Source organism: Rana temporaria, chromosome 3, assembly GCF_905171775.1.
Source record: "Rana temporaria chromosome 3, aRanTem1.1, whole genome shotgun sequence".
In the NCBI taxonomy this organism is placed as follows: Eukaryota; Metazoa; Chordata; class Amphibia; order Anura; family Ranidae; genus Rana; species Rana temporaria.
In genome coordinates, this window is record NC_053491.1 from 194,884,460 (window position 1) to 195,028,638 (window position 144,179).

The 144,179-nt window shown below is 45.6% G+C and overlaps 1 protein-coding gene and 1 pseudogene across 1 annotated transcript; both read right to left on the bottom strand.

The window, feature by feature from the left end:
• Positions 1–13,160: 13,160 nt before the first annotated feature.
• Positions 13,161–13,279, bottom strand: LOC120933862 (annotated as a pseudogene).
• An 8,399-nt stretch (positions 13,280–21,678) lies between these two features.
• Positions 21,679–89,715, bottom strand: CAND1 (cullin associated and neddylation dissociated 1). The gene is made up of 15 exons (XM_040344047.1): positions 89,288–89,715; positions 58,592–58,735; positions 55,319–55,473; positions 52,954–53,077; positions 51,131–51,387; positions 42,569–42,674; positions 39,194–39,339; positions 35,093–35,385; positions 32,342–32,483; positions 30,754–32,247; positions 28,944–29,039; positions 25,436–25,605; positions 25,196–25,360; positions 24,969–25,076; positions 21,679–22,331 (listed from the first exon to the last, which is right to left on the bottom strand). The coding sequence occupies exons 1-15, from the start codon at positions 89,353–89,355 to the stop codon at positions 22,107–22,109; spliced, it is 3,693 nt and encodes a 1,230-aa protein (XP_040199981.1). The 5' UTR covers positions 89,356–89,715; the 3' UTR covers positions 21,679–22,106.
• Between the last annotated feature and the right edge of the window lie 54,464 nt (positions 89,716–144,179).

The following is a 144,179-nucleotide window of genomic DNA, read 5'->3' on the forward strand; positions in this document are numbered from 1 at the left end:
AATGGGGAGCTGTGTCTTCTGGGACCTTGTGTGTGTCCCAGGAGACAGCCGCCCATTCACAAAGCGCTGCGTGACTCGCGCATGAGCAGCAGGAAACGAGCAGTGAAGCCACAAGGCTGGCGGTGCGGGGAACCGGTCCGAGGGACGGAACGGCCTCGGGTGGCCGACAACGCAGGCAACCTGGACAGGCAAGTGTGCTTATTAAAAGTCAGCAGCTACAGTGTTTGTAGCTGCTGATTTTTAATTTTTTACCGCTGGACCTCCGCTTTAACAAGGGGGCCCCGAGTCCCCGCCCCCCCCATGTGAATGGGTATCGGGTACATTGTACCCCAATTCATTCACCAAAAACCACAATAGACAGTTTTTGACATATCCTTTATTAAAAAATAAAAAAAGTGTCCCGCTATGTTCATCCATGGATGACCCTGCCCCCTCTGACATCACATGACATCGGAAGGGGACGGGGTCACCCGGTTTTGTCATCAGGTGGCCCTGCCCTTGCCTATAATAACAGCTGTCACAGCCAAGAGCCAGCAGTCGCCGGGAGGCCTCCTATCGAGGCAGAGCTTTTTTTTTTTTTTTCGGGTCCATCGAGCGGCGTGATTAAAGCGGTTGTAAACCCGCAAAAATTTTTTTTTTTTTGTTCACCTGAAAAGAAAGAGCCATAATGAGCTAGTATGCACCGCATATTAGCTCATTATGAAATACTTACCTCAAAACAACGTCTTGACTCGACGTGTCTTCCGGGTATCGCCGCTCCAGCGCTGTGATTGGCTGGAGCGGCGATGACGTCACTCCCGCGCATGCGCGCGGGAGATTTAAATTCGGCAAGGTCCGGCGGCTGCCGGTCCTTTAGCCGAGGATCCCCGCTGCGCATGCGCCGCTGCGGCACATTGCGGGGGGAATATCTCCTAAACCGTACAGGTTTAGGAGATATTCTTTATACCTACAGGTAAGCCTTATTATAGGCTTACCTGTAGGTAAAACTTATAAAAACGAGTTTACAACCACTTTAAAGATGAATGATGAATGGACATCATGGGACCCTTTTTTAAAAAAAAAAGGAATTGTCAAAAAATTCCTGTTTTTTTGGTGAATAGGTACAATGTACACGATACCCATTCACATGGGGGGCCCCTTGTTAAAGGGGTCTTCCAAATTCTGATAAGTCCTTCGCCCGCAGACCCCGACAACGAATCGGGTTCAGGAGTGTTCCACTCTCTCGTCCCCCCTTTCCTGGCCTGCCAGGCTGCTTGCTCGAATAAGGGTCCGGTATGGATTGTGGGGTGGACCCCACGCCAATTTTTTTTAAGTTTTGCCATGGAGTTTCCCTTAAAATCTATGCCAGACCCAAAAGGCCTAGTATGGATTTTGGGGGGGACCCTATGCCGTTTTGTTTTCTGTCATAGGGTTCCCTTTAACCATTGTATTATATATTGTACACTGACTGCAGTGTGTGTGTGTGTGTGTGTGTGCTAGACTATACACACACACACAATGAGATCTCACAGCAAGACGATACCTAAGATCCTTATTACTGCGCCACAGAGCAAACAAATAAAGCAATTGAGAACAAATAAAATAAAAAGAGAACAGTGTGGTAAAACATATCTACCAGATATGAATTGAAATGTAAATAAGGCAACAACATATCAATAAGTATTTACACAACCAAAGAGTGGTACTGTGTAAATATGAAATATAAACTGAATATGAGAAAAATCCATATAATAAAATAATAGAGGCGAAGTGGTATCTTTGTGATGAAAAGTTCAGTTGATAGATTTATCCAACACTGCATCATGTGATCAATATCGTGTCTCCACTCCCTAATTAGATGTAGTGTGGAACCTTGGATTACAAGCATAATCCATTCCAGAAGAATGCTCGTAATCCAAAGCACTTGCATATCAAAGCGAGTTTCCCCCATAGAAGTCAATGGAAATGAAAATAATTAATTCCGCATTGACTTCTATAGCATGCAATATCGCATGTGGCCAGAGGTGGGGGGGCGCAGGAGAGCCTCGGGACAGCTCGGCTGAACTCAGAAAGGCTCGGGAATGGAGTTTTTTTTTCGAGTATTTCCTAAACGGCTCTGGTGCCCCCGCACCTCAGACCAAATGCGGTACTGCACAGCGTTGTGGCTTGAATCCTGCTCGTTTTGCAAGACAACACTCGCAAACCGAGTCATCATTTAAAAAAAAAAAAGCTTGTACTGCGAAATGCCGCATTACTCGCAATCCGAGGTTTCACTGTACACTCACCAGCATTAATTGCCTCACACTTTTGTACTTTGCATATAAAGCAGTAGACCACTTAGGGTCAAGTATGTCCCATCACAAGTGTTCCCAGTATGCAGAGACCCAGAGGAATCCGCAATTTGTGGAAGGAAATAAAGCTCCAAATAGTGTGTTAACATAAAAGATTGAATTTATTAAAATCACACAGCCTAATGGTAAAGCACTTACAAGAAGGAAAATTTAAAATCACATTGGTATGTCATGCAGATGCCAGAGATACCTAGTCATGGCGGACATAGGTTAAACACCGAATCTCACCCCACCAGCTTATCCAAACACATGGAACGCCACTTCCACAAGTGACGTTTACGCATTACCGGAAGTAACGTTCCGTGTGTTTGGATGGGCTGGTCGGATGAGGGTGCTTAACCTATGTACCACTTTGCCTCTATTATTTTACTATATTGGCTTTTCTCATATTCAGTTTATATTAGTTTATTTTCCATGTTAACATAGCACCCCTCATTGGGTGTGAAAATACTTATTGATATGTTGTCGCTTTATTAGCACCACTATTTACCCATACCTCCCAACTTTTCAACTTCAGAATGAGGGACAAATGAGCATACCCCCCAAACGAAGTTGTTGAGCGGGGGGGGGGGGGGGGGTCCGCGGATCAAAGTTCTTGAGCGGGGGGGGCCGCGGATCAATGTTGTGGTAGTTATGGTTGGCCAATTGTGGTGTAGGATTTGGGCCCGTTGTTCCTGTTTCTCCCCTCCATCCCTCGTTCATCTCAGACTCTAACCACACCCCATGTGAGTCACACCCCTTTAAGTCATGCCCAATGTTTCACTTAAACCACACCCATTTTCACCAAGGCGTGCTTCGTGCACCGCATTTTTATTTCCCCCACTCAGTCGCGCCTACAAATGAATGCTCCACTCCTACTAATAAGACTCCACCCACAGACAAAAAAGCGTCCCTATAAATTTTTTTACGATGTTGGCAACTATGTATTATTTACGCCAAATTCGGACCCTACCATCTGAATGTCACAGCTGAAATTGACTTACCAGACCAGGCAATGTTTTTCCAATCTTTTTATTATCCAATTTTGGTTAGCCTGAGCGAATTGTAGCCTCGGTTTTATGTTCCTAGCTAACAGGAGTGGCACCTGGTGTGGTCTTCTGCTGCTGTATGCCATCTGCTTTAATTTTGACTCATCAATCCAAAACACCTGCTGCCATTATTTTTTTTCTCACTCATTACCTATGTTTTCATGCATAGTCGATTTGCCTAGCCTTGTTTCCACATTGGAAGTGTGGCTTTTTGGCCACAATTCTACCAAAAATACTACTTCTGGCCAGACTTCTCTGGACAGTAGATGGGTGTACCTGGGTCACACTGGTTTCCGCTAGTTCTGTGTTGAAGGCACTGCTGGAGATCATCTGATGTTGAAGGGAGGTGAGCATGATGTCTTTCATCTGCTGCATTGTTTCCTTGGCCAACCACTGCTTCTACGGTCCTCAACATTGCCCATTTTTTTTGTGCTTCCTCAAAAGACCTTAAACAGCACATCCTGAAACCCCAGTCTGCATTGAAATACTTGCCTGATGCAGTATAACTTCTTTCTCCTTACACCTTCCTCAAACTTTTGTACTGTACACGGTTGAAGCAATGTGACATAACACAGTAAGACCTAGTTGATTCTTGCAACTTGTGAATGCTAGTTGGAAAACAGTAAGTACAGCAAGCATTTGCAAAGCATTTAGACAGTTTAACCCTTTGGCTGACAGGTTCACACAACACAGGTGGGTTTCTTTCACAATCTGGTCAGGACAACTGGAGAGAGAGCGAGCGCGAGAAGAGAGCGCAAACAGAGAAGAGAGCGTGCGAGAGAAAAAAAAAAAAAGAGGATGATAGAGGTGTAAAGGAGGGAGGATGAGAGAAGGCAGTATTGTTTTTAATAATACTTATTGCTGGTGATATCTGCACCTGATCAAGTTTTATACATTTTCTAAATATTAATTTACATTTTGCTTATATTTTCTTTTTTGTTGCCTGTAAAATCCCAAATACTCACCTCATCAGGAATCAGAAAATGAAGCGTTGCGGCTTCACTTCCCGGTTCCCCACTGCACATATGCGTCTTTCACTGGTCCCCGCTCTATTCTGGGAGCTGTGCGTCTTGTTGTTGTGGATAGCATGCTCCCACCTTTCCCGACAACAAATGTGTACCATCGGATTTTCAATATGTGTGTACACAAGTCTGGACTAAAATCCAAAGTACAAACACGCATGCTCCAAACCAATGCGAACCATAAGACAACATTAGCAGTTGAAGTTGCCCAAAGGGTGGCGCTAAAGAGCAGAAAAAACACGTAGTTTCATGTATGTTGGCTGAAAAAGTTCTGCCATTTGTATGCAGAACACGTTTACAGCCAATGCCCTTTGCAAAAAAAAAACTCCACGGATTTGTCTGATGGAAATCCAAGCGTGTGTACGAGGCTTAAGGCTTGTCATTTCCTAAATGTCTTGCAGGACAATTTCAGGAGTCAGATGGTAAATGCAACAACAAGAAACAAAGCATTACCAGACCTACTGATTACTAACAATACAGACCTGATCACGGATGTGGAAATATGGGACAATTTAGGAAACCGCAACCACAGTTCAATTAGTTTCAGTATAAATCACCCAAATTAGGAAACACAAAAGGTAATACAAAGACACTGAATCTCAAAAAGAGCCAACTTCCCTAAACTGCACTCCTTGCTAGAAGACATTAAATGGGATAAAATCCTAGGAACAAAGAACATGGAGGCAAAATGGGAGTGCTTTAAGAGAATATTAAATAAAAAGGTATTAGGCAGTGCATGCCAATGGGAAATACGTTTAAAAGGAGGTGACAAAAGTCCTGGGTGGCTTAACCCCAACTTAAAAATGCATAAAAAAGCAAAAGAAGAAAGCCTTCAAAAAATACAAGGCTAAGGGGTCATCGTCAGTATCCCAACTTTACATTGAAAACAATAATAAAAAATAAAAAATGTAAGGGTGCAATCAAGGTGGCTAAGATAGAACACAAAAGGCACATAGAGAAAAAATAATCTTTAACTATATAAATAGTAAGAAAGGGAAGTCAGAACATATTGGCCCCATAAAGGATGATTTAGACCATGGGTCTTCAAACTACGGCCCTCCAGTTGTTCAGGAACTACAATTCCCATCATGCCCAGTCATGTCTTTGAATGTCAGTGTGTTACAATGCCTCATGGGATGTGTAGTTCTACAACAGCTGGAGGGCCGTAGTTTGAGGATCCCTGATTTAGACAATCTGGTCCTATAAAGGATGATTAAGGGAAGGTTTTGAATTTATTCTTCTCCTCAGTCTTCACAAGGGAAACAGGGGGATTCAGTAACCAAGACTGCAATGTTAGTTGCGTGTGTCTTTTTCAACCCTGCACGTCTCAAAAGAAAACCTGTCACCTAAACAAATAATCACATAGAGGACTTTTTGCCTAGCAGCACACTGAAGTCTATTAACCACTTCAGCCCCAGAAGATTCTACCCCCTTCCTGACCAGAGCACCTTTTACAATTTGGCACTGCGTCGCTTTAACTGACAATTACACGGTCATGCAAAGCTGTACCCAAACGAAATTTGCGTCCTTTTCCCACAAATGGAGCTTTTGGTGGTATTTGATCACCTCTGTGGTTTTTAGTTTTTGCGCTATAAAACAAAAAAAGTGGCCAATGAGTATTCTTCTACATTATTTTTTTTTTTTTGACCAAAAATAAGTTATAACATCTACTATGGGAAAGATTTATGCAATTTTTAGCAGTTTTGCAGACAGATCGGAGACTTGACACATTTTTGGGACCATTGACATTTATAGAGCGATCAGTGCTATAAATATGCACCGATTACTGTATAAATGTTACTGGAAGGTGACGGGTTAACACTTAGGGAGCGATCAAGAGGTTAAGTGTGTGTTCCCTCACTGTGTTCTAACTGTGAGGGGAGTGACTAGGAGAGATGACATATCGCAGCTTCTACTTTGTAGAAACACACAATCTGTCTTCTCTACTCTGACAACACAGGGATTTGTGTGTTTACACACTCCCACGCACACAGCTGGCGTTGATGACACCCGCCATGCGCATCAGGTTCCCTGCTGTGCAGCGGGCCCTTGCACACCTTCTGGTGGCTCTCCTGGGCAAAGCTGTATATATATGGGATTTCATCCAGAAAAGCCATTCTACCGCAGTATATCTGTGTGAGCCAGTCGGTTAATAAGTGGAAGGTATTTGGTACGACCAGGACCCTCCCTGGATCAGGACATTGCTCCAAACTGGATGAAAGAGTGAGGTGGTCAGAGAGGCTACCAAGAGGCCTAAAGTAACTCTGAAGCAGTTGCTAGAATTTATAACAAAGTGTGGTCATTGTGTGCATGTGACAACAATAAATATCACAAATTTTCCACAAATGTGGCTTGTATGGGAGGGTTGCAAGAAAAAAAAACACTCCTCAAGAACAGCCACATGCAGTCACGACTGGGCTTTGTGAAAATGCACCTTGAAGATTCTGAGGTCACATGGAAAATCAAGTTTAGGTAAGATAATTTGAATTTTAGTCTTATGTGGCCTCAGCACCAAACAATAACCCCTTGCCATCGCCCGTACGCACATATGCGTCCTCTGCTTTCGGGGGTTATACCGGCATGATGCCCGCAGCTGCAGGCATTATCCCAGTATCATTTTTTAGAGCAGGCGATCGGCTTTCCAGTGATAACAACTGAGGCGGGTAAAAGCCGATTGGTTGTTATCCCGGAGGGGACAACCCCCCTTCCGCCGCTCTTACCGGGCCTCCCGTCCCACCTGGAGTCCCGATCTACCACTTCCGGCGCCTTGCCAGACTGGAATGATGCCGTAAAAAGCTTTGTTCCAGTCTCCTGAATGTAAACACGGAAGAGATGGTACAACGTCACTTCCGGTTTACTCAGCTGCCAATGGCGCCGGAATATACAGTAGTTAGAATCGCCGTTTTCAGCGAACTGAATACTTTAAAGTGCAAAGAAGGGATTGGGAGTCTTTTAGACCCCCCAATGTCTCCATAAAGAGTATCTGACACCACCTTTTACTGTCACAAGGGACACTTACATTCCTTGTGACTGCAAAAAAAAAAAAATTTAATAATATAAAAAGAAATAAGAAAAAAAAAAATGTAAAATCGCCCACATCCCAGCGAGCTCACGCAGCAAAGAAAACGCATACAGAAGTCGCACCCGTAAACAGGGTTCAAATCACACATGTGAGGTATCACTGTGATCGTTAGAGCGAGAGCAATAATTCTAGACCTCCTCTGTAACTTTAACCCGGTGGCCAGAACCACCTTGAGGGAGTCTATTCCACTTACTGTGAAGAAGCCTTTCTGTTAGTCCCGATACCACTTTTTTAAGACCGAGTACAAATACCGATACTTTTTTTCAAGTACTCGCCGATACCGATTATCGATACTTTTTTTTAATGTCATGTGACAGTGGCACATGTCAGTATTTTATTTTTACAATTTTTGTAATGTTTTTTTTACGATGCTTTCTTCTTTTTTTAGGGGGGGGGGGGGGGCGGTGGATGGTGTCAGTGTTTTTTTTTTTTTTTTTAGCAATGTGGGGGGCTTGGGTGAGATGTCAGGGGTCTTAACAGACTTCTGACATCTCACCTTTGAGACAGAGAAAAGGACTAAGGACACAGATTCCCCAGTCCCTTTCTCTGCAGCCTCAGCTAAAATGAATGGACAGGAGACAGAGGCTCCTCTCCATTCATAAACTAAAACATCGTAATAACAGGTTACGATGCTCAGTTATGTGAATGGACAGAGTCAGTGATCACTGATTCTGTTCATTCAGAACAGGTAGGAGCCAGATTTAGTGGCTCCTACCTCCGCTCTCCATCCTGACGAGGACAGAGGGAGTGGAGGACATGGAGGTGATACAGAGTGCAGAGGGGGACAGCAGCAGGAGGGGGAGGGGGACACGCAGCATGGAGGGGGAGAGCAGCATCACGGAGGACACAGAGCATGGAGGAGCAGGAAAACGAAGGGGAGCATCACTCGGGGGAGAGCAGCATCACGGAAGGGGACACAGCATGGAGGACAGCAGGAGCACGGAAGGGGACACCGCACGCAGAGGGGGAGAGCAGCATACACCCGCCCTCTCCGCTCGCAAACTCTGCCCGCCCTATCCGCTCAAAACCTCCGCCCGCTGACCAAGTATCGGGAGCATTTGTGCGAGTACAAGTACTTGCGCAAATGCTCTGTATCGGGACAACCCTACTTTCTGTATTTGGAGATTACATCTCTTTTCCTCCAGACATAGAGAGTGACCTCCTTGTCCTCTGATAATCTTAAAGTGAACAACACTGAGTTCACTATAGGGACCACTTATGCATTTATATCTTGGATGTGATGTCAGCAACCCTGTATAGTATTCCCTTTTTTGTAGTATTCTCCCAGCAGCTACAAAAAATTGTATGTAGGGAAAGAGTGAGCAGCAGGTCCAGCCCAGAGATTAAAGCGGAACAAAAGTTCCACCGTCACAAACCACGAACAGACAGGCTGCTTTCTTCTGCAGTAAAACACAAGTCACTGCTTGCAGCATTCTTTGGCATGTAAACTGAGCAGCTCATATGTAGCTCAGATTACATCATCAGCATGACTAAGTGACATTATCCCACACAGGTCAATAAAGACAGTTGAAGACCAACACCCAGAAGATGCCAGTGTTTTAGCGATACGGTTCCTCTATCGGATAGGGTCCGGCATCGACTGCGCAGGCACGGCCATGGAAATCGCAGAGCCTGAACAGCTGTTCGGCAGCTGTAAACGAAGCATGCGCAATTAACACAGTGTTTGCTCCCAATGCTTGGGGCTGGTTATACGCACCGCTCTCCTCTTGCTCTATAAAGCAAGGGGCGGATGCTTATAACATGCCGCATGATGACCAGTGCTTTTTTTGAAAGGGGCTACTCAATATCACATCCGCCCCTTTGAGAAAAGCACTGCCCATCATGCGGCATTTTACAACCATATCTGCCCCTTGCTGTATTGAGATCTGAGCATTAATGACCATATCCGCCCCTTTCTGTATAGAACAAGCTGAGAGCGTGTATAAGCAGCCCTGAGCATCGTGTTCATTGCACATGCTTCTTCTACAGCCGACGAACAGCTATTCCGGCTCGGAGATTTCTGTGGCCTCCAACTGCGCAAGCGCTGCGCCGTCGAGGCCGGAACCTATCCGATAGGGGAACCATCATCTCGACAAAACACTGGTGTGGGACAGAGACAGCTGAAGGAAAGGTATTACCTCTGCACTCCACTAGAAGAGGGCTATGATATGGAAGGAGCAACCAGACTGTGCTAGAGAGTTAAAGTGGCTGTAAACCCAATCCCCCACCCCCCCTTGCTGTGGACAGGTTTTATTTATATATATATATAGATAGATATAGATATATCTATATCTCATGCCCTAGCCTGAGGCAGGCATTATTTTTTTAATTCCCACCCCCACTCCTTTTCTGAAGTCATGTGGTTACTTTTCTGAATTTTGACTGGATGTTAGTGATCATAGCAGAATGCAGTGTTAGGGGAGTGTAGAGGCGGGCAGGGAGTCTACTGACATCATGACTCCACCCATCAAGCTCCAGACAACAGATCCACCCACAGAATTTGCAGTTTTTCAGTTCTTATGACAGAGGGGAGATATTTGAGGTAAGGCACGTATATCCTTACAGATCAGCACCATGGCAGTAGTTTAGAAAGGATGAGAGTGGGGTTACAGCCACTTGAATGCATAGTTAAATGTTCAAAAAAAAAAAAAATGAACATTGCAAGTGAATAAAAAAAATAAAGTATATTTAAAATGCTTGATTTTACTGTGCTTTTACCTGTAACTTAGGGTCAGTGACAGGGTTTCTTTAATGCTGGCTAAAAGCAAAATGACATGCTTTACAAATAAACATTCAGAAGCTGAAATTCATGTGAAAAAGACAAAAGAAAAGTGTTGAAGTGACCAGTGGAAATGTATGACCAAGCTAGTTTAGCGTTCCAGTTGATGTACACTTATTGCAAAACGAACAAGGAGAGATAATCCGTAGCAATCACAGTAAAATTGTTGTTTACTTTACATATGTACACAATTTTGACCACCGTCTTTTGGAAAAAGCTCTAAACACTAAAACAAGCGTTCAGAATTTTGCTTTGCACATAAGCTTACAGACAGAAGGAAAAAAAACCACCAAAGGCAATTTCGAAAGCAGCGTAAAAAAAAAAAAAAAAAGAGAAATCTGCATATGTATCAAAATGTGCATAAACATATTCCAATGACTAGAATAAATATTCTGGCCAGTAGAATGTGTTTATGCTCAAACACCATCTGCATATAAATGTGTATACATATTGTAACACTAGGGGAGTTTTTCTTAGCTCTGATGAAAAACAAGCTTTGGAAGTCTTATACCAAGATATTTGTAATGCACACGCCCCATTATATGGGTTGGCGAGTATAATACCAATTTAATAAAAAAAAAAACCGCATGTCGACCAGCCATGCAGTTTTACTGTGGCGACATGGCGCAAAATCACATTCTGCTTCGCCCTGTGCCCACTAGGAGGGCAGGCACCCATTGCTCGCCCCTGGAGCAGATGCGAGTGCTCAGTAGGCATGATGACCGCCGGGCACCAGCGATTGCTCGTGGCACAGCAAGAGCTGGGATCTGCGTGTGTAAACACAGATCCCAGTGCTCTCAGGGGAGAAATGACCGATCATGTGTTCATACAAAGTATGAACAGCGATCTGTCATTTCCCCTAGTCAGTTCCACCCCCTTCAGTTAGAACACAGAGAGGGAACATATTTAACCCATTGTTCACCCCCTAGTGTCAACTTCTTCCCTACCAGTGACATTTTTACAGTAATCATTGTATTTTCATAGCACTGATCGCTGTAAAATTGTGAATGGTCCCAAAAATGTGTGAAGAGTGTCCGCCACAATGTCGCAGTCCCGATAAAAAAAAAATTGCCATTACTAGTATTAAAAAAAAAAAAGCCATTATGCTATCCCCCATTTTGTAGACGCTATAACTTTTGCGCAAACCAATCAATATACACTTATTGCGATTTTTTTTACCAGAAATATGTAAAATACAGATCAGCCTAAACTGAGGAAAAAAAAAAAAAGAGGACACGGCTCCTTAAATCTTGACAAGTAGGACGTCCCCAAGCAGTGTCAAAAACGAGGGGTGGGAACAGTATCAGTAAAACCAATTTTAACTTCACCCCAAAGCAAGCAGAGCTCCTTAACGAAGGAGGTGCAACTTTAAACAGCCGCCTGCAAAACCTTGCGGCCGAAAGAAGCATCAGAAGATGCACTCACAGCAACCATGTACATTTTTGGAAAATATGTGAACGGACAATCAAGTTGCCGCCTCACACACCTGTGAGACCAAAGCATGATGTCCAAAAATAAAATAAACCAGGAAGCACCAATTGCCCTGGTCAAAAGTGGCGTGACCCGAAAGGGGGCACCCGCCCCCTAAGAGCATAGGTCTATATGATGGTCTGCCTGATCCACCGAGAAATGGTGGAGCAGACACCGAAACAAGAGTCAGATCTCCAAAACGGAGCCGTAGCAGGCAGGTACACCCGCAAGGCGCGTACCACGCTTAAAGTATGAAACGCAAACTCTGTAGGATGCGCTGGCCAAGGACATAAGGATGGAAGAACAAAGTTCTTATTCAGGCGAACGGCCGAAACCACCTTTGGAAGAAGGGAAGGTCGTGGCACACCACCTAATCCTTATGGAGGATCAAGCATGGCGACTTGCAAGACAAGACCGCCAACCCCAGAAAACCTTCTGACAGAGGTAAAGGCCACTAAAGTGGCCACCTTTTGCGATAGTGTCAAGAGAAAAATCTGTTTCCAAAAGAAGGTTCCAGAAGAACCGAGAGCACCAGAGTCAAAACTCATTGGGGAAGAGGTGGGGAAAGTATATGACAAAACCCCCTGCACAAAATGGCACCCACCAGGGGATGGGCTGCAAAAAAAGGTCACTGAAAGAACACAGCCAGGCTAAAATCTGCCCCCGAATGGTGCTGTAAGCAATTTTTAGAACAACTCCAAGCTGTAAAAACAGCAAGACCCCAAACAGCGAGTACGTCACCATCATCTCTTCGCACCAAGAGATGTAGGCCTTCCATGTGCGATGGTAGATCCTCCAGGAAGAAGACTACCGTGCCCTCAGCATGGTTGAGATGACCGAGTCGGACAGACCCTGGTCTCTGACAGTCTGGCTTCCAATAGCCATGTTGTGCAAGCCAGCGACTGTACAACAGGAGGAAGTATGGGACCTCGAGACAGAAGGACCTCCCACCAAGGCAACCGCCATGGTACCTCCGCTACCAGGCGCCCGAGATCGGCGTACTAAGGACGCCAAGGCCAATCTGGAGCGATTAGAATAATCAGGATTCCATCAGCCTCCACTCTGTGAAGCAGCCGAGGAAGCAACTACGATGGAGGAAAGGCATAAAGCCACAGATAGACCCCACAGGGCCACCAGTGCAACTGACACGTTTGTACAAGATCAATAGACCTGTCGACTAACTTCGACACCCTTGCGGTGGAGACAAGTGGCCAGGAGATCCATGCCCCGTGAGACTCACCTCCTGCAAGGGAGCTGAAGCACCTCCAAGTCCAAAGACCAGTCGTCCTGGTCCAGCATCTGGCAACTCCAGTAGTCCGCCTGATGGTAGACCGAAGCCACAGCCGGGGCGTTGTCCAGCTGAATCCAGATCAGACGACCTTGCAACCTCCTCGACCACGAGGAGAGGCATAGCCTGATCGCCCAAAGTACTAGGACAATGAACAGTAGGGTCTACAGCACCTGGTATTCCCAGGCGGTCTCCCACCCAGGTACTAACCAGGCCCGACCCAGGGTAGCTACCGAGATCAGACAAGAGCGGGCGCATTCAGGAAGGTGTGGCCGTAGGCCCACAAAAGTCCAGCGACTCAGGGCCGACTGGACCGGACCCCCCCCAGTGCCCCCACAACCCGTGAGGCTGGCGTCTGTTGAAAACACCGTCCACTGGAAGGAACTACTTTCCAGACCGAAAAATCGGGGATCTCAGCCACCAACTCAGAGAAACTGACTAGGTGGCGCACCTGAATCTGATGATTCAGAAACAAAGATTTGTACCACTTGGACAGTATCTCCCTCTGGAAAACACGAGTGGAACTGGGCATATGGTACCACCTCGAAAGAGGCTACCCACAGGCCCAGGACTTGTATGTAAATGGAGAGAAGACCGATTGCGCAATGCCAATACCTTTAACGCAGACTGAACAGTCTGCAATTTCTCCAGGGGAAGAAAGACCTTCGCCACCGAGGAGTCTGGATCAACCCTAGGTACTCCAATGCTGAGTCGGAACCAGGACCAAATGTTTAACACCCACCCAAATTCTGAGGGTCTGAATGGCTATAGACACATCCACTAATCCTGAGTCAGAAGCTCCTCTCAGAAGAAAGTCCTCTAAGTAGCCCACAATGGCAAAGCCTCGCTGTCCCAACAAAGCTAGGATAAGTGCGAGCTCCTAGGTGAAAACCCTCGTTGCTGACGCCAGATCAAAAGGAAGGGCCACAAACTAACAGTGGTCCTCCCCCATCACGAAGCACAGAAACCTCTGACATGTGCAAAACGGGACATGCATGTATGCGTCCTTGATATCAGAGGATGCCAGAACGTCCCCGGATAGAGCACAGCTACCACCGAACGAATAAATTCCATGCGGAACTACCCATTGTTCAAAGGCATTCAGGGCCTGAGGCCCATAGAAACCCTCAAACCTCTCGTCCTGCTGGAAAGGTAAAATTACCCCGCAGCTTAGCAAGTCCCACTGCCCCAAGGCATACCAACGAGCTGGGAAAGGGAGACACGAGGGAAGAAATCTGTTTGGTGGATAGGGGGGAACCCTATCTAGTACTCCGAAGAGACCACCTCACAGACCCACTGGTCGGAGAGCAGGGAGGTTTAGAGTTGTGAACCTGCAAAGCCGACCCCCCCACCCCAGAGACGGGGCAGGGAGGCTACATAAATTGGCGGGTTTGGGTGCCGGTGTGATTTGCTTACGCACCCAGGGACGGTTTAGTCCCCCAGCTGAGCATTTGTCGGCCTGGGAGGGATTGCCTGCGGACCCTGACTGACGAAAATACCGCTTTGGCGTGGGAAAGGAAGGACCTGGCCGATGGCGGGGCTCCTTCCCCCTGGAGGACTAAAGGAGGAGAGCGCTCTTCCCTCCAGTGACCTCCTTGATAATGTCGTCCAGCGAGAACCCAAAAGGTCTCCCACTCATGAAGGGTAAATCTGCCAGGACGTAGGTTAGAGGCCTGGCCAGCATTCCAACCAGAGAAGGCGGCATAAAACCATCTCTGAAACAGAAGCCCTGGATAACAAGGGCGCGGCATTCAATGAAGCATCACAGACATATACAAGGACTTGGACCAGCTGGTCCGCTAGCTTAATAGCTTCGGGAGAGAGTTGGTGCTCCTCCACTGTCTGGTGCAAAATGCTCACTCAGTGAGTGACTGAGACCCCAGTGTAGTGGCCACAATAGGCCGCAAGGCAGACCCCAGCATGGTAAAACATGGAATGGGTCAGTACTTCGAATCTCCTATGAGTCAGATCCATACAAGCTGGGGTTCCCGCAATAGGGAGAGTGGTCACCTATACATGACAACCGGAGGGTCCACCACTGGAGAAGAAACCCACCTCTTGAAAAGGCTCTCCTCAAAGGGGCACTGAACCGCCAGGCGATGAGGGACTACAAAAGCCCTCTGCGGCTTTTCTCATCTTAGAAATTAGCAAAGAAGGGCACATAAGGAAAAAACCTACCCAGAGCAGTCCGATTTGTGTGACCCAAAAAAGACCGAGCCCTCAGCGGTAGCCCAGCTGCACTATGCAGCTTAAGGGAGTCCCTTACAGCAGTGAGAAAAGCACATACAAGTTCCTTATCATGCACCGACCCAGGTACCTGGTCCATGGCTCCATGACCGAGCACTCTTAACCCACGCCCGTCCGCAGTCCGCCCACACCCTGGCACAAAAGTGTCCAGGACTAACAGTAAAACGTCTGTGGGAATTCCAGGTGCTAACACCTGCTGTCACCACAAGCATGTTGGGGAAGGAACCCAGATACTGACTCCAAAACGGAAGCTCCTAGGGCCCTATTCAGGGTATTCCACCCACTTGCTGCGCTGACCAGGGGTATTAAGGGGACTCACCACAGGAGACTGCCCAGCGCTGCCACCCGCCCTCAGTACACAGCGTGTGGAGAGGAAAAAAAAACGTGAGGTAACTTGTAAGGCATCTGAAGAGACCTGTGTGCGCCGTAGGATTCAGCACTAGGGGCCAGGACTACTCAAAGATGGCCACCGAGCGTTCAGAACACAGCCACAGGAAAATGGGAGACCGCAATGTAAGCTGCGCTATAGCGCGGCTACGACAAAATGACCGCCAATGAGAGTTTTCAATGCAATTGAAAACCACCCAAAAAATTGCGCCAGCGCCGCCAAAATGCCACATTTAAATCAGGGAAAGCCTTCTAGGGCTTTAAAAGTAAAAAAACTCACAGGGAAAGTACCCCCAGTACAAAAAAAATGCAGGCCAGATACCACAGTCCCCTCAGGAAGCCCCCCCCCCCCCCGACAATGTTAGCAATGCAGCAGAGGGAAAAGGAGCAGGGAAGGGAGAAGAGGACCCCGAACCCCAGCCGTACCAATCCACCTAAGCGGGAGGGACTGTACTTACCCGTCCAAGCGAGGACTCGCTGACGCATTCCTGACAGACCTACAACCGCAATGGAGGTAGCTGTCAGCCCGGTCCACTGTGAGTGAGACAACACCACAGCCCGGTCATATGCGGACCTCGGAGTGGAAAGTTCACCAGCCACCCCAGGAGTCATGGGGTATGTCGTGGCAGACCCAGCCTCTTTGCAAAGGTGTGCTCGCTGGTCGGACTGAGTAGACTACAAGGATCTACATTATCCAGCCCGTCTCTCAGCTGACAGTTGAAAGAAGATTCTTCAAGAAAAATGTTTTAAATAAAATAACTCCTCAGGGTGGTGGGGGCCCAAAGGGAGCCATACGTCGTCCTTTGCTAGGCAGAACGAAACGGAGGCTGCATACTGCAGGGAGGAGGGTTATGTCTGGAGGGACCGCAGCCTGGGCGGGGCTGTTCAACTGTTAATGTAACATGTATTTAATTATTTAGCATGTTTCTGCCTAGTCCTCTCCTGTAAACAGGGAACATAACCCACTTGTCAAGATTTAAGGAGCCGTGTCCGTCCATGGACGATAAGAGAAAATTAGTTTTGAAAAAAAATTGGGATATTTATTATAGCAAAAAAGATAGTGGCTTTTTTCAAAATTGTCGCTGCTCTTTTGTTTATAGCTCAAAAAAATAAAAAACGCAGAGGTGAGCAAATACCACCAAAAAAAAAGCTCTATTTCTATATAAAAAAAGGCACGCAAATTTTGTTTGGGTACAGCGTCGCACGTGCAATTGTCAGTTAAAGCGACGCAGTGCCGAATCGCAAAACGTGCTCTGGTCAGGAAGGGGGTAAAATCTTCTGGGGCTGAAGCTGTTAAAGATAATGCACTAGGCTGGTGCACCCTCTGTTCTTCCAACACAGCGAGTTTGGACTACCCCAGTCTGAGGTAGGCAACAAGGCATGGTGAACACTGGAAAGTGGAAGTGGATCTGGAATAGTGAGAGTTCATCCAATTATTGAGCACCACTCCTGAGTGCAGGAGGTTGTACCCAGTTTGCAAATTCTGGCTGGAAAAAAAAAATGCTGCTTAGTTTCATATGAGTGTTTGCAGGAGGCCTTGAAGGCCAGACAGCAACAGAGCATACTGCCAGAATGCACACTCAGCAAGAATAGACCTTTTGTTCAGAACAGACACTATGACCCCTGTACTAATATTAGTTACCACTGCATCAGTAGGAATCTTCTCCGAGATCAACAATTTGTAGGAGCATTCTAAGCTGTAACCAATGAACACATTTTGAAAGAATGCTCGGCAAGCATGTTTTACAGATAACACACAAAAACAGTACTTACAGGTAAAAACAAACAAAAAAAGTTTTAAAAAGTATGATTTTAAATACATTTTTCACTATATCAAAATCTTTTTGCAAACATGTTACACGTTTTATACAGCATTCTCAGGACACATACATCATCTAAAAGAGATGGCATATGAGATGTCAATGAGAATTAGATAAAAGTTTGTTGAATTAAGTGGAGTTAAAATGGCCATACATGGATTAACCACTTCATTACTGGGCACTTAAACCCCCTTCATGCCCAGACCAATTTTCAGCGCCGATGCATTTTGAATGACAATTGCGTGGTCATACAACACTGTACCCAAATTATATTTTTATCATTTTCTTCCCACAAATAGAGCTTTCTTTTGGTGGAATTTGATCATCTCGGCGATTTTCATTTTTTGCGCTATAAACAAAAAAAAGACAGAAAATCTTGGGAAAAAAAAAACAACAATATTTTTTACTTTGTTATAATATCCCAATTAAAAAAAAAAAAAAAAAAAATACATTTCCCTCGGTTTAGGCCGATACGTATTCTACATATTTTTGTTAAAAAAAAAAAATATCGCAATAAGCGTATATTGATTGTTTTGCGCAAAAGTTATAGCGCCTACAAAATAGGGGAGATTTATGATTATTTTTTTTTTTTACTAGTTATGGCGGCGATCTGCGATTTTTTTGTCAGGCCTGCGATATTGCGGCGGACGTATCGGACACTTTTGACACAATTTTGGGACCATTCACATTTATACAGCGATCAGTGCTATAAAAATGCACCAATTACTGTATAAATGTGACTGGCAGTGAAGGGGTTAACACTAGGGGGTGAGGAAGGGGTTAAATGTGTATCCTGGGTGTGTTTCAACTGTGTGGGGGGAGGGGACTGACTGGGGGAGGTGACCGATGCTGTGTCCCTATGTACAAGGGACACAGATCGGTCTCCTCTCTTTCTGACAGGACGTGGAGCTCTATGTTTACACACAGAGCTCGACGTCCCTGCCGTCACCGCCGATCGCGGGTACCTGACGGACATCGCGGCCGCCAGGCACGCGCATCAGCTTCCCAGCGATGCGACGGACACAGTGTTTCCCTGCTGCGCGCCCCCAGCGGCGCGCAGGGGGAATGTAAACAGGACGTCCACCCGGCACTTGAGAGCCGCGCTGTGGACATCTTTCGTCTATATCGCAAATCTCAAGTGGTTAATATTCGTCTAGTTTAGCAGAGACCGGACAAATTTTGGGCAGGCTGGTTATATGGCAGTCAACCTACCCATCGATCTCTGTACAAACAGCCTGTTGGGTTTTTCACAGATATCAGTGCCACTGGCCATAGCAATCCCCTATCTGCATTGGATGGGGGAATTTTTTTTATTTTATTCAACCTGCTGGTTGAAAAAATAAAATAAAAAATTAATAATAATAATGTGTGGGCGGCTTAACTGGCAAAAATTCTCTTTCAGCTCTATGTATACAGTGTGCAGCTTTTTACAACAGCCTCTGCAAAGATAAACTCTTCTCACTGTGAAAAAAAAAATCTGGACTATTTCATATTTAGCTGACTTTTTCTGGCCGTAACAGAGAAAGAAAATGTACAAAACCACTACACATTCTGTAAGAAAATGGGTACATATACAACATATCCAATACCATAAGGATTAACTATAATTTAGCCTGAACCTCTCAAAAAAATATTGGTCTCTATACAGAAAATGGAACCCCAAAAATAAGTTTGAAGCAAATTTGCCTACTTTTCTGTTCTGAACAATTGAACACAGAAAAAAAAAAAAAAAAAACAGATACACCTTTAATAGAGGGAGAAGTATTGCATTTCTTACAGGCTTTTATTTTTACAGAATAACCCTTTAAACGTAGTTATGATAAAAACTAGCATTTGACCCATGTTACAAAATAATATCAGACCAAATCATTTTAAGTATAAAAGAAAAAAAAAAAAATCCGGTAAAATGTGATGGTTTAAAAATAAATCATAACCAGCAGGAACACTGGGCATGTGCATCTTACAAATGAGCAGGCTGGGTAATAGATGCATTACAAAATGGATACACTACTAGATAGCTTGTTGGAAGCTTAGCACATACTATAAAGAAAAAATTAAATGTAAGAAGATTTGTTTTACTTGTTTATTATTATCTGCTTTGGAAATATCTATAATCATAACTCTGCAGGCACAAAAAATAAATCCCCAGCCCGAAAGTAAAGGCCCTTATTTTGACTTGCACTAAAAATAGCTGTTCAAGAAATTCTGTTTAATTTTATTAGGAAGTAGTTAGGAATTCTGTTTTATCCACTTTCATTTTTAGAAACTATAACTTTAATTACATAAATTCCACCCACTTTCTTAAATTTCTATAAAAAGATTCAAATGGAATCCACTGCCAAAATGTACATAAACTACAGACAACTAAGGATTTATGTACATAAGCTCCGATTGACCGGGCCCTGTAGCAGCAGTGATTTACTTTGAGTATAGTTTATATCAGGGTTTGACAAATTTGCTTGGAATTTAGGAGCCAGCTAAAAAAGTTAGGAGCCAGAAATGCCCCGCATCCCCGCTGAGCTTGCGTGCAGAAGCGAATGCATACGTGAGTAGCGCTCGCATATGAAAGTGGCGTTCAAATCACACATGTGAGGTATCGCCGCGATTGGTAGAGCGAGAGAAATAATTCTAGCCCTGGACCGCCTCTGTAACTATAAACATGCAACCTGTAGAATTTATTTAAACGTTGAGTATGAAGATTTAATTCTAAAAGTTTGTCGCCATTCCACGAGCAGACGCAATTTTGAAGCGTAGGGTATCAATTTACTTGGCGTAACATTATCTTTCACAATATAAAAAAAAAAAATTGGGCTAACTTTACTGTTGTCTTATTTTTTTTTATTTAATTATTTATTTATTTTCCCCCCAAAAAATGGGAAGCTCCATTAGTATTGCTGGTTTACTTGTCATGACAACGGCCACCACAAGATGGCGCCGGAGCACAGAAGGAAGCATAGGCCTGCAGAAGGCCGTAATGTCGCGGCCTCAATTACCGGCCTGTGCGGCGGGAGCGCACGGACACACAGGATGCTTCCCCGGGCACCAGGTCGCTGATTCTAGTCGCAATTGCGACCTGGCACTCGGATTTTGTCGAACCCTGGTTTATATGGGTCACTTACTATAAAGCAAGCCGAGAGGGGGAGAACTATTTTGCTAAACAAGGCAGATACTGAAACTTGAATCTGACCAACTCTACAGTGCAAAACTAGACACCCTTGGAGGTGACAGGACGATGGGCTTTCAGAGGCACTCAGGAGTTTCCCATGTTGAAAACACAGGAGGAATACCTCTAGTTTCTCTACAAATCATGCTGTCCCATTTGTGACAGCCTGGAACACACAAATAATTAAAAACACCCTCAGAAAAGTGAAAACTAGTATTCTAAAAACAGGAGTGCCAAAAAACATGCCATTTTGTGAAGGATAAATCATTTTCTTAGTGGACACCAATTCTCTGCTTGGTTGGATATCCCACCAGATCAGTTGTGACTTTTGAGGACTAGAGCTATACATGCTTGATAATCTATGTACATTTTTCTTTTCTTAGGTACCATTGACGCTCAAACCTTCCTCCAACATTACCTGGTGTTTTCATGTAGGAAAGCTGAAAACCTTTAGAGTGATTAGGGAAACATTATACCAATGCTTAATTTAGCAAGAACAAAAATACCAACTACACCCCAAAACCGCAGTATACCCAAAGGATCTATGTACCTTACACATGCCAAGCCAGATGAGTTCTGATAAACTTGCAGTTCATTAGATTAAAATAGTGTATGAAGAGTGCCCACAAGCACACATCCTAAAGTAGGTAGTGAATGGTTCACCACAAGTATTAAAGATATACAAGAAGAGATTATGAATGTTTTGAGGAAAAAACTTTGACAGCACAATAAAGACCATACTCTCACATGTTCTAAAAGTGTTCATGAAATTGGCCATTTAAATTGCTGAGAGCCTACATCGCACTGTGTTGTGATCACACTGTCAAACATCATATGTAATGTTTTATAGGACATCAAAATGCTTATATGTTCTGTAAAAGGATATCTGGTAGCCCATTTGCAGCTTGTGTAAAGTAGCATGCGTTTTTATATACTTATTTGTGCATCCATTCATGCAAACTGAATGTAGATTACGGATATATCCTGCTATCATACCAGATTTTAAGGGCCATTTACTTTCTGGTCGTGTCTGGTTTAATGAACATTACAAAGATTTAGACCTGCCAGCCAGAACTTTTTATGCAGTGGAATCAAAGAAACAGAAGTTGTACAAAAAGCCATGTGTTCAGCTGCTGAAGAACAAAAAAAAAGGAATAAAAATTATATTCATGGTCCATTTTTAACAGTTTTAATCCTAAACATTACAGAGCAAATGGATGCTGGAAGTTATCTTCAAACATTGTGTTCTAAGCTATAGCCATCTTAAAAATGGTCAAACCAATAATATCTTGGTTATGGACATTTATATTCCTGGAATCAATGCTACAAAAAGCAACAATGGAATTAAGCCAAACCATCTTCTTAAAGTATAAAGAAAGTGGAACATTGTGAAGCTTGAAATTTAAGATATTTCATTCTCTTTCGTCTCTTGGAACCTGTCAATTTCAGTGCATTTTATGGTTCAATGTTATGGTCCCTCCTCAGTATGATTAAGTTGTGTCCATTGATTCCAGGTTAGCAGAGGAAGTATCTTTCTGAATACTTTCAAATATGGCTGCCAGTTCAGGATTTGAGCTGATCTGGGACTGGAATTCACTCATCAACGGGCTTTTTTCTGCTTCAGGAATGGTTAAAAGTGCTGCCACTGCTCTCATGGCTGAGCGTTTTAGTTCATCTTGCTTCTCAAATTCTTGTTTCACAGAGTTGGCCTTTACCTAAGGAAATATGAAATGGTTATTGAAGTTTATGTATTACAGACTATATTGCATGTGAACAATCAGTAGACAGAAGCAAACTGCTCTGTGCCTTATTATCAAAGCATGAGGGAAAATTGTCTCAGTACAGTCTGTACTTCTCTTGATTCACTGTCATTTTTCAGTTCAGTCTATGAGTTACAGTTGCGTAAACCAGTCTTCCCTCAGGAACTTTGCTTTCAGCAATAAATAAAAATAAAAGCTGTCCTGCAAGTGTACTTTTAGTGAAAGTATACGGTCACCCTGCTCTAGCTAAACTGTACTGGAACCTCCTCACCCTACTTATCTTAGAAAGACATATGTGGCACATTTCTTTCAATAGCGCCTGATTTTGTGCAATAAGCACTCATTGGACCTGTATGCAGCCATCCCTTGAGAATGGAGGCATCTATAAAGTCAAGGAAGTCTTGCTGCACAGATGTGGCTAGCTTTGAAGAGAGTATTAGCTGTATGCTGTGACCAGATTCTGCATTAGCAGATTACGACTATCCTCTAAGTAAATGAGTAGGGGTTCTAGTATAGATTAGCTCAGGAGAAAAATGGTAAGCGTGACAAGGTGTACCTTTAATGAAACTACACAGATTAAAACAGGAGAGGCAACATATCAAAATTATGATTCAGTTATGATTAATACATCTACAAATCACATTTGGAAAACATTTTAATTTGACTATCACAATGGTTTTTATTTTCTTCAGAGATAAAGTATATTTTCTTGTTTTTATCCATGTGATTAAGGGAACATTCAGATGGAAGACTGATCCTCTGCTGCGCTACATCCAATTCGGGGCTGCCCCCCTTCCAAGCCAAGTCGCCAGGACCCCATTTCTAGTCGCCATGGCGACCTGGCGCCCGGGATTTGTCGAGCCCTGTGCTAGTGGACATATTTTAAAGAAGAAACTGTAAACCTCCTTTATGTAACCACATTTAAAAAGCAATAGTCAGAATATGCCACCTGTTCCAGGGAAGTCAGTATTTTGGTATCCACGTGTTCTACATTCTCATGTAGTCAGACTCTGAAGATCCATGCCAATATCTATATACAAAGACCCTACTCTTGAAAGTCTCCAGCAGTCTTGAAGTATGTTTCTCCATCCAGGTTTCCCAGTTCTGGCAGTATGGAATGATTACAGTATTCTATATTTTTCACTAGACAAATACGACCCCTCTGCACAGACAGACATTGACACATTTTTTAGAGAGATTGGTTTAGTGGATACAAGGGGAATGCAACATTTTGTAACAACCTACTTTCCCTACAGTTCCAGTACCCATCTCACCATCATGACTAGGTCTTGCACTAGGGAACTTACCACTCATTTAATGGGCTGTGAGACTTTGTGCCAGTCTCTATTAATACCTAAATTTACATCTGCACCCTCTCTTGACTGTGCCCCTTTGAAGTAAAACCCATTCTGGCTTAACCAAACCATGTTATAGCTATGCTCACAGAATTGTTTGCGCATATTAAATTCATGCCACATGACTTTGTGATCTCCAAAACCATAAAGGCATATTTCAGAGGTATCCTAATTAAAGAGATCTCTTTTCTTGAATGTAGATAATGGGAAAGCTCAATAATGGAAGTGGTACACAACAGATTTATTGCAGCCCTGCCCCTGAGCACCAGAGGAGATACAACAGATTTAAAAAACCATCACAAAAAAGGATGGGAAACACACATCAGTACATAACACCAATTGCTGCTATTAACAACAGAGTATGATTTAGCTTTATATTTTCCACCACTGCTATACCTTAACCACTTGTGGACCGCTCACTGTACATATACTGTGGGCAGGGTGGCTGTGATGTGCCAGATCATGCATCTAGTATGTGATCTGACACTACTCGATCTGGGGTGCACGTGAGCCGCTGGCAGCCCACTCCCACTGTGATTATACATCGAGAGCTGATCGGCAGGTACGGCGGACTCGATGTCTGCCGTCACAAGTCGATGCTTTGGTACAAAGCCAGAACTGCAGTCTGCTGTTCTGTCAGTACAGAAGGCATGGTTTCTATGTTCCTGTAATGTAGTAACACTGATCCATGCCTTCCACTAGTAAAAGCACCTCCCCCACTACACTAAATCACAGGCTAAGCACACAGTTAACCCTTTGATTGGCCCTGCTGTTAACCCCTTCCCAGCCAGTGTCATTAGTACAGATCGCTGTATTAGTGTCACTTGTCTCCCAAAGTGTCAGATTTGTCCACCACAATATTGCAGTTCCGTTATAAGTCACTGATTGCTGCCATTACGCGTAAAAAAAAAAAAAAAAACTTTGCAGACACTAACTTTTGCGCAAAGCAATCAATATACGCTTATTGATTTTTTTTAAATATGTAGTCACTAGCTAGTTCATGCCAGAAGTACTAGGCATGTCATGTTGCTTCCATGGACACACGGAGCAGCAGCAGAGCTAAGGGAAATCAAGTACAAGCAACTGCTGGTACGGGAATTAAAGAGAACAAGCTACTTTAACCTTATTGTCAATGCTTCTCTTGAAGACTATTAAATATCTGTTGATCATTAGCATGTTTTACAAAAGTGATTTTGGAAATAGCAGACTAAGGATATAGATCATGTATTTTGCATACCTTAGTTGTACAAGTAGCACGTAATGGTTCTACCAATCTATCCAGCCTTTGCAGTACAGCACTTGGACAGAGTGTGGATAATCTAACCAACATTAAAAATGTCAGCATCTAAAAGAAAAAAGAAAAAAATATTATGAGCAAGGTTACAATGCAATTTGTCAAAATAAGTAATAAGTTATTCAACTATAATAACCAGCATTCTCATAAAATATCTAAAACACCTTTACCTTTATGTCATAATGATCCTTCAGACCATCTTCAACATGATTTAAAAACTCAAAGATGTCCAGTCTGTCCAGACAGCTGTCAAGAAGAGTGTACATACACTCGAAGGCTGCTTTTCGGATGTCTAAACCATCATCAACTGTGTGCTTGAAAGGACCCATCTCCACCTAGAATTAAGAAAGTGTAATTAGGAACAGTAACCAGCAGTTATCTGGGAAAAAAAAAATATTCACACTACTAACCTCTCTTATTAACTCCTTTCTAACTTTTGTTTCATTATACAGATGGGGAAGCACAGAATCAAGCAAGTCTCTGATCAGTGATGGCTTGTTGTGAGCAGCAGAATTAAACGTCACAAGGGCTACTCGTCTGACGTTTAGGTCGGGATCTTCCAGTGTTTTCAGGAAGTCACCTGAAATGTATGAACATTTTATAAACACACTATTTAAAGCAGAACTGAAACTCTCTCAATTAACAGTGACCATTTATTAAATTCGGAAGCTGCTAGCATTAGGGGGAAAAAAAACAAAACACAAACAGAAAGGAAAGTATACATATACTGTTTTTTTTTTACATTTATTCTGTTACTTCCTGGTTTTCAAGCCTATGCAAAAACGATGCCATACATCCCAAAAGTCTTTAGAAGAGATTTTCTCACTCCTGTATGCAGGCCTGGCCTAAGGGTAAGTGGATTCCAGGATCTATATCCTACATGAATAACCTGCCCTTACTCAAGATGGCCACCGCCAGGAATGCTAAGAGGTGTCTTTCAAAGTGACTTCTTAGCAAAATAAAGACATGAGGCAAGTCTTTACTTTAACCACTTAAGGACCGCCTCCTGCACATATACGTCGGCAGAATGGCACAAGTACGTACAGGTACGTCCTCTTTAAGTGCCCAGCCGCGGGCGCGTGCGCCCGCCCCGAAACCGTGGGACGCGATCGCCGCTGGAGTCCCGCAATCCGTCCCCGGAGCAGAACAATGGGGAGAGCTGTGTGTAAACACAGCTTCCTTGTTCTTCACTGTGGCACCGTCATCGATCGTGTGTTCCCTTATATAGGGAACCACAATCAATGACGTCACAACTACAGCCACACTCCCCTACAGTTAGAAACACAGATGAGGTCATACAAAACCCCTTCAGCGCCTCCTTGTGGTTAACTCCCAAACTGCAATTGTCATTTTCACAGTAAACAATGCATTTTAAATGCATTTTTTGCTGTGAAAATGACAATGATCCCAAAAATGTGTCAAAATTGTCCAATGTGTCCGCCATAATGCTGCAGTCACAAAAAAAAAAAAAAAATTATGATAAAAAAAATCGCTGATTGCCGCCATTAGTAGTAAAATAAATACATAAATAAAAATGCAATAAAACTATCCTTTATTTTGTAAACGATATAAGTTTTGCGCAAACCAACCGATAAACACTTATTGCGATATTTTTTTTACCAAAAATAGGAAGAATACGTATCGGCCTAAACTGAGGAAAAAAAACTTTTATATATATTTTTGGGGGATATTTATTATAGCAAAAAGTAAAAAAATATTGCATTTTTTTCAAAATTGCGATCAAATACCACCAAAAGAAAGCTCTATTTGTGGGGAAAAAAGGACGCCAATTTTGTTTGGGAGCCACGTCGCACAACCGCGCAATTGTCAGTTAAAGCGACGCAGTGCCGAATCGCAAAAACTGGCCTGGTCCTTTATCTGCCTAATGGTCCAGGTCTTAAGTGGTTAAAAGGCAATCTGTGATCGATTTTATAGACAAATCACACCATGCAAGTAAATGATACAAGTCTCTTATTTTTAATACAGCCTTATAATACACAGTCAATGTCCATGCAAGTCGATTACTCCTGAGACCAAATATTTAAGACTGGAGGTCACTACTCTCTCTTCACTAACAAATAGTAAAAACGGCAGGCTTCCCATGCTCTAGAACCCCGAGATCTTCACCCACCAGAACGCTATTAATATATGGTGTCTAAGAATTTTATTTTAATCTTCACGGTTTCACTTTTTGCTCTTACTAAAGTTGCACATCACAGTGATACCGTTGACCACTTCAGCACTGGGCACTTTCACCCCCTTTCTGCCCAGGCCAATTTTCAACTTCAAGCTGCTAGACTTTGAAAGACAATTACTCAGTAATGCAGCACTGTACCCATATAAAATGTATATATATTTTTTTTTTAGATTATTACCCTGATTATCTGTAAATTGTCACAACATGCTGGTTACCAGCTCTACTCTAGCTGTATACATGCGAATATTTGTAAAAGAAAACAGCTGATCACATGGTAAAGGGCCTCTGCGATTGGCTCTTTACCACAATTTGTGACAGAACGAGAGAGCTGCACTTTAGCAGTCTTTCGGCTATAGTGCGAGTTCTAAAATGGTTAATATGCTGCTAGCTGCAATGTTACGGTTACTCCAAACTCTGATTGCACAGATCCCATCTAGAAAATGTAACCCGTTTGCTTTTACGCAAGTATTTTTTATTGAAAAATAAATTGCGAGAACATATTTTGGAACACTTGCGCTAACCTCTTTTAAAAAAGGCAAAGGGCTGTCATCCATATCTTTTCCTGAATACCTTACCCAAAACAATCATGCAAGAAGGGAAATTCAGGACCTGCACACTTTCCTAGCTATATAGCTGTTCCAGGTCAGAGATTCTTTTAGTTGGAAAGCCAGGACCAGGATTAAATCTCCAGAGCACCATTAACAAATAAGATTTCCATATTTCCTATTTCTAAAGGTCTCAGCACTATATATGATCAAGAGAAAAAAAAAAAAGACCAAACTGCATTCTTATCAGCTTTCTTTAAACTGAAACGTTTTAATCCAAGCCAAAAAATTAAAAACCTTTTAATGCAAGCCAAAAAAATATCTATCCTAAAAATCATAATCATGGAGAAACAAAGGCTGGCAATACACAAATCATTTTTTATTTAATCAGCCAGTGGGCTAGTAAAACAAAAACCCACACTGCTTTAACCACTTCAATACAGGGCATTTTCACCCCCTTCCTGCCCAGACCAAGATTTAGTTTTCAGCGTTGTCGCACTTCGAATGACCATTGCGCGGTCGTGCGACGTGGCTCCCAAACAGGATTGACGCCCTATTTTTCCCACAAATAGAGATTTATTTTGGTGGTATTTGATAACCTCTGCGGTTTTTATTTTTTGCTTTTTTTACATCAGTCTCCTCACCACTGACAGGACATGGATCTGTGCGTTTACACACACAGATCCATGGTCCTGCCGTGATTGCGGGCAATCGCGCGTGTCCGGCGGACATCGCGGCCGCCAGGCCCCGAGCAAAGCGGCGGGGCGCGTGTGCGCCCCCTTGCAGGCCCGGGAAAGCAAGGACGTCCAGTCTGAAGGACGAAAGGTCCCTGCCGACGTCATTTTACTATGACTCGGTAGGGAAGTGGTTAAATGTCCTGTTGGAAACATACGCAATCATTAACTGCTCGTTTGTACCAACATATATCAACTGTCTCTCTCCTCAGGGATATAACTAAACTGAAGCTTCTCCTAAAGTCAGCACACAATGCAAGGACAAATATACAAAAGGAGTGAACTTGTGTTTAAGTAATACACCATCTATTTACCAAGCACATAATTGTTTAGACGTTTGGAAAGTATAAAGTGTAAGTACTAGACCAATTATAAATGTGTGGCAAATGAGCAATCTGCATGTGTCCACTGTAATAATCACTTTATCTGCACCTAAGCTTACCAATGCAATTCTTCAAAAGAGGATCAATGGGCTGAGGATGGTCTGATATTGTAAATTTAACAGCTGTGACAACAGAGCTTCTTGCATAAGATGAACCTAAAAAAAAAAAAAAAAAATTAAAAAAAAAATTGCACAACATTAGAAGAAATCTGATTATGTTACACCAATTACGTTACAACTAAATTAAAAACTGCCATAAAACATGTACGTTCAAGTGCCCAAAAGAAGAATTTCAGATGTAAATACACATTTTAACTTAGAGGGGCTGTAAACCCTTGTGTTTTTTTCACCTTAATGCATCCTATGCATTAAGGTAAAAAAAACGATAGTGACCGCCCCCACCCCGCCTTGCGCAACCAAGTCCTGTAATTCTCACGCCGGTGACGTGCTCTTCCTCTGCATGGGGTCTTAGCTCTTGATTGGATAGATTGATAGCAGTGCAGCTATTGGCTGCCGCTGCTGTCAAATCCAATGACGCAGGCGCCGGGGCCGAGTCCTACATTCTGCGTCTATGAACGCAAATGCTGGACTCTGGAGTGCGCCCGCAAGGTAACTCTACGGGAGAGCGCTTCTCCTAGGGTGTTATACGATGCGAGGAGGAGCTGCGAAAGCCCCCAGAAGACGGCGATATGAGCCAGTCTGTGAAACGAAAAAAAAAAAAAAAAAGCTTTACAACCACTTTAAAGGACAGGGAAGGCCAAAAACTACTGTTGGTATTGTTTACTGGGTTGTGAGAAGAGAGTTTCTTGTTGGCAAGTTAAATGTGATTTTATTACTGCATTTCGTCACTAGCCCCCTTTTATTTTTGTATGTGTTAGAAGCATATATTTATTACTGCCACAAGTATAACAGCAGTGTAAGGAGGGTTTAAACACACGCTCAGCCGACTCGGTGTCCCCCCCCCCATGCTTCTTGACCTCAGGTTGTCCCACCCTCAGGCAGGACCCACATAGCAGGTGTTGCTGGATGGAGGGGAGAGAGACCACCAATGAACATCCATTGGCTGGTGTTCATTAGCTAGAATGAACCCAGAAGCGCAGTGTAAAACATCCCTTCAGATTTCAAGTGTCACTTTTCCTTGCCATTGAGGCCAGGAAAAAAGCTAATGAAGCAAGATCTGCCTTCTATTAGATTCAACGGAAGGCAGATGAGACATCAGGGGGGTCTAAAAGACCTCTGTTGTCTCATTAAAAAGAGCCCGTCTTAAAAATACATCACATAAAGATAAAAAGGTCACACCCAGAATCTCCCCGTCATCTACCCCACACTGGAAAATAAAATTCTTTTTTTTAGCCCGCTCCATCCCACATATGCCCACACATAAAATGTGTGTACATGGCAGAGTGAGACCAATAATTGATTCTGGGCCCATTATCCAACCCTATACTGATGACCTGTAGGGAGGGGATTTAAAAGCGCCACCTATGGAAATGATAGGGTTGCAACGTACGCCATCCTTTTGCGGGCACACACAATTTTAAAGCTTGACGCGTTGGGTATTTACGCAGCACAACCTAATCTTTTACCAAATATGCATAATATATTGCATTTTGTATGCCCTAAAATTAACTCTTGTATTTTTTTTACGCAAAATTTGTCCTAGAAAAAAAATCAATATGCAATACCATTGTACCATCGCCATTTTATTTTCCAGAGTATCTGCTCCCAGAAAATATATGTTTGGAGATTTTAGCCAATCTTCAAGCCTAAAATGATTTTTTTTTTAAACGTGTACAAAGAAAAAAAAAAAAACGCAAAAGCTGCTCTGGCAGCAAAAAGGTTACACTAGATACAAAATTACAAGACATACCAGCAGCCAAGTATCCTTTGAGTCGTGGCAGGAGAGTCTCTGGATCTATCAGTGTCAGTTTTCCCAAACATTCTGCAACCACATTTCTTGTTCCTTCTTCAGCACATTCAGAGTGTTTAAGTAGTAAAGACCATATATTCTCAACATAAGGTTTAAGGCCTACTACAGAAGCAGAACTTATTATCTCCTTGAGGGAATGAAGCAGAAGGTATTGCCTCTTAGGTTGACTAGTTATCTCCTGCAAAACAAATGGCAAATATTCTGGAAGGTTGCCTACACTGATGCTTCCAAGGGCGTATGAAGCTGCAGATTTGACTTCTTCACTAGGAGAAGAGAAAGCTTCCAGTATAACAGATTTCAACTCTATTTGTCCACTGAGGTCAATATGATGACCAACCTCTCCTAGTGATAGCAGAGCCAAGAGGCGAATGGAGTCTGTGGACCTTGAGTTTTTAACATCCTGGATAAATTGACCAACCACTGCTGGACCTTCCTTAGGGCATGCTCGAGTCAGCGCTGCCACACATTTGGCAATAGAATAGTATGACTGTTTGTGCGTAAGCGCAGTACTCTGTGCATAAACTGGTCCCGTCAACATACGGAGCAAGTCCATGTATCCGAGAGTCGTAGTGCCAGTCACCACCAAGGCTTGGAAAAACTCTAACATTGCACTAAGTGCTCCTCCTTGAAGCAATGGTGACCGCACCAACCCAATAAGTTCGTTGAGGATAGATCCACTGATCTTTGATAAAGAGGATGGATATACTTTAGCCAACGTTGTCAGGAAGCTTATAGCCATTTGAGACACATGCATATCACTTTCACTAATAAGAGGTGGAAGCTCATCCAGAACAGCATCAATCATTGCTGCAGTGAGGCTGTCGCTATAATTTTTAATTAGAATATCTAGAGCAGAGAGTGTCCCAAGTTTTAAAGCCCGCTGATTCTTCCGAAGAAAGGAGGCAAGGATAGGTACTCCTTCACCTAAGATTGGCCTTAAATCTATTTTCAAAGGAGAACCTGCTATCAGCGTCAGAGCTTTTACTGTGGTCAAACGGGTGATCTCATTTTTCAGTCTTTCCAGAAATATTTGAAGCGTACTAGGAAGGTCACTTCCCAGATTATCACCTAAACTACAGATAATCTGACCCATGCAAGAGATTGCACGCTCTTTTACTTCTTGATCGATATCTGCCGCTTTCAACCTTTTGATTGTACATGTAAACAAATCTTTTATGTATGGTGTTGCATCAAAGGAAGAAGGCTGGTCCAGAGGTCTAATGACTTTCACAAGCTGCTGTGTAACCAGCAGAGCTTCAGAAGTGATTTTGTAGAATGGATCCCCGACACAGATTACTACAGGTGAAACCAAGACCTGGACATGGGAGTGGAAGACTTGAGGAGAATGATTGCAAAGAATCACATACAAACATGATAAAGCGTCTATCTTCAGGTTAGAAGAACTTGACTTGTCATTTAATGAAAATATGATCCCTGCAAAAAAAAAAAAAGATAAAAACAGTGAGCCTAGAATATTTTCGCACAATATTCCAAATTACAAAAAAGGTAAAAATAACCTTTGCTTTACCTGGCACCAGAACTGGAATGTGTTGTGTTAATGCACCGGGTAACACATTGACTAATTCTGTGAGCATGTTAAAACAACACTGGCGTGTCTTCACACTCTTCTCCTTCATTTGCTTATGTAGAGCTTTCACAATGTTTGGTACCTAAAGATTCAAATAAATAGAAAAAAAAAAAAAGCACATAAACTTTCCATTTTTTTAACAAAAGTTCAAGAAATTAAGCCAAAATATCAAGCATTGCTGCATTAGACTAAACATAGCCAATATCTACTCCAAAATTTTCATTGGCTTAACCGACTACATTACTCAATGTCCAATCATCATTTTCTTTCAGCCCAAGTGCAGTTATATATATATATATATAAACGAATGTTTGATGAAAGCCTGAGACAGCTCCTAGTTCCTCTTTAATGTGTGCCATGTTCTCTGGACTAAAGAGGAGAGGGACCTTCCTGCTTGTAATCAGTGCTCCGTTTAAATGTCTTTATTAGTGCATATAGAGTGGGCAGCTTTAACGCCTTGAAAAGCACAAATGATGCTTAAAGATGTATCCACGTTTTTTTGAGCAGCATATGCTCTCATCCAGGCGACGTCCTTTTCAGGGAAATCCTTGCATATTTCAGGAATACAATGCTAAACCGCATACTGCATCTATGACAACAGAATGGCTCCATAGTCAAAGAATCCGGGTGCTTAACTGGCCTGCCTGCACTACAGACCTTTCACCAATTGAAAATATTTGGCGCATCTTGCAATGAAAAATACGACAAAGACAACCCAGGACCATTGAGCAGTTAGAAACCTTTATCGGGCAAAAGTGGGCAAGCATTTCTCTTAAAACTCCAGCTACTGTTCTCATGTATAGTTTTGCACGCTCAACAGCCTGTGACAGGTCACAGTTCTATTAACTGCCATCATCCAAGAAAATTACTGTAGCAAATATTGGGGGGGGGGGGGGGGTGTGTTTGCATTGATTAAGGATTAGTTAACCTAACAAAGGGCATCAGCACAAGGGATGCATCCGGCTAAGTAACTTGTCCCTTGGGCGATCTTTTGTATTATTTATATAGCATTTCTGACTGCAATTAGGCTGTAACAGTGGCTAAGTGGTTAGGACTTTTGCCTGGCAGCACTAGGGTTATTGGCTCAAATCCTTAACACTGCACTACTTGCATGGAGTTTGCATATTCTCCCTGTGCCTATGTGGGGTTTCTCCGGCTTCCTTCCACATTCCAAAAAAAATGCTGGCTCAAGGTTTAGTGGCTCGTGTCCGATTTGGCACTAGTATAGTTATGAATGTGAGTTAGGGACCGTAGACTGCAAGGTCTTTGAGGGTAGGGACTAATGTGAATGTACAATATATGTAGAGCACCAGCTTAAAAATTGTAGGCGATTATATATATATATATATATATATATATATATATATATATATATATATATATATATATATATATATATATATATTTTTTTTTTTTTAAATAAAATAAAAAAGGGGAAGTAGGGGCTGTGAAACATTTATACGAAATATCTGCATAATATTAAACAAGATGCTTTTTAACCAGTCCAGGCCAATTCCTCTCCTACATGTAAAAAACAGCAGCTAGAAAAAAAAATATTTTAGCAACAGCAGGCCATAGAGAAAGAAAAAAAAAAAAAAAAGGTGGGTGTTGATTTTTAGGTCACACCAAATTTAGTGCCGATTTTCCAAAAAGCTAATCTTTTGGAAAAAATACACCTTCAATGAATTTTAATGCATACTGAATTGTTTGGTAAAATATAAAAGATGTTACGAAGTAAAAAAAAATAAAAATACCCAACATGCTTTAAAACTGCATTACACCCATGGAACAACGCCAAACTACAGTACCTATAAATTTCCATAGGTGGCGCTTTAAAATCCTTTACAGGTTACCAGTTTTGGAGTTACGGAGGTCTGATGCCAACATTATTGCTCTTGGTCCGATACTCGCAGCGATTGCTCACATCTGTGTTGCGACCTACATGCGCATTCACATTTGCGAGTGCGCACGAGAGGCTTTTTTCTTCATTATGTGCTTGATTTTTTTTATTTTTACATTGTCCCTTTTTTATTTTTTGGATCAACTTTACTGCCATCAGATGTGATGAACATCCCCTGTGACAGCGCAAGTCCTCTTTTTGGAGAGATCCCATAGTAACTCTGTACTCCTCTGGGGAACCAATCAGATTATTATTATTTTATACATTATACACTGGTATAAGCAATTTCATCTCTTTTTCCCTTACATACAATTTCACCGGTATAAACAACCATTTTTACTGAACGAAACCGATTTAGTGTTTACCATTGTGATTAGCCACAGCTATTCACTTGGTACAGGTGGGCTGTGATTAGACATGTTTGCGTCATGTGAACACTGACCAATCACAGCTAGCAACACAATTGATGGCATGAAGGGAAGCTATCCATTGTGTACAATTGTCACGTGATCTGCTGTGGTTAGTCAGAGATCACATAGTACCAGAAAGGGCCAGAATACTGATCAGTCGGCTGTGTCTAGTGGACTCAGCTGGTGACAGACTGCTCCGGAGCAGATGGGCGAAAAGTGGTTAAGCTAGTTTCACTTGTACCTGGGAATTAAGTTATTTTCACTAAAGTTAGTGTTGCCACCCTATGAAAAGAATTACCGTATCCAATCCATTTTCAGTGAAGTTACCAACAGCCTAATTTTTTTACAGAACATTTTATAAACAGCATGTAGAAAACAAACCTGGCTCTGAAGCATAGTCAGCGGTGTTTCCCCTTGTTCCATTGCATCTGGGTCACAAAGCCAGCTTTGTACAGGTCTGGTCTGTTTTAGAAGGGACAGATATGCATGAAACACATCAGCCTTCACATTCTCTTCCCGTTCTTTGAACCTTGCTATTAGTGCAGGAGACACAGTCTTGTAGAATTCTGGCAGCATCTCATGTCGAGTGCTCACCACAGCATCCAGGCACTTGGCAGCTGCACGTCGGACTTTCCAACTCATATCATCATCATCGCTGTACTCGTCATCACTACCTAAAAAAAATAGCCACAGTTATAAAATGTGGTCCTGCATGGAGTTGAAGCCTTAAACTTCAGTTTCTCTCCAACAATTTTGATTACTATATAGATTATAGCACCTTTCCCAGAAAAGCAGAAAAATATTTCCCCAATGAAATTGGCAAGAAAAGCAACTCAGACGGCACTGCAGACTCAAATGCAGTCAGACAGAGCAGGCACATTTAATTCTGACAAAATGCAGAGCCAAGTCAGCACTTGGCCAAACATTTTGTGTTTACTGAGCTCTGGGTGTCATGAAGGTCCCAGCAAGTAATAGGAACACTTCAATTTGCATGCAAACCTTAAAGTATATTTTCTTTAAGTAGGAATGGTTCAAACTTGTACTAGGTTGTTTTCTTCTTGTTTTTATCCCACCTGGGGGAAATTGTAAATCCTTGTTTGGGTGCAACATCGCACAACCGCACAATAGTCAGTTAAAGTGATGCAGTGCCATATAGTAAAAAATGGCCCAGTCATTGGGAAGCCAAATCCTCCGGGGCTGAAGTGGTTAACCACTTCAGACCCGGACCAATATGCAGGTTAAAGACCTTGCCCCTTTTTGCGATTCGGCACTGCGTCGCTTTAACTGACAATTGCGCAGTCGTGCGACGTGGCTACCAAACAAAATTGGCGTCCTTTTTTTCCCCGCACAAATAGAGCTTTCTTTTGGTGGTATTTGATCAGCTCTGCGGCTTAAATTTTTTGCGCAAAAAAAAAAAAAGCGACAATTTTGAAAAAAAAAAATTCAATTTTTTTTTACTATAATAAATATCCCCAAAAAATATAAAAAAAAAATGTTTTTCTTTCAGTTTAGGTCGATATGTATTCTACAAAAAAAAAAAAAAAAATCGCAATAAGCGTTTAACGATTGGTTTGCGCAAAAGTTTACTACTAATGGCGGCGATCAGCTTTTTTTTGTGACTGCGACATTATGGCGGACACATCGGACAAATTTTTGGGACCATTGTCATTTTCACAGCAAAAAGTGCTATAAAAATGCATCGATTACTGTGAAAATGACAATTGTAGTTTAGGAGTTAAATACTAGGGGGCGCTGTAGGGGTTTAGTGTGACCTCATATGTGTTTCTAACTGTAGGGGGGCGGGGCTGGACGTGTGACGTCATCGATAGTCTTTCCCTATGAGGGAGACGATGATCAATGACCGTGCCACTGTGAAGAACGGGGAAGGTGTGTTTACACACAGCTCTCCCCAATCTTCAGCTTCGGGGACCGATCGCGGGACTGAGCTTCGGGTCGCGAGCATGGCTGGGCTCTTAAAGGCGACGTACCTGTACCCAGCCGTGCCATTCTGCCGATGTATATGTGCAGGAGACGGTCCTTAAGTGGTTAAACATATGTTTTCTAAGTAAAAGCACCATTTTAAAGAAGGAAAAAAAAAGGGGAAAAAATTTGGCCATTTTGAAATTGATGGCAGCAAAACATCTTACAAAAGCTGGCAAAGTAAGTGGTACTAACAAGCAAGAGCTGGAAGAACAGTTTGCAACTAATTAGGGTTAATTGGCAACAGGTCAGTAACATGATCGGGTATAAAGAGCATCTTAGAAAGTCAGAATGTCTCACAAGTACAGGTGAAACTCGAAGAATTTGAATATCGTGCAAAAGTTAATTTCACTAATGCAACTTAAAAGGTGAAACAAATATATGAGATAAGACTCATTACATGCAAAGCAAGATAGTTCATCTCATATTCGTTTCACCTTTTAAATTGCATTAGTGAAATAAATGAACTTTTGCATGATATTCAAATTTTTCGAGTTTCACTTGCACAGATGGGCAGAGGTTCACCAATCTTTCAAAAACTGCATCTAAAAATTGTCAAAGTATTTCATAATAATGCAGTGGTGTATTTAGGTTTTCTGCTGCCCTAGGCCTGACTAAACTCGTGCACCCCTAATTTAAATATGACCCACCCCTTCCTGTTAAGGCCACACCCCTTTGAGTCGTGACACTAGTTCTTAGGGCCTCAGGGGGCAATGGATTCCCTTAATTTGCATAGATTTCCTCTCACTTCCTGTTTGGCTATGGGGCAGGAAGTGAAGGGAAATCTCTGCAATGGGACAGGAATGGTATAAACTGACAGGGGCTATAACCCTCCCTTACGCTATCCAAAAGGAAAAAAATGTTGCCTATAATTCTACTTTAAGCTAAAATTTCTGATAATTTTATGAATAGGACTAAGAAGATGTAACCATGCCAACGGTGCAGCGGAAAACGTATAGCACAGTGAGGAAGGTTTGTGGTCCAGGCTGATGGGACAGTCTAAATTGGAAGCAGCTTGCGTTACACCAACAGTGTAGCACAAGCCGGCGGGGACTCTTTTCCCTGCTGCCCTAGGCCTGGGTCTTGTTGGCCTAGGCCAGGATACAGCATTGTAATAATGTTCGACATAAAATGTCAACATTGTTAAATCATCTACAGTACATATCATCAAAAAATTCCAAGAATCTAGAGATCTCTGTGCCCAGGCCAAAACACAATATTGGATGCCTGTGATCTCAGGTCCCTCAGACAGCACTGCATCAGGGAACAAAAAAAAGGGGGGAGGGGGCACGATTCAGTGCTGAACACCCCGCATGGGCTCAGGAATACTACGAAAGATCACAGTCCGAACACAGTTTGCCATGCCATCCAAAAATGCAAGGTAAAGCTCCAACATGCAAAAAAGAAGCCATATATGAAAACAATCCAAAAAAGTTACTGTTGTCTCCGGGCCAGAGCCAATTTAAAATAGTCTTTTGCAAAGTGGAAAACTGTAGTGTGGTCAGACAAATCGAAATTTTACATTCTTTTGTCAAACCACGAGCGCCCTTCCCTCCAGACTAGAGGAGAGGACTTATCTGCACTCAGTTCAGCCTGCATCTCTGATGGTATGGTGCATTTGGAATGGGCAGCTTGCACATCTGGAAAGGTATCATCAATGCTGGAAGATATATCCAGGTTTTCGAGCAGCATATGCTCCCATCCAGACGTCTTTTTCAGGGAAGGCATTGTATGTTTCAGGGGGACAATGCCAATTCGCATACTGCATCTATGACAAGAGCATGGCTTCAGTGCAGCTGGGTGCTTAACTGGCCTGCCTGCAGTCCAGACCTTTCGCCAATTGAAAATATTTGGCACATTTTGAACCAAAAAATATGACAAATACGACCCAGGACTGTAGTGCAGTTTGAACAATTTTTCAGGCAAGAATGGAATAACATTCCTCTCCCAAAAGTCTGGCAACTGGTCTCCACAGTTTGCAGATGTTTACAGAGTGTTGTTAAAAGAGTGGATGCTACACTGTGGTAAACATGTCCCTGTGCAAACTTTGAGCGGTTTGACGCAATCACTTTAAATATAACCTTTAGTTTCTTAAAATGGTATCTCAGTTTAAACATTTTATATAGGTTTTCTATTGTGAATATATGGGTTTATGAGATTTGTAAATCATTGCATTTTGTATTTATGTAGATTTTACACAGTGCCCCAACTTTTTTGGAACTGGGTTTGTATTAAAACAACATCATATATCAGGGATATGCAATTAGCGGACCTCCAGCTGTTGCAAAACTACAAGTCCCATCATACCTCTGCCTCTGGGAGTCATGCTTATGGCTGTCAAGAGTCTTGCTATGCCTCATGGGACTTGTAGTTCTGCAACAGCTGGAGGTCCGCTAATTACATATCCCTGTCATATATTAACAAAGTTAACAATTCCAAAAATTATTTTGTAATTCTGTACAAAGAATTTTTTTTCTTAATTTATATAAAAATTTAAAAAACCTTGATCATCATCATCTGCACCATCTGCATCCATAGCATTTTCATCATCCTCCTCATCATCATAGTTGTAATTTGGATCATAGGTTAAATATTTAAGACAGATGTTAATAATGGTTGAGACATGTGGATACACTTCCTTTGGGCATCTGTACAAAAACATAATAATTCTGTTAGAGGTTCCATTTATAAAACAAAGTTTTAAAAAAAATGGGTAATTAACCACTTCCATACCGGGTCTATTCTGGCACTCCTCGCCTACATGTAAAAATCTTATTTTTTTGCTAGAAAATTACTCAATCCCCAAGCATTATACACAGCTCAAAAAAATATAAATAAACTTTTGAATCAGAACTCCTGGGATATTGATCTGGTCAGTTAAGTAGCAGAGGGGGAGGGGTGTATACAGAGGGGGTTGTTAATCAGTTTCAGCTGCTTTCCTGTTCATTGAAATAACAACAGGTGCACTAGATGGGCAACAATGAGACGACCTCCAAAACAGGAATGGTTTTTCAGGTGGAGGCGTCTCATTTTTTTCCCTACTCGTCTTTTCTGACTTTTTCACTAGTTTTGCATTTAGCTAGGGTCAGTGTCACTATTGGTTACACAAGGCGATACTTGGACCCTATAAAAGTTGCACAGGCAGTCGAAGTCCTCCAGGATGGCACATCAATAAGTGTCATTGCCAGATGGTTTACAGTGTCTCCCAGCACAGAGCATGGAGGAGATTCCAGGAGACAGGCAGTTACTCTAGGAGAGCTGGACAGAGCCGTAGAAGGTCCTTAACCCATCAGCAGGACCGGTATCTGCTCCTTTGTGCAAGGAGGAACAGGATGAGCACTGCCAGAGCCCTACAAAATGACCTTCAGCAGGCCACTGGTGTGAATGTCTCTGACCAAACAATCAGAAACAGACTTCATGGGGGTGGCCTGAGGTCCTCTAGTGTGCTCACTGCCTGACACTGTGGAGCTCGATTGGCATTTTCCATTGAACACCAGAATTGGCAGGTCCGCCACTGGTGCCCCATGCTTTTCACAGATGAGCAAGTTCACCCTGAGCATATGCGACAGATGTGAAAGGGTCTGGAAAAGCCGTGGGGAACTTCATTCTGCTTGTAACATCGTTCAGCATGGCCGGTTTGGTGGTGGGTCAATGATGGTCTGGGGAGGCATATCCATGGAGGGACGCACAGACCTCTACAGGCTACACAAAGGCACCCTGACTGCCATTAGGTATCGGGATGAAATCCTTGGACCCATTGTCAGATCCTACGCTGGTGCAGTGGGTCCTGAGTTCCTCCTAGTGCACAACAATGCCCGGCCTCATGTGGTGAAAACATGCAGCCAGTTCCTGGAGGATGAAGAAATGTTTATGTTTCGGTCCATCCGGTGCCGCCAGGTTACACCTCTGTCTGTTCAGGAGCTCAGTGATGCTCTGGTGCAGATCTGTGAGGAAATACCCCAGGACACCATCCGTCGTCTCATTAGGAGCATGCCCTGATGTTGTCAGGCATGCATACAAGCACTTGTGGGCCATACAAACTACTGAGGACCATTTTGAGTTGTTGCAATGAAATTTCAGCAAAATGGTAAACTAGCTAGCTGTATAATTTTTTCACTTTGATTTTCGGGGTGTGTCTTTAAATTCAGCCCTCTGTAGGTGGATAATTTTCATTTCCATCAAATGATGTGCCACCCTTCCATTCCTAACATATTACCCAGTCCATATATCAGTATAGATATCCAGCATGAGATTTTTGCCCGTTGAGATCTGATATGTTTTCAAAGTGTTCCTTGAATTTTTTTGAGCAGTGTATGTTTTTTTTTTTTTTTTTTAGCAGAGACTCAATGGAATAAAATAACGACCGTTGCAACTTTTTAGGAAGAAAAGGTTTCATGAATAATAAAAACATAAAAAAACAAACAGTCAAAAGTTAGCCCATTTTTTTTTAACACAAGCCGTGATACCTCACGTGTGATTTGAACACCATTTACATCTGTGGGTATGACTTGCATATGCGTTTGCTTCTGTGCAGAGACGGGATCGCTTTAAATTTTTTTATTGTTGATTTTACCTTTAATTTTTACATTTTCTCTCTCTTTATCACTTTTATTCCTATTACAAGGATTGTAAACATCCCTTGTAATAGGAATAGTGAGCGACAGGTCCTCTTTATGGAGCCATCTGGTGTCTGTAAGATGACCCCTGTAAGAAAAATCATGCGGCCGAGCTGTCGCTATGATTGTTCTTATGGAACACAGAACCGCCAGCTGTAAAATATATCATCTGAATAATGCCTGGAACTGCCCACTCAAAGTCCAGGATGTCATATGACGTCCTTGGGCTGGAAGTAGTTAAAGCTTACTTTTTAATGTGAACAGGTGCATGCACAAACGCCAAGTCAGTTCTACCCATATTCAGAACTGCATAAGGCCTGGTTCACATCTATATATTTTTTTTGTGTGCGTTTACAGTTTTGCAGAAGCATACTACAATCAATTTAACATGGTTTCCTATGGATCACGTTCACATCTGCATTTTATCGAAAGGGCCAGGGACTTTTTTTCTGCATTTTGGTTCCATAGAATTTAATGGATCAAAAATGTGTATTAAATAACTCAAAATGCACCTGGCATATGCAAACTGCAAAGATGTGAACCAGGCCTAACTTTGCACTATAAAAACCAGGTTATGAGCCATCGCTATATATCAAACACACACTTACATTAGCCAAACCAGGGACAGTGAATGCAGCGATTTTAGCAGGCAACTCTCATCACCCACTAATTAGTAAGAAATATTCAAATAAGGTTCCCTACCTCACACTGCAATGCACCCAAAGGCCACTTCCTTGATTTTTGATGGCCAGCACCATAAGGCTCAACATCTATAGCTAGAGTTAACTGTAGGGAAAACCCCATCACTATGGAATTGTTAATGCAGACTAACAGCCCACTTTATAATTAGAATATATATATATATATATATATATATATATATATATATATATATATATATATATATATATATATATATATATATATATAATATATCTGCCAATTTTAAGTTGAAGAGAAAAGCTCACTAGATTTATTTTTAAGTGCATGTTAGAGGATGGATCCATTTATGTGTATTTTCAGAATGTTTTGTATTTTTATGAATGATTTGAAAATTGTTTTGCAAAATATGCAAGATCTTTATATGTAAAAAAATTTAATAAAAACCATTTCAAACAAGAGAAAAGCTCAGTTTTAAATTCTAGCCTAAAGATCAGCAAAGTGAATGGTCAAGCTGAACTTTGCACAGTAAAGTTAGTATTCCAAAAATTAATAATTTATTTTGTTTTAAAAATAATGAACAGAAGCCATCGATTCTTACCGTCTTACAAAAGATTCAAATGCTTGAATGCAATATTCTCTGAGCTCATCATCATCAATATTACAAAATTTTACCACAAGGGGAATAATTTTCTCCAAATATTCACCTAAAATAAAAAAAAAAATAGAAAATCAGTGCAGCAGATGCTTATTGAGAATGATGTGATGTGTGACATCTGTACACATCTAACCAGCCCACTGACATTTTTCTTTCTTTGTACCTGATGCAGATTTCAAACATCTTCTGACTGGGTAGAACACGAACACCAAAAGTAATAGTAAATCTTCCCAGACAAGATTTAAACACTCAAAAAACAGGAAGAAAGTATCCTCACATGTAGTGGACATGTGGATACGTTTGTAAAGCACGTGCCGCGTCCTAAAATTTCAATAAACACAAAGCTTGTAGGGCATATCATGGACTTTAAAGGCACAATAATCTGGTATAAGTATAATGCGGGAGAGACAATCTCTTTAGTTAAAAAAAAGGGGTTTTTAATACAGCATAAACATAATACATTAACAAAGATATTCCAGTTCCGTAGGAACTATGAATATAAATAGCAAGCTCAATTAATTACATCAGAGTCCCATGTACTTCACAAATGATATATACAAAAGGGTAAATCATAATAATGATACAAATCTTAGATAAAGATCAAGGATCCATTGTAAAGAGTCTGTCCAAAGAAGTATAGAAGGGACAAGAAAGGCTTGATGTTGCGAAGAACAAAGATGTAATGCTACGGCTCTGACCGGTTTCGCGTTGGTGACAACGCTTCTTCAAAGAGCACCTTAAATGAGATTAGCTGAAAAACACAGTACTAAAGTTATACAGCAGAACACGTTCAAAGAAAAAACATACTAAATTAACATATATATATATTATATAATATATAATATATATATATATATATATATATATATATATATATATATATATATATATATTATATAATATATAATATATATATATATATATATATATATATATATATATATATACACACACACACACACACACACATACACACAATCAATACAAAAATAGTGATTACACGGTGGATAACAGAGGGGTAGCTGGGCATCACGAGAAGCTCCAAGGTAGGGGATACACCTCAAATGGGGTGTTCCTCAGAGGCAAGCGCAGGGGGCATGTCACCCAACCAACATCGCAAAACACACAGTGGGGACAGGGCAACAATGATGGGCTGATAGAGATAGGAATAGTGGAGGAAAGTAGATAGAGAGAGCATAAACGTTGTATGACTTGCATAAACTAAAATCGTTTAAAAAATTCCAATGTCCAGAAGGAGATTTATATCGATCGGACAGGTGACGTCCATATACTTAATGTAATCAGCTTCAGTGGGTAAGATATCCCCAGGGGGTGGAACTCCAAAGAAAGGATACGTAAAAATAGCACTAATTGGACAAAGAAGTAAATAATAAAACAATATTTTTACTGGGCAATGAAATAGTTAAATCCTAATTGCATAAATGAGAATAAAATCTCCATAATGTCAACCTTACCTCCCAAAAGTCAATAAGTATTTAAGATGTCAATATAGTAAACCATTTAACCAAACAAGGGTGTACAGAGGCATATATATAGCACTAGAGAGGGCTGACACAGCGTATTAGCGGGAGTAACCTGGGAAACAAAGTAAATACAGGACAGGAATAAATTATCGGCTGGTTTGAATGTCCACAGATCTCCCAGGAGAGCTGTAACGATCGGTGCCTATGCATGCCTGGGTTTAAATAGGCCCTGTCCCGTCCAGATGACGTCATCAGGACTGGCCGCACATTAACCCCCTGTGAGGCCAACGCTGGTGTCACATGGGGAAACACAACACCTCAGAGGGAGACACGCCCCATCTTGTGGTGAGTGATGATATCGCAGCCAAGGCTGCGATATCCTGCGCGGCCACACTGTATGTAAAAAGAGCAATGTATGGTGAAGGGGAATGCGCAACACGGACTGCCCAGCCATGGAAAAAGGAGTCTAATCATGGCCAGATCAATATGATAAAGAACGTACAGAGCGTACAAGGTATACAACCTAAACATGTATACAAGTTTAGGTTGTATACCTTGTACGCTCTGTACGTTCTTTATCATATTGATCGGACCTGAGACAGGTACTCTTGATGTGTTGATACTCTTAATTCCCTATCCAACTTATCCCACCCTGTCCTTCCCTCTTTCCCCCCCTTGTTCCTTATGCAATAGCTCCTTTAAGTATTAGCATAAGTTTACAAATATATTTTTTACCAAGACTGCTACTGATAGCAATAATATGTTTGTTTGTTTCAACATATATATTTTTTCTACTTTTATATGGATATTTGTGCTATGCACGATTGGGTGGCGGTGGTGTCTCTGGGCCATGATTAGACTCCTTTTTCCATGGCTGGGCAGTCCGTGTTGCGCATTCCCCTTCACCATACATTGCTCTTTTTACATACAGTGTGGCCGCACAGGATATCGCAGCCTTGGCTGCGATATCATTACTCACCACAAGATGGGGCGTGTCTCCCTCTGAGGTGTTGTTTCCCCATGTGACGCCAGCATTGGCCTCACAGGGGGTTAATGTGCGGCCAGTCCTGATGACGTCATCTGGATGGGACAGGGCCTATTTAAACCCAGGCATGCATAGGCACTGATCGTTACAGCTCTCCTGGGAGATCTGTGGACAATTAAACCAGCCGGTAACGTTACTCTGGGTAAGCCGACAACTTTTTAAACTACAGCAGCAACCTTTATATACTATCCTGTCTCTTTAGACAGATAATTTATTCCTGTCCTGTATTTACTTTGTTTCCCAGGTTACTCCCGCTGATACGCTGTGTCAGCCCTCTCCGAGTGCTATATATATGCCTCTGTACACCCTTGTTTGGCTAAATGGTTTACTATATTGACATCTTAAATACTTAGACTTTTGGGAGGTAAGGTTGACATTATGGAGATTTCATTCTCTTATCTATGCAATTAGGATTTAACTATTTCATTGCCCAGTAAAAATATGTTTTTATTATTTACTTCTTTGTCCAATTAGTGCTATTTTTACGTATCCTTTCTTTGGAGTTCCGCCCCCTGGGGATATCTTACCCACTGAAGCTGATTACATTAAGTATATGGACGTCACCTGTCCGATCGATATAAATCTCCTTCTGGACATTGGAATTTTTTAAACGATTTTAGTTTATGCAAGTCATACAACGTTTATGCTCTCTCTATCTACTTTCCTCCACTATTCCTATCTCTATCAGCCCATCATTGTTGCCCTGTCCCCACTGTGTGTTTTGCGATGTTGGTTGGGTGACATGCCCCCTGCGCTTGCCTCTGAGGAACACCCCATTTGAGGTGTATCCCCTACCTTGGAGCTTCTCGTGATGCCCAGCTACCCCTCTGCTATCCACCGTGTAATCACTATATTTTTGGATTGATGTGTATATATATATATATATAAAATGTTAATTTAGTATGGTTTTTCTTTGAACGTGTTCTGCTGTATAACTTTAGTACTGTGTTCTTCAGCTAATCTCATTTAAGGTGCTCTTTGAAGAAGCGTTGTCACCAACGCGAAACCGGTCAGAGCCGTAGCATTACATCATCGTTCTTCGCAACATCAAGCCTTTCTTGTCCCTTCTATACTTCGTTGGACAACGGATCCTTGATCTTTATCTAAGATTTGTATCATTATTATGATTTACCCTTTTGTATATATCATTTGTGAAGTACATGGGACTCTGATGTAATTAATTGAGCTTGCTATTTATATTCATAGTTCCTACGGAACTGGAATATCTTTGTTAATGTATTATGTTTATGATGTATTAAAAACCCCTTTTTTTAACTAAAGAGGCAGAAAGGAGGGGAGGCATGACGGGGGCAGAAAGGAGGGGGGGCATGACGGGGGCAGAAAGGAGGGGAGGCATGACGGGGGCAGAAAGGAGGGGGGCATGAAGGCGGCAGAAAGGAGGGGGGCATGAAGGCGGCAGCACGGAGGGGGGGGACACACAGCGGCAGCACGGAGGGGGGGGGGGGGGGACACACGGCGGCAGCACGGAGGGGGGGGGGACACACGGCGGCAGCACGGAGGGGGGGGGGGACACACGGCGGCAGCACGGAGGGGGGGGGGACTCACGGCGGCAGCACGGAGGGGGGGGGACACACGGCGGCAGCACGGAGGGGGGGGGACACGCGGGGGGACACGCGGCGGCACGGAGGGGGGGACACGCGGCGGCACGGAGGGGGGGACACGCGGCGGCAGCACGGAGGGGGGGGGACACACGGCTGCAGCACGGAGGGGGGGGACACACGGCTGCAGCACGGAGGGGGGGGGACACACGGCGGCAGCACGGAGGGGGGGGGACACACGGCGGCAGCACGGAGGGGGGGGGGGACACACGGCGGCAGCACGGAGGGGGGGGACACACACGGCGGCAGCACGGAGGGGGGGGACACACACGGCGGCAGCACGGAGGGGGGGGACACACGGCGGCAGCACGGAGGGGGGGGACACACGGCGGCAGCACGGAGGGGGGGGAGGGACACGGCGGCAGCACGGAGGGGGGGACACACGGCGGCAGCACGGAGGTGGGGGGGGACACACGGCGGCAGCACGGAGGAGGGGGGGGACACACGGCGGCAGCACGGAGGGGGGGGGGGGACACACGGCGGCAGCACGGAGGAGGGGGGGGGACACACGGCGGCAGCACGGAGGGGGGGGGGGGACACACGGCGGCAGCACGGAGGGGGGGGGGGGACACACGGCGGCAGCACGGAGGGGGGGGGGACACACGGCGGCAGCACGGAGGGGGGGGGACACACGGCGGCAGCACGGAGGGGGGGGGACACACGGCGGCAGCACGGAGGGGGGGGGACACACGGCGGCAGCACGGAGGGGAGGGGACACACGGCGGCAGCACGGAGGGAGGGGACACACGGCGGCAGCACGGAGGGAGGGGACACACGGCGGCAGCACGGAGGGAGGGGACACACGGCGGCAGCACGGAGGGAGGGGACACACGGCGGCAGCACGGAGGGAGGGGACACACGGCGGCAGCACGGAGGGAGGGGACACACACGGCGGCAGCACGGAGGGAGGGGACACACACGGCGGCAGCACGGAGGGAGGGGACACACACGGCGGCAGCACGGAGGGAGGGGACACACACGGCGGCAGCACGGGGGGGGAGGGACACGGCGGCAGCACGGAGGGGGGGACACACGGCGGCAGCACGGAGGGGGGGACACACGGCGGCAGCACGGAGGTGGGGACACACGGCGGCAGCACGGAGGTGGGGGGGGGACACACGGCGGCAGCACGGAGGGGGGGGACACACGGCGGCAGCACGGAGGAGGGGGGGGGGACACACGGCGGCAGCACGGAGGGGGGGGGACACACGGCGGCAGCACGGAGGGGGGGGACACACGGCGGCAGCACGGAGGGGGGGGACACACGGCGGCAGCACGGAGGGGGGGGACACACGGCGGCAGCACGGAGGGAGGGGACACACGGCGGCAGCACGGAGGGAGGGGACACACGGCGGCAGCACGGAGGGAGGGGACACACGGCGGCAGCACGGAGGGAGGGGACACACGGCGGCAGCACGGAGGGAGGGGACACACGGCGGCAGCACGGAGGGAGGGGACACACGGCGGCAGCACGGAGGGGGGGGGACACACGGCGGCAGCACGGAGGGGGGGGGGACACACGGCGGCAGCACGGAGGGGGGGGGGGGACACACGGCGGCAGCACGGGGGGACACGCGGCGGCACGGAGGGGGGGACACGCGGCGGCAGCACGGAGGAGGGGACACACGGCTGCAGCACGGAGGGGGGGGGACACACGGCGGCAGCACGGAGGGGGGGGGACACACGGCGGCAGCACGGAGGGGGGGGGGGACACACGGCGGCAGCACGGAGGGGGGGGGACACACGGCGGCAGCACGGAGGGAGGGGGGACACACGGCGGCAGCACGGAGGGAGGGGACACACGGCGGCAGCACGGAGGGGGGGGACACGGCGGCAGCACGGAGGGGGGGGGACACACGGCGGCAGCACGGAGGGGGGGGGCCCCACGGCGGCAGCACGGGGGGGGGGGGGGACACACGGCGGCAGCACGGGGGGGGGGGGGGCACACGGCGGCAGCACGGGGGGGGGGGACACGCGGCGGCAGCACGGGGGGGGGACACGCGGCGGCAGCACGGAGGGGGGGACACACGGCGGCAGCACGGGGGGGGGGCACGCGGCGGCAGCACGGAGGGGGGACACGCGGCGGCAGCACGGAGGGGGGGGACACACGGCGGCAGCACGGAGGGGGGGGGAGGGACACGGCGGCAGCACGGAGGGGGGGGAGGGACACGGCGGCAGCACGGAGGGGGGGGAGGGACACGGCGGCAGCACGGAGGGGGGGGGACACACGGCGGCAGCACGGAGGGAGGGGACACACGGCGGCAGCACGGAGGGAGGGGACACACGGCGGCAGCACGGAGGGAGGGGACACACGGCGGCAGCACGGAGGGAGGGGACACACGGCGGCAGCACGGAGGGAGGGGACACACGGCGGCAGCACGGAGGGAGGGGACACACGGCGGCAGCACGGAGGGAGGGGACACACGGCGGCAGCACGGAGGGGGGGGGACACACGGCGGCAGCACGGAGGGGGGGGGACACACGGCGGCAGCACGGGGGGACACGCGGCGGCACGGAGGGGGGGACACGCGGCGGCACGGAGGGGGGGACACGCGGCGGCAGCACGGAGGGGGGGACACGCGGCGGCAGCACGGAGGGGGGGACACGCGGCGGCAGCACGGAGGGGGGGGGACACACGGCTGCAGCACGGAGGGGGGGGGACACACGGCGGCAGCACGGAGGGGGGGGGACACACGGCGGCAGCACGGAGGGGGGGGACACACGGCGGCAGCACGGAGGGGGGGGACACACGGCGGCAGCACGGAGGGGGGGGGACACACGGCGGCAGCACGGAGGGGGGGGGGGACACACGGCGGCAGCACGGGGGGGGGGGGACACACGGCGGCAGCACGGAGGGAGGGGACACACACGGCGGCAGCACGGAGGGAGGGGACACACGGCGGCAGCACGGAGGGGGGGGACACGGCGGCAGCACGGAGGGGGGGGGACACACGGCGGCAGCACGGAGGGGGGGGGGACACACGGCGGCAGCACGGAGGGGGGGGAGGGACACGGCGGCAGCACGGAGGGGGGGGAGGGACACGGCGGCAGCACGGAGGGGGGAGGGACACGGCGGCAGCACGGAGGGGGGGGAGGGACACGGCGGCAGCACGGAGGGGGGGGACACACGGCGGCAGCACGGAGGGGGGGGACACACGGCTGCAGCACGGAGGGGGGGGAGGGACACGGCGGCAGCACGGAGGGGGGGGAGGGACACGGCGGCAGCACGGAGGGGGGGGAGGGACACGGCGGCAGCACGGAGGGGGGGGAGGGACACGGCGGCAGCACGGAGGGGGGGGAGGGACACGGCGGCAGCACGGAGGGGGGGGAGGGACACGGCGGCAGCACAGAGGGGGGGGGACACACGGCGGCAGCACGGAGGGGGGGGGGACACACGGCGGCAGCACGGAGGGGGGGGGACACACGGCGGCAGCACGGAGGGGGGGGGACACACGGCGGCAGCACGGAGGGGGGGGGGACACACGGCGGCAGCACGGAGGGGGGGGGACACGGCGGCAGCACGGAGGGGGGGGGGGACACACGGCGGCAACACGGAGGGGGGGGGGACACACGGCGGCAGCACGGAGGGGGGGGACCACACGGCGGCAGCACGGAGGGGGGGGGGGACACACGGCGGCAGCACGGAGGGGGGGGGGGACACACGGCGGCAGCACGGAGGGGGGGGGACACACGGCGGCAGCACGGGGGGGGGGGACACACACGGCGGCAGCATGGAAAAAGTTGGCAGCACGGAGGGGGACAGCAGCAGAATGGAGGAGTAAACAAGGACAGTCAGCGGTGATCAGTGCTTGTAACTGCCCCACCGCACTGATCACCCTGACTGTCCAGGTATCGGGTGAAGCATCGGAGCATTTGCATCGAGTACAAGTACTCGGGCAAATGCTCGGTACCGATACTGGTATCGTATCGGGACAACCCTAGTTTAAACCAAAGGGGTCTTAAGGCTGGTCTCACACTGAAGCGGCTCACAGCAGGGGTCAGGAGTATCCCCACAGTTTAAGGTCCGATTTCAGTCCGAATATTGGGCTGAAGTCGGACCAGAGAGAAACACATGTCTCTTGTGCAATTTGCACTTGAGATGTGTGAACCGGCTCAATTAGAGAGCTGGTCACACATCTCCTGGCATGCGAATTGGATGCAGGGAAATCCACATCCAATTCACAGTAGTGTGAACCCAGTCTAAATCATAGCTAGGATTAAGACCCCTCACAGCTGAAACACTTCATTATTTACCTTGATGCACAAAATATGTAGAATTTTCCTCAGGTTTCTTCTTTCATCAATAAAACCTTGCCCAGTCAACATTTTTGGTTAGTTAGCCTAGTTCTGCACTTACCTATTCGGTGGCCTGCTTGCCTACTGATAGCAGCAATGCACTGGATATATGTCCTGGTGGTAGACATGGAGTCATTTTTAGAAAGCTCTGCCAATAGGTGTTCAATGAGGTCAATGAACACAATGTTGCCACAACTCATAACCAGATGTCCAAGAGCAATAATGGTTCTTTTTCTTACAGCAAGTCTTGGGCTCGTTAGCTGTGGAAGTAAACAACTCAAAATTGATGGGTGGAAATTAACAAGCAATCCACCTTGCCTGGAAGAAGGGAGAAAAAGAAAAAAAAACACACACACAGGTTAACTAGTGTATAATCAATCTGTCACCAAAAGAAAAATACACCTAACAAGTTTTAATCAAGCTTTAATTATATAAAAGCATGGCTTTCATTATGAGAGCAAAAAACAAGGTGAAGAAATCAATGGCAACCAATTGTCTTTCCATTCACCAACATAATAAGCTTTATTAACCACTTCCCGCCTGGCATCTAGCAGAATGACGGCCGGGCGGTGGTTCCGTTACCCTGACTGGACGTCATATGACATTTTTCAGGATAACAAGCAGCAGTGCGGAGATCGGTGGTGCGCCGATCTAGGTAAAGAGCCTCTGTCCAACCACGGTTTAAACAGGAAAAGTTGTGCATCAGCTCTTCCTCAAGAGGAGAGCCAATCAGCTGCTCTCCTGATTTGGGGGGGGGAGCTGCACTTATCAGTATAGCCCCCGTGGATGCCCACCACTGACATAAGCACCCATCATTACAGCCTCAGTGTCCAGTGTTGCCAACCAGTGCAGCCGTTTAGTGCTCATCAGTCAAGGAGAAAACTTGCTTATTTACAAAATTGTTTAACAGAAACAAATAAAAAATGAGTTCAACATTTTGTGTCTTTATTTGTTTAGAAAAAAAAATACCCCCGTTGTGACCAAATACCGGCAGGGAGGGCATTGAAGTTGTTAAATAACAGACAAAGTTAATTTCACCTTTTGGAACATTTTATATGTTAAACCCATTTTTAGAGTGAAGCATGCAACATGTTCCAGCTCCTGCCGCCTCTTTCCCCCCCATCAGTGCGACATTGGGCAGGGGTTCTTCTGCACCCTCTGTCAAAATTCTAAAACAGTGTGGCTGTGTGGGGCTCCACCCACACGACCGCATCATTCAGTTTCCTGTAAATGAACAAATAAACTACACGTAGTCAGCCACCGCAGTAGATGGCCTGTCGTTCTGAATAAACGGAGGAAGCTTATAAGCACCCTTTTAGTTTATTCACAAGCCCTGCAGCTTTCAAACCGTCACGGCGGTATGGACTTGTCTGACATTGCACCCCTGATCATGGGTGCAATGCTTTCCAGACTATAATATAATAAAAACATTTGTTTTCTTCATATGTGCATGTTTTGTTCTAAAAAAGTGAACTTGTGCTTTAACTGCATTAAAAAATACTAAATATTTTCTGTAATTACATGCACCTCACTATTAACAATTGTCAAAAGTAATCAAGATTAGGGAAATATTTTGACTTTTAAAATAATGAAATGTACTAAAACAACTGACTTCACTCTCCGTTTGAACGGCCTGCTACAGCAATGTTCACATTTTACTCCAAAATCTTCCCCCTCATTTTCATCACAATGTTTCACAGAATGCAAACATTGCTACTTTGATGAATCTCTTAAAAGCATGAATAAAAAGCCAAAACACACTTAAAACAATTGCTCAGCTTTACTCAATATGTAGGAATACAAACTTGTCTTTCAATCCACTAAACACAGCCAATTTATGTAGATCGTGTTATAGAAACACATCTTCAAGGTTATGATTGTTACCTGCTGAGCATATCAGCCATAATGTCCAAGGCTTCCAATTGGACAGAAACATCCTCTTGTTTTGCAATAGCACTTGTCAAACGCCCTGTAATTTTTTTGCAAACATTTGCTGCCAAAGCAGACCCTGTAAAATAAAAAATAGATGAGATTAGATGTCTAAAATCTAACTTTTTAGACATTAAGCAAAGTGACAATTTAATGATTTAGCACAGCTTTTATGGTCTGATCCAATGATACATGCCAAACTAAGTAGATAACAAAAAGCTAACAACATTCTTACATATTTATCCATAATTCCATATAAAACCAACTTGCATGAGACTATAAAATATACTATGTTTTTTGCATACAAAAAGGTGCTAAATTACTACAATAGATCACATTTGGCATACCCTAAAAGGATCCTTATGAACAGATAAAACATTAACATTTCCCTAAACTTTGGGGACAAAAGATGCTGTAAATACCTATGCAGGCCATCAGCTTTTTTTTTTTCATTAAAAATCTAGACTTATGCTATGGTACAGCTTAAATGCTTAAAGATGGATTCCTGTATAACGAGAAATGTTGTTAAAAAGGTCCCCTCCCTCCACCGAATAAATAAATCTGTATACTTACCTTTTTGCAGCTCTGACTTAGTCTCCCCTGTGTCAAGAAGCGATAGACAATGGCTGGGATTTTCAGGAGCAGGGACGTCACCCGTAGGCTTCCAAAGTCCAGCCATTGTTGGTGTTCCCTTCTCTCCCCTGTAGCTGGCCACTCTGACACAGGGAAGCTGTGGGATCACGTAACCAGACTGGGTTGAAAAAAAAGGTTAGTGGTGGTAAGGTTCTTTACCTTAATGCTGCATCAAGGTAAAAAAACACATTACCCACCCCCAAAAATATTAGAGTATTGTCTTTATTAAGAGCTGTGCCAGAGAGCAGCAACGCTGCTCGCACTCCTCAAAGAACTCAGGCAGCAGTTGGAGCCATTGGCTCCTTCTGCTGTCAATCAAACATTGTGAGGAAGGAACAGGGGGGTTGGAAAAGCCACGCTGTGTATGTCTACACACGCATATAGCCCAGCTTGGTATCAAGTCTACTCAAGGGCCCCCACAGCAATCTTCTTGCTATGAGGGCATGTGAAAGGGAGGTAGAGACAAGCGCCAGCAGGGGACTCCAAAAGAATGGGATAGGGACTGGCCTGCTCTGTGAAATTAAACCAGGGGTTGACAAATTTGCTTGGAATCTAGGAGCCAGCTAAAAAAGTTAGGAGCCAGAAAACGCACCCCGTCCTGACGAGCTTGCGCGCAGAAGCGAACACATACGTGAGCAGCGCCCGCATATGTAAACGGTGTTCAAACGCAATTTTGAAGCGTGACATGTTGGGTATGAATTTACTCGGCGTAACATTATCTTTCATATTATTAAAACAAATGGGGATAACTTTACTGTTGTCTTATTTTAATTTAAAAAAGTGTAATTTTTTCCCAAAAAAAGTGCGCTTGTAAGACCGCTGCGCAAATACGGCGTGACAGAAAGTATTGCAACGATCTCCATTTTATTCTCTAGGGTGTTAGGATAAAAAAATATATATAATGTTTGGCGGTTCCAATTAGAGGGAAGAAGATGGCAGTGAAAATAGTGAAAAATGACATTAGAATTGCAGTTTAACGTGTAATGCTTAACTTGTAATACCAACGGCTCACCACCAGATGGCACCAGCTCACAAAAAAATATTTTTTTTTTTGCCCACCTTCCAAGCCAAGTAGCCAGGACACTATTTCTAGTCGCCATGGCGACCTGGCGCCCGGGATTTGTCGATCCCTGTTAAACACAGCAAGTACAGCATGCTTATGACAATCACTTTAGGTATACAAATCTTTTTTTAAATAATAATAAAAGTAGTAGCAGCAGGGGGTTGGGAACATTTTTAAGAATAGTTCAAATTAGGCAGGAATTCCACTTAAACTTTCTATTTATGCAAACATATTGCTGATCACCATTTTATCCCATAAGGCAGTGGTCTCCAAACTGCGGCCCAAGGGCCGCATGCGGCCCTTTGCTTGCCTTTATCCGGCCCTTGGGGCACTATCCCTCCCACTGATACAAGACACTATTCTGCCATCTGACACCGACAATGGAGCATCATTTCTCCCACTGACACAACTAATAGAGCACTATTACTCCCTATGATACCAGCAATCGGGGCACTATTCCTCTCCCTAATACCAGATGTTCACTAACAATGATGCCAGGAAAATTTCTACTCCCGCTGGTCAAAGTCTGGCCCGCAAAGGGTCTGAAGGACAATAAACCGGCCCTTTGTTTAGAATGTTTGGAGACCCCTGCCATAAAGGCAAAAATATAAAGATGTAACTCACCACTGGATGCAGGGGGAAGCTCTCCAATTACAGTCTTCAACCCAATACTAGATATATCACGTAGCTGCTCCTTGTCAGACAACATATTTGTACAGAGTGTGTCGACAATGGTCTCAACTTGATACTCCTTTACTTTACTTACTAGAGGACCAAGGCTTTAATTTAAAAACAAAATCAGTAAAGTTAGAAATTTACACAAGGAACAAATATACACCAAGTTTTAGCTGGTGGGTGAGCATACATACAAGGCACAGCTTACATTCTATGCTAGACATTAGGTAAATTTGTTAAAGTATTAATGACCACCGTTTACCTCACTGCCTTAATTTTAGCAATAAGGGCCAAAGAGGAATGAAAAGGACTCACATGGATGTAAACACTTATGGTAAATGATACATAAGCCAGTAAATGGAGTCTGTTGTCAGTTGCTTTAAAATAAGAGTCAGAATGCTCTGCGGAGCACTAGACCCAAATTCAAAACTTACTTTTAAAGTAAAAAAAAAGAGTAGAGGCAGCTTTCTACAAGCTTGTGGTTACCATAGTACTGGTGCATAAAGAAGTTCAAAAGATGAGCTTCACAGTCTTAACCACTTGACATCCGAGGACGTCCATGTACGTCCTCGGCTTTGTGAGGTGATATCTGAATGATGCATGCAGCTCCAGGCATCATTCAGATATCATCATCTTCAGCCGGCGATTCTGTGCAACATAAGAACGATCATAGCGGCTTGATTGTTCTTATAGGCGGTGGGAGGGGCCGCCATCCAGTGCTTCTCCGGGCTCTCCCGTGCCATCGGGGGCTCCGGAGAGCGAATCGGCCGGCGTTTGCTGGGAAAGCATAGAGATGACTGGTGACCAGATGGTCACCAGTCATCTCTATGACCGTCGGAGGTCCGGGCGCAATGTTATGACGTCACGCCCGGTACCCGGAAGTAAACAAAGCCGCAATCGTGGCTGTCGGCATTAGATCGGTGAATTTTTTTCACCGATCTAATGCTTGTAAGCCTGAAGGAGAGATGTGGGGTCTTATTGACCCCACATCTCTCCATAAAGAGGACCCGTCACAGTGATTCCTATTACAAGGGATGTTTACATTCCTTGTAAAAGGAAATAAAAGTGATCAAAAAAATGTAAAATAAAGTGTTAAAATAAAAAAAAAATTAAGTAAACTAAAAATCAAATTACAAAAAAAAAAAAATTTAAAAACGCCCCTGGCCCCGGTAGCTCGCGCTTAGAAGTGAACTTGCATGCAAGTCCCGCCCACATATGTAAACGCCCTTCAAACCCCACAAGTGAGGTATCGTCACATGCGTTAGAGCGTGTGCAACAATTCTAGCACTAGACCTCCTCCAACTCGAAAATAGTAACCTGCAAAAAAAAATTTAAAGCGTCGCCTATGGAGATTTTGAAGTACCGAAGTTTGGCGCCATTCCATGAGTGCGTGCAATATTAAAGTGTGACATGTTAGGTATCTATTTACTCGGCGTAACATCTTTCACATTATACAAAAAAATTGGGCTAACTTTACTGTTTTGTTATTTTTTAATACATGAAACCGTTTTTTTCCCCCAAAAAAAGGCATTTGTACCAATATAGTGCAAATACCGTGCAAGAAAAAAAAGTTGCAATGACCGTTATTTTATTCCCTAGGGTGTCTGCTAAAAAAAAATATATATATGTTTGGGGGTTCTGACTAATTTTCTAGGGAAAAAAATGATTTTTACATGGAGAAAAGTGCCAAAATAGGCCCGGATGTCAAGTGGTTAAGTTCATTTTATTGTGTGTGTGTGTGTGTGTGTGTGTGTGTGGCAAATAAAAATTAAGTATTGGTAAGGGCTCAGTAACACTTGCTTCAGCTTCAACAAGGCTTCAGGCATGCTTTGTTAAAAACTTCCCAACGCTAGTCACAGCTCCTGTCACTAAATAAAATGGTTAGCTTACAGTCCTGTTTACACCTGCTTTGGTTTAAAAATTATACCCCATGTAGCTTCAGTGGTGCTTCAAAGCCTCCATTGAAGTCTATGGCAAATCTCACTTGAAGCCCCAAGCAAAAGCATGTGTAAACAGGACTGTAAGCTAACCATATTATTGAGTGACAGGAGCTTTGACTGGCATCCGGAGAGCTTTAACAAAGCCTGTCCGAAGCTTTGTTTTGAACCAAGTGTAAACTAGCCCTAATGGCTAACATGTTTCAGAGGTTCATCATTCACCCTTCATCAGGGTTCAATGCTTCTTCACATTTCCTTCCAAATTTCTCCAACTTCTTTCAAGTGCTGTTTCAGTTTCATTGCATTCCTGTGTTCACATTGACTCCTGCTTCTATATACACCTTCAACCCCACCAATCATCACTGTGCAGCCTTGTGCGAGGTCAATGTGGACATAGGGCAAAACTTCCCAGGATTTGAGAAATATTAGTGGCGCTCTAATCCTAAACTTTTATTAAGGTGAACCTGTGACCTAGCTATTGCCATTCAAGTATTTATATACTTCTTGAGAAGACCTTGCAATCAACGATACATTGCAGGTAAAAGGACTGAAAAAATCATGGCATTCAATTGCCTACGTGCAGCACGTGTCCTCCTAAATTTTTTATTTAACTATCAACTTGAACATGCAAGGAATTTGACCACTTCAAGAAAATTTAATTTGCCAACACAGCCACAGTCCCCCCCTTCCTACTGCCGTCTTATAGCCCACTCCTCTTCTTTGAGTGCCCAACTGCTGTCTATGCATAACCTTTTTATGAAGCTTTTGGGAAAGGAGCAAAACAAATAACAAATTTATCGCGTGACAACTTGGAGTCTGCTGACATAACATCCAGATAATAACCAGCAGCAGTCTCAAGCTTTTTTTTTTTATTACAAAAGGGAGGCGCTAACATGTAAATTATACAAATACACTTAATGTATGTTAACAGTAACAGAACCTGCACTAAAGCAAAATAGATAAATACTGTTTTAATTTTCATTTAAACAGTGTCAGGGGCCATAAAATAGGCTGCCAAAAAAATAAAAATTAATGAAAATTACAATATATAGTAGTTTATTGAAAAAAAAAAAATGTTAGAACAGGGTCTAGAAAGGAGTCACAGTAAGCACCAGGATGGATAATTGGTAAAAAAACAAAAAAACAAAAACAAAACTGATAGGTGGAGATGGAAAGGGGATGCCTTCATTACCAGGTTTTAATTGATATTTCCAATTAAGTGGAGGTTACATAATCAATTGGAGGGTGATTAATTAGCAATACTGGTTTAAAGTGTAAAACTTACCATTTCACAGCTAAATTCTGAACTTCCCCATTCTTGTCTTCTAATAGTTTTAAAATCATCTTTACCACTTTCCTTTCACTATCATCATCCAACTTAATAGAGTCCTTTTGAAGTTCTGTCATCAAGTCATTTGTTGCCATAAACCTGCAAGATGATTAATAAATGGATTAATCCAATTAAGTAGCACTTTTACATTTGACACAGTTACAGTATGTTGCCAAACACAAAAACGTAATAAACAATAAATACAAATGTTTAAATCGTATTTCTTAGGCTTGCCACAGATGAGTCAGTTGTTTTCAACCAGTGGGTTGGGTTGAAATATATATATATATATATATATATATATATATATATATATATATATATATATATATATATATATATATATATATATATATATATATATATATATATATATATATATATATATATATACACACATATACACACACACACACATATATATATATATATATATACACACACACACACACACACACACACACACATATATATACACACTGTATATATCTCGAGTATAAGCCGAGTTTTTCAGCGCATTTTTTTGTGCTGAAAGCGCCCCCCTCTGCTTATACTCAAATCACCTTTTTGCACCCGATGTCCCGGATTTTGGAGACCCGGTACTGGCCGGCTGTAGGTCCCCTGGACCTCAAACTTGGCACACATATAGCCCCACTCTTCCTCTACAAGCAGGGCCGAAACAACTAATCAATTATGAAATTAATCGATTACAATTTTCATAATCGATTAATCAGCCAGTAACATAATGGGGTTAAAAAAACTAAAATTAGCCCTTTTATAGTACAAAAAAAAGCAAATTGCTACTGTAAATATCACTTTCACTGTCCCACAGTAAAAAAAATAAACCCCTTACAGTAGCGATTATTTGCTCTTTTTGTACTTATTTGATTTTTTAACGCCCATTATGTTACTAAACATCTCAGGCCTGGGTTCACACACCTGTTTTGGTGCTTTTTGCAGAAACAAACTACAGTTCATTTCCATGTTTTCCAATGGGACACGTTCACATCCATGATTTTTTTTTTTCAGCTGTTGCCTATTTGGAAAGGGCAAGGACTTTAACGCAAAACTGTGCTATTTTGTGTTTTTTTGATTCAATATACTTCAATGGAGAAGATGCAGAAAAGCATGTAATGTGTTTTTGTGGCAATTTGTGTTTTGTAATTTGCCCAACAACAAATTGGCCCAAAAATATAAAAAAATGCATTTTTTTTTGTATGCGATTAATCGAAACAATAATCGGCCAACTAATCGATTATGAAAATAATCGTTAGTTGCAGCCCTATCTACAAGTGTGCAAAGTTTGTGGTCTGATTTTTCAAAGCTGGGCACCCCTTCTATAGACTCCCATGTTAAAAGTCAGTCTAGTCATGGCCACAGCGAGGAATGCACATGGACACAGTGAGGCATGCAGATGGACACCCTAGGCTTGTACTTGAGTCAATACGTTTTCCCTGTTTTTTTGTGGTAAAATTAGGTGCCTCGGCTTATTTTCGGGTCGGCTTATACTCGAGTATATACTGTATCTCTCTCGATATAGAATTGGTCTCTCCCATCCACACATTAGAGGTGGTGAGGGAGTCCTCCCCACTGTATCTGTATTCTGACAGCAGGGAGACTTCTCTGTCACCAGAGTACACAGATCAGTGCTACAGTCTTTAGACTGCAGTGCTGATCGAACAACATTTTTTTTTATAGGTTTTTAAAGTAATTCGGCAGCTCTGGGGGTCTCCCGTTATTTTTTCCCCTCCCCGTCCGGCATCTTCTGTCTGGTTCTTCTGCTCGCTCTTTTTCTAGCTCGTGCCCGGTCTTCTCCCCTCTGCTCTTCTTCTGATATAGTCTCAACGCTCTCTCGCGCTCTAATGTAGTGTGCAACGACTTATATTGGCATGGGGCAGGGGTGACCCTGTCCCTTATGAAGTCACAGCCCCATCATGCCCTGGTGAGGTCATAAGGGAAGGGGTCATACCACGCACACAGCATTAGAGCGGGAGAGAGCGTAGAGTCAACATTGGAAGAAGAGCAGAGGGAAGAAAACTGAGAAGACCAGGCAAAAGAGCAGAAGATAGCGGTGGAAAACCGGCAGAAGACATCGGACGGGGAGAGGGGAAAAAAAAAAACCCAGAGAGACCCCCGGAGCCGCCTAATAAAATTACTTTAAAAACCTGAGTAGGGTGTTTTATTGTTGACACTTTTTCCCCAGGTGAATGGGTAGGGGTACAGCATGCCAAAGTCGGATCCGTTAATATGGGGATCCGACTTCAGAAAAAAACGAGTGCAGTAACTACTTTGAAATCGGTACCACTTAGGCCTCATGCACACTGGATGTTTGATATTTTTTACAGCAGCTGTTTTTGGCTGTATTTATTTTTTTTCTACAATCATTAAAAACTCTCCATGCACACATAGGCTGTTAGCAGTTTTGGGCAGTGAAGTTTTTGAGCAGTAAAAAAACAAAAACTAGTGGGTTTTGAGAGATGGGTTACTATCACGGATCTCCCTGTATAGGATTTCAATAAAGCCACAGGGAAAGGAGAAGTAGCTGTCAGTTGCTTTATTGAAATCTATACAGGGAGATTGGGGATAGAAATGCCCCCCACCACTGTACCGATCATCCCCGACTGCCCAGGTATCTGATCAAGTACTCGGGCTAATGCTTGGTATCGATACCAGTATCAGTGCAACTCTAGTTAACATTGAAGCTTATGGCCCTCAAGTTGCATGAAAGTCAGACCAAAAGTAGTGCATGAACTACTTTGAAGTTGTTACAACTTTAAAGTGGATGTAAACCCCAATTTTTTATTTATATTTTTGGCTGGCACAATGTATAGTCTATATTCTAGTCTGATTCATATGATTTGTGCCCAGTCTTGCCACAAAGAGTTAATACAGCTCTGAGAAATCCTTTTATTTTTTTCAGTGAGATAAAACAGACAAAGGGATACCCTGTCTATTCATCACCCCTGCTGTGAGTGACAGATGATTTACACATCTCATACACAAGCCTGAGACAGGCATTTTTTAATTCCCACCCCCACTCCTTTCTTCTGCAGCTCTCCCAGGACTGGCTGTTCCACACCTCAGCATGGATTGGGCATGCTGAAGTCATGCGGTTACTTTTCTGGGTTTTGACTGGGTGTTAGTGATCATAGCAGAATTTAGAGTAAGATAGACACAGGAGAAAATGCATGCCGACAAGGGGAGTTAGACCCACCCACAGGATCTGCAGTTTTTCAGGTCTCATAACAGAGGGGAGACATTTGACAGGTAAGGATACCTGGCAGTAGTTTAGAAAGGAAGAGCGTGGGTTTACTTAACATCAGGGTTTGACAAATTTGCTTGGAATCTAGGAGCCAGCTAAAAAAGTCAGGAGCCAGAAAACACGCCTGTCCCGCCAAGTTCGCGCGCATAAGTGAGTAGCATATGTAAACGGTATTCAAACCACACATGTGAGGTATCACCGTAAATGGTAGAGCGAGAGCAATAATTCTAGCCCTAGACCACCTCTAACTCAAAACGTGCAACCGGTAGAATTTTTTTAATGTCGCCCAGGGGAATTTCAAGGGTAAAAGTCTGTCGTTATTCCACAAGTGGACGCAATTTTGAAGCGTGACATGTTGGGTATCAATTTACTCGGCATTACATTATAAAATAATTGGGCTACCGTTACTGTTGTCTTATTTAAAAAAACAAAAAAAAAGTATTTTTTCCCTAAAAAAGTGCGCATGCATGACCGTTGCGCAAATACAGCGTGACAGAAAGTATTGCAACAACCGCCATTTTATTCTCTATTTTTGGCACCCAATTTGCTGCTCGTCACAAGTTTTCTTTAACAAAAGACACCTTAATATAGCTGCTACTTAAGAAACAACCGAGCAGTTTTCCTCTTATACCATTGTTCTCTGATAGACTAATAGCATACTTATAAGGCAAATTAAATAATCAATTTTCCTCTAAAGCAGCTGACATTCGAATTCCATCAATCCTGCCCTTCTGTGGCCAAGAGCAAGGTTTTGAGATCTTGAAAATAATTTGTAGTTGTCATTGGCCCCCCAAAAAATCTGCGATTAAAATTATAATATATATATATATATATATATATATATATATATATATATATATATATATATATATATATATATATATATATATGACCGGCGCTCTGCGGACTAGGCTGAAGCCGTGGCTTAGCCTAAAACATCCTGCCCGCAGCTCACGGCCGAATGCCACTCGCGGCCTTATACCAGGATCGCCGCGAGCAGGATGTTTTAGGCCAGGCCACGGCTTCCGCCTAGTCCGTGGAGAGCCGGTCCTAAGTTTTTAGGTGAGGCAGTGGGCTAGTCCGTCGCGATCCTGGGAAAAGGCCACGGACTAGGCTGAAGCCGCGGCCTCGCCTAAAAACTTAGGATCGACGCTCTGTGGACTAGGCCGAAGCCGCGGCCTAGTCCGCAAAGTGCCGGTCCTATGGAACAAAAAAAAAAAAAAAAAACAACCAAACACACATCAGTGGCTGCTCTCTTACTGCTCCATCCCCGCTGACGCCGCTAATCACATTCCAAAGTGACAGTGACAGGCAGTACTGTGTCTGGAAGGCCTACGAGGCCCCGGGCCATGTCCACCTTCCCAGCCAAGACCCCCCCCTCGCAAGGACGCCATTTCTAGTCGCCATGGCGACCGGGATTTGTTGAGCCCTGCTTTACATCCACTTTAAGTCCTGCGTATACGAATGGCTATCATTGGAAAACGTGGGGAATGACTTATCATGCAACTTTGATGTCCAAAGTTGCATGACAAGTCGCACAAGTGTGAAGGGAGCCTAAAGCTTGTAGTTTTCATTCTACTGTGACTGTCATATGAGGTTGCACATGCACCCTCCTAAGAGAGAAACACACACACACACACCTCTCTAGCAATACACACCAAACTGAGCATGTGCAGAGTGACTCCAAAGGCTGTCTTAACAGGAGATTGATTGGGGACAGTGGAAGGGGAGGATCAGAGAAGACCAGACTTTTTACACAATGCAGAGGATTAACCCATTAGGCCCCGATCCTCAACTTCTGGGGCCCCTCGGCAGCTGTCTCGGCTCCTCCCCGCAAGAGCCAACCCCTTCTGGGAAGCACTCTCCCAAAGGGGTTAGCTTGCGGGCACGCTCCCATGTGATACAGTGGTGGCCATAGCCGTCAAGTGTATCACTAGGCACCGCCCCTCAGCATCATTGATTTGATTGACAGCAACGGGAGCCAATGGCTGCACTGCCATCTCCAATGAAGAGCCGCCTCAAGCTGGGGGAAAGCATAGCTGGATCGCGCCAATGGAGTTTCGTGGCTCAGGTAAGTAAAACGGGAGAGTGCAAGGTGCTTATTCACCCCAATGCATAGGATGCATTAAGGTGAAAAAACACAAAGCTTTACAACCCCTTTAAGTGTTACTAAACTGGAGCTAATGAAGTTATCTACATAGTCCCATCTCAAATCATTTTACACAGGTCTACTATCCCGACCTCAAAATGTAAAAAAAGGCTTTAAAAATATGTAAAAAAAATACACTGCTAAAAAAAAAAAAAAAAAAAAAAAAAAAACCATTCAAGGAACACTTTGAAAACATTTTGGATCTGGATATCTATACTAACATGGACTGGGTAATGTGTTAGGAATGAAATGATGGCACATCGTTTGATGGAAAAAAAAATTATTGACCTACAGTGGGCCGAATTCAAAGACACCCCGAAAATCAAAGTGAAAAAATTATGCAGCAAGCCAGTCCATTTTGCTGAAATTCCATTGCAACAACTCAAAATGGTCCTCAGTAGTTTGTATGGCCCCCAAGTGCTTGTGTGCATGCCTAACATCAGGGCATGCTCCTAATGGGACGGATGGTGTCCTGGGGTATTTCCTTCCAGATCTGGACCAGAGCATCACTGAGCTCCTGAACAGACCGAGGTGCAACCTGGCGGCACCGGATGGACTGAAACAATGTCCCAGAGGTGTTCTTTTGGATTTAGGCAAGGTGAGCGTGAAGGCCATTCAATGGTATCAATTTCTTCATCCTCCAGGAACTGGCTGCATATTCTCGCCCAGGAGGAACCCAGGACCCACTGCACCAGCGTAGGGTCTGACAATGGGTCCAAGGATTTCATCCAGATACCTAACGGCAGTCAGGGTGCCATTGTGTAGCCTGTAGGTCTGTGCGCCCCTCCATGGATATGCCTCCCCAGACCATCACTGACCCACCGCCAAACGTTCATGCTGAACGATGTTACAGGCAGAAAAAAAGTTCTCTGCGGCTTCTTCAGACCCTTTCACGTCTGTCACATATGCTCAGGGTGAACCTGCTCTCATCTGTGAAATAGGGGCACCAGTGGCGGACCTGCCAGTTCTGGTGTTCAATGGAAAATGCCATAAAGCTCCACAGTGTCCGCCAGTGAGCACAGCGCACAGGACGTCAGCCCTCAGGCCACCCCCATGAAGTCTGTTTCTGATTGTTTGGGCAGAGACATTCACACCAGTGGCCCGCTGGAGGTCATTTTGTAGGGCTCTGGCAGTGCCCATCCTGTTCCTCCTTGCACAAAGGAGCAGATACCGGTCCTGCTGATGGGTTAAGGATCTTCTACGACTCTGTCCAGCTCTCTTAGAGTAACTGCCTGTCTCCTGGAATCTCCTCCATGCTCTTAAGACTGTGCTGGGAAACACAGCAAACCTTCTGGCAATGACACGTATTGATGCGCCATTCTGGAGGAGTTGGACTGCCTGTGCAACCTTTATTAGGGTCCAAGAATCGCCTCGTGCTACCAGTAGTGACACTGACCCTAGCCAAATGCAAAACTAGTGAAAAACAGACAGAAAAGATGGAGTAGGGAAAAAAATGTCAAGACACCTACACCTGAAGTCAAGTTAGACCTACCGGTAACTTGTTTTCTATGAGTCTTTCAGGACACCACCTCGAGAGCGTAGCTCCACCCACATGACAGGAAACACACCTCCACCAAACTTCTTAAAAGGGAGGCTCCTTCCACTTAGTAGTAGTAGTAAAGAAACCTCCGGCCCAAGCTGGAACACATAATCAGAGTATGGTTAGTCACAGCATAATATTTAAAACAATAAGGGCGGGTTGCTGCCGTCCTGAAAGACTCATGGAAAACAAGTTACCGGTAAGTCTAACTTGACTTTTCCCTCATCGTCTTTCAGGACAGCACCTTGAGAGGGTAACAGAGACTTACCCACTTAGGGAGGGACCACAGCCTGCAAGACCTTTCTGCCAAATGCCTGATCGCTTGCTGACAGAAGATCCAGTCTGTAATGACGATGTCTCAAAAATATTCCAATTGCACACCTTCCTGGAAAATGGCCGATAAGAAAAGAGGGTGCTGAAGCGATTGCCAGCTGGGAACCGGAAAGGAAATCATGTAGACATATTCGCCAGCACACCAAGGATCATTTTGAAAAACGTCCAAAAATTCTTTATTGCATTGAAGCGATCAAAGCAGCAACGTTTCGAGGTTGCACAGGACCTCTTCGTCAGGCAAAAGATAAACATAATGCAACACAAGGATATATATAGAAAACTGTCACCAATGAAATCATGTGAAAGTGAAACCCACCCATCCCAATCACTTCCCCCCCCTCCCCAATTAGGAACCTTTGTTGATCATAAACGTGCAAGTACCTGCTTGTTACCAGCTGCTTATGAATTGTCAGAACTGCAGCAGTGTGTGTAAAGAGTAGCATGGGGTGCCGACAGTCTACCCCCCCCCCCTGTGTTTGCGATCGCAATGGCGATCGCACAGCTGATGTGTTACACAATTAAATTAGATCACCGTCAGCCAATCGCCTCGCGCATGCGCCCGGGATGCGGGTGCCGACAGTCTACCCCCCCCCCCCGTGCCTACGATCGCATTGACGATCGCACAGCTGTTGTATCACACAATGCAGTGAGATCCCCATCAGCCAATCGCATCCCGCCACGCATCTCGCGCATGCGCCCGGGATGCGGGAAGACACTTCGGAAGACATCGTTGTGCGGCCGCCGTCGTCATGGAATCAATGACGCAAGGGCGCCGCACGTCGGCTCTACCTGTCATTCTAGGCAAGTGTGACAGCGAGGCTTAAAATGCAAGCCGTTGTCACATATCTACAGGAACCACGGGGAGTGGAGGAAAACCTAAGCAGAAGAAGTGTAGTGCGCTCACCCTGGATTAAAGGCACAGCAGAGAAAATGAAAACAAAAAAATGAAAACAGAAAAAAAAAAAAAAAAAAAAGGAAAAAAGGTTATAAAGAATAAATAAAATAATGAGCGTACATACAGATAGATAGACGTGAATAAAAATAAAACAGAGCATCTGAAAAAAATCTGAGATAAGGAGACAAAAAAGAAAGAAAAACAAAGAGGAAAAAAATAATAATAATAATGAGGGGAAAAAATACAAATATATAGAACAAAATTAAATAAAGTGCAAAACATGAAAAAGGGCATGAAAAAAAGGAAAAAGGAAAAAGAAAACAAGGGAAACAAAAAGAAAAAAAAAGGGGGGGGGGGGGGGAATAGGAGAAGAATGAAAAAAAAAGGAAGAAAAATTAAAGAAAAAAGAAGAACGAACAAAGGGGGGAAAAAAGGGGGGGGGGGAGAAAAGAAAAAAATAAAGAAAAAGAAAACAGAAAAAGAAAAAAAAAAAAAAAAAAAAGAAAAAAGGACAAGGAAAAATAAAAAAGAAAAATTACAATCAGAAAGCAAAAAAAGAGCGGAAAAAAAGCAAAAAGCAAAACAAGGTTACCAAGATGAGCAGACTAAAAAAGTGTAAGATGTGACATGTAGTCATTATACAAAGAGCTTACGATCCAGGTGAGAACACCAACAGATTAATGGTTGCTACAAACGAGCTATATCGATGTGTACCCCACCAGGACCTGCCATAAGGTCTAGGTCGATGGGGTCATTGTCCATATCTGGCAAAAATGTATAATATCTACATTGTCAACGTGAAAAAATAAATAAAAGGAAACAAAAATAAAACAGCTAAAAGAAGCCCAAGGGGGCTTGAAAAGAAATCATGGTATAGGTAATACCATATGGGTGTCATTCATAGTAAGCAATGGCAAAGCTAAAAATAGCATTTAAATACAGTAGGACTTATAAATACATGCGATTGATATACGATCGAAAACGAAAAAGAACACTAAACAGAAGAGCCTAATAAAAGGCCAAAAGGCACTACATAGAGGAGCATAATGGAAGACAAAGCGACCCATCAGCGATCATCGATGAAGCACGTCAGAGACAAATTGGTGTTCAACCCTCCAGGTTGTACTGTCCCCAACATGTGTATCCAATACGCCTCACGGCGGAGTAGTGATCGATTACGATCGCCACCCCTATAGGGTGCTTTAACATGTTCAATAACCATGCCACGTAGTTCGTGGACCTGGTGTTTGACTGTCACAAAATGTAAAGCCACAGGTTTGTTCAGATCTACCTGTTCCCCCTTGGCGGTTTTAGTCAAAGCTACCCTAATGTCGCTTCTGTATTTTTGGAAACGCTTCTTAAATGGGCCAATAGTCTTCCCAACGTATACCAATGTACAGGGACATTTCAAGATATAGACACAAAAGTCGGTGTTGCAATTAAAATATTCGCGTATGGGATAGCGACCTCCCATACGTGGATGTGAAAAATATTCCCCACAAATAAGGGAATTGCATACATTACAGTTATAGCATCTAAAACACCCAGTTTTATGGGATATTCTAGGTGCGGTCTTAGCGTACTTGTGTCGTGGGTCAGCCTGTACTAGGTGATCTCTTAGCGTTTTTCCGCGTTTGTACGCCATCATTGGTCTGGTCTTGATTTCAGGACCCAAAGATCTGTCTGACTGCAATATTTTCAGATTGCGTTCAGTGGCGCCTTTAATTGTGCCTGATTCTTGATTGTACGTATGGACTAGCATGGGGCAAGAAATAGGCCTAGAGCTTTTGCTACTACCCGCTAGTGCCTTATCCAGAACTAATTTGGGATAACCCCGTTCAAGGAATTTATGGTACATGATGTCAAGTGCCTTCTTTTTATCATGCTCGTCCGAGCAGATCCGTAAGACTCGTACAAACTGCGAGATCGGCAAATTATGGCGCAAAATGTGTAGGCTGTGCACTCTGGAAATGTAATAGACTGTTTCTGTCAGTGGGTTTAGTGTATAGAGATGTGGTCATGACACCACCAGTGATGGTAATGAGTACATCAAGGAATGGAATACATTCACCCGAAATTTCTGGGATAAACACAATCCCTGGAAAAACTCTATTAATATACTCCACAAATCTTACAAAGTCCGTCTCGCTCCCCGTCCAAATAAAAAAGACATCGTCTATATATCTCTTATCCATTTTTTGACATATCGACGAAATAAAGGGGACAAATAAATATACACCTCTTCCAGATAGCCCACAAACAGGTTAGCAAAAGAGGGAGCTGCGGAGCTCCCCATAGCTGTCCCTCGAATCTGTGTGTACATCATTCCTTCAAATCTAAAAATGATTATTCACCAAAATAAATTCGAGACATTCAATTATGAAAGCACTTGGTAACCCGGGGGAACCTTGTTTGGTCAGGAAATGTTCAACAGCCTGAAGACCAGCCTCATTGGGTATACAGGTGTACAGTGAGGAAATGTCCATTGTGGCAAGCTTCCAACAGTCATCAAACGTCGAGGAGGGACCAAGTTTGTCCAGGAAATCACCCGTTTCCCGAATGTATGCTGGTAAATCCTTGACAAGCGGTTGTAGATAATAATCCATAACCTGGGCCAATGGCTGGGTAACAGAACCAGTACCGGAGACTATGGGCCGAAATTTAAAGGGCGTAGTGCCCTTATGGATCTTGGGTAATCCATATATAACAGGCGTACGAGGAAATTCGTTATACAAAAAATCAGCTACCTCGTCTGTCAACCAACCATTAGCCCGACTGATACTGTAATGACGGATGAACGGAAGGTAACGTGACCACGTAGCCGCCTTGCAGATTTAATCTGGGGTGGCACCAGCTATTTCTGCCCATGTAGTGGCCTGAGCTCTAGTAGAGTGTGCTCTAATTCCCAACGGGGGAGATTGCCCTGCTTGGGAGTAGGCTTCCAGAATAGCGGTTTTCAGCCATCTTAGCTATTGACCCCTTAGACGCTTGGTGGCCCTTTTTCCCTGAAAAAAGTATGAACAAGGAGTCTGAAGATCAAAAATCCTTGGTCACTTCAAGGTAATGTATTAAGGTTCTTCTCACATCCAACATGTGAAATTGGTGTTCCTTCTCCCCTGATGGGTTAGAGCAGAAGGTTGGTATGACAATTTCCTGCGACCGATTGAGGGCTGATGCCACTTTTGATAGAAAGGCTGGATCAGTCTTTAGTACAACCCTGTCCCTATAGACGGATAGGAAAGGTTTCTTTATTGACAGGGCGGCAGCTCACCGATTCTTCTGGCTGTCGTAATTGCCACTAGGAACACCGTTTTGAGAGTAAGGTACTTCAGAGAAATGTCTTGTAGCTGTTCAAAGGGTTCCTTAGATAGTGAATGAAGAACCACTGACAAATCCTAACTGGGGAAGTGTCGCACGGGAGCTGGTCTGGACCTAGAAAGCGCCTTGAAAAATCTTGACACTAATGGATCTGAAGATATAGGCCTTTCCAGAAAAACTCCGAATGCGGCTATCTGCACTGTAAGTGTACTGACTGACAAGCCCTTTTCTGCTCCATTCTGAAGAAATTCCAGAATTGACACTAGATTTTTCACCACTCTATTAGACGAGTGACACCAGGAGTTGTAGACCTTCCAGTATTTAGCATAGATCTTCCTGGTAACCACTTTCTACTGGAAAGTAAGGTAGTCACAAGTGGTCGAGACAGACCTTTTCGTCTCAATAACTGCCTCTCAGATACCACGCCGTGAGGCTTAGACAGGCCACCTCTGGATGGCATATCGGACCCTGTAGAAGCAAGTCCTGCCGGAGCGGCAGCCGCCAAGGCGGCCTGACTGCCATTCGAAGAATGGTGGTAAACCAAGCCCTTTTTGGCCAGAATGGAGTAATTAGAATTACTTCCACCTTCTTCTGAATCTTCCTCAGTACCAACGGAATTAGTTGAAATGGAGGGTAGGCATAAGCCAGCTGGAAGTTCCAAGGCTGTATTAACGCATCTGTTCCCTGGGAACTGTCGTTTCTGTGAATAGAGAAAAAGACCGAAAGTTGCGCATTTTCTTCAGACGCAAATAGGTCTATTTGTGCTTGGCCCCAGGCTCGGGTGATCAATGTGAAGACTTCCAGGTTTAGGGTCCATTCTGCTTCTTGAATCCATCTTCTGCTTAAAAAATCCGCCACTATATTTTAAAGTGCCTTTGAGGTGGACCGCTGATAAGGACAGCAAATCATTTTCTGCCCAGTTTAGGATGTCTGAGGCGAGAAGCTGAAGTGTCTTGCTTCTTGTGCCTCCTTGCCTGTTTAAGTAGGCTATGGTTGTGGCATTGTCCAAGAAGACTTGAACATGGGCACCTTGAAGGTCTGCGGAGAAGGCATCCAAAGCTAAGGCCACTTCCCTTAGTTCTGTCCAATTGGAGGACTTTTCTGCTTCTGACCGGGACCAAACACCCTGAGCATAGTTCTGACCCAGGTGTGCCCTCCATCCCCATAGGCTGGCGTCTGTCGTTACCACTCTATTGGAAATTACCATAACAGGCCTGCTGAAAGGTTTTTCTGACTTCTCCACCACCAAAGCGATCGTTTTACTTGGGATTTTTACCTTTGCCTCCAGAGATTCTGTCCTGTGATCCCATATTTTCAGGAGGAAACTCTGAAGCAGTCTGAAGTGAAGCCTTGCCCACTGCACCGCTGGCATAGATGAGGTAAGGGTTCCCAGAGCTGACATTACTTGTCTGACTGATAGCTCTTGATTTGTCTGTAAGGAGGCTACGACTCTTAGTATCTTTAGTTTTTTGTCTTCTGGGAGAAAAATTCTTTGCTCCACTGAGCTTATCCGATACCCCAGAAATTGTGCCTCTTGAGTTGGGTTGAAATTAGATTTTTCCATATTTATGATCCAGCCCAATGCCTCTAGATGACTGCGAGCTCTTTCGAGATCCTCCAACAATTTCTCCCTGGAGGGGGCAAAAAAGAGCAGGTCGTCCAGGTATGGAATTACTGCTACCCCCTGTAAGCGAAGAGGAGCGAGGGCCTCTGCCATGACCTTTGTAAATATTCTCGGAGCCGAGGAAAGGCCGAAGGGGAGGGCTTTGAATTGGAGGCGCACGACCTCTTTTCCCATGTTTACCGCCAATCTTAGACATTTTTGGGATTGAGAGGCGATTGGGGATATGCAGATAGGCATCTCGCAGGTCAATTGATGCCATAAAGCACTCCTTTGTCAAAAGATTTTTGACCATGAAGATTGAGTCCATACAGAATTTTTTGTATAGGACCGATCTGTTCAGCCGCTTCAGGTTGAGAATAAGTCTGAAACTTCCAGACGGCTTTTTTATCATTAATGCCTGGGAATAAAACCCCCTGATAAAGCTCCCCCTGTGGTACTTGAGTTACAACCCCCTGGTTCATCAGATCCTTCAATAGGCTCTTTAATGCTAGGGACTTGACTATATCTCTTGGTAGATTTGTCAACAGGTACCTCTCTGGGGGAGGGTCCAAAAACTATATTCTGTAACCTTGGGACAGCATAGAGAGAATATACTGATTTTCTGTTATGCTTGCCAGAAAGGGAGAAAACTTTGAAGTCTTCACCCCACCTGCAACCGGTTGTCATTGTTTTACTGGTTGCCGCAGGAGGATGGAAAAGGACATTACCTTTGCCCTTTCCCTTCTGCCCTGACCAACCTTTCTTCCTCTCTTGAGGCTTGTTTTGTTCCTTGAGCCCTTTGAGGACGAAAAAACCTTTTGCCTGTCTGCTTTTTTTTCTTGACTGGGAAAGATTTTTTCTTGTCTGCAGTTCTGTCGAGCACTGCATCCAAATCGGGGCCAAACAATAAATCCCCTTGGAAGGGTACTCCACACAGCTTGTTTTTAGATGCTGTGTCCCCCGGCCAGGTTTTTAACCACAGCGCCCTCCTAACTGAATTAGTAAGGGCCGCTGATCTTGCCGTCATTCTGATAGGCTACAGCTGCTGACAGGGTTGAAAAGGAGTCTAGGATTTCTTGCTTTGAAGAATCAGCTATTATATGATCCTTAAGCTGGTTCAACCAATACTCCATATTTCTGGAGACGCAAGTAGTCGCCATTGCTGGCTTAAGGTTGCCTATGATGGATTGCCAAGCCCTCTTTAATTGCTGATCCATCCTCTTATCCATGGGGTCTTTCATAATCCCCAGGTTCTCAAATGCTAGATCTGAAGATCTTGAGACTTGAGAAAAGGCTGCATCGAGTTTTGGAACTTTATTCCAGGGAGCTGCTGGGTCTTCGTCAAAAAGAAACCTTTTCTTGTGTGCCTTAGCAAAGAAAGGTTTCTTTTCAGGATCAGTCCATTTCTTGATCGCTTCAGAAATTACTGTATGTACTGGGAAGGTACGTATCTTGGGCTCACTGAGTCCTGCATACATCCCGTCGTGTAAAGATAATTCTTTACGTTCCTCCTCTAATCCCAAAGTTGCATGAATAGCTTTTAGGAGGCCATCAACTTGTTCCAAAGACAATTTATATTTTGAAGACATATTCTCCAGCTCATCCTCCTCATGGCTGCCATAAGGAAAAAGGAGAAAAAAAAAAAAAAAAAAAAAAAAAAAAAAAACGACAAACCATCCATCTGAGTCAGCCTGAAAACCAATCAAGATGTTCACCACAGGTGCACAGTGAGATCCACTACACTCATGTGCCCAAACAGGCCCCCGCCACCAGGGAGAGAAGAAAAAAAAACCTCACACCACCCCCCCCCCCCCCCCTAAGGGAGAAGAGAGCTAGAGAGACCCCATAGTAAATGAGGGTAGAACCCCAGTCTACCCCTTACCTTGCTGGTGCCCATGCCTGTTCCACTTGCTGCGGATCCTGCGTCCATGTTGAAGCAGCAGCGTGATGCAGGTGGCCAAACTGCCGGTTCCGGACTGCACTAGCGCCACTGCACCGGACCAGAACCAGCTAACAAGGCACCAGACCTGTTCCTCCCTCAGCGCTTCCTGGCGGAAACGACGTCCGTGCCCTGCGCCCACTCGTAGGATGCCGCCCCTTCTGGTTACCTCACTTCCGGGGCAAACAGCCTGACTGACCTTCCCAAGATGGCGGCGGCGTTCGGCTGTCCGGACAAGAAAAGAGATGTCCGCGCCTTCTACCTTGCCAAGGAGCAGTATCCCGGAGCAGTCCCTGGCTCACTGAGCACCGATGAGGGAGAAGGAGCCCATGCACAAGGCACTCTCCATCCAGTGAATGGGAGGAACAGACTCTCTGAGGTAAGAAAAAAAAAAAAAACAGGTGGAGTAGGGAGATAAGACCTCTCAGGTAGTACCTGGAGAGCTCCTAACCCCCACATGTGTTCCCGCCAGAGGAAACACAATAACTGATAAGTGGAAGGAGCCTCCCTTTTAAAGCGGGGGTTCACCCTGTTAAAAAAAAAAAAAAAGTTTTTTTTTTTATTATTCCATTACTTTCGGCATCGTAGCGCGAGCTACGGTATGCCGGTCCTAAATTTTTAATCCCCGTACTCACTGTGCTATCGTTGATTGAAGAATCCGGGGAATGGGCGTTCCTATGGTGAGAGAAGGTGATTGACGGCCGGCCCTGGCACGTCACGCTTCTCCGGAAATAGCCGAAATAGGCTTGGCTATTCACGGCGCCTGCGCATAGCCAGTGCGCAGGCGCTGTGAATAGCCGAGACCTACTCCGGCTGTCTTCGGGGAGCGTGACGTGCCAGAGCCGGCCGTCAATCATCCTCCCTCTCCATAGGCACGCCCATTCCCCGCGGGAGTCGGATTCTTCAATCAACAATAGCACAGTGAGTACGGGGATTAAAAATTTAAGACCGGCATACCGTAGCTCACGCTACGATGCCGAAAGTAATGGAATAATGAGGTGAAGGAGGGTGAACTACCGCTTTAAGAAGTTTGGTGGAGGTGTGTTTCCTGTCAAGTGGGTGGAGCCACGCTCTCAAGGTGCTGTCCTGAAAGATAAGGGAAAAACCATTCCTGTTTTTGAGGTTGTCTCATTGTTGCCCATCTAGTGTACCTGTTAATTTCAATAATAGAAAAGCAGCTGAAACTGATTAACAACCCCCTCTGTATACACCCCTCCCCCTCTGCCACTTAACTGACCAGATCAATATCCCAGGAGTTCGGATTCAAAAGTGTTCCTTGAATTTTTTTGAGCAGTGTACAATACCACATGAATGTGCACAAGACTACATGATTTTACACACATTCACAAAACCTTCATTGTCAATTGGCACTCCAAACATGGCAAGCAAGAAGCGCAAATGCAGGGCTCAGGAGAGCACAAGGTACAGACCCCGCAGGTTTGGAGTGCCCTTTGCATATGTTCTGGAGTGCGTTATGCACAGGGTGCAAAAGTTCTGGAGTTACATATAGAGTGCAGGATGGAGTGTTATGTACAGGAGAGTTGGGCACAGTGCATGGCTCTGGAGTGCGTTAGGTACAGAGTGCAAGGGTTAAAGAGTACTAGGTACAGGGTGCAGTCCTCCATCCACATCTCACCATTGCCCTTCTCAGCTATAAACTCTGCACCCCCCCCCCCCCCCCAGACACCACACACAAACGTTTGTAAAAGCTGCACCTTCCTGTAGATGGCTCTCCTATTCACTGCAGCCACAGCTTCCTTATCCTTTCAGTGCACTGGGTATTGTCAGCTCCTGAACTCCTCCAGCAGGAAGGAGATAAGGATTAGGGGGTAGCTGACTCCGCTCAAACACACTGCAGTCAGCCTTTCCAGCACTTGTCCGGACTCTCAGTGGTAAAGCAGAGAGGCTGAAGGTGCCAAGCTGTTACTTTCACTTTTAACTACAGAAGCCAAGCTTCAGTGTTTAAAGTGGTACGAAAAAAAAAAAAAAAAAAAAAACACACACACACACACACACACACACACACACACACACACACACACACACGTCATACTTACCTCCGCTCGTGCAGAGAGGCCAAGATCCTCGTCTTCCGGGGTCCCTCGTGGCTGTCTCGGCTCCTCCCCGCATCAGCTAACCCCCCTGGGAAGCACTTTCCTAAGGGGGTTACCTTGCGGACACGTTCCAAAGTCCAGCATTTGTGTCCATAGAGCCCCGCATCATTGGATTTGATTGACAGCAGCGCGAGCCAATGGCTGCACTGCTATCAATCTATCCAATGAACACCGGGCCTTTCAAGGGCTCAGTGGGGCCAGTAAGCATCAGATGTTTTTCACCTTAATGCATAGGATGCATTAAGGTGAAAAAAACATGAACCGTTACAACCCCTTTAAGTGAAAGTGGAGGGGAATAAACAGCTAATCCTGAACCTCTGCAACTTTATGAATGCTGGCTTTTTCCTATGTACTAGTTTGACAGAGAAGAGGGTCTGTAGTAGTCCTGCCCATACCGGACATCACAATCTCGATTTGACAGGTGAAATCTCATCAGGGCTGCACAGTGCACATCCAGCTGACTTGCTAGCCAATCCCTGGCTGTGCATACTGCTGCAGGCCCTTTTGAGACAGAAATTGTAATCAATAACATTATGTGGGACAAAGCTCCTGTTATGGCGGGACAAAGGTGTCAATGCGGGAAAGTCTCACCCAATCCAGGACTGTTGGGAAGTATGCAGTCTGAGGCCTGAGCATCGGTGCTGTAAACAAGAGCCAGGAGGTCAATTATCATTCGCCTCTGCCTGCCACCTGAATGTAACCTGGCCTGTTATTTGATCGTGTTCCTGCCTTCTACATGGACCAATCCTTTGCCTGGCACCGGTACTGATCCATCTGCACATCTCACTGGCTTTGTAACTGTGAGAAAGCAGTCACACCCATCCTCTCTGGACAACTGCACTACTAAAACCATAGGTCCTCTTGTGTACCCATTGTTCAGCCTCCTGTTTTTCCTGGTCAGTGAACAAAAGCCTTGTGCTATGGGGTGAGCCACATACTGGTAGGCCTGCTTGGCTTTTAGGCAAAAAGGACTGCTGTAGGTGAAGCTACACTATGCTATATTCACTGACCATTTCAGAGAGGAAGCAGCTAGAGCCATTGGCTCCTGCTTCTGCCAATCCAGCCAGAAAGCAGGAAGTGGGGCCAGGCCAAGCTGTGAGTGTCAATGTTGAAAAAAATTCAATGCATTAGGAATTTAAAGAGGAGTTCCACCCAAAAATGGAACTTCCTCTTAACCCACTCCTCTACCCCTTACATGCCACATATGGCATGGAATTTTTTTTGGGGGGGGGGGGGGCGCTTCAGGAGAAGGGGACTTCCTGTCCCACTTCCTCCTTCCTCCAAGGGGCTGCAAAGGCGATACGTCATATCGCCTTTTGGCAGCCCCTCCCTGTAGGCGATCGCCTGGGACACGTGACAGGTCCCAGGCGATCGCCTGTCCAATCAAACAGCGCAGCGCGCGCATGCGCAGTGGGTGCCCGGCCGTGAAGCCGAAAGCCGTCACGGCCGGGTGCCCACAGTGACAATGAAGACGCCGGCCGGGGAGGGGGGGGGGGGGGGGAGAGGAGCGGACCCCCGGCCGGCGCGTCGCTGGAACGCTGGAGCAGGTGTCAGTTTATTAAAAGCCAGCAGCTACACTTTTTGTAGCTGCTGACTTTTAATAAACTTAAAAAATGGGTGGAAAACCCCTTTAAATTTTTCTCATCTGCTACCGTAAGGGAACCCCAAGTTGTCTCCAGAACTAGTTCCCCCATAGGAAGATTTCCCCTCTATTGCTGTTCTGGAGACAACCCAAAACGTGGCTTTTACTTTCAATGATAACAGTGAATGTGACAAATAGAGGGTTAATCTCACAACAGGGACACAGACAGCAATAAAAAGCCGATAGATGTTCTAATCCCTCTGCTCAATCAAAAATGTAAAAAAAAAAAATAAGGAGTAAAAAAATGATGATGAAACAAATTACATTGCAGTCCGTAAAAAAATTTAATTATGGGCAAACAAAAAAAACGACATACTTGTATTGTAACCGTACTGTCTGCCCTCATGTTGTAAAGTGCTGCGCAAACTGTTGGCGCTATATAAATCTTGAATAATAATAAATTATTATTATTATTATTAATACTACATTATGTTAAATTAAAAAAAAAACATTTGTCCCCATAAGTTCTATTGTTAAAAGTGTACTTTTGCACATGTTGGTAAAGTAACAGCTTCCCATAATTGCAGCCCTCATCACCTGGACCTTGCTTTATTACCTATCACTCCATTTGACCACCACAAGTGAAAATAGAAAGCCTTGTGGGCGCATTCCTTTCCCGTGTGACAATGCTGGGTCTCCATGTATGCCTGCAGAAGCCTTCAAAGCCTGTGTGACAGCTGAATCCAAGGCTATTGCCAAGACCCACGCCACGATTTCCTATTGGTCCATCAGTTTTAACGTTCGGTCTCATTTTCTCCAATTTTCCTTTGCTGTATGCTTGCTCCCAGTTACTAAGTCAGAGGTACTGAAAACAGACAGGGCCAACCAGCATTTTTAGAAAGCAGCAAGCAATGGAAGCCTACATATTAACTTTAAAGCGATATGAACCTTAGTGGTTGATTTAAAAAAATAACTTTAGCTTTCGTAACATGTTACACCCATATTCACTAACCGGTTACTCTAGCACTGCCCCCGCACCCCTCCGATCCCCCTTTGTGACATTGAGTGGAGGTGGTGGTGGGGGGGCTGGGGATTCTTTTCTCCCTGCCAGCTGTCACATGTTGTGCCATCGAGTGAATGCACAAAAATGTTTTTTAAAAGTGAACTTATACTTTAATCAGTATGCAGCTTCTTTACCGTTTATTGATTGGTTTGCGCAAAATTTATAGCGTTTACAAAATAGGGGATAGTTTTATTAATATTTTTTTTTTTTTTACTACTAATGGCGGCGATCAGCATTTTTTTTCGTGACTGACATTATGGCGGACACATCGAACAATTTTGACAAATTTTTGGGACCATTTTCACACCAAAAAGTACTATAAAAATGCACGGTTTACTGTGAAAATGACAATTGCAGTTTAGGAGTTAACCACTAGTGGGCACTGTAGGGGGTTAAGTGTGACCTCATATGTGTTTCTAACTGTAGGGGGGCGGGGCTGGACATGTGACGTCAGTGATCGTCTTTCCCTATATCAGGGAACAGACGATCACTGACACTGCCACAATGAAGAACAGGGAAGGTGTGTTTACACACACACACACCTCTCCCCGTTCTTCAGCTCCGGTGACTGATCAAAGGACACCGGCGGTGATCGGATCCACGGGTCCCGCGGGCTCGGTCACGGAGCTTCGGACCGCATGGCGAGCGCGCCCCCACGGCTGGGCACAATCACGTACCTGTACGTGTCACTTTAAGCCCAGCAGTGGGGTCGCGAGCACGCCATTCTACCGACGTATATCGGCGTGAAGTGGTTAAAGCGGTTCTTCATGCTAGAAATACACATTTTTATGTCAGCAGCTAGAAATACTGTAGCTGCTGACTCTTATAAGAATATTTACCTATCCAGGGATACAGCACGGTTCTCATCAGGGGCAGATTTTCACTAGTGTTTGGGCATGTTTACCTTAGGAAGCAGGCAGTGCCTTCCAAACTGAAGAGGAAAACACAATGCGTTTTCCTCTTCTGCCTTCAGATTCGCTTCCAATCTTCACTAGGCTACCTGCAAGTGTTTTATTACGAACTCAAAGGACTATTTCAACAGTCTAAAGTTTTAATTCGCTCTCATTAGCTCACCTGTTTTTATTTGTTTAGCTGCATTTCCACTGCTGCTGGAGCTAGCGCTTAGGCTGCATTCACACCTGAGCGTAGGGCGTTCGGTCGTTTTTTCAGGCGTTTTTTTTCGCGCGTATTCATGCTTATTTGCGTGTTTGCATACAGCGTCGTGCGACGTTTTTGTACTTCGGCGTTTCTTATTTTAGCCAATAGGAAAAATTATCATCTTTTCATCACTTGTTGCTATGTTGGTAGATTTTTTTTACTCTTCTGCATGGGCGACAAGTTCTATTGATTAAAGCGACGAAACGCCCATAGCAAACGCCCGTTGTCGCGCGATACGCTCAATACGCGCGTTTCCCATTACTTTCTATGGGAAAAAAAACGCTCAAACGCCGCTGTCGCGCGCTTCGCGCGACAAAAAAAGGTCCGGGACTTGTTTGAGCTTCGTGCGACAGGCGTTCAGGCGTGAACAGTCACCATAGGGAATAATGTTAATTCTCCCCTCTGGCGTTTGTGAGCAGTGCGCTTCAGGCGTAAAAACGCCTAGGTGTGAATGGGGCCTTACTCTCTCTTATGTGTATTTGTGGCTTGCAAACTGGCTTCCCACTGCCCATGCACAAGGTAAAAACAGAGGGGATGCTACATTATGGAAAACATGGCCTTGCCCCAACTTTTCACATGTTGCTGCTGCCATCCATTTAATTTTTTTTCTTAAAGCTGTATTCCAGGAGATCAGACACTTTGTAAAAAGTGAAGGCACACTATGATTTAAGTCAATAGAGCTGCATGACATCTCTTGGGCTTATCTCTTATTTACATATTACAGGTTTATTGCTATGCTAAAGACACTCTGGACATCTGAAAGGAGGGAAATGCAGTGTAGCTAAGCTCACCCCTCCTCTCTACTGCCAGATACAGATACAAGTCCAGAGGAGAAAGAAGATTTGCTGTCCAAGGCCCTCGACTTTGGAACGCTTTACCAACCTCCATTCGGTTGGAGGAGAACCACTTGGCCTTTAGGAGAAATATCAAAACCCATCTCATTTGAGGTCAAAGGAGAAATGGACAAACAAGCACCCAGTGGCGATTTAGTTAGCATGTGCAGCGCTATATAAGTTTTTCACTCACTCACTGCCCATTCACAGAAGCCTTTGTATTTTGTCACTTTTGTGAGTTCACATAATACAAAGGCTTCTGTGATAAGGCAGGAGGGGCAGGCATAGCAGCAACTCTGCTGTTCAAGGTGCAGAGTTCAAAAGGTTAAATGTTGGGATTCAGAGCAGCCCATAACCTCCCCTTCTCAGGTCCCAAACAAAGTCCTATCCTGGCTCCTCCCCCCTTCATGTACCCACACCTCAGCTAGCCCCACAGTGTGACTTGGCCCCCTGTCACTGATTTCGACTGACAGAGAGCCAGTGAGGAAGGAAAGAGCAGCGCTGGATCGAGATTAGCTCAGGAAAGTATTTGGGGGGGAGCTTTTATGTCAATGCAAATAATTCATTAAGGTAAACAACTTTTATCATTTAGAACCACTTGCAGCTTTAAAATAGTAAATTTTCTCAGTTTAAACATTTGATATGTTTTCTATGGAGAATAACATGGGTTTATAAGATTTGCAAATCATGGCATTGACTTTAAAGCGGATCTCCACTCTAAAGTGGAGTCCCGCTGATCGGCACCCTCCCCCCCTCCGGTGTCACATTTGACACCTTTCAGGGGGGAGGGGGGGGTGCAGATACCTGTCTACAGACAGGTATCTGCACCCACTTCCGGCCCTACGATACGGGCAAAGGACGGGTTTTTTCTCCGCTTCCCGTCCGTCCCCCGTTGTATGCTGGGAACACTCGGCTCCCAGCACACAGCGGGAGCCAATCGGCGGGCGCAGCGCGACTCGCGCATGCGCCGTAGGGAACCGGGCAGTGAAGCCGGAGCGCTTCACTTCCTGGTTCCCTCACCGTGGATGGAGCAGCAGGGTGACGAGCGATCGGCTTGTCATCTGCTGCGATCACCGCTGGACTCCAGGACAGGTAAGTGTCCTTATATTAAAAGTCAGCAGCTGCAGTATTTGTAGCTGCTGGCTTTTAATATATTTGTTTAGTGGCACATCCGCTTTAATGTCGTTTTTACATAACCCCAATTCCAAAAAAGTTAGGATGCTATCTTTATCTGCAACACTATGAGTTTGTTGGAAACTAGAAGATAGATTACAATGCAACACGCTGCATATTTTCTACAGTCTACAACCACATGGTTGTTTCTGCATGGCACTGCGATGGGCACTGATGGCATGGTGTGGCACATGCCCAGCTGAGGGAGCTATATGTAATGAGTTTAAGATTCCGTTTCCACTAGTGCGACTTTGGACAGACACATACAGTTGCATGACAAGTCACAGCCCATTGATTTCAATGGCAAACATTCCCATCTATGCGGCTTTGCAAAAGGCTCCTGCACTACTTTGATGCAACTTTTGATGCAATTTTGATCCAGAGTGAAAAGTTAACAACTTTACACTCTCTGGACCAAAGTAGCATTAAATCATTGCAGGTACCTTTTAAAAGTCGCATAGATGGGAACAGATACCATTAAAATCAATGGGCTGTGACTTGTCATGCAAATTTATGTGTCCAAAGTCACATGACAATTCATATCATACTAGTCTTAGCCTACGTTTCCAATATTGCAACCACAAAGTTGCACGATTTAGAGTGCGACCAAGTGCAGCTTTGATCCAACTTTGCGCTCTAGATTAAAGGTGCATCAAACCATTGCAGGTACCTTTTCAAAGTCACATAGAAGGGAAAGGGTAACATTAAAATCACTGGGCTGTGTCTTGTCATGCGACAAAGTTTCACGATTTAGAGTGCAACTTTGATGTGACTATTATCCAGAGAGTGTAAAGTTGGATCAAAGCATTGCAGGTACCCTTTCAAAGTGACTTATTTTTGAAGTCGCATAGATGGGAACGGGTGCCCCCTGTATCCAGCTCCCTTCTCCTGTGCACAAATAAAATGTATGCAGAAGGGAAGCAGTTGAAGGTGAATCTGCAGCTCAGCACGCCTGTTGTGAATGCGCTCTAAAATGGAAAGACAATTTGTAAGGACAATAAAAATGTTTAACCAATTTAGATTCCACGCAAGCTTGCTGACCAGCCGCCATCATTATACAGCGGCAAGTCGGCTCTCCTGCATGAATCGCCATAGCTGTGTGGCGCCACGAGCCGGCGCAGCTGCTGCATGCTGTGGGAGAGTGCCCGCAGGACAGGCGGACTCCGATATCCACCAGCGACCCACGATCGCCTATTACAGAGGCATAACAGGGAACTGCCTTTGTAAACAAGGCGATTCCCCGTTCTGACAGGTGACATGACAAGGACCTACTATTCCCAGTGATTGGGACCAATGACCAGTAAGCCCACCCCTACAGTTAGAAAACACCCATAGAACACATTCAACCCCTTTGATTGCCCCTTGTGTTAACTAGGGTTGTCTCGAAACCACTTTTTTTTTTAGGAGTAAGTACTCGCCGATACCCAATACCGACACTTTTTTTTAAATGTGTCCCCAAATGCAGCCATGTCCCCCTATACCTAGATGCCGCCGCCTAGTTAATCAGCGTGCAGGGAACATTACAGCTTTCATTTGAATAGCTGTCTGTTCCCCGCCGCGCATAGACACTCCCCCTTGCTCGGGATTGGACGGGTGATCTGCACTTTGATAGACAGGTAGTATCGGATCTGGCATCGGTGGCATTGGCGGGAGTACAAGTACTCCCGCAAATGCTCAGTATCGGTCCCGATACTGGTATCGGGCCAACCCTAGTGTTAACCCCTTCCCTGCCAGTAACATTTACACATCGTTGGCCATTTAATGTACTAATCACTGTATAAATGTCAATGGTCCCAAAAAGGGGTCAAAGTGTCTGATCAGTCCGCCGCAATGTTGCAGTTCTGCTAAAAATCGCTGCCATTACTAGTTAATAAAAAAAATCTATCCACTATTTTGTAGACGTTGTGGCTTTTGCGCAAGCCAATCAATATAAGCCTATTGTGATTTTTTTTTTACCAAAAATATGTAGAAGAAATATATATCACTAAACTGATGAATATTATATATATATATATATATATATATATATATATATATATATGACATACCTCCTCCATCTCCACTGAGAAACATTATTTTACCCATCATAACACACTGATTTATGGCGAAGATCCTGCCATAGATCTGACTATCCCCCTATTCATTGGTTGTGTTACAAGCAGCGTAAACAATTACTGTATTTATCGGCGTATAACACGCACTTTTTTACCCTGAAAATAGAGGGTTAACCGTGCCTGCGTGTTATACAGGGGGCAGGGACCGGACTGTCTGCCCTGGGTGACACCCATTGGGAAGATGTCAGGTCGGGTGCCCTGCCTCTCCTTGCCAAGGACAGTGCTGCCAGAAAACCCCAAAGTCCAGAAAACACCACTGCCTTCCCTTTGTCATACACCGCTCCTCCCGTGTAACTCAGCACAAATCCAAGCCTCCGAATCCCTCAACCAACGCCGCTCGTTGTGGCTGCTCTCCTCCTCCCGCTCCACCTCCTCCTCGTGTTTAGTTTTTAATTGGAGGAGGAGAGCGGTCACGTGACCGTCAATGAAAGAGGAGAGCAGTCACATGACCGGGTCCCAGCATCAATGGAGGTATCCAGAGGCCCCGATCCAAGAGTGACACAGGAGGAGCGACGCACAAGAAGGGGCTGACAGTGTGAAGTCCTCTCAACTCTAGAGTATGCTGGCAGGGCTGTCCCAGGACACTGGGGATCTCCTGGGAGTGTCAGGGGCCTGTGCATTATGCCCGGGTCTGTGCAAATTTTTTTCCCCGAAACTTTCCTCTTAAAGTTAAGGTGCGTGTTATACGCCTATAAATACGGTAAATAAAATTTCTCACTAGAGGAGGTGACGTGTCCCCTGAGGACCAACTGTACTGCTGTTCTGCCTGAAGACCCACAACTATTCATTGCAGCGCCTGAAGCATAGAGCCAGGAAAAAGACTGGACATTCCTGCAGTGAAGATTGAATCAGGAAACAGCTGCCTACAGCATGAGACATATTTCATTACAGGTAAGTGATGTGACCAAAGTTGTATGTAGGGATTTCCCCCACCACACATCAGATATTACAAAGCTAGCCACAGATGGATTGAAATGGAATTGATTCAGCAAGGACTGGCTTAATATCAGTGTGTGGCTGTCTCTGCGCTACATAAATCAATTAGATCAACTTCTGTTGATCCGACAAGTTGGAAAACAGTCAATCAGCAGCTACAGCCTCTGATCCGTGTATTCTGACTGTACCAGGTCCCGCTGTCAGAATACATTGTCCCGACTGGTCTGATACTTCCATCCACCTTGCCTATGGGAATGGAGTTTTTTCCCCCCCCTCCCCATCCAACACGTTGGCTGCAAAAGAGAATTTTTTTCTACAAAACTACTCATCTATGGCCTGCTAAAAGCGGAGTTTCAGGCAAAAATGGAACTCCATTTGAAACAAAAGAACACAACAGCCCCCCCCCTCCCCCCCCCCCCCCCCGTTTTTTAGATATACATTTATTTTCCTTTGCACACCTATTTGGTATGTTTTTTTTTCTGGACTCCCGCCCAATGGAGCCGCAGTGAGGTACGTCACACCTCCACATTTTTAGCGCCCTCATTCACCCGTTGCCTTTTGGGACCTGTGTCTCCCAGAAGACGAAAGGACCATTCAGAAAGTGCACTGCGGGATTCCCTTAAAGGGGTGGTAAACCCTTGTGTTTTTTCACCTTAATGCATCCTATGCATTAAGATGAAAACTTCTGACACTGACCAGCCTCCGAGCTGGAGGCAAGTATGACATTTTTTTTGCTTTGTTTAAATAACAGAGGGTTTACAACCCCTTTAAGACACGATACAGAAATCATAAGTAAAATTTTGTCCGAAAGATCTGCCGATTTTTGGATCGTTAGTATGGTGCTTGCGACAGGCAATTCCGATTTTTCATACGTCAAAAGAAGAAAGTAGAAAGACTAAGCGTGCTCAAAAACGAAAGAATACATACAAAACTATTCAACACATGACATCACTTCTGAAGTTTAATTCTGTCTTACTAAAATATTCGTATGGTGAGTAACCTCTTCAATTTTGACATGAGACTAGCATGCAAGAAAGAAAACATTCGAAAATCTGATTGTGTGTACGGGGCTTTACTTGCAATTAGGGGTGTAACGGATCGTCACCGATCCGTGATCCGAACGGGCCACCCCGTTCGGATCGGCACACCCCGCGATCCGCGGAGCGCTCCGGAGCCTAGGCCTAGGAAAGTCCCCGGCTTCGGCCTAGCTCCGGAGCGGCGGCCAGTCTGCTTGCCAGAGCCCAGCGTGACACGCCTCCCCGCCTCCCCGGGGAGGCGTGTCACGCTGTGCACTGGGCTCTAGCAAGCTGAATGGGAAAGTTAGCAGTGAAGCACTGGTGTGAGAGGAGGGGGAAGGGGGGGGGGATTAAAGCGGAAGCACGTGAGGCTGTTTGGGACTTAAAGTACAATCTTGATGTTTTTACAGATATATATATATATATATATATATCTGTAAAAACATCAAGATTGTACTTTAAGTCCCAAACAGCCTCACCTGCTTCCTCTTTAATCCACCCCTGTGAATTGCTATTGTGCTCTTTTTTCGGATCAGCAAAAAAAAAAAAAAAAAGGTTCCTTTTTTTAATTGGTCCAAAAAAAAAAAAAATATTATTTTATTTATATATATATATATATATATATATATATATATATATATATATATATATATATATATATATATATATATATATATATATATATAATATATAATATATATATACATTTTTTTTTTTTTGGACCAATGAAAAAACGGACCTTTTTTTTTTTTTTTCTGATCCGAAAATGATCCGATCCGTGACTCCTGATCCGAGGATCGATCCGATCCGTGAGTTTTTTGATCCGTTACACCCCTACTTGCAATGCCAGTACCTGCACCTGGAGCCAATGGACAGATGGGCTTGGGGTGCCGATATCATGGGCTCCCTGGACAGGTGAGTGTCCTTATATTAAAAGTCTGCAGCTACAGTATTTGTAGCTGCTGACTTATTTTTAATTTATTTCACCCCCAGGCTGGAACGCCGCTTTAAAATGTAATTTCAGGCTTAACCCTAACTACACATAAAACTGTCTCCTTCCCCCTCCTAACACCTATACTTGTTAACCCATGTAAGAAAGATGTCTAAACTTACCTATTTTCAGCCGCTCGGTCCAGTCACATGACCTGCCCTGCATCTGCCAGCAGCACCGCAGGAGAGAAGAAAGAGCACTAACAGCCAAACCGTGATCTGACCAATAGGTGGCCATTATTGGAGCTGCCTCTCCCCTGCAGCTGCACTGGCTGACACATGGGAGTGGGATTATGTGAATGGAGTTGGACAGAAAATAAGTACAGGTTAATCAGAATAGGCGTTAGTAGGGGGGAGGGGACAAGTAGTTAGGTTTAAAAGACAAGCTCACATTTAGGCACATTACACCCATATTAAGGGTGCAACATGCTCTTATACCTCACTTCATTAGTGCTCCCCACTCTTACAGTGGGAGGGGAATCTTCTCTCCACACCTGCTGTCACATTGTGAAAACAGCACAGCTGTTCATTGTTTCCTGTGAATGAATGAACTACAATTACCATCTTCCACCGTGGCAGAGGGCTTGCAGTTCTCAATAAACTGTGAGGGCACCAATGAGCGTTGTTGGCATTCATTTGATTCTTCCTACAGTTCAGTAACCGTTTGCACGTATCGGAGGTAGACAGCTCAGACAGTGCAATGCCAGGATCGCAGGATTTAACCGCAGTGACCAACCTCATAAGGCTGTTTTAGTCTATATGGCCAAAAAGATCTGGCGAGTGTCCCCCTAAAAAGACATGTGGTGGACCTCTTTGTTTGGAGAGCTGAGAAGGTCTTACAGTTACTCATAAGACATGGTGGATGGAACTTTATTAAACTTTTATGCACAGTGGATATTTTAAAGCAAATCGCACAAAAAAAATTTTTTACACCAATTGTGCACAATTACATATAACACTGTAAGGAGAACTCTCTCACACTGGCAGTCTGCCCAGCAGACTCCGCTTTGCTCAGAGCGGGGGAGGAGGGAACGATCCGCTGATCCCCGCTGACCAGGCAGATGACAGGTCTGTCTCTGCTCACTGTGCTGAGATGGACCTGTCAGAGTCCCGTCCTCCTCTATGGGGAGATCGGATGAAAAAGGACTGCCATGCAAAATAGAAAATAGGGTCAGTACCCATCTGGATTTCTGGGATAGGATCAGATAGCAGCGGGTGTCAGACATGTCACCGCTGACATCAGCCGCTCCATAGGGGTTTATGGCACGTCCGATCCGGTCCACCTGAAAAACGGACAGGCAGATGTGATCGGAAAGCCTTAGATTGACCCTTAGATTGCTGGCTCGTTTAAGTTATATTGTCTTCACAATAGAGGATAAACAGAGTATTGCTCAATTTGGATAAATAGTCGCACTGACATTTTGCACACAATAAGAAGTAGCACCTTACTTTAACTGGAAAAGAAGAAACGGCTGCACAACGGCAATACCGATCCAACGTAGGTTTATTAGAACAAAATAGTACTTGCCAACCAAGAGAACAGAGAGGTGACGCTTTTCACACTGCAATAGTGCTTCTTCAAACCTCTTCTTCTCTTGGTTGGCAGTCATAAGTACTATTTTGTTCTAATAAATCTACATTGGATCGATATTGCCAGTGTGCAGCCGTTTCTTTTCCTATTACTTTGGTGGCAAGCTGTGGCTTGAACCCAGCATATCCGGATCCATTTTATTGGGATCACCTGGAGCGGCTTTACCTTCTTGAATTACCTTACTTTAACTATTTGCTTAATCACTTACCTGAACCCAATCCAGTGCTGTGTCCTTCTGAAGCAGCTCTTCTCCCCCTCTCTATTATAGGAGATTCTGCAGTAACAAGAGCCATTGACTCCTGCTACTGTCACTCAAATCCAGTGACAAGGGAGTGGACCAAGCCACGCTGTGTGTGCCCATGGACACACACAGCCCAGCTCAGGATTCAGCTTGTAAGAGTGCTCTCATAGCAAGCACCCAGAAGAGGAAGAGCCAAGAGCGCTGGCAGGGGACCCCAGAAAAAAGAGAAAAAAAAAAAAAAAAGGAGGATCGGGGTCACTCTGTGCAAAACCATTGCACAGAACAGGTAAGTATAGTATGTTTATTATGAGACATATAGCTTTATGACAGCCCGGGGCAGAAAGATCAAAAATACACCATACCCCAAATGTTTACACACTGTCATTCCTGTGCTTTCCCCAGACTGATGCATCCATAGATCACACAAGTGTCTCCTGAGATCCCCAGCAATCACTGGGTACATCACCAACCATTGATAAGATGTATACAATGCTGACATCTGACAGACTACAATTGTCCCTGGCTCATCATCTGCCCTATGTTGTGTGTGTATACAAGGACACAATGCACTGCAGATCCCGGCCTGCTCAGTTGTAGGCAGAGCCCAATGTCCAGTACCAGGCCCCATACTGCAGGATAGGACGGCTGGGCCCATTCCCAGTGACACCGCACTCAGTACACGGCCTAGCGCCTCCCCACTGACAGTAAGGCCTCACTGTGCTTTCCAGCCAGAGCAGAGCAGCACCCGGCCCGCCCTCATGGCCGTACTATAGGGAAGCCTGCAACGGGCAGCCCGCTCACCTGAAGTCCTTATCGCTGGACGTCATCTTCTCCAGCAGGTTGGAGATGTGGTACGAAGCGCTCGCCATGTTGCCGTCTCGGGTGTTGAGTCCGGTGAAGTCTCCGGTGCCCGGTGCACCCTCCTAAAGCCACGCGCCCGGGTCGTTGCTGCAGAAGCGGCGGCGGCTAGGAAGGGAGGCGGGGGCGCGCACAAGCCTGTGTCGGGAATCCGCCTCAGTGTGTACGTGAGCGCCCCCGGGTGTCCGCGCCCAGCACCGCCGGCCCGTCGTCTGTCCGATGTGCTCCAAGTCTGCGAGCTGCAGGACAGCGGGGCCTAGGAGGGAGGGAGGCGCCGAGCTCAGCCTGGTTCACGTACAGTCCCGTAACAGAGGCGGGATCAAAGATGGCAGAGGCCTGCAAAGAGTTCGGATTCACGGTGGGTCCCCGGGAGCGCGCCTCAGACACGGGATTGGCTGGGTGTCGTGTCACTCACACTGACTGACTGACGTTCCGGCCCGGGTTGATTGAGCTCAGGCGGGATTGGCTGAGTGACAGACGCAGCAGCCAATCTGTGCGCCAAGAGGCGATGACTGGAGCTGGCGGGTAAACTATCCTAACGTGTCAGGAGACTGGCGCTTTGTATTATGAATACCATAGAGTCAGGGCTGGGGTCACCAACTCCGAACCACTAAAATACTTTCCTTGGTAACAGCCTCTGTCAGCTTTATGTCTGCACAGTATGGAGAAGATAACACCCAGGAAGTGAGAGAAGTTTCTTCAACATGGTCCCACATAAAAACACTGGCCTTATACCCACGGATCTGTGTGCCCACCAACTCCGAACCACTAAAATACTTTCCTTGGTAACAGCCTCTGTCAGGCTCAGCTTTATGTCTGCACACCTAGTATGGAGAAGACAACACCCAGGAAGTGAGAGAAGTTTCTTCAACATGGTCCCACATAAAAACACTGGCCTTATACTAAGGTGACCAGATTTTAAAAATGAAATCCGGGGACATATTTTTTCTTTACCAGTAATGGCAACAATCAGCGACTCTCTGCCCATCGCTGCTCGCCTCACAGCCTGTCAAGTCTTACTCTTGAAGGGCCCCGGCTACTACTGGATGGGGAGCGGAGGAAGATCACTCCGCCAGGGAAGGCAAGGAGATAGGCAGGTGGCTGGCCAGGATTTGAGCCAAGGCAGAAGAACATGCGAGTGGAGCTGAATGGGCATGCGCCCGAAACTGAAGAACTATTTCCTCCGCTCCGACCAGCACATGATCATCAGAAAGGGGCACAGATAATGGGAAAAATGCAACCCCCCTATGCTAGTAGGCACGGCGGAGCGCGCGCGGGGGGGTGTAATTCAAATTATTTTATTTTAATTCTGCACTGATTGTCTTTGAAATTGCCCCTGCCCCCTATTAAATCCAATCTGGGGACAAAACCAGGGACAGACTTGATCCGGGGACAGTGTCCTCAATCAGGGGACTGTCCCCTGAAACTGGGGATGTCTGGTCACCCTACCTTATACCCACGGATCTGTGTGCCCCTGCAGGGCCGTGATATGCGGGCATGGGGGTGCCCAGGTGCGGGCATGCATATAGTTGCCAACATTGTAGAAAAATTTACTGGGGCACTTTTTTTGTCTGTATGTGGAGTTTTATTATAATTAGGAGGTGGGGCCTTCCTTTGAGTAATTTAAAAAGAAAAATGTGGTGCGCTGCAGCGGAAAATGGGTGTGGTTTCAACAAAATGGTGGGTGTGGCTTAAATGGTTGTGGTTCTAAGGGGGTGTGGTCCGAGTCTGAGATGAACGAGGGGTGGAGGGAGAAAGAAATAGGGAGGGAAGAGAGAGAGAAGAAAAGAAAGAGGGATGGAGGGACAGCAGGCCCAGATCCTGCACCACAATAGAAATATGTGTTTTCCAGCAGATAAAGATACTCCAAACATCTGGTGTTAGCACTTAAATTTTTCCGGCGCCATGTTTGTTATGGTGTCAGGATGATTGAAGCGCATTATTACCATTATGACATTGTAATATAAAATGAAATAGTTCAACTCACCATCATGTAAAATCAGTGTGAGCCCTGAGCGTGTCCCCTGCCATGTCACCTGCCATCAGGTGTCCCCAGCGGAGTCCCTCCTTACGTCAGATGTCCCCAGCAGAGTCCCTCTTACATCAGGTGTCCACAGAGGAGTGCCTCTTACATCAGGTGTCCACAGCGGAGTGCCTCTTACATCAGGTGTCCCCAGAGGAGTGCCTCTTACATCAGGTGTCCACAGCGGAGTGCCTCTTAAATCAGGTGTCCCCAGAGGAGTGCCTCTTACATCAGGTGTCCACAGCGAAGTGCCTCTTACATCAGGTGTCCCCAGAGGAGTGCCTCTTACATCAGGTGTCCACAGAGGAGTGCCTCTTACATCAGGTTTCCCCAGAGGAGTGCCTCTTACATCAGGTGTCCACAGAGGAGTGCCTCTTACATTAGGTGTCCCCAGAGGAGTGCGTCTTACATCAGGTGTCCCCAGTGCAGTGCGTCTTACATCAGGTGTCCACAGAGGAGTGCCTCTTACATCAGGTGTCCCCAGAGGAGTGCCTCTTACATCAGGTGTCCCCGGAGGAGTGCCTCTTACATCAGGTGTCCACTGAGGAGTGCCTCTTACATCAGGTGTCCCCAGAGGAGTGCCTCTTACATCAGGTGTCCACAGCGGAGTGCCTCTTACATCAGGTGTCCCCAGAGGAGTGCCTCTTACATCAGGTGTCCACAGCGGAGTGCCTCTTACATCAGGTGTCCCCAGAGGAGTGCCTCTTACATCAGGTGTCCACAGCGGAGTGCCTCTTAAATCAGGTGTCCCCAGAGGAGTGCCTCTTACATCAGGTGTCCACGGCGAAGTGCCTCTTACATCAGGTGTCCCCAGAGGAGTGCCTCTTACATCAGGTGTCCACAGAGGAGTGCCTCTTACATTAGGTGTCCCCAGAGGAGTGCGTCTTACATCAGGTGTCCCCAGTGCAGTGCGTCTTACATCAGGTGTCCACAGAGGAGTGCCTCTTACATCAGGTGTCCCCAGAGGAGTGCCTCTTACATCAGGTGTCCCCGGAGGAGTGCCTCTTACATCAGGTGTCCACTGAGGAGTGCCTCTTACATCAGGTGTCCCCAGAGGAGTGCCTCTTACATCAGGTGTCCACAGCGGAGTGCCTCTTACATCAGGTGTCCCCAGAGGAGTGCCTCTTACATCAGGTGTCCACAGAGGAGTGCCTCTTACATCAGGTGTCCCCAGTGCAGTACCTCTTGCATCAGTTGTCCCCAGTGGAGTGCCTCTTACATCATGTGTCCCCAGCGGAGTGCCTATTACATCAGGTGGCCCCAGTACAGTGCCTCTTACATCATTTGTCCCCAGCGGAGTGCCTTTTACATCAGGCGTCCCCAGCGGAGTGCCTTATACATCAGGTGTCCCCAGTGAAGTGCCTCTTACATCAGGTGTCCCCAGTGGAGTGCCTCTTACATCAGGTGTCCCCAGTGAAGTGCCTCTTATATTAGGTGTCCACAGAGGAGTGCCTCTTACATCAGGCGTCCCCAGCGGAGTGCCTTATACATCAGGTGTCCCCAGTGCAGTGCCTCTTACATCAATTGTCCCCAGTGGAGGGCCTCTTACATCATGTGTCCTCAGTGGAGTGCCTCTTACATCAGGTGTCCCCAGTGGAGTGCCTCTTATATCATGTGTCCCCAGCGGAGTGCCTCTTACATCAGGTGTCCCCAGTGGAGTGCCTCTTAGATCAGGTGTCTCCAGTGAAGTTCCTCTTACATAATGTGTCCCCAGTGCAGTCTGCCTCTCACAGATCAATGTTCTGTCAAAAGCTCCAACCTGTCAAAAACTCCAACTATGGCAGCAGGCCATGGGAAGGAGGGTTGGCGGCAGCTCCATGTGTCTGTCTCGTTCCCCTGTGTTCAGTGGAGAGGGAAGGGGCCGAACTCTGCAGCTAACCCCCCAGGTTCAGTGTGCAAAAGAATTTTGAAGAGCGAAGCTGTTTCATTAGCTGCACAGATTGGAGGCCCCTCCCCTCTCCACTGAACACCAGTGCCATCTGCCATGAGTGCTATCTGCCTGTGCCACCTGCCATCAGTGCTACCTGCCATCAGTGCTACCTGCCATTAGTGCTACTTGCCATCAGTGCTACCTACCATCAGTGCCATCTGCCCGTGCCACCTGCCATCAGTGCTACCTGCCATCAGTGCTACTTGCCATTAGTGCTACCTGCCATCAGTGCCATCTGCCCGTGCCATCTGCTAGTCCCATTTGCCGTCAGTGTCATCAGTGCCACGTGCCATCTTTTATTAGCGTCTCTAGTGCCACGTATCAGTGTCATCACCAACGATGGCTAAAAGATCATTTTCAGCCGAGGAGGCGTACGAAATTCTTGCGGCCGACGGGAGCAACGGGGAGCTCTCCGATTCTGATTCCTCCGCAAATTCAGACACCGAATCTGACGTTAACTTACGAGCCAATAGTTAGCAGTGGAACAGTGACAGCCTTTGGAGGAAGAGGGTCCGCCCGCCAGACAAGGGCGTATTGCTAAGGAGGCAGTGCCATCCACCAGCACTGCAGTGCCATCCACCAGCACCGCTGTGCCATCCACCAGAACCGCTGTGCCATCCACCAGAACCGCAATACCTCGGCAAGCAAGGTCACGTATCAGTGGGGTGTCACCTCAGTCCCAAAGGGTTAGGTCCCATGCCAGCCTTCCCTATTCCCTTCAGAACCCCTTGTGTCTTCCTCCTAATTCAGGAGAAGCCAACATTCCCCTTTCATTGCCCAGCCAGGAGTCCAGGTGGACACAGAAAATTTTGCCCCGATTGACTTTTTCAATTATATTTTTACTGAGGACATGCTTGCCTCAATTGTTGCCCAGTGCAACCTTTATGCAGAACAATTTATATCCAGTAACCCAACGTCCTATTATGCCCGTGGAGAGCCCTAACAGTGGAGGAGTTTAAAAACATTTTGGGCCTCGCATTCTGTATGAGGCTAAACCATAAAAACTAAGTACTGGTCATCCCGCCCCATCTACCACATGCCCATCTTTTCCTCAAAAATGCCCTGGTCCAGATATCAAATTATCATGAGATTCCTACACTACAATGACAATACCCAGTGCCCTCCCCGAAATGACCCAAATTTTGATAAACTTTATAAAATTTGGCCACTACTTAATTATTTTTCCGAAATTTTCCCCCAGTTGTTTACCCCGGACCACAACATATGCGTGGATGAGTCCCTTATAAAATGTTCTGGCAGGCTGGGCATAAAACAATTTATTCCCACCAAAAGGGCCCGCTATGGGGTGAAGCGCTATAAATTGTTGACTGAGCCACAGGCTATACGTATGCCTTCAATGTATACGAAGGAAAGGACAGCCAGCTACACCCCCCTAATTGCCCAGACTACGTAGGAACCAGCGGGAAAATTGTTTGGCAACTCCTAAACCCACTCATGGAGAAAGGCTACCACTTGTATGTGGACAATTTTTATACAAGTTTGCCCCTGTTCCGAAACCTTTTCAGAAAAAACACACCAGCATGCGTCACCGTACGGATGAAATGGAAGGGCTTTTCTCAAAGCCTTGTCACCAAGAAATTAAGAAAAGGGGAGACGGCGAGTTTACGTAATGAGGAAGTTCTGGCTGTGAAGTGGAGGGACAAAAGGGACGTGTACGTGCTTTCTACCATCCACAACAATACATTTGTTGAGATCAGACGGAGGAATGGGCGGATCCAAAAGCCAACATGTATTCAAGAATACAATAAGTTCATGGGGGGTGTCGACTTGAACGACCAAATGCTGGAACCCTACCTTTCCACAAGAAGATCATACCAGTGGTATAAGAAAGTTTCAATTTATTTGTTTAATTTGGCCATGTACAACACTTATGTAATCTGTCGGAAATCCACTCGAGGACCCGAATCCTACCTTTACTACCAGGAGGAAATCACCACTGCCCTTTTATAGTCCAGCACCCCACCTGTAAACATTCGATCCGATGTGGTTAGCCGACTCTACGAGCGTCACTTTCCAGATAAACTCCCTACCAGACCAACAGGCCAAAAACGCCCAAAAAGATGTTGGGTGTGCTCCAGAGGAGGAGTGAGAAGAGACACCACTTTTTATTGTGCCCAATGCCCTTCCCAACCAGGCCTCTGCGTAGTTGTCTGTTTCCGCCGTTATCATACCTCACTAAATTATTAGTCACTTCCTGCCATTTACCTTCACACCCCTTATGCCTCTGCTTGCTCTGTAACTGACCCTGGCTTGTTATTTGACCACGCTTCTGCCTACCGATTGGGTTTATACCTCTGCCTGATCTGGAACTGACCCTGGACTGTTATTTGACCACGCTTATGCCTACCGATTCTGTTTATACCTCTGCCTGATCTGGAACTGACCCTGAACTGTTATTTGACCACGCTTATGCCTACCGATTCTGTTTATACCTCTGCCTGATCTGGAACTGACCCTGGACCGTTTGACCATTCTTTTTGCCTGCCTCTTGGACTGATCTTTTACCCTGCCAGTGGACTAGTGGGATTCATAGCACAGGGGTCTCACATATGTGAGGGGCTCCAGAATTGTTTTTCTGGATGAAAAAAACAATTGTTTTTGTTTTCTCATCCTAGATTCGGGTCTGGTTGCCCGGAGACTTCAAAGAGATTTGGGTGGGAGAAGCCTCTACCCCTGTCCATGAACTGAACACACCACATGGACCTGCCTACTACCAGGACCAATATTTTGGCACTGCTGACAATCTCTGCCTGCATTGACCCTGGACTGTATATGGACAGTATCCCTGCCTGCTGCCTGTACTGACTATGGACTATATCCCTGCCTGTTGCCTAGACAATTGCGTTTGCTTTTGCTGACCAAGTCCCTGCCTGCTGCCTGGACCAGTGCTCTTCTCCTGTGGACAACTGCGCTACTAAAACCACAGGTACATTTTTTGTTTACCCTTTGCTTAGCATAATGTATTTTGGGGTGTAATTCTTGGCATGTGCATGCTATGTGTCCCTAGAACACCTGTTGGTGTTCCTTGCATGTTGGGCCTCTGTATGTGGCCAGGCTGTGAAAAAGTCCCACACATGTGGTATCGCCATACTCAGGAGGAGTAGCAGAATGTATTTTGGGGTGTCATTTTTGCTATGTACATGCTATGTGTTGGCAATATCTTATAAATGGACAACTTTGCGTAAAAACATTGCGTTTTATTTTTTTTTCCAAAAACGTTTGAAAAAAAATGAATCATTCAAAAAACTCATTATGCCTCATAGATTATACGTTGGGGTGTTAGCTTTCCAAAATGGGGTCACTTTGTGGGCGTTTCCATTGTCCTGGTGCTCCAGGGCCTTCAAAACTGTAATAGGTAGTCAACAAGTTAGATGTGTAATTTATGCTCCTAGAACAACTGATGGTGCTCCCTGCATATTGGGCCTCTGTATGTGGCCAGGCTGTGAAAAAGTCCCACACATGTGGTATCGCCATACTCAGGAAGAGTAGCAAAATGTATTTTCGGGTGTCATTTGTAGTATACACATGTCATGTGAGAGAAATAACCTATTAAAATGACAATTTTGTGAGGGGGGGGGGGGGCGGGGAAATATTCATTTTGCAAAGAATTGTGGGAAAAAATTACATCAAAAACCTCATCATGCATCTTACTAAATACCTTGGAATGTCTACTTTCTAAAAAGGGGTCATTTGGGGGGTGTTTGTACTTTCGGGTCGCAAGAAATGAGATAGGCCACCGGTACAACAGGTGTGATCATTTTTTTATGATTTGCACCATAGCTTGTAGACTCTCTAACTTTCACAAAGAGCAAATAATATCCACTAATTTGGGTTATTTTTACCAAAGATATGTAGCAGTATAAATTGTGGCCAAAATTTATGAAGAAAAATTAATAATTTGCTAAATTTTATCGCATAAACTAAGAAAAATTCGTTATTTTTTTTATAGCGCAAAAAATAAAAAGTCCAGAGTACAATGTTGTATGACTGAGTAATTGACATTCAAAGTGTGAGAGCGCTGAAAGCTGAAAATTGGTCCGGGAACGAAGGGGGTTTAAGTGCCCAGTAAGTAAGTGGTTAAAGGAATCTGAATTATCCTTTCGGCGCCATATCCAATCACTGTCCAAAGTTTTCCGCCTCAACCTTCGCAACATCTCCAAAATACGACCCTTTCTAACCAACGACACCACAAAGCTTCTAATCCAGTCCTCATCTCTCGCCTCAACTACTGCAACTCCCTCCTCTTTGGAGTACCTCTAAATAGGCTATCCCCCCTCAGTCCATCATGAACGCTGCTGCCAGGCTCATCCACCTTACAAACCACTCAACGCCTGCTACCCCGCTCTGCCAACCCCCCCCCCCCCCCATTGGCTGCCACTCAAACAACAAATTAAAATCAAAATACTAACAGCAACTTACAAAGCCATCCACAACGTGGTCCCCAGCTACATCATTAACCTGGTGTCAAAATACCAACCAAATCATCCTCTTCGCTCCTCCCAAGACCTCCTACTCTCTAGCTCCCTTGTTGCCTCATTCCATGCTCACCTCCAGGACTTCTTCTGAGTCTCTCCCACACTCTGGAATGCTCTACCCCAATCTGTCCGACTATCTCCTACTTTGTTGAAAATGTTTATGTAAAACATAGTGTATATTCATGTATAATGATCAGTTCTCGCAGTCCCCAGGATCAGCGCCCCCGCCCCCCCCCCGGGTTTTATTATGGTTTACCCCTTTTTAAATGTATATAGCGCTGACATATACCATAGTGCTGTACACAGAACACTCAGCCAGTAATAATGATGATGATCAGTTCTCGCAGCGGCCGCCAGGTGGAGTCAGTGAGCAGGATCAGTAGACCTCCCCGGTTTCTGAGCTCAGCCAATCAGGAACTGGTAAGTCACGGTGAATGACAGGGTGGGCGGGATTCGGTGCTGTGATGGACAGGGCAGCCACTGAATAGGAGAGAGGGGCGGGCCCTAGAAGTACTGGCCATAGAGTCTATTCCGACGGGGACTCTAACTGATAATGAGAGGTTCTCCCTCCTTTGCAAGAGGAAAACCTTCTGGATATACCAGTTTGGAGCATTGACGCCGGGTGGGTTGAATGAGGAACTTGACATTTTGAGTATTGCTAGCTAGCTAATTAATTAACTATATGCGTGTACATAATCGTAGTTTTTTCATTTATCATTTTTCTTTTTTTCATTATGCCTAGAGTGGCTCTGTTTGTGCGTGCGCACATAAGCGAGCGCGCACATAGGCGCAATAGATGTTCGCATATATATGCGCATATATATTCTTATATTTTTGTTGTCATCATAGATACATTTTTATAATTTTTATAATAATCTTTATTTTATTTTATCTTATTTATTTCATGTGTATAATTTTATGTTATGTATTGTTTTTTGTTTGTTACATCAGATCATTCTTTTGCTATGCGCTGTCTATTGCTGAAGTTTAATGATGGAAGGGTTAAATCTATCTAAATTCGAAAATCCCTCCCCTTCCCTCATTGTCCAATCACAGTGTTATTGGGTCTTTTTTATAACTGTGGTGAAGCTGTACCGTGACTTTGACAAAGCGTCAGTGACGCGAAACATGTCAGTCACGGCTCTTCCCAAACAACAACTGATGTCCACCATAGCATTTAATTGTATTTTCATCTTCAAACCGACGTCCTGCTATCCCATACAGTGACGTTCTGACGTTCGTGTTTGCTAACATCTTTTGCCGTCCGCTCTCTTGATTAGCTACAGCAGTCACGTGATTGAAGGAGATCGGCGTCCGGACACCGTATCCTCCCCCCTTCAGTGACGCTGAAGGGGGAGGACCATCTGAACAGCTGACGCAGCTGCGTCACAACTCAAGCAGCGCTGTGTCTGGGCTTCCCCGCCGTTTCACATCGCGGCGGTGACAGGGATTCTACCTCCATTGGTTCCCTGCAGTCACCTGGGACCATCCTGCACCTCCCCAACGTTTAAACACTGCGGCGGTGTGGACTGTTCCCCGCCGGACAGTGCTCCTTCTAAATGATTGAATCCATCTTGTGATTTCTTCACAGCACATCAGATTGGACATTGGAGAGTTCTCTTGTTGAGGTACTGTACCAACTTCCCATACTACGATTTGCCTACTGTTCTGGTATGCACCTTGCTATCTTATCACAGCGTGACCATTTTATTTAATCTTTCCATCATAAGACTGTCTCTGGGGACTTATTGTGGACTGTTTTAATATTAATATTCATGTCATTCAATTGCTATTCAATTGTACTTTTTGTTATATTAGTCTGTGCTTATACCTTCGTTATTTTATGTTTATTTAGACTATAAAGTGATATTACAATTTTTCCTATTGTGCGCTGCATTTTTGTTTGCGGGTTCCTGGATCGGCTACTCATTAATGAAAGATTTGTGTGTTGCCATAACAGCGCGAGCTGGCTCCGCCTTATACCCAGCAAAGGGCGGGAACACAGCCATACTGACTGAGAGTCACTGAGGAGGTGGAGGAGGGGACCCTGAGTGGGAGGAACTCAGATACATAGGGGAGGTGTTATAAAAAGGGGGAGGGGAATTATATATAATTTTTGGGGCTTCTTAAAAATTTTCTAGCACAAAAAAAAACATATTTTTACATGCAAAAAGTGTTCGAATAGGCCTGGTTCCAGATTGCGATTCCTGAATCGCCACAAAATGTGGGATGCGCTTGCAATCCTGTTACTTCAATGGCACCCCAAACACAGCGCGACAAAATCGTGGAACGCCTGTCATCCAAAAGAAGCTCCGGAACGTTTTTTAAGTGACAGTCATCCCTCGATATTATTTGGGCTATTTTGCCATGATCCGATTTTGCCAATCGAAAGTAACGTGATCGCAACAGTGTCTTGGGGCGATTCGGGAACCATGGGCAAAATTGATAAGCAGGTGCCATCTTTCCTTTGTTTATCCCTCTGCTTAGCTATCTATGGGCAACCAATGGATCAGTTCTCGGGCTTGCCAATGAGCTAGGTAAGCCAGAGAACCATCAGAAAGTGCCAGGAGGGAGGGGTCGTTCCTTCCTGCCGCTTCTAAAAGTGATTCAGCGGCTAATTAGCCGCTAGGATCACTTTTAGCAGAAAGAGCAGAGACTCAGGAAAATTTTAATACCGGGGTTATGGCATCTAGCTGCAGCCATAACCCCCCCATATTATTTTCCCAGTTAGGCGGTCGGCAGGTGCATATTAGAAGAAGGTCCCCTTTGCTGCTCAGCAACTCTTACATTAGGGGGAATGATTTTGCCTCCTGAAACGCATTGTTTTTTTATCTGATGTGTTCTCTTAACAATTAAACTTCTCTTGGACGCTTTCGATTTTTAGTCTGACTCTTCTCCTCCTTTCATTTTTATACCCAGCTCTTCTCTCCGCAGCACACGCAGGGACATTGTGACTTGTTCTGAAGGTGTGGCAGGTCTCATGGTGAATTGTCTCGATGATTGCCACAGATCTGGTGTCAGAGAATCTGGTAGACCAGTACTGTGTGACTGCACAGAGGAGACCAACAATGTATGTAATGAAATAAAAAGGTGTTTATTTACAAGGTGAACAAACATGCGAAGACAACCAGTGCACAAATGACAGCAAACTGTATATACAAGTCAAGGGGAGATACCGTAATCGTAAACAAAGCCAGGCCAAGGTCATACACAGGGAGGTCATAAGATGGATTGAGGACGGGGAATAAGCAGGAATCCAGGGCAAAGGGGAATGCAGGAAGAGCAAGTCCAGGATAGGGATCAGGAGTCCAAGATAGGGATAGCAGGCTCAGGGTCGGGATAGCAGGCTCAGGATCAGGTTAGTTGAAATATACCAGGGCGAGGTATGCTTGCACACGCCGGGTATTTGTAGAGGTATGGTAATTGAGTTCAGGTCACACCTGAGCGCAGTAAAGGCTGTCTGCTCCACACTGCCGGGGTCCATGCGCCGGTGGAGACCAGTACTGCGTCCTAAGGGTGATATAACACCAGCAGGGAGAAGTTCTCCTGACAGTTGGGAACTGTCAGGAGACACCTGCTGGTGAAACGCAGTACTGCGAGCCAGATAGTAAATAGCACCAGCGGATGGAACCTTTCCTGATATCTGGTGAATGTGAGAAGAGGCGGCTCCCTCTACCTGTAACCGTCACCCGGACATTGAATAACGCAGAGAAGACTCAACTTCCTTCTTCCATCTGTGTCTGTGTCACGTACCTTACCAGAGGCCGAAGTGCTGAGAGGGCTTCCCTTGCGACTGAGTGCAGAACGCCCCCTGGAGGTGAGACAGGGGGTGCTGTGCCCGGAGATGCAGGGGTTGCCAGCTGCGACTTGCTGAGAAGGTGTAGAAGCTCAGCTATCCACCAGGATACGTAGTTAGGCAGGGGTACCACGGAAGTACCAGATGAGGTAGGTACGCAGGGAAACCCAGGGGCGGAGTCAGGAGCCAAGCCGGAAGTCATGCACTGGAAGCAGGATGTAGTTGGAGTAGGTCAGAAGGCAAGCCGAGGTCATACACTGGAACAATCAGGCAGGAACAGGATAAGGGTAATCCGAAAGACAAGCCGGGGTCATACACTGGAGAAGTCAGGTCAGGCAAGCCGGGTCGTCAACGGGTAAACAGGAACACAGGAACAAGGGCTCAGGAACACACACAGGCTAACGATCATGCAGCAGTTGGTAACTGCTGCAGCAAGTCTTTAAATAGGGCACTGACGCCAGGAGTCCCGCCCGCATTGCGTGCGTACTGGCGCACACGCATGCGCAGTGAAGAATACAGGATTTGCAGAGTTGTTGCCCGTTGTTGCGCTTGCTGGTCCGTGAAGAGCACGTCTGACAGCTCTTCCACGGTTGGTTCCCTGACAGTGCCCCCCCCTCAGGGGCAGCCTCCGGATGCCCAGACGTACTTGCTTCTCTGGATATTTCCTGAAGAATTCAGCCAACAGTTTAGGGGCATGAACATCCTTTGCAGGTTCCCAAGAGCTTTCCTCGAGAGAATAGCCCTTCCATTTTACTAAATATTGAATTTGTCTACCTCTCTTTCGACTATCCAAAATGGCTTCCACTTCGAATTCTGTGTCCTCACCCACTGTAACTGGAGGCGGAGGTGGATCTTCTCTTCCAGGAAAGGAACCGGTAATGGTTGGTTTGAGAAGTGAGACGTGAAAGACTGGATGAATCTTGTAGGTATTTGGCAGGGATAATTCGAAGGCCACAGGATTAATTTTTTTCTTAATTTCGAAAGGACCAATGAACCTAGGACCCAGTTTCCGGGATGGGCAGGACAGTTTAAGGTTCAAAGTGGAGAGCCAAACCTTGTCTCCTACTTCCAAAGTCGGACTCTCCTTCCTCTTTCTGTCATAGTATTTTTTATAGTCCTCCTGGGATCTTTGCATAGTTTCTTGAAGAATCTGTAAATTGTCTTGGAGAAAGGTTAATCTGTCTTGTACGGCAGGCACCGTTGCTTCAGGAACGGTATTGGGCAAAAAGGACGGATGAAAGCCGTAATTTGCCCAAAATGGAGACTGGTTAGTGGTGGAGTGTACCGAATTATTGTATGCAAATTCGGCACATGGAAGTAGGGCTACCCAATTGTCCTGAGAGGCGGTGGAAAAACAGCGGAGATATTGCTCTAGTGTTTGATTGGTTCTCTCAGTTTGGCCATTACTTTGTGGATGATAAGCGGATGACAAGCAGATTTCGATGTTCAAGGCTTTACAGAGAGCCTTCCAAAATCTTGAGGTAAATTGCACCCCTCTGTCGGATACAATACTACTGGGCAGGCCATGCAATCTCACAATCTCCTTGATAAATGTATGTGCCGTGTCCATGGCCGAGGGGGTCCCTAATAACGGCAAAAAATGGGCCATCTTCGTTAGCCGGTCGACCACCACCAGGATCGTGGTAAACCCTTCAGAGGGGGGTAATTCCACTATGAAATCCATAGATATCGCTTTCCATGGATGGTCAGGGACAGGTAGCGGTCTTAACAGACCCCAGGCTTGCGTGCGGCTTCCTTTACTTCTGGCACAAACTGTACAGGAACTTACAAAGTCCTTGCAATCCTTCCTCAGGTCCGGCCACCAATAGGATCGCTTAATCAACTCAGAAGTCTTATGGACCCCAAAATGACCCGCAAGCTGGTGTTCATGAAGGGTCTTGAGAAGCTGAAGTCTGGCTCCCTCAGGTACAAAAATTTTATTTCCGTGCCACAGGAGCCCTTCTTGTTTTCTGAATGCAGAACTCTCGGATTCAGGACATTGAGCAGAGGCTTGTTTCAGAGCTGACTTTAGGTCGGGCTGAATCAACAAAAAATTCTGGGGGGACAGGATGGTGCTAGGAACGACAGTCTCTGGAGTTTCTGGGAACATGCGTGAAAGGGCATCTGCTTTACCATTCTTGGACCCCGGGCGATAGGTAAGATGAAAATTAAATCTTGAAAAGAATAAAGCCCATCTGGCTTGCCGTGGTCTTAATCTCTTGGCAGATCTGAGGTACTCGAGATTCTTATGGTCTGAATACCATGACGGGATGAGCAGCACCTTCCAGGAGATACCGCCACTCCTCTAAAGCAGTTTTTATTGCCAGTAACTCCCGGTCCCCCACGTCATAGTTCTTTTCCGGCTGGCTCAATTTTCAGGAGAAAAAGGCTATTGGGTGTAACAAAGCTTTAGGGCCCTGTCGTTGAGACAGGACGGCCCCTACGGCAACTACTGATGCGTCGACCTCGAGGACATAAGGTAGCGTTGGATCCGGGTGTCGTAAGATGGGAGCTGAGGTGAACAGAGTCTTTAGTTTACTAAAAGCCTCCTGGGCCTCCTGGGTCCACTGAAAACGGGTATGCTGGCGGGTCTGCTGGGTAATGGGGGCAATGATGCCAGAAAAGTCTTTAATAAACCTCCTATAGAAGTTTGCAAACCCGATGAACCTTTGGATGCCCTTCTTATCAGTAGGGGCTGACCATTCCAAAATAGCGGACACTTTCTGAGGATCCATGGAGACTCCGGACGTGGAAATGATTAGACCCAGGAACTGTATGGAAGATTTTTCAAATTCGCACTTTTCCGCTTTTGCGTAGAGCCCGTGCAACCTTAATGTGGCTAGTACCTTCCGGACATGGGTTCTGTGTAATTCCAAGGTAGCAGAAAAAATAAGAATGTCATCTAAGTAAACAATAACAAAGTAATCTAGGAACTCTCTAAAGATGTTGTTCACGAAATGTTGAAACGTCGCCGGGGCATTACATAGGCCGAAAGGCATAACGAGATATTCGAAGTGTCCAAAACGGGTTCTAAAGGCAGTCTTCCATTCGTCCCCTTCCCGGATGCGCACAAGGTTGTAGGCACCTCGAAGATCGAGTTTCGTAAAGACTCGTGCAGTACGGAATCTTTGAAAAAGTTCGGGCATGAGAGGTAGGGGGTAGCGATTCTTGATGGTGATTTTATTGAGTTCCCGGTAATCCACACAGGGCCTGAGGGTGTGATCTTTTTTCTCCACGAAGAATATCCCGGCACCGGCTGGAGAGGAAGATGGGCGGATGAACTTCTTTTCTAGGTTTTCGTCAATATATTGACGCAAGGTCTCGAGCTCAGTCTCTGAAAGTGGGAATATTCGCCCAAAGGGGATTTCTGCACCAGGCAACAACTCAATAGGGCAGTCGTAAGGACGATGGGGTGGTAACGTATCGGCCTTCTTTTTGTCGAAGACATCTAGAAAATCATGATAGACTGACGGAACATCTGGGTTAGAAGTGGAGACTGGCTGGACAGTGAGACAACTGGGATGAACTATAAGCTCGGGCCTCATGCAGTGCTGGCGGCAGTAACTTGATTTGAAGGAGATACTCCCTTTGCTCCAGTCTATCTGTGGGCTATGTGCCCGTAGCCAAGGGAGTCCCAGGATCACAGGAAACATCGGTGAACAGATAACATCAAGACAGAGGAACTCTTGATGACCAGAATCAGTTGAGGTGAATATAGGGTAAGTCTCTTGGGTAACAGGCCCTGAACAAGGTGGAGATCCATCAGCTAAATGAATCTCAAGTTTATGTGTCTTGTTCCGCAGAGGAATTTGGTAGTCTTTAGCAATGGAAATGTCCAAAAAGCAACTACAAGCCCCGGAATCGATGATTGCTGGGAATCTGACCTCCCCACTTGCCAACTGTAATGCGACATGGAGAACCAGGTGAGTTGAGGAGGGGTTCGGAATTCGGAGATGCAGCAGGTTGCGGGGAGAAGATCTACAGGGTCGGATTGGACAGTTGGAACGAAGATGTCCGGCCTCTCCGCAGTAAAAACAAAGGTTCGCCTGCCGGCGATGAAGTCTTTCATTGGGGGTCAGGGCAGGGCGAACCATGCCAACCTGTATAGGCCTCCTATTGAACGTGGCCGAAGAGGAGGGCGCGTGAGCGTCTGGAGCCGTAGACTGACAGTGAGAGGGCCGGCAGGCACGTTCAGACAGGCGCTCCCGCAGGCGCCTGTCAAGTTGAATGGCGAGTTGAATGAGCCCCTCCAGGGTGGCAGGAGCCTCTACTCGTGCCAGTTCGTCCTTAATAAGTTCAGACAAGCCCAGGCGGAATTGATGCCTGAGGGCGACCTCGTTCCATCCCGTGTCTGCAGCCCAGTTACGGAAGTCCACCGTATAGTCCTCTACAGGGCGCTGTCCTTGTCGTAGAGCATGGAGAGCTGCCTCCGCGGTGGCCGGACGTAGAGGATCATCGTATAAGGTGGCCATAGCTTTAAAGAAGGAGTCCAAAGTGTTGATGGCGGGGTCTTTTCGTTCCAATAACTGATGGGCCCAGGATTGGGGTCCCCCAGACAGCAGAGTGATAACGAACCCCACTTTAACAGTTTCTAAGGCAAAAGTTCTTGGCTGCAGGGTCAGGTACAGGATGCAGGAGACTTTGAACGCTCGGAATTTCTTTCGGTCTCCTGAGAAATGTTCAGGAGTGGGTACACGGGGCTCCGGAGGAGGGAACATCGTTTGATTCGGGGGGTCGCTTTCAAGCTGGGAGTAGCGGTCCTGTAGGCACGTCACTGTTTGCGTAAGGGCTGCGACCTGCTGGCACAAAGTCCCAAGCGGGGAAGCACCTCCGTCGGCCTCTGAAACTTCTGGCTGCATGATACTGTCACGTACCTTACCAGAGGCCGAAGTGCTGAGAGGGCTTCCCTTGCGACTGAGTGCAGAACGCCCCCTGGAGGTGAGACAGGGGGTGCTGTGCCCGGAGATGCAGGGGTTGCCAGCTGCGACTTGCTGAGAAGGTGTAGAAGCTCAGCTATCCACCAGGATACGTAGTTAGGCAGGGGTACCACGGAAGTACCAGATGAGGTAGGTACGCAGGGAAACCCAGGGGCGGAGTCAGGAGCCAAGCCGGAAGTCATGCACTGGAAGCAGGATGTAGTTGGAGTAGGTCAGAAGGCAAGCCGAGGTCATACACTGGAACAATCAGGCAGGAACAGGATAAGGGTAATCCGAAAGACAAGCCGGGGTCATACACTGGAGAAGTCAGGTCAGGCAAGCCGGGTCGTCAACGGGTAAACAGGAACACAGGAACAAGGGCTCAGGAACACACACAGGCTAACGATCATGCAGCAGTTGGTAACTGCTGCAGCAAGTCTTTAAATAGGGCACTGACGCCAGGAGTCCCGCCCGCATTGCGTGCGTACTGGCGCACACGCATGCGCAGTGAAGAATACAGGATTTGCAGAATTGTTGACCGTTTGAGCGCGCATTTGCGCGCGCATGCGCACTGCGCTTGCTGGTCCGTGAAGAGCACGTCTGACAGCTCTTCCACGGTTGGTTCCCTGACAGTCTGGCTGATGTGTTCACCCCTGGCAGCAGGTACCCTGTGATCTCATACATACAGCATCTTCCTAGCCCTCTATTGTACCCCAGCCCCCCTCATTCTGCTATGGTACCCAATCCTTCTCTATACCCCAGCTCCCCTCATTCTGCTATGGTACCCAATCCTTCTCTATTGTACCCCAGCTCCCCTCATTCTGCTATGGTACCCTAATCCTTCTCTATTGTACCCCAGCCCCCCTCATTCTGCTATGGTACCCAATCCTTCTCTAATGTACCCCAGCCCCCTCATTCTGCCATGGTACCTTAATCCTTCTCTATTGTACCCCAGCCCCCCTCATTCTGCTATGGTACCCAATCCTTCTCTATTGTACCCCAGCCACCCTCATTCTGCTATGGTACCCAATCCTTCTCTATTATACCCCAGCCCCCCTCATTCTGCTATGGTACCCTAATCCTTCTCTATTGTACCCCAGCCCCCCTCATTCTGCTATGGTACCCGAATCCTTCTTTATTGTACCCCAGCCCCCCTCATTCTGCTATGGTACCCTAATCCTTCTCTATTGTACCCCAGCCCCCCTCATTCTGCTTTGCTACCCAATCCTTCATTATTGTACCCCAGCCCCCCACATTCTGCTATGGTACCCAATCCTTCTCTATTGTACCCCAGCCCCCCTTATTCTGCTATGGTACCCAATCCTTCTCTATTGTACCTCAGCCCCCTCATTCTGTTATGGTACCCAGTCCTTCTCTATTGTACCCCAGCCCCCCTCATTCTGCTATGGTACCCAGTCGTTCTCTATTGTACCCCAGCCCATTCATTCTGCTATGTTACCCAATCCCTCTCTATTGTACCCCAGCCCCCCTTCTTCTGCTATGGTACCCAATTCTTCGCTATTGTACACCAGCCCCCCTCATTCTGCTATGGTACCCACTTCATTATTGTACTCTAATTCTTCTCTGTCCCTTTATTGTAACCCTATCCCAAATTTTACTTTTATTTGACCCCATTCCTCTTTCTGCCCTAATACTGTACCCCAATCTGTCCCTTTATTCCCTCAGCACACTAATGTGCCCCAGCCCCATCTCCCTCTCCTTTCATTATTGAACCCCAAGATCTCTCCCTGATCCCTCTATTGTTCGCCAATCCCCCCAGCCCCTTGTTTTGCTCCAATCTTTCTCATCCCACTGTTATATCTTCATTCTTTCCTCTGTCCCACTATTGTACCCCAATCCGTGCTTGGTTCCTCTGTCTTATCCCAATCCCCCCCCTCTGTCCCTTTTATTGTACATTTGTCACCCTCATCCTTGCATGTTCTTGCACTGGCACATGAAACTACATGTTCATGCATATCTGGAAGTATTGTATAGTTGCATGCTTCTGCACTGTTACATGGCGTTACATGACTTTAGATCCCCCCAAAATCACATGCTCACCTTTCCGTTGCTCCCCTGAGGCTTCTACATTACCAAAAGTACCTTGGAGTCACATGCTCCTACATTATTACATAGGTTCACACCCTCCTGCCTACCTGGTAGCACTATAAAGTCACATGCTCCTGCATACTTGGAAGTACCATGGAGTCACATGCCCTTGCACTGTCACATAAAGCTACATGTTTCCACATACAGTATCTGGAAGTACCATGGTGTTGCATGCTCCTGCATTTACTTTGTCTCTGTACACTAATCTCCCCCTCCTCTGTCTCTGTACACAGATATCCCCTCTCTATCTCTGTACACGGATACCCCTTTCTCTCTTAACACTGACATCCCCCCTTCTGTTTCTGTACGCGGATACTCCACCAGCCCGCTGGGACCCATAGTTTTCCATGCCAGCCTTCTGGGATCCCTCCTTCTGCCCACTGGTCTGCTGGAACCCATAATCCTCCTTGCCAAGACCTCTAGTCTTTCCTGCCAGCCTCCTCGACCCCTCATCCTCCTCAATGGCACACTAGGGCCCCCAGTCCTCCACTCTGCTGGGACCTCTATTCTTCCCACTGGCTCGCTCTGACATTAAGTCCTTCCTACTAACCTTTTGGGACCCCTAGTCCTCCGTACTTGCTAGATGGAACACCTAGCATATTCCGCTGGCTTTCTGGGACCCCTAGTCTTCCATGCTAGCCTTCTAGGACCTCTAGTTCTCCCCACTGGCCAGTTAGCTTTTTGGGACCCTTAGTCTACCACATTTTTCCACTGGGACCCCGGCCCTTCCTGCTGGCCTTTTGGGACCCACAATCCCACCCCAGGAACCTAATCCTCCACACTTGCCCACCAGGACTCACAGTCCTCCGGGATGGCCTTCTGGGACCCCTAGATCCATTAACGCAAGCCAGTATCCTATGTACACAGACCTAAAACTTATACATGATAAGTTTTAGCTACTAGGGAAGGCAGTCCCTGAGTTTGGAGGGTGATTTCCTGGAGTGCTTTAGTAGGAGATACATTTCCTCTTGTATGGGTGTTTAATATCAGGATCTGGCTATATATGTAATTTGGGACTTTACCCTCTTACCTATACGTGATGGAAAAGAGCATGGGCTTTAAAGTGGAAGTAAAGTCTATTTTTGCACTTGTACCTACAGGTAACCCCTATACTAAGGTTTGAATATCTCTTAAACCTGCACCATTTAGGAGATATTCACACTGCATGCAGCCGGTGATGTCACAGGCATATGCTCTCTGAAGGAACGGCATATCCGTGTCCGTCCCTTCAGAGTACCGTGCCGCAGTCCGTGACTCCCACGCAGTGAATGCTGAGAGAGATAATCGAGAGCTGATCGGCAGACTTTTTTTGGTCATGCCCTATCGACAGAAGCCGGCCAAATGGCCAGCATCCCTCCGTCCGGCCAGCCAAAGTATACATGGGCCAAACATCGCCCGACATTCAGCCCGTGTGTACTAGGCTTCAAATGAGATGGATCACAATTTATACTTGCTTGGTGTAGTTGCAAAGACACAGTCTGGCATGACTGAGGCATTGCATACAGGTGGTAATAGACATCTGTTGCCATGAATCCTGACATACAGCATGTTGGATAAAGTGTCTAACTATGGGGTTGATTTAATAAAACTGAAGAGTGCAAAATCTGGTGCACCTCTGCATAGAAACCAATCAGCTTCCAGGTTTTATATTGTGAAAACGTAACTGAACAAGCTGAAGTTAGAAATGGATTGGCGGGTGGTTTATACACCCCTTTAAAGGAGAGTCAGGACACTCTTTACATTGCAGATAAAGGAGCTGTGTGTTAGTGGGCGTCCTGACTCTCCTGTAGTCCAAGGGAGGGGGCGAGCACAACACTCCACACCAGGGAGAAAGCCTTGCATTACTGTGTGGAGTTACAGACAGAAGAACAGGAAGTGAGGATTTCTCAGAAGAAATAAGGACATTTAAAAGCAAAATGTAAGGATGAGGTAAGTGAAGGAGGACTGCACTGAGGTAAAGGAAGCTATTTAGGGAAAACAAATTGTACCTTTACAACCCCTTTAATGTTCTTAAAGGGGTTGTAAAGGTTTGTTTTTTATTTTCTAAATAGGTTCATTTAAGCAAATGCATTGTTGGTTCACTTACCCTTTCCTTCGATTTCCCTTCTAAATGTTTTTTTTTTTTTGTCTGCGCGCTCTCCCCCTCCCTTGGGACTACATCCCTGCAGGGAGATGCTGTGAACACAGGAATGTAGTCCCAGTGGAGGGGGCGAGAGCGCTCTAACTAACCCCCAGCCAGAACGGCACGGATGATGGGGGCAAGCTTACTGAGGAGAAACAGGAAGTGAGAAATTCAGACAAAGAAAAAAAACATTTAGAATGGATATCGAAGGAAAAGTTAAGTGAACCAACAATGCACCAGCTTAAAGGAACCTATTTAGAAAATAAAAAACAAACCTTTACAACCCCTTTAAGCTGGAGCTGAAGGTTGCTTAAAGGCAAAGCTGGTGGAAGGTTTGTTAAAAGCTTGTTTACACTTGCTGCTGTCATCACCACTACCTCCGAAAAGGGTTCTGCTGTGGAATGCTTTTAAGAGGCCATTTGACAGGCGGTCGCCTCCTTGTGCCTTTTTTTTAACCCCTGAAAGGCTGCAGCACCACAACCGTACGCATCACATGAAGTTGGAGCGCATTCACCTGAATAGGTTGTGTTTGGTGGCAGTGCTGCCCATTGAATGCAATCTGTGGGAACATTTTGGGACAAAACATGACGGTGTGAACTAAAGTGGAAGTAAACCTCCCTATCGTTTTCAGCCAAGGAAGCTACCATCTTGGCCTCTGTTTAATCTACAACTGCCATAATGCTGCACATGTGATCAGTTATTTTTTCTTTTTTTAAAGTGTATTTTGTGCGTGTACTCGAGAGAGGAGCCGGACTGCAGGAGTTGGGAGTAGGCAGGCATCCCCCAGAGGCAATCTGCCACCTTTCTCCATGCCCCGGGTGGCAATGGCGGGTGTGTGAGGGGGTCCTCCCACACAGCCCGCCCTACCTGCTCTGCTTTGAAGCCCAACAGGGCAGAGGGACTCCCTATAAGGGAGTGGGAGGATTTGCCTGCTCAACCAGTCCCATTAGTCCTTCGCCTCTCTTTTTTAGAGACCGCGTGGTCAAAGTGCGTGCATGTTAACCCAATTTCGAGTGTGTGTAAGTGTGGTGGTTTTTGTGGGAGGGGGGTGGGCATACTAGGCGCAGGCTTACCTCGCATAGCACACCCACCGGGAGCCGGGCTGAGACCACCAAACTCAATTCACATGTAGCCGAGACCGGGATGTGATCAGTTATGACACCAGCCATTGGATGGTTTGACAGTTTGGTTGAGAACACAATCAATGGGAGTGTTAAATTTCCGGCACGTGCCGTAAATGAATGTTTTATGGATGGGTTTACTTCTGCTCAAAGTAGGGGTTCACCTGAATTTTTTTTTTTAAAAGCCAGCAGCTACAAATACATCAACTGCTGACTTTTAAAAAATTAACACTTACCTGTCCAAGTCGCCCACGACATCGGCAGCCGAAGCCGAGTGGTAGCTCGACTCTTGGCTTCCCCCGCCACCATCCTCGGTAGGGGAATCGGGAAGTGAAGCGCTGCGGCTTCACTGCCCGGTTCCCTACTGCGCATGCATGAGTCACGCTGTGCAGTTCCCACTGGTCCCTGTTGTGTTCTGGGAGCCTAATGTGTTTCCCAGAACACAACGGGCGATGTGGCTCCCAAACAAAATTGATGAACACCTCTGCGGTGTTCATCAATTGCACTTTAAACAAAGAAAGAGCGACAATTTTTATTTATTTTTAATCAAAACAACGTTTATTGAGCATATAAAATACATGAACACATGGGTGAAAATTGCAACAGGCACTAAACGTGCGGATCAATCCAATTGACATACATAGAAGCACGACATTCTGCAGGAGAGAGAATACTTGTATAATAAAAACAGTGGGGTAGCAAGAACAACACGGACCAAAGGGGGGGAAGAGGGGGAGGCAGAGGGGGAAGGAAGGTTACCAGAGAAAAACATGTCTAATGCCGCGTACACACGACCGTTTTTTCCTGTCATTCAAAAAAACGACGTTTTTCTCAACGTGATACGTCGTGATTGCTCTCAAGCCTGCCTTGCATACACACGTTCAGGGGGAAAAAAAACGCTCGAGCAGAGCGTGGTGACGTACATCATGTAAGACGGCACTATAAAGAGGACATTCCATTAGAATGGCGCCACCCTTTGGTCTCCTTCTGCTAATCTTGTGTTAGTAGAAGTTTGGTGAGAGACTCACGCTTTTCAGCCTTCTGCTTTTCAGTCCGTTACAGCGTGACGAATGTGCTATCTCCATTACAAACCCTAGTTTGCGCTCCCGTCTCATACTTGATTCTGAGCATGCGTGTTTTTTTCTCCCTCGGAAAAGCATGCACACGAGCGGTTTTCGCGACGAGAAAAAGAATGACCCTAAAAGGAAAAAAACATTTTGGACCAGATTCTCAAAGGACTTACGACGGCGTATCGCCATGTACGCCGTCGTAAGTCTGAATGAGAGCCATCGTATCTATGCGGCTGATTCTTAGAATCAGTTACGCATAAATTCAGCTAAGATACGAGTGGCATAAGTCTCTTACGCCATCGTATCTTAGTTGCATATTTACGCTGGCCGCTAGGTGGGGCTTCCATGGATTTCCGCGTTGAATATGTAAATTAGCTAGATACGCCGATTCACGAACGTACGTGCGCCCGGCGTAGCAAGATACGTCGTTTACGTAAGACATACGCCGTCGTAAAGTTACCCCTCATAAAGCAGGGGTAAGTCATGTTAGGTATGGACGTCGGAAACGTACGAACAGCGCCGTATTTTACGTCGTTTGCGTAAGTCGTCCGTGAATGGGGCTGGACATAAATTACGTTCACATCGAAAGTATTGACTATTTGCGGCGTAATTTTGAGCATGCGCACTGGGATATGTTCACGGATGGCGCATGCGCCGTTCGTTAAAAACGTCAATCACGTCGGGTCACGATTCATTAGCATAAAACACGCCCACAATAGCCTACTTTGAATTACGCAAGCTTACGCCGGCACAGTTACACTACGCCGCCGTAACTTTGGGCGCAAGTTCTTTGAGAATACGGGACCTGCCTCACTAAGTTACGGCGGCGTAGTGTATCTGAGATACGCTACGCCCGCACATAGTTACGCCGCCCTACGTGAATCTGGGCCTTTTTTTAAATATATTTTTGGGGGATATTTATTATCGCAAAAAGTAAAAAAAAAAAAATTTTCAAAATTGTCGCTCTATTTTTGTTTATAGTGCAAAAAATTAAAACCGCAGGGGTGATCAAATACCACCAAAAGAAAGCTCTATTTGTGGGAAAAAAAGGACGTAAATTTTGTTTGGGAGCCACTTTGCCCGACAGCGCAATTATCAGTTAAAGCGACGCAGTGCCGAATCGCAAAAAGGACCATTAGCTACATAATGGTCTGGGGCTTAAGTGGTTAAAGTAGAAGAAAGGGGAAAGTTGGGATGCTATATAATATAGAGAGAGGTCAGGGAGTGCGGTGCCACTGAGGTCAGTCGGGCATTTCAGGACTTGTCATGACAGTTTGTGCCAAGAGGAGCCCCAAACGAACGTGTTAAGGATAGATTCCATGGGCCAGATTCACGTAGAATGCCAGCGGCGTAACATATTGCATTTACGTTACACCGCCGCAAGTTTTACGGGCAAGTGCTTGATTCACAAAGCACTTGCCTGTAAACTTGCGGCGGCGTAGCGTAAATCCGTCCGGCGCAAGCCCGCCTAATTCAAATGGGGCGTGTATCATTTAAATTAGGCGCGTTCCCGCGCCGAACGTACTGCGCATGCTCCGTTTTGAAATTTCCCGCCGTGCTTTGAGCGAAATGACGTCACACCGTCGTAATTTTTTGAACGGCGACGTGCGTTACGTCCTTCCCTATTCCCGGACGACTTACGCAAAAAATAAATACATTTAAAATTCGATGCGGGAACGACGGCCATACTTTAACATGGCAAGTCTAAATATAAGCCAAGAAAAAAAAGCATTAACTATACGCCAGGAAAAGCCGACTAGCGACGACGTAAGAGAATGCGACGAACGCGCGTACCTTCGTGGATCGCCGTAAACAGCTAATTAGCATACCCGACGCGGAAAACGATGCAAACTACTCCCAGCGGGCGCCGAAGTATTACACCTACGATCCGAAGGCGTACGAAGCCGTACGCCTGTCGGATCGAAGCCAGAAGCCGTCGTATCTTGGTTTGAGGATTCAAACAAAAGATACGACACGGCAAATTTGAAAGTACGCCAGAGTATCAGCAGATACTCCGGCGTACTTCTTCTGTGAATCTGGCCCCATGGATTTAAATATACGTGGAAGAAGGTATAACGGGGCATGCCAGAAAACGTAAAGTAGTTTGGGAAGGAGAATCATTTTAACCAAGGTAATTCGGCCCATAACCCCAAGAGGGAGACAAGACCCTACCTGTGTTTTGGTTTTCAAGATGGCAAATAAAGGTTCAATGTTGAGGGTGGTGTAGTCGAGGAGGGATCTAGAGATGTGGACACCCAGGTATTTAAGGGGAATGTTTCATTACAGGATTTAATTGTAACTCCTGTTCTTGGGGTGAAGCTTGAAGATCCCTGATGTCTCCATTGAGAGGACCTTGTTGTCACTACTGTCACATAAGGGGCTTGTCAGTACATACATATATACATGGTTAGGACACATGTTAATACATAAACACCTATTAACCACTTAAGGACCCCTTTACTCCGATATACGTCGGCAGAATGGCACGGCTGGGCCGACCCGGTCCGAAGCTCCGTGACCGCGCCCGCAGGACCCGATCGCCGCCGGAGTCCCTGTTCTTCCTTCTGGGAGTGTCATTGATCGTCTGTTCCCTTATATAGGGAAAGACGATCCATGACGTCACACGTCCAGCCCCGCCCCCTACAGTTAGAAACACATATGAGGTCACACTTAATCCCTACAGCGCCCCCTAGTGGTTAACTCCTAAACTGCAATTGTCATTTTCACAGTAAACAGTGCATTTTTATAGCACTTTTTGCTGTGAAAATGACAATGGTCCCAAAAATGTGTCAAAATTGTCCGATGTATCCGCCATAATGACTCAGTCACGAAAAAAATCGATGATCGCCGCCAAATATTAATAAAAATGCAATAAAACTATCCCCTATTTTGTAAACGCTATAAATTTTGAGCAAACCAATCGATAAACGCATTTTGCGTTTTTATTTTTACCAAAAATAGGTAGAAGAATACATATTGGCCTAAACTGAGGAAAAAATATTTTTTTATATATATTTTTGGGGGATATTTATTATAGCAAAAAGGGAAAAAAATTAAATTTTTTTCAAAATTGTCGCTCTATATTTGTTTATAGCGCAAAAAATAAAAACCGCAGAGGTGATCAAATACCACCAAAAGAAAGCTCTATTTGTGGGGAAAAAAGGACGCCAATTTTGTTTGGGAGCCACGTCACATGACCGCTCAATTGTCAGTTAAAGCGACGCAGTGCCGAATCGCAAAAAGGGGCAAGGTCCTTAACCTTCATAATGGTCCGGGTCTTAAGTGCTTAAACATCCCTACACACACCAGAAGTGGAAGAAGTAGCCATAGAGCCCCTTCCAGCCTTACAAATGTGGCCTGTGCATCCAAGTGGTCATGAAAGGATTAAATAAAAGAGGAAGCAATTCAAATATTAAATATACTAATTTTTTTATTGTGCGTTTTATGAAAGTATAATTCTGGATCTATACACATTTTTTCCTTTTCCAACTATATATACTCTGATTAAACCAAGAGTCCTTTGGTAAAATCAATTGGCCAGAAGTGAAGATCTAGTGATCCTCTCGCCCAATCACTGATACACTTTTGACCAAGAGATTCCAAGCCTGCCCACCACGGCAAGGTAGACTCTTCTAGGGCAGGACCTACACTAAACTACACTAAGCTACCCTACTGGATGCTAGTCATCATTTTTCTAATGTTGGATGTATGTTTGTAGTACGGCCTCATCCTATAATCTGTGTGTGCGATCTACTCTCTCCTAATTTGGTTGTCTGTGTGTGTGCATCTCTCTAAAGCATGGAGCGGTCAGTTTATGTACATCTGGACGTCCTCTGTTAGTGTAGGTCAGTGCATGCGAGTCCAGTGTGTGTCAGTAAATAAATGTTCATCAGTAATCAACAGAAAAAAATAAAATTAAGATTCCTTAATATGTACAACTGACACAAGCAAAGGATTGCAGGAGAGTCTTACTACCTACCTGCCAGATATAGGTGACCATGTCAGTGTCCCTTGTGTCTGCACCATCATACCAGCAGTAGTGCGGCCGCTTTATGGGGGCACCAGACCGATTTGTCTTGCGGCCCAGTCCACCTAATAAACCGACGGGGACTCTTTTCATGCCTCCCCCCTGCAAAGTGCTGCCCTAGGCCTGGGCCTTGTTGGCCTAGGCCAAGATACAGCTTTGTCTGAAGGTGGTCATTGGAAAATGTAATGTTCTATGGACTTATCATGCCTCTCGGTAAATGCGTTTCCAAAAAGTGGTCATGTGTTTTTTTTATAACTTTCCTGGCAATCTATGCCCAACATTAGAAGTTTTCCACCACACATCCACCCACTCTTCTAATGTTGGGCATAGATGTAATGTTCTTTTTCTTTGTTTGTGCAGTCTGTGGGCTGCACGAAAGTATATGCTGAAGCATAGGAACTACTACCCACCAGTGGCGGCCCGTCCATTAGGACTATGGATTGTCATTTTCCAAAAACTTGCGGCAAAAAAAATTGAATGTTCCACGGACTTAACATGCCTCTCGGTAAATGCGTTGGGGTGCTTACTTTCCAAAAAGTGGTCATTTGTTTTGTTTATAACTGTCCTGGCAATTTATGTCCAACATTATAAGTTTCCGCCACACATCCACCCACTCTTCTAATGTTGGGCATAAATGTATTGTTCTTTTTTTTTTGTGCAGTCTGTGCACAGAACACATTCCTCAATTCACATAATTAATATGGATGGAGAAATCTTGGCCAGAAAAAAGTGAAGAAAGTATATGCTGAAGCATAGGAACTTCCACCCACCAGTGGCGGCCCGTCCAACACCACCCACCACTGCCACCCACTGGCCACCTAATGCTTTGGGATTCATTTAAATACTTCCATTGAGGTTAAAAAAAAAGCTGTAGGTGCCAGACCAGATAAAAAATTATCAGCTGGATACTTGGAGAAAAAAGGCAAGAGGAAGTTGGAGCACAATGTATGTCCGGCGAGCTGGCTGCAAAATTACACAACAGGAAACTTTATAACACAGAGTAGAATGTAGTGTGGGGATCAAAATTTTCGAATTGGGGGGTAAGGTACAGCTTCATCAGATGGGGGGGGACAAGAGGAGCTGGGGACAGTTGGTGGAGTAGGAAGGAGATATTGTGCCAAGGAGAGGTGCCGTGTCCTGGAACCTACTGCCCCCATCCCCCCTTAAGCAAATGAGTATGACGCAGTGCCTCTCTGACATCCAGCTCACTTCCTTAGCAGGTATGAGCTCATGTCAGTGAGATGAGAGGCACTGTGTTATGCTCATTCACGTGGGGGGGGCAGTAGGTGCTCAGGCACGGCACCTCACCCCCTGGTCACAATGCTTTCTTCCCACTCCACCCGCTGTCCCCTGGTCCCCCTTGCCCCCCCCCATCTGATTTTGCTGTTCCCCGGGTCCTCACCCCCCTGTCCGACAATGCCGATCCCCACACCACACTCTGCTCCGCACCATAAAGTTTCCCGTTCTGTTATTTCGTTTCTGTTGTTGTCCGTCTGTGGAAAATAAAATAAAAATATATTAGAAAACATAACATGATTTTTACCTTAAAGATACATTAAAGCGATATTAAAGTCTTGTTTTTATCTAAAATATCAAACATGTTCTACTTACCTGAGCAGCCCAGATCCTCTTCTCCTCAGGCCCCACGCCGGCACTCCTGGCCCCACCCTCCTGCCGGCTGCCCCCACAGCAAGCAGATTGCTGTGGGGGCACCCAAGCAGGCGTGCTCCCCGAGCCATGGCTTTGTGTGTCCATTTACACGCGAAGCCATGGCCAGCCACGCCCCCTCTGTATCCTGATTGGCTCACTAGTTGTGATTGACAACAGAGGGAGCCAATAGGAATTCATGTGCCCGGCGTCCTGAAAGGGGTCGGTCACATGAATAGGATGGGCAGCGGAGGTGTTAGGGGAGGCGGCACCCGTGCGCCCACAATGCTCGAGCCGCCACTGCTCTTGAGCAACTGCAACTTTGCAAAGTGCACAGTCTGTTTGCCTTTAGTGAATCAACCCCACTGTGAGCAGGCAGGCTTTTGATTGCAGAAGAGATATGCAATGTCTCTTCTGCAATAAGCTACACCTACCTGCCTGATCATGCATGTGCAGCTCGGCTTTCATCAGCCAGCATAATTCTTTGTGCTGGGATGACTAGTTCCTGCGCATGCACATGAGTGAGGTCATTTTGCACCAGACATGAAGAGGCCTAAAAAGTGGCACACAGGTTAAGACGACGGAGCTGGAGGGACCATTAGAAAGGTGAGTATCCCTGCCTTTAAAGTGGAGTTCCATCCAAAAATGCAACTTCCACTTTTTGGAATCCCCCCCTCCAGTGTCACATTTGGCACCTTTCAGGGGGAGGAGGGAGCAGATACCTGTGTAATACAGGCATTTGCTCCCACTTCCGGGCATAGATCACCTCAGTGATCGAGGTGACCTACGCCATGTCCGGCGCCTAATCTGTCCTCCTCTGCTGTCTTCTGGGAGACATACAGGTCCCAGAAGACAGCAGGGACCAGTAAGGATGCGCAGCGCGACACGCGCATGTGCAGTAGGGAACCAGGAAGTGAAGTCGCAAGGCTTCACTTCCTGATTCCCTTACCGAGGATGGCGGCGGCAGCAGCCGAGCGATAGATTGGCTTTGGCTGCCGACATCGTGGGCGCCCAGGACAGGTAAGTGTCCATATATTAAAAATCAGCAGCTGCAGTATTTGTAGCTGCTGGCTTTTAATATTTTTATTTTAGGCGGACCTCTGCTTTAACTATGTAACTATCCAAGCATTAGATGGTACTTACTATGGTGGTCTTACTCAGAGCTTTTTTTCTCAAAAAATAGGCGCAGGAACTCAACCACGACCCCATTCAAATTTCACAAACAGTAGAAGGGTCTTAAAGGGGCATTAAATACCAGGATTGCATTACATACAGAGTGTAGAGTTCAGGGGGTTACACACAGAGTACAGAGCTGTCACTTGTAAACACAGAAACTAGGCTTCTGTGTTTACAAGTGATTGTGGTGAGCAGGCGCCAAAGGGTCTGAGCCAAAGGTGGTGGAACTAAGTTCCCCCTGAAAAAAAGCCCTGGTCTTACTGCTCCATGATTTATCGTCCCGTTTGAATAAATGATCCTCTGTGCTCATCTGCGCTGGTGTTGTTGTTCCATTCCCAAAAATTCTTAACGTGCGGGATGTGGGATTTTTCTTTTCCCTCCTCCATTAACATGACAGGAATCCTGTAAGAGAAATTGTGGCGTAAAATATTTTGTTTTGCAAAAAAATTGGGATTACAGTGAACTAAAACAGGGAATGTATGAGCTTTATATTTTACTAAAATGATGTCCATTAGTTCATATCTCCCTATTATTTCCTTAAACCTTCTCTAGTCTAGTGAGAGGGGTCTCTGGAGCATCATCACCCAAAAGACAAAATCTCAACACTAAGGAGTTCATTCTAACAGGGGGCAGACAATGGTATGCAATCTCCAATATACTAGGGATACACATAACGCAACCCATATTTTACAGCTCATTTCTAAAATGCGGGCCACCGTGTGAAGCCTGCGCTGGTTGACTGTGTTCCCTCCACTTGTCGCACCATAGAGAGATCCGTGATTGGGGGACAGATCACCATACCGGGATCTCCTCCCAGCTTTTTCTATTCTCCAACAAACTCCATTTTTTTTTTAATACTCTCCACCAATTCTCAGACTCCCGAAGGCGGCAGAGCGCAATGCGCATTTTGTAAAGCGCATCGCTGGGCTTTAATCATTTTCATTTTTTTTTTAAGGGGGCAGTAACTTTTTTTTTAAAAACCCCCAAAAAATTCCCTTTTGACTAAGACGACTTATCTTACAAAATTATTTCCAACATACCTGTACCGAGTATTTGAAGGATCCCGAGTAACAACTTTGTTCATGAGCCTGTGGACGAGCACTTGTTGCATTAATTTCCTGATGGCAAAGAAAGAAAGAAAAATATATGAGACCTAGGCTTTATTCATACAAATATAAATGCAAAACATTTTTCCCTAGTAGGGGAACTTGTAAAAGGAAAATGTATGAGTACTTACCTCTTCGTCGCTCTGTACTTCATGAATTGCACCGATGTCATAATGTCCATCCTCATTTTTGACAGTTCCGCAGCTCTCGTTTTTGCCTTCCTCCTTATCGTTGCCTCTAATCTTGTTTGTTTAACTTTAGGCTTCTTTTGAATAGGCTTTGTTGTTTCTTCCAGGAGTGTCTTCTGTCTCATTTTATCTCCCAAATATCTGACTGCATCCGCCATCTCATGTCTCTCCTTATTTGTTATGTGCCTTTCAATAGCGTTCTTCTATAGATTAAAAATAAAAAAGAAGTTAAGTCGATGTACAGATTTTAAAATGTAACTAAAATTAAAACATTGGCTGTTGGGTTTCCAGGTGTGCAGGAGGCACATACACTCCTAAAAGGAACCCAACGGACAACTGAAGCAGCATGCATTCGTCGTTTTGGATAGAGTAGGGAAGGCTTAAATCCTCTATCAAGTTTTTTTTTTTTTTTTGTAGTCTAGTCCCTCCTTTACTTCCTGAACTGGAGATGCAACAGGAAGTGGAAAGAAATCTGCCTAAAGTCTTATACTGCAGTTTCCAGAACTTTGGATGATCCACGTTCAACTCTTGTTCTCATGACAACTCTAAAATTTAGGATGGTCACCAGAACAAATAAAGGTGTAATCTCCTGAGCGAGAACACAGACTGCAATAAAAAATTTGTAGAGGATCTAATTTCAGCTTCCCGTTAGAGGATACTTACTTTTCTGAACTCACTGCTCCCGGAAGTTTTGTCTCGACAGAATAATTTTAGAAAGCGCCTGAATAAGCTTTCTCTCTGGCCTTCTTTCTGGTCTTCTTTTCCTGCACCACTTTTCTGCAAGAAATTGACATTTTAAAATATTTTATTTTACAATTTTGGAATTAAAGTGAACTAAAACCGAGAATGTATAAGCTTTATATTTTACAAAAATAATGTCTTCTGGGACCTGTGTGTCTCCCAGAAGACAGCAGGGCAGGGGGGGGGGTTGCAGAATAGGCGCCGGAAGTGGCGTAGATCACTAAGGTGATATATGTCAGGAAGTGGGAGCAAATACCTGTATTAGACAGGTATCTGCTCCCTCCTCCCCTCTGAAAGGTGCCAAATGTGACACCGGAGGGGGGGAGGATTCCAAAAAGTGGAAGTTCCATTTTTGGTTGCAAATCCACTTTAAGTGCATAGCTAGCCAAAACTTTTTATGCTTTGAATAGAGTAGGAAAGGCTTTCAACGCCTCTCAAGTTATTTTTTTGTTTGCTATCTGTGTCCTATTAGCCCCCCCCCCATATAGGCGCAAACCAATCGCATTGTTCTAAATCTGACTCATATCTAATCTATCAGGAAATTGGAGGGGACTCTGTTTATTGATCGGTTGTATGGATTTCCATAATTCCAGTTTTCTAGTTTGAGTAATGTGAAAGTTAGAGGGGCATGAAAAAGTCCAATGATTTCTGTTTTCTATACCTGGGGGTGTCCATAAGACATGTAGGTGAACTAGTTACATATTTTACTACTGAAGTGTAATCCTCCATGAAGGCAAAGTGATGGCTTCTATTGCCATTTACATATCCTATATATGTATTTACAGAGAAAAACTTATACCCACCTTTCCTCCTTTGGGTCCTCCATGTTTGTCGTCTTTCCCTTAATTTTCATCTTCTCCAATATACCTCCAAGTATATTTTGTACATTATTTTTCTTTTTATCCACTTCCTCCTCCACTGCCTTGTTCTTCTCTTCAGTGAAAGTGTTTGTCTTCTCCATCTCTTCGATCTTATTTTTCCCTTTCACTTTTGGGCCCTCCATGTTTGTCGTCTTTCCCTTAATTTTCATCTTCTGCATTATACCTCCAAGTATATTTTGTACTTTATTTTTATTTTTATCCACTTCCTCCTCCACTGCCTTGTTCTTCTCTTCAGTGAAAGTGTCTGTCTTCTCCACCTCTTCAATTTCATTTTTCCCTTTTACTTTTTCCCCCGGCTTCTTTTCCTCTTCCATCTCCTGCCTCTTTTCCTCCTCCATCTCCGGCTTCTTTTCCTCCTCCATCTCCGACTTCTTTTCCTCCTCCATCTCCGACTTCTTTTCCTCCTCCATTCCCAGCTTCTTTTCTTCAGTTTCCTCTTTCCCTTTTTCCTCTGTGTCTGTCTGCTGGGTTCCATTCGTCGCTTCCATGGTGATAATCTATAAAGAAAAAAAAAGGAAGTTAGGTTGATGCACAGATTTTAAAGTGGAAGTAAATTCAAAACCTTGTCTCTCGGGTTGGCCATTTGGTTTCCTATTAGGTGTGCAGGGAACATGCAAACTTCTAAAAGGAACCCAACGGACAACTGAAGCAGCATGCTTTATTTGTTTTGGATAGAGTAGGGAAGGCTTAATCCTCTATCAAGTATATTTTTTTTCCAGTCTAGTCCCTGCTAGGGAGATTTCCCTTCACTTCATGAATTGGAGATGCAACAAAAAAGTGAATATGCAGTCAATTAAAGGCCGCGGGCAAGGTGCCTGCGAGGTGAGGATCAGAGCATATAGACCAAATTTGAAGGCCACTACAGCAATTTGTATGTGCAGTGTCAAGTCCAGCCTCTATGCTCTGTGAGGAACCCGCTCACACTTTCAAACAAGGATTGAAAGTATAGCTCAAACCTGGTGATGGAACCACTGTGTGGTATCGCGTGGCTTGCTGCTAAACACCGTACTGTGTAGAATGTCGGCCAAGATAAATTCCTATCTTAGACTGCAGTTCCCAGAACATTGGATGACTCTTCAACTCTTGTTCTCATGACAATTCTAGAATGTAGGGTTGTCACCAGAACAAATGAAGGAGGAATCTCCCCAGCAGGAACAGAGACTGCAATAAATACTTGGCAGGGGATCTAATTTCAGCTTTCTGGTAGAGGATACTTACTATTGTGATGATCGTCTTTCTCGTCTTTCTCACAGATGTTTCAATACAGCTTCTGATTTTGTCTGCTTTCTTCTCTTCCAGCACCACTCCACTGCAACGAATCCTGTAAGAGAAAGTAAAATTTAAAATATTTAGTTTTTGATCAAATTTGGGGAATAAAGTGAACTAAAACAGAGAATGTATGAGCTTTATATTTGACTATAATGATGTCCATTAGTTCATATCTCCTTCATGTTTCCTTATACCTTCCCCTCCTTAAGGTGGAGCTCCACAAAAAAATGGAACTTCCACTTTTTGGAATCCTTCCCCCCTCTGGGGTCACATTTGGCACCTTTCAGGGGGAGGAGGGAGCAGATACCTGTGTAATACAGGTATTTGCTCCCACTTCCTGGCATAGATCATTGCGGTGACCTACGCCACTTCCTGCGCCTACACGGTCCTCCCCCGTTGTCTTCTGGGAAACACACAGGTCTCAGAAGACAGCAGGGACCAGTGAGGACGCGCAGCGCAACTCGCTTATGCGCAGTAGGGAACCAGGAAGTGAAGTCACTTCCTGTCAGGGAAGGTTCCCCCTGCTGGTGTTACTGCTATGTTATCCTTGGGCTGCAGTACTGGCGTCCACCAGCGGGGCGTTCTTAGCAGTGTGGAGCACACAGCCCTTCCTGCGTTCAGGTGTGACCTGAATGCAATCAGCACGCCTCTATAAATACCCGGCGTGTGTAATCACTCCTCGCCCTGGTATCGTCATACCTCCTGGACCTGAGCTGGTATTTGACCCTGATTTCTGGACCTGATCCTTGATCCCTGCCTGGACTTGTCCTCCCTGTGTCCTGATTCCTGTTCCCTCTTGGATTCCTGCCCCGCAGCCTGTCCATCCATCCTGCCTGGACTTGTCCTCCCTGTGTCCTGATTCCTGTTCCCTCTTGGATTCCTGCCCCGCAGCCTGTCCATCCATCCTGCCTGGACTTGTCCTCCCTGTGTCCTGATTCCTGTTCCCTCTTGGATTCCTGCCCCGCAGCCTGTCCATCCATCCGCTCCCGGATCCGCTGTGTTCCCATCCTCACCCATCTGCTGACTTCCCCTGTGTATGACCTCGGCCTGGCTTCGTTTATGAATACGGTATTTCCCCTGATTGTATATGCTATTTTGTTACGCACTGGTTGTCTTCATTTATTTGTTAATAAACACCTTTTAACTTCACCGCATACATTGTGGGTCTCCTCTGTGCAGTCACACAGTACTGGTCTACCAGCATTCCTGACACTTCCTGATTCCCTCAGTGAGGATGGCGGCTGGGGCAGTTGAGAGCCGAGCAACCATTCAGCTTCGGCTGCTGATATCGCGGGCCCCCTGGACAGGTAAGTGTCCATTTATTAAAAGTCAGCAACTGCAGTATTTGGCAGTGTAACGGCTACCCACTGGTAGTGAGGGTCTCAGCCGTTTGAGACGTCCTTTTCCCTGGCAAGCTGCGATATGCAGGTACCGCCGGTATATCCCATCGAACGCCCTTCCAAGAAACGAGACGTGCTACGTTTGAAGGGTCAAGTAGACTGACTTTATTTGGCATATTTCACCTGCTTATATCTGGTTACAACTGTTACAAGAACAATGACAGTTTCCGCCCTCCCCTTTTCCCAGTAGGGGGCTTCAACACAGACCCCCTGAAACAATGACATCTCCTTGAATTAATCACTTGGCCAGTTTCTAGCCGCTTCGGCACCTCACCCCACTTAACATTTCCTGGCCAGGCACATAGAATTCAATTAACCTTTAAAACAATTATCACTCACACATAATCCCCATCAGCATACACCTCACAGGGGGGCTGTTTACCTGCACACAAAGAGGGTTCATTAGGTATGCGAAGGGAACATTAGCATTCCAGCAATGAAAGAGACTTGTCCAATTAACCCTTTGAGCTCAGAATACAATGTGGTACATCCATTTGTGACAAGCCATGCAGTTCCTTGTAGTCCCCCTGCACGAAGATTTTAACTGTCTCGGCAGCATGCATGTGTCCGTTACACTACTCCCCCTTTGTGGAACACTCCGGCAGACCCGGATTGATCCTTTTCGGATCAACTTGGGGATGTCCGGTCTGCTGTTAGGGTAAAAGTTCCGTTTGCCTGGACAGTCCGTCGGCCTTCCCATTGGCTTACCAGGTTGGTAGCTGATGGTGACGGTGAAGAATAGAATTCAATTCTGGAACAGTCACTTGCTTTGCTCTCTCAATGGCTCCCAAAACCTGTTGCTGATGCTCTTGGGACAGATACGGCACCACCTGGATGCAAATCCCATTTAATCTTTTGACAATTTCCGCCTGTTTGTGCATTTCAATGTTCAAGCCACGGGACATCTCATAATACGTGACATAGTGTCGTTGCATCTCTGATTTCTCACTGGCCAACTTGTCACATTCCCATTTTAGACTGTGATATTGTGCCGGATCTACAGTACATGTCGGGGAAGGTAGTCTTACCCGGTTCTCAGCAGCAAGCGGGTTGATTCCAGCAACGCGGGTGGTCCCGGGACAAGCAGCAGCAGGTGTAGGTAAATAAGCCGAAGTCAGAGGGCCAATGTCGTTGCCCAGCACCACCTCGGCAGGTAGGTTGTCCATGATACCAACTGTGGTCTTTCCTGACCCGGCTCCCCAGTCTAAGTGCACACGGGTGGTGGGTACGCGAAATACAGCACCCCCTGCGACCCGGACGGCAACTGTGCGAGTGGACACGTTCTCTGGCTTTACCAGATGTTTTTGAATCAGAGTGATAGTAGTCCCGGAATCTCTTAAGCCTTGTGCTACTTGTCCATTCACTCGTACCTCCTGACGGTGATGCTGACGGTTATCCGGAGAGGCCGCTTGTATTGGGTCTGCCTCATACCAAATTCCCAGACATTCCTCAGGGCCCCCCTCGGTCTCCAGGCAGTGGGCCGCAGAGGGACGTGATGGAGTGACCTCTGTGTTGGGTGTTGTGCGTCTCCAGTTGTTATTTGTAGCTCTCAAAGGGCAATAACGAGCAATATGTCCCGTGTCGCTGCAGTGATGGCACGTCACCCTAGGCGAATCCCGGGGGTAGTTGCTAGGCCCCTGAGGACGTGGTGGGACTGGAGCCCGAAACTCTGGGCGTGGGGTGACGGTTGGAGTACGCGGTTCTACCTTCTGAGCCAGCCGCGTCGTACCCTGGCTTACTTTCCTTGTCTCCGCGTACTCATCTGCTAGCCGAGCCGCCTCGTTTAAGTTAGCGGGACGGCGATCTCGTACCCAGTCTTGTATGTCTGCGGCCAGGTCTTGGAAGAAATGTTCCATTAGGAACAGCTGCAATACTTCCTCCCCGGTGTTGGCCTTGCACCCTTGGACCCAAAGGGATGCCACCCTTTGTAACTGGTTGGCCCATTCCATGTGGGAGTCCACAGCCATCTTCTTGGACTCCCGGAAGCGCCGGCGGTAGGCTTCTGGCGTTACGGCATATCGGGTTAGCAGCGCCTTTTTAACTTGCTGATATTGTAAAATATCCTCTGGAGCGAGAGCCCGAAAGGCTTCGTTGGCTTTGCCCGACAGTTTCCCCGACAAAATAGTGACCCATTGGTCTGGTGGTACCTGGTGTAGTGAGCACTGTCTCTCAAAGTCCGCCAAATATCCATCGATTTCCTCCTCACTTTCTACAAAAGCTTTAAATGCAGTGAACGGTATTTTCTTTCCTGTAGCAGCGGGTGGGGGGGTAGGAACTGCAGGTGTAATGGGCTGTCTCGCTCTTACCAGTTCCAGTTCTTGTCCCCTCTTCGTTTGTATTTCTTCCCTTGCTTCCCGGAACAGCTGGTTGATTAGTTCCACGGACGTTTCTGGATACAAGGATAATCTCCGCTGTACAATCCCAGTAATTACATCTTCTTCGCTGACCGGTGCAAGGGGCTCCGTTCCTTCCATGGATCCATCCATTTCGTCCAGCTCCAGCAGTTCAGCTATCAGCTCCCTCCGTGGTCTGTTGCTGGCGCTCCTACCACGAATCTCCAGTAGATCTTTCAGTGTGGATCTTTTCAGCCTGGCGTACTGCGACTCCATTCAGAACTTGCTCTTTGGATAAAAGGACCATCCCACTACTGCCAACCAATGTAACGGCTACCCACTGGTAGTGAGGGTCTCAGCCGTTTGAGACGTCCTTTTCCCTGGCAAGCTGCGATATGCAGGTACCGCCGGTATATCCCATCGAACGCCCTTCCAAGAAACGAGACGTGCTACGTTTGAAGGGTCAAGTAGACTGACTTTATTTGGCATATTTCACCTGCTTATATCTGGTTACAACTGTTACAAGAACAATGACAGTTTCCGCCCTCCCCTTTTCCCAGTAGGGGGCTTCAACACAGACCCCCTGAAACAATGACATCTCCTTGAATTAATCACTTGGCCAGTTTCTAGCCGCTTCGGCACCTCACCCCACTTAACATTTCCTGGCCAGGCACATAGAATTCAATTAACCTTTAAAACAATTATCACTCACACATAATCCCCATCAGCATACACCTCACAGGGGGGCTGTTTACCTGCACACAAAGAGGGTTCATTAGGTATGCGAAGGGAACATTAGCATTCCAGCAATGAAAGAGACTTGTCCAATTAACCCTTTGAGCTCAGAATACAATGTGGTACATCCATTTGTGACAAGCCATGCAGTTCCTTGTAGTCCCCCTGCACGAAGATTTTAACTGTCTCGGCAGCATGCATGTGTCCGTTACACTACTCCCCCTTTGTGGAACACTCCGGCAGACCCGGATTGATCCTTTTCGGATCAACTTGGGGATGTCCGGTCTGCTGTTAGGGTAAAAGTTCCGTTTGCCTGGACAGTCCGTCGGCCTTCCCATTGGCTTACCAGGTTGGTAGCTGATGGTGACGGTGAAGAATAGAATTCAATTCTGGAACAGTCACTTGCTTTGCTCTCTCAATGGCTCCCAAAACCTGTTGCTGATGCTCTTGGGACAGATACGGCACCACCTGGATGCAAATCCCATTTAATCTTTTGACAATTTCCGCCTGTTTGTGCATTTCAATGTTCAAGCCACGGGACATCTCATAATACGTGACATAGTGTCGTTGCATCTCTGATTTCTCACTGGCCAACTTGTCACATTCCCATTTTAGACTGTGATATTGTGCCGGATCTACAGTACATGTCGGGGAAGGTAGTCTTACCCGGTTCTCAGCAGCAAGCGGGTTGATTCCAGCAACGCGGGTGGTCCCGGGACAAGCAGCAGCAGGTGTAGGTAAATAAGCCGAAGTCAGAGGGCCAATGTCGTTGCCCAGCACCACCTCGGCAGGTAGGTTGTCCATGATACCAACTGTGGTCTTTCCTGACCCGGCTCCCCAGTCTAAGTGCACACGGGTGGTGGGTACGCGAAATACAGCACCCCCTGCGACCCGGACGGCAACTGTGCGAGTGGACACGTTCTCTGGCTTTACCAGATGTTTTTGAATCAGAGTGATAGTAGTCCCGGAATCTCTTAAGCCTTGTGCTACTTGTCCATTCACTCGTACCTCCTGACGGTGATGCTGACGGTTATCCGGAGAGGCCGCTTGTATTGGGTCTGCCTCATACCAAATTCCCAGACATTCCTCAGGGCCCCCCTCGGTCTCCAGGCAGTGGGCCGCAGAGGGACGTGATGGAGTGACCTCTGTGTTGGGTGTTGTGCGTCTCCAGTTGTTATTTGTAGCTCTCAAAGGGCAATAACGAGCAATATGTCCCGTGTCGCTGCAGTGATGGCACGTCACCCTAGGCGAATCCCGGGGGTAGTTGCTAGGCCCCTGAGGACGTGGTGGGACTGGAGCCCGAAACTCTGGGCGTGGGGTGACGGTTGGAGTACGCGGTTCTACCTTCTGAGCCAGCCGCGTCGTACCCTGGCTTACTTTCCTTGTCTCCGCGTACTCATCTGCTAGCCGAGCCGCCTCGTTTAAGTTAGCGGGACGGCGATCTCGTACCCAGTCTTGTATGTCTGCGGCCAGGTCTTGGAAGAAATGTTCCATTAGGAACAGCTGCAATACTTCCTCCCCGGTGTTGGCCTTGCACCCTTGGACCCAAAGGGATGCCACCCTTTGTAACTGGTTGGCCCATTCCATGTGGGAGTCCACAGCCATCTTCTTGGACTCCCGGAAGCGCCGGCGGTAGGCTTCTGGCGTTACGGCATATCGGGTTAGCAGCGCCTTTTTAACTTGCTGATATTGTAAAATATCCTCTGGAGCGAGAGCCCGAAAGGCTTCGTTGGCTTTGCCCGACAGTTTCCCCGACAAAATAGTGACCCATTGGTCTGGTGGTACCTGGTGTAGTGAGCACTGTCTCTCAAAGTCCGCCAAATATCCATCGATTTCCTCCTCACTTTCTACAAAAGCTTTAAATGCAGTGAACGGTATTTTCTTTCCTGTAGCAGCGGGTGGGGGGGTAGGAACTGCAGGTGTAATGGGCTGTCTCGCTCTTACCAGTTCCAGTTCTTGTCCCCTCTTCGTTTGTATTTCTTCCCTTGCTTCCCGGAACAGCTGGTTGATTAGTTCCACGGACGTTTCTGGATACAAGGATAATCTCCGCTGTACAATCCCAGTAATTACATCTTCTTCGCTGACCGGTGCAAGGGGCTCCGTTCCTTCCATGGATCCATCCATTTCGTCCAGCTCCAGCAGTTCAGCTATCAGCTCCCTCCGTGGTCTGTTGCTGGCGCTCCTACCACGAATCTCCAGTAGATCTTTCAGTGTGGATCTTTTCAGCCTGGCGTACTGCGACTCCATTCAGAACTTGCTCTTTGGATAAAAGGACCATCCCACTACTGCCAACCAATGTAACGGCTACCCACTGGTAGTGAGGGTCTCAGCCGTTTGAGACGTCCTTTTCCCTGGCAAGCTGCGATATGCAGGTACCGCCGGTATATCCCATCGAACGCCCTTCCAAGAAACGAGACGTGCTACGTTTGAAGGGTCAAGTAGACTGACTTTATTTGGCATATTTCACCTGCTTATATCTGGTTACAACTGTTACAAGAACAATGACAGTTTCCGCCCTCCCCTTTTCCCAGTAGGGGGCTTCAACACAGACCCCCTGAAACAATGACATCTCCTTGAATTAATCACTTGGCCAGTTTCTAGCCGCTTCGGCACCTCACCCCACTTAACATTTCCTGGCCAGGCACATAGAATTCAATTAACCTTTAAAACAATTATCACTCACACATAATCCCCATCAGCATACACCTCACAGGGGGGCTGTTTACCTGCACACAAAGAGGGTTCATTAGGTATGCGAAGGGAACATTAGCATTCCAGCAATGAAAGAGACTTGTCCAATTAACCCTTTGAGCTCAGAATACAATGTGGTACATCCATTTGTGACAAGCCATGCAGTTCCTTGTAGTCCCCCTGCACGAAGATTTTAACTGTCTCGGCAGCATGCATGTGTCCGTTACAGGCAGTACTTGGCAGAGGATCTAACACTTTCTCACGCTATCCCAAACTAAAAAAAAAAAGAGTTTTGCCTCTACATATGCTTTGGAATGGAAGGTTATGTCTAGTGATGAGGAGTCTCTGGAGCATCATCATCCGAAAGAAAAAATATCAACACTAAAGTTCATTATAACAGAGACAATGTTATACGGTTTTCTTTTTTTTAGGCGGACCTCTGCTTTAAGTGCATGTCTAGCCAAAACTTTTCTTAGCTTTGAATAGAGTAAGTAAGGGCTCGTACACACGACCGGTTTTCTCGGCAAAAAAACAGCAAGAAAACTACTTCCTGTCGAGAAAGCCGTTCGTGTGTACAAGGCGTTCAGGTTTCTCGTCTGTAAATCAGGCAAGAATCTTGACAAGAGAAAAAGAGAACCTGCTCTCTTTTTTCTCGTCGAGATTCTCGTTTGCCTGTTTCCAGACTAGAAACCCAAGTGTGTGTATACTTACCTGTCACCATGGAAACCCGCGCATGCTCGAAATGACTTGCATGCGCGGTAGCTTCCATGGCATAGGTAGGGTGAAGCAAGATGGCGGCGACGTCATCGAATGTGAGGAGCACATGCTCGTCGTACGCGATGACGTCACCGCGTTCTTTCCTTTCAAGAGAACCGCGGTTCTTTTGAAACGAAAGTAAGTACACTCAGGTGGCAAGAGTTTCTTGCCAAGAATCTCGTCAGGGAAAACAACGGGTTTTTCCTGACGAGATTCTCCGTCGTGTGTACGAGGCCTTAGGGTTAGCTCCTCTATCCACTTATTACTTTGCTATCTGTATTCTATTAGCCTAATTTTCTTTTACTTTCTATCTTGATGATGCTACAGGAAATGAGAGCAAATCTCCCCAAAAGTAGGAGAATCGTTTTGGAAAGATATCATTACATTGTCCCCATTGGAAGATTCCCCTTACTTTGTGTCTCAGTGACAATGGTCACCAGGACATATGAAGGGAGACATCACCCCAGCAGGGCACAGGCAGGCAGGCAGCTATAAAAACTTGGCAGAGGATCTAACACTTTCTCACGCTATCCCAAACTAAAAAAAAAGAGTTTTGCCTCTACATATGCTTTGGAATGGAAGGTTATGTCTAGTGATGAGGAGTCTCTGGAGCATCATCATCCGAAAGAAAAAATATCAACACTAAAGTTCATTATAACAGAGACAATGTTATACGGTCTCCGTTATACTAGGTAGGGCTACACATAAGGTATATATGAAATATAGGGTTCTACTCATAAGAATACAACTGCTTCCAAACATTTCTGCTTAGTACAGGAACAAAAGCCTCACATGTAACATTTGTGAGAAATTATTTATAAAATTAAATGCATATTTAATCGCAAGTATAATGAGTTGGAAATGTTTTTATTTTTTTTATTTTATATGTTTTTTTAATATGATGCTTTATTATATTTATTTTACTATTTAACCAGTTAAGCCCCAGACCAATATGCAGCCTAAAGACCCAAGGTGTTTTTACAGTTCGGGACTGCGTCGCTTTAACAGACAATTGCGCGGTCGTGCGACGTGGCTCCCAAACAAAATTGGCGTCCTTTTTCCCCCCACAAATAGAGCTTTCTTTTGGTGGTATTTGATCACATCTGCGGTTTTTAGTTTTTGCGCTATAAACAAAAATAGAGCGACAATTTTGAAAAAAATGCAATATTTTTTACTTTTTGCTGTAATAAATATCCCCCAAAAACATATATAAAAACATTTTTTTTCCTCAGTTTAGGCCGATACGTATTCTTCTACCTATTTTTAGTAAAAAAAATCGCAATAAGCGTTTATCGATTGGTTTGCGCAAAATTTATAGTGTTTACAAAATAGGGGATAGTTTTATTGCATTTTTATTATTTTTTTTTTTTTTTACTACTAATGGCGGCGATCAGCAATTTTTTTCGTGACTGCGACATTATGGCGGACACTTCGGACAATTTTGACACATTTTTGGGACCATTGTCATTTTCACAGCAAAAAATGCATTTAAATTGCATTCTTTATTGTGAAAATGACAGTTGCAGTTTGGGAGTTAACCACAGGTGGCGCTGTAGGAGTTAGGGTGCACCTAGTATGTGTTTACAACTGTAGGGGGGTGTGGCTGTAGGAATGACGTCATCGATTGTGTCTTCCCTATAAAGGGAATGACGCGATCGATGCGCCGCCATAGTGAAGGACGGGGAAGCCGTGTTTACATACGGCTCTCCCCGTTCTTCAGCTCCGGGGAGCGATCGCGACGGAGCGGCTATAAACAAATAGCCGCGCTGTGGTCCCGGATCGCTCCCCGAGCGGACCCGACCTCCGCATGTAGCGGGGGGGGTCCCGATCGGACCCCCCACCCGCTAATAGGCGAGGACGTACGTGTACGCCCATGTGCCTGTACGTGCCATATTGTGGACGTATATGTACATGCGGGGGTCGGGAACTGGTTATACAAAATCTTTATTTTTCCCCATAAATTAAAACAGGGTTTTCTCGTGACAGAGCTTTATAGGGTTTCTAATAAAATAGCACAGTAGAAGCTGATTATTTTTATTCTCTCTCTCTCTCTCTCCCCCCCCCCCCCCAGCAGTACGGGGCGGCATCATTGCTCTGATTTTTATATTTGTACTTTTTAGATTAAGAGTTTGAGCTCTGGAAACTGATTTCAGCAAAGAAGGCAAAAAGCAGCCTGGGAATGAAATAAAAACGGTTCCAGGGCTCCATCTGCTGGCTGGATTTGAGAATACAAAATATTTCTGTGTTTTATTCCATAATTACCCTAAATAACCCTACATAAATACATTTCCATGTGTTTTTTTTTTTTTTGGGTAACTAAAACTACTATCAATGTAAAATCCCACTAACAATCTAGGCAAAACGCTATCCAAAGCCTCCCCATATAGGTACAAACCAATCATATTGTTCTAAATCTGCCTTAGTTCTAATCCATCGGGAAATCGGATGGGCTTTGCTTGCTTATCGATCGGTTCTATGGATTTCCTTAATTCCAGTTTTCTAGTTTACTAGTTTGAGGAATATGAAAGTCAGAGGGGAATGAAAAGGTTCCCCAATGATTTCTGTTCTCTATACCTGGGGGTGTCTATAAGACATGTAAATAAACTACAAGTGGAACCTGGGATTACGAGCATAATCCGTTCCAGGAGAATGCTCGTAATCCCAAGTACTCGCATAGCAAAGCGAGTTTCCCCATAGAAGTCAATGGAAGCGAAAATAATTTGTTCCGCATTGACTTCAATGGCATGCAATACCAGAAGTGTGGCCAGAAGTGGGGGGAAACACATGGAAAGGGCCCAAGGACAGCTTGGCGGAACTCGGAAAACCTCGGAAAGACTCGACAACAGAGTATTTCCGATGTTTCTGAACGGCTCTGCGCTTCTTTTTCTCAGCCTCGGCGCCCCCCCCCCCCACCTCAGGTCAAACGCGGTACTGCACACCGCTTTAGCTTGAATCCCGATCGTTTCGCGAGACAACACTCGCAAACCGAGTCAGGATTTTTTCAAGTACAGTGCTCGTATTGCAAAGCACTTGTTGACCGCGTTACTCGCAATCCGAGGTTCCACTGTAGTTATCTATTTTACTACTGAAGTGCAATCCTTCAAAAAGGCAATGTTACAGTTTCAATTGTCATTTATATATTCTATATGTTTTAAAAAATATATATATTTACAGAGACAAATCTGTACTTACGTGATCTCCTCTGGGTCCATCATTTTCACCCTCTGTACATTCTCTTCTTCCTCTGTCGGCTTCTGGTGGGTTTCTTTCTGTGGTTCCATGGTGATACTCTATAAAGAAAAAACACAAATAGGTGGATTCAGATAGGTTTACACCGGCGTATCAGTAGATCCGCCGTCGTAACTCTGAATCTACGCCGTCGCAAATTTAAGCGTATTCTGGAAACCAGATACGCTTAAATTAGGCTAAGATACGAGCGGCGTAAGTCTCCTACGCCGTCGTATCTTAGGGTGCATATTTACGCTGGCCGCTAGGTGGCGCTTCCGCTGAGTTTGGCGTAGAATATTCAAATGACTAGATACGCCGATTCACGAACGTACGTGCGCCCGTCGCAATTAGTTACGCCGTTTACGTTAGCAATACGCCGGCGTAAAGATAAAGTTGCTCCCTAGGTGGCGCATCCCATGCAAGGTATGGACTTCGGAACAGGCCTATCTTTTTACGTTGTTTGCGTAAGTCGTACGCGAATCGGGCTCGACGCAATTTACGTTCACGTCGAAACGGCTTACTTTGGAGCAATGCACACTGGGATATGTCCACGGACAGCGCATGCGCCGTTAGTTAAAAACGTCAATCACGTCGGGTCACCAGTCATTTACATAAAACATGCCCCCCCTGTTCCACATTTGAATTAGGCGCGCTTAGGCCGGCCCATTTACGCTACGTCGCCGTAACTTAGGAGGCAAGTGCTTTGTGAATACAGCACTTGCCTCTCTAACTTACGGCGGCGTAGCGTATATGCCATACGCTACGCCTGCCTAACGTTGCACCCGCCTACGTGAATCTGGCTAATAAACTCCTAATAGGAACCCAACGGCCAGCTGAAGCAGCATTATTCGTTTTGGATAGAGTAGGGAAGGCTTAAACCCCCTATCAAATTTATTTCTTTGCAGTCTAGTCCCTGCTAGGGAAATTTCCCTCTACTTCCTGAATTGGAGATGCAACGGGAAATGAGAAAAAAAATCTCCTTAATGCCTTGTGTGCAAAAGTCCGCCGTGAGTTCATCGGAAAGAGAGAGAACAGGTTCTCTATCTAAGGTTCGTCGGACTTCCGACAAAAAAAGTCAGATGGAAGCTACACACGACCGGACTTTACGAGGGGAAAAAAAGCCCGGAATTCCCATCTAAAGCCTCGCACACGCGATCGGATTTCCATCTGACAAATCCGTGGATTTTTGTCCAAAGGGCGTTGGCCGTGAACTTGTTCTGCTGTCTGTATACAGACGGCAGAACTTTTTCAGCCAACATTCACAAAACGACGTGGTTTTTCTGCTCTTTAGCGCCACCCTTTGGGCAACTTCTGCTAATGTTGTCTGATGGTTAGCATTGGTTCGGAACATGCGCGTTTGTACTTTGGATTTTAGTCCGACGGACTTGTTTACACACGATCAGTTGATCCTCCATCGGGCATTTGTTGTCGGAAAGTTTGAGAGCATGCACAGCAAACATTTGTCCATTGAAAAATAAAAAACAATTGTCCGATGGAACATACAGACGGTCGGATTGTCCGATAAAACACATCCGTCGGACCGTTGTTGTCGAAAAGTCAGATCGTGTGTGTGAGTGGGCCTTAATAGAGCAGAATTCCCATCTAAAGGCCCATACACACGATCGTACTTTTCGTCAACAACGGTCCGACGGACGTGTTTTATCGGACAATCCGACCGTCTGTACGCTCCATCGGACAATTCTTTTTTTGTTTTTCAACGGACAAATGTTTGCTCTGCATGCTCTCAAACTTTCCGACAACAAATGTCCGATGGAGGATCATCTGATCGTGTGTAAACAAGTCCATCGGACTAAAGTCCAAAGTACAAACACGCATGCTCAGAACCAATGCTAAACATCAGACAACAATAGCAGAAGTTGCCCAAAGGGTGGCGGTAAAGAGCTGAAAAAAAACACATGGACTGTGAAACTTTATATAGGAAGTATAGAGGTCACTTACTGTGTTCAGGTTGTAGAGGCGTCCAATTGTTCTGCTGAAGGTGACCATGGAACTGTCATGGCTGAGGGAGGCCGACATGCTCCCGGATCCCGTGACCTGGATGCCGTAATCTTCATTAATGCTGGAAGAGAAATAAGAACAGGTAATTATTATTCAATCTCTTGTCAATAGAAGCAAAAATAGACAATGTATACACTTGGGTGACTGGGCTGGGCAAGGAGGGTGACCTTTTTTTTTTAACCAGTGGTCTCCAAACTGCAGCCCTGGGGCCGAATGAAGCCCTTTGCTTAAAGCAGAGGTTCACCCGTACAATATACTTTTTCCCCTTAGCTTCATGCTCGTTTTGTCTAGGGGAATCGGCTAGTTGTTTTAAAATATGAGCTGTACTTACGGTTTAGGAGATGCATCCTCTCCGTCGCTTCCGGGTATGGGCTGCGGGACTGGGCGTTCCTATTTTGATTGACAGTCTTCCGAGAGGCTTCCGACGGTCGCATCCATCGCGTCACGATTTTCCGAAAGAAGCCGAACGTCGGTGCGCAGACGCAGTATAGAGCCGCACCGACGTTCGGCTTCTTTCGGCTACTAGTGACGCGATGGATGCGACCGTCGGAAGCCTCTCGGAAGACTGTCAATCAAGAAGGAACGGCCTTTACCGAAGACCCATACCCGGAAGCGACGGAGAGGATGCATCTCGTAAACCGTAAGTACAGCTCATATTTTAAAACAACTAGCTGATTCCCCTAGACAAAACGAGCATGAAGCTAAGGGGAATGTTTAAAAAAATAGATTAATGGGTGAACTCCCGCTTTAAAGTGGAGGTTCACCCAAAAACTTAATTTTTAACATTAGATTGAGGCTCATTTTGTCTAGGGGAATCGGGTGTTTTTTTTTAAATCGAAGCAGTACTTACCGTTTTAGAGAGCGATCTTCTCCGCCGCTTCCGGGTATAGGCTGCGGGACTGGGCGTTCCTATTTGATTGACAGGCTTCCGATGGTCGCATACATCGCGTCACGATTTTCCAAAAGTAGCCAAACGTAGGTGAGCAGGCGCCGTATAGAGCCGCACCGACTTTCGGCTACTCGTGACACGATGTATGCGACTGTCGGAAGCCTGTCAATCAAATAGGAACGCCCAGTCCCGAAGACCATACCCGGAAGCGGCGGAGAAGATCGCTCTCTAAAACGGTAAGTACTGCTTTGATTTTTAAAAAAACACCCGATTCCCCTTGACAAAATGTGCCTCAATCTAATGTTAAAAATAGTTTTTCGGGTGAACTCCCGCTTTAACTTTATCTGGCCCTTGAGGTATTATTCCTACCACTGACATCAATGATGGGGTCACTATTCCTCCCACTAACATCAATGATGGGGGCACTATTCCTTCCACTAACATCAATGATGGGGCACTCACTATTCCTCACACTGACACCAATGTTGGGGCACTATTGCTCCCACTGACGCCAACAATGGGGAACTATCCCTCCCAATGACACCAACAATGGGGAACTATCCCTCCCAATGACACCAACAATGGGGAACTATCCCTCCCAATGACATTAACAATGAGGTACTATTCCTCCCAATGACACCAACAATGGGGCAATATTCCACCCACTTACACCAACTATTTCTGCACTTAATACCAAAGATTGGGCATTTTTTACTCCAACTTTCCACAGTCTGGCCAAGTAAAGTATGAAGGACAATAAACTGGCCCTTTGTTTAGGAAGCTTGGAGACCCCTGTTATACACCAATTAATTTGGCATCAAAAGAGACCCTGTCACCTTGCTCATGCAGGGTAAAGTGATCATATCTCTGGAAAGGGCATTCCTGACCCCCCCCCCCTCCCCTCTCCACCACCACCATAAAGGAGCATGTGACCTGCTCTTCTTTGATTGTACCTGTGCCTAGCAGCCAATCACTTGACCTTAGCACTGTCACATGACTGGGGACGTGATGCCACCACTCTCAACCAATCTCAGCCCTAGTTTGGAGGAGTAAAACACTGCGAGGGAGAGCAGGTACAGGTGGTATATAAGGGGGAAGGTTGGCAGATGCTACCCCTCTGCATAGAAGAGTGAACAAAAAAAACAATGTCAGGGAAGCCTGGTCATGTGACCTATTAAAGTTACATGACCAGCTATCTTCCAATCACGTAGCTGAATTAAGCTTTGTGTGGCATCGAAAGCTCTACACCGTGTCCCACATTTTATGAATAAGATATAAAATGTGGACAGGGTCGGGACAATGGGTGGGCAGGGGGGTAAGGAATGGACGCAGGGTGGTACACCCATTTTAAAGCACGTATTTACAGTGAGGGAGGGGCGCCCAATTCTGGATCCTTGCCCTGGGGATTGGCCGACCCTGTCTCGGCACTATGTTATAGAGCCGCCCCTAAAACAGCCCATCCATAGTGATTTTTACAACTTACCTTTGAAGCATTAGGCTTAATTTCCATGGACGTTTTTACAGCCACTTTTTTTAGCCTTTTTTACAGCTTAAAAACGCCTGTTTTTAACGTCTGGCGTTTTTACAGCTGGAGCTTCAGAACGCACTGGTCATGGATTTTTTTTGCAGCTTAAAGAGCTGCTTTAAGCTGCAAAAAACGCTCAGAAAAATGGCTGTAAAAACGTCCATGGAAATGAAGCCTAAGCCGCATCTTCGCATTGCTTGCAGTGTTCAGTTTATTTCTACCTTTAAAGGCAGAACTGCTTGCCCTGTTGATGAAGTAAAAGAGAAAGACGTTAGATTTGGTTGTACACAAATGCATAATAAACAATGTAATCACATTCCATCCTTTTTGTTTAGTACGGGAACCTTTTTTGCATTTGTAAAAACCACCATGGCCATGTTTACAGTGCAATACATATTTAAAAGCAAATATAATGGTTTGATTTTTTTTTTATCATTTATCATTGAACATTTTGTCACATTACAACCAAAAACGTAAATTTATTTTATTGGGATTTTATGTGATAGACCAACACAAAGTGGCACATAATTGTGAAGTGGAAATAAAATAATAAATGGGTTTTCAACATTTTTTTTTACAAATAAATATGTGAAAATTGTGGGGGGGGCATTTGTATTCAGCCCTCTTTACTCTGATACCACTAACTAAAATCTAGTGGAACTTCAGAAGTCACCTAATTGGTAAATAGAGTTCACCTGTGTGTAATTTAATCTCAGTATAATTACAAATGTTCTGTGAAGCCCTCAGAGGTTTATTAGAGAACCTTAGTGAATAGCGTCATGAAGGCCAAGGAACACACCAGACAGGTCAGGTATAAAGTTGTGGAGAAGTATAAAGCAGGGTTAGGTTATAAAAATATATCCCAAGCTTTGAACATCTCAAGACATGGCCGTCCAGCTAAACTGACCGGGCCGGGCAAGGAGAGCATTCATCAGAGAAGCAGCCAAGAGGCCCATGGTAACTCTGGAGGAGCTGCAGAGATCCACAGCTCAGGGGGGATAATCTGTCCACAGGACAACTATTAGTTGTGCTCTCCACAAATCTGGCTGAATACAAATGTCCCCCCCACACTTTTCACATATTTATTTGTAAAATATTTAGAAAACCATTTATAATTTCCCTTCCATTTCACAATTATGTGCCACTTTGTGTTGGTCTATTACAATAAAATACATTTACATTTTTGGTTGCAACATGACAAAATGTGGAAAATTTTCAAGGGGTATGAATGCTTTTTCAAGGCACTGTAGCTGTACATTTTAGCTTGAGCATATGAGCTCTGTAAATAACAGTGCTTATTTCAGCAAAGCAGATAAGGACGGCTTGGAAATCATGTAAAAAAGGATCCCTGAGCGCCATCTGCTGGCTGCAAATTATCATTTTTTTATAATGGAATATTTCATATTGACTTGACGTTTAGGTAGATTCAGGTACGAAGGCTTAAACTTGCGGCGGCGTAGCTTAGCCTGTTTAGGCTACGCCGCCGTAAGTTAGCTAGGCAAGTAATGATTCTCAATGTACTTGCCTGCTAATATACGGCGGCCTAGCCTAAAGCAGACGGGCGTAAGGGTGCCAAATTCAAATGTCTTGGAGGGGGGCGTGTTTGATGGTAATGAGGCTTGACCTTACGTTTTTTTAAGTTTTTATTTAACTGCGCATGCTCCGGGCGCCTACATTTCCCAGTGTGCATTGCGGCTAAGTACGCCGCACGGGCCTATTGATTTCGACGTGGACGTAAACGACGGACGACTTACGCAAACGACGTAAAAATTTCCGGCCATACTTAACATTACTATTCCACTAGGGCCTAGCTCTTACTTTACGCGGCCTATCTCTTACGCAAACGGCGTAAAAGTACTGCGTCGGCCGGGCGTACGTTCGTGAATCGGCGTATCTCATCATTTACATATTCTACGCCGACCGCAATGGAAGCGCCACCTAGCGGCCATCCAAAATATTGCAATCTAAGATAGGACGGCGCAAGCCGTCGTATCTTAGATATGTTTAAGCGTATCTCTGTTTGAGCATACGCTTAAACATAAGTCGGCGTAGATTCTGAGTTAGGTCGACTTATCTACTGATAAGTCGGCCTAACTCTACCTGAATCTACCTAATAGTTTTTAGACCTGACAGTAAAAATAATGAATGAATACATACAAATCATTATATGTTCCCTTTAAAGTTCCATAAAGATCGTTAAGAGACAAAGCAGGAATCAAAAGAAAATCTCTCAAAAAGTGAGGAAACCCCCTTACATAAAAAGATAAAAAGCGGCATCAAATTCTACTTCACATCAGAGTCCCCCCTTAAAGGGGTTGTAAACCTTCCTGTTTTTTCACCTTAATGCATCCTTTGCATTAAGGTGAAAAAACATCTGATAAGTACCGGCCCCCCAGCCCCCCTCATTTACTTACCTGAGCCCTTGAAAGTCCCGTGTCGAGAACGTGCTAGATCTCGGCCCCGGTCTCCTCGGCTCTTCTATAGATAGATTGATAGCAGGGCAGCCATTGGCTCCCGCTGCTGTCAATCAAATCCCAAGATGCGGGGGGCAGGGGCCGAGTCCAGCATTCGTGTCTATGGACGCAAATGCTGGACTCGGGAGCGTGCCTGTAAGGTAACCCCCTTGGGAAAGCGCTTCCCAGAGGGGGTTATCTGATGCGGGGAGGAGCCGCCGAGGGACCCCAGAAGACGAGGTTCAGGGCCAAGACGAGCTGTACAGCGGAGGTAAGTATGACATGTTTGTTATTAAAAAAATAAACCTTTACAATCACTTTAAGAATGCATAATTAGTTTTGTTCCAAATCGAAATTCAAAGGCATTTTTTGGTATTCGAAAATCCATATGTATCCGAATTCAGAATCACTAGTAATGGGTGTAAACAAATCCTCCGAAAAAATCTAAAATAAAATTTTAATCGAAATAACGTAATTTAATTCGAATTTGGAAATTAACATGAAATGTAAACATATTGCTATTCTTAAGCCTCGTACACACGACCGGTTTTCCTGGCTGGAAAACTGCCAGGAGACCATTTGGCCGGGAATCCCAGTCGTACGTATGCTCCCTAGCAGTTTTCCCGCCAGGAAAACAGCCGGAAATCCCAATGGGAAAATAGAGAACCCTGCTCTCTATTTTCCCATCAGGATTCCCAATAGACTGTTTCCCGTCGTCTGTATGCTTACCTGTCCCAGGTAAACCCGCGCATGCTTGATAAGAGTTCGACACATGTGCAGTAGCATACAACGATAGTGTGGGGTGTAGCAAGATGGTGGCGACGGCATCGAAAATGATGATCGCTGGCTCGTTGTAGTCAATGACGTCACTTGCCATTCAAAAGAGCGGTGGTTCTTTTGAATTCCCGTCCGTATGCACGACTTTGCAAGACAAGCTTGCCAGGAATCCTGTCAGGAAAAACCGAAGTTTTTTTTCCTGACGGGATTCCCGGCCGTGTGTACAGGGCCTTAGATGTGAACAATTTGGCAGCCGCATTCGAATAAAAAATTCATTTGAATGGCGGTTCAAATTTTTCGAATTCAGTCAAATTGAATTCAATTTGATCGAAACCCAGATTTTTTTTTGAATTTGAGAACAAATAAACTGAACAAAATGAAAAAATTTGCAAGCCTCGGTTTGGCCACCCCCCCCCCCGGTCTAAAACAACAATGAAGATTGGGCTTTCCATACACTTCGCAACATCTTTCCATACAAGAATGTGTACATACCACTTCATGTTCTCTTCCTCTCTCATTCTCCTTTGGGTCTCCTCCTCTCTCATCCTCCTTTGGGTCTCCTCCTCTCTCATCCTCCTGTGTGTCTCCTCCGCTCTCATCCTCTTGTGTGTCTCCTCCGCTCTCATCCTCCTGTGTGTCTCCTCCGCTCTCATCTTCCTTTGGGTCTCCTCCTCTCTCATCCTCCTGTGTGTCTCCTCCTCTCTTATCCTCCTGTGTGTCTCCTCCTCTCTTATCCTCCTGTGTGTCTCCTCCGCTCTCATCCTCTTGTGTGTCTCCTCCGCTCTCATCCTCCTGTGTGTCTCCTCCGCTCTCATCTTCCTTTGGGTCTCCTCCTCTCTCATCCTCCTGTGTGTCTCCTCCGCTCTCATCCTCTTGTGTGTCTCCTCCGCTCTCATCCTCCTGTGTGTCTCCTCCGCTCTCATCTTCCTTTGGGTCTCCTCCTCTCTCATCCTCCTGTGTGTCTCCTCCTCTCTTATCCTCCTGTGTGTCTCCTCCGCTCTCATCCTCTTGTGTGTCTCCTCCGCTCTCATCCTTCTGTGTGTCTCCTCCGCTCTCATCTTCCTTTGGGTCTCCTTCTCTCTCATCCTGACTTTCACTCTGGATTAAGTCCGAAGTCTACGCACCGATGTGCCACTCACAAATCTCATCGTCTTTGTCTACAAATAAAACTTTCTGAAAGCAATTAATCGCTGGTCAGAAATCACTTGCGAATCTATAGAGGAGAAAAAAAAGATTTATTTAGTATTATTTATTAACTTTATCTCAATATCACACAAAATCAGAACTCAAACCAATGTCAATGGGGGATCATTAGACAGATACTGAACAACATGGACAAGCAATGACGTCTTATGATGATGTGGACAGATTTGTAAACCCGTCACCAAAAATGAAGGCACAGCTTCACCCA

Bases quoted from the DNA above. Each gene is read 5' to 3' on its own strand.
- CAND1 (XM_040344047.1), bottom strand. From the start codon at position 89,355: ATGGCGAGCGCTTCGTACCACATCTCCAACCTGCTGGAGAAGATGACG. The intron at 58,736-89,287 runs GTGAGCGGGCTG...ATCATCTTGCAG, and splicing joins TCCAGCGATAAGGACTTCAG to GTTTATGGCAACAAATGACT. The intron at 29,040-30,753 runs GTATGTCTTGTA...TTTTTTTTTTAG, and splicing joins CAAAGGATACTTGGCTGCTG to GTTCATCTTATGCAAGAAGC.